Source organism: Schistocerca nitens, chromosome 4, assembly GCF_023898315.1.
Source record: "Schistocerca nitens isolate TAMUIC-IGC-003100 chromosome 4, iqSchNite1.1, whole genome shotgun sequence".
Classification (NCBI taxonomy): domain Eukaryota; kingdom Metazoa; phylum Arthropoda; class Insecta; order Orthoptera; family Acrididae; genus Schistocerca; species Schistocerca nitens.
The window spans coordinates 922,551,356-922,695,534 of NC_064617.1; the positions used below are offsets into that span (position 1 = coordinate 922,551,356).

The 144,179-nt window shown below is 40.5% G+C and overlaps 1 protein-coding gene and 1 non-coding gene across 3 annotated transcripts; both read left to right on the forward strand.

Annotated features, from left to right (window-relative positions):
* The first annotated feature begins 23,131 nt into the window (after positions 1-23,131).
* Positions 23,132-75,606, forward strand: LOC126253546 (zinc finger protein 501-like). Of its 2 annotated transcripts, XM_049954951.1 has the most exons (4): positions 23,185-23,234; positions 28,639-28,700; positions 56,788-58,393; positions 74,537-75,606. In XM_049954951.1, the coding sequence occupies exons 3-4, from the start codon at positions 57,701-57,703 to the stop codon at positions 75,197-75,199; spliced, it is 1,356 nt and encodes a 451-aa protein (XP_049810908.1). In that variant the 5' UTR covers positions 23,185-23,234; positions 28,639-28,700; positions 56,788-57,700; the 3' UTR covers positions 75,200-75,606. The 2 variants fall into 2 exon arrangements, with proteins under 2 accessions (XP_049810907.1, XP_049810908.1); XM_049954950.1 differs by lacking the exon at positions 28,639-28,700 and having other exon boundaries at positions 23,132-23,234.
* On the forward strand, positions 33,632-33,704 carry Trnai-aau (transfer RNA isoleucine (anticodon AAU)). Its single transcript has one exon. It is a non-coding gene; the product is annotated as a tRNA-Ile (tRNA).
* Positions 75,607-144,179: the final 68,573 nt, after the last annotated feature.

Below are 144,179 nucleotides of genomic sequence, written 5' to 3' on the forward strand. Positions count from 1 at the left end.
TCGTTATCAGGAGAAAGAAAACTGGCGTTCTACGGATCGGAGCGTGGAATGTCAGGTCCCTTAATCGGGCAGGTAGGTTAGAAAATTTGAAAAGGGAAATGGATAGGTTAAAGTTAGATATAGTGGGAATTAGTGAAGTTCGGTGGCAGGAGGAACAAGACTTCTGGTCAGGTGACTACAGGGTTATAAACACAAAGTCAAATAGGGGTAATGCAGGAGTAGGTTTAATAATGAATAGGAAAATAGGAAGGCGGGTAAGCTACTACAAACAGCTTAGTGAACGCATTATTGTGGCCAAGATAGATACGAAGCCAACACCTACTACAGTAGTACAAGTTTATATGCCAACTAGCTCTGCAGATGAAGAAATTGAAGAAATGTATGATGAAATGAAAGAAATTATTCAGATAGTGAAGGGTGACGAAAATTTAATAGTCATGGGTGACTGGAATTCGAGTGTAGGAAAAGGGAGAGAAGGAAACGTAGTAGGTGAATATAGATTGGGGCTAAGAAATGAAAGAGGAAGCCGCCTGGTAGAATTTTGCACAGAGCACAACTTAATCATAGCTAACACTTGGTTAAAGAATCGTGATAGAAGGTTGTATACATGGAAGAACCCTAGAGATACTAAAAGGTAACAGATAGATTATATAATGGTAAGACAGAGATTTAGGAACCAGGTTTTAAATTGTAAGACATTTCCAGGGGCAGATGTGGACTCTGACCACAATCTATTGGTTATGACCTGTAGATTAAAACTGAAGAAACTGCAAAAAGGTGGGAATTTAAGGAGATGGGCCTGGATAAACTGAAAGAACCAGAGGTTGTACAGAGTTTCAGGGAGAGCATAAGGGAACGATTGACAGGAATGGGGGAAAGAAATACAGTAGAAGAAGAATGGGTAGCTTTGAGGGATGAAGTAGTGAAGGCAGCAAAGTAGGTAAAAAGACGAGGGCTAGTAGAAATCCTTGGGTAACAGAAGAAATATTGAATTTAATTGATGGAAGGAGAAAATATAAAAATGCAGTAAATGAAGCAGGCGAAAACGAATACAAACGCCTCAAAAATGAGATCGACAGGAAGTGCAAAATGGCTAAGCAGGGATGGCTAGAGGACAAATGTAAGGCTGTAGAGGCTTATCTTACTAGGGGTAAGATAGATACTGCCTACAGGAATATTAAAGAGACCTTTGGAGAGAAGTTCTACTTGTATGAATATCAGGAGCTCAGATGGCAACCCACTTCTAAGCAAAGAAGGGAAGGCAGAAAGGTGGAAGGAGTATATAGAGGGTCTATACAAGGGCGATGTACTTGAGGACAATATTATGGAAATGGAAGAGGATGTAGATGAAGATGAAATGGGAGATACGATACTGCGTGAAGAGTTTGACAGAGCACTGAAATATCTGAGTCGAAACAAGGCCCCCGGAGTAGACAACATTCCATTGGAACTACTGGCGGCCTTGGGAGAGCCAGTCCTGACAAAACTCTACCATCTGGTGAGCAAGATGTATGAGACAGGCGAAATACCCATAGACTTCAAGAAGAATATAATAATTCCAATTACAAAGAATGCAGGTGTTGACAGATGTGAGAATTACCGAACAATCAGTTTAATAAGCCACAGCTGCAAAATACTAACACGAATTCTTTACAGACGAATGGAAAAACTAGTAGAAGCCGACCTCGGGGAAGATCAGTTTGGATTCCGTAAAAATACTGGAACACGTGAGGCAATACTGACCTTACGACTTATCTTAGAAGAAAGATTAAGGAAAGGCAAACCTACGTTTCTAGCATTTGTAGACTTAGAGAAAGCTTTTGACAATGTTAACTGGAATACTCTCTTTCAAATTCTAAAGGTGGCAGGGGCAAAATACAGGGAGCGAAAGGCTATTTACAATTTGTACAGAAACCAGATGGCAGTTATAAGAGTCGAGGGACATGATAGGGAAGCAGTGGTTGGGAAGGGAGTAAGACAGGGTTGTAGCCTCTCCCCGATGTTATTCAATCTGTATATTGAGCAAGCAGTAAAGGAAACAAAAGAAAAATTCGGAGTAGGTATTAAAATTCATGGAGAAGAAGTAAAAACTTTGAGGTTCGCTGATGACATTGTAATTCTGTCAGAGACAGCAAAGGACTTGGAAGAGCAGTTGAACGGAATGGACAGTGTCTTGAAAGGAGGATATAAGATGAACATCAACAAAAGCAAAACGAGGATAATGGAATGTAGTCAAATTAAATCGGGTGATGCTGAGGGGATTAGATTAGGAAATGAGACACTTAAAGTAGTAAAGGAGTTTTGCTATTTGGGGAGCAAAATAACTGATGATGGTCGAAGTAGAGAGGATATAAAATGTAGACTGGCAATGGCAAGGAAAGCGTTTCTGAAGAAGAGAAATTTGTTAACATCGAGTATAGATTTAAGTGTCGGGAAGTCATTTCTGAAAGTATTTGTATGGAGTGTAGCCATGTATGGAAGTGAAACATGGACGATAACCAGTTTGGACAAGAAGAGAATAGAAGCTTTCGAAATATGGTGCTACAGAAGAATGCTGAAGATTAGTTGGGTAGATCACATAACTAATGAGCAGGTACTGAATAGGATGGGGGAGAAGAGGAGTTTATGGCACAACTTGACTAGAAGAAGGGATCGGTTGGTAGGACATGTTCTAAGGCATCAAGGGATCACCAATTTAGTATTGGAGGGCAGCGTAGAGGGTAAAAATTGTAGGGGGACACCAAGAGATGAATACACTAAGCAGATTCAGAAGGATGTAGGTTGCAGTAGGTACTGGGAGATGAAGAAGCTTGCACAGGATAGAGTAGCATGGAGAGCTGCATCAAACCAGTCTCAGGACTGAAGACCACAACAACAACAACATTAAAACTCCCGAAAAATAAATGTAATGCAGCTTCAGACAGCATGTAACAAGCTAAAAATCCTTGTAATAGATATCAAGTATCAGAAAATGAAGGAAAATTAATGTATAAGATTTCTAGGCATGTTAATGGATAATAAATTAAGATGAAATGAACATATTGAACACCTAACCGAGAAACTAAACTTGGCATGCATTACACAAAGAGCTATTTTGGATAATAATGTTTGTCCTATTCTGCATCTTTCCACTTTCTGATTTTGGGTGCTATGATACTCTTGTGAAACGCTGCAAAAATGAAAAAAAAAGTTTAAATTACAAAACGAGCTGTGAGAGTGATCTGTGTTACAAATCGGACAACCTGTAGGCATATGTTCAAAACTCTTGAGGAAATGACAGTCACAAGTCAGTAATCTACTCGCTGATGGCGTTTGTAATCAGCAACCAGAAAGCTTTCAAAATTACCCATCATATTCACAATTATGACACAAGGCAGAAACAAAGCTTTCACAAAGATCAATAACTCTCAGTACAGTACAGAATGCTGAAGATAAGGTGGGTAAATCACGTAACTAATGAGGAGGTAATTAATAGGATTGGGGAGAAGAGAAGTTTGTGGCACAACGTGATTAGAAGAAGGGATAGGTTGGTAGGACATGTTTTGAGGCATCAAGGGATCACAAATTTAGCATTGGAGGGCAGCGTGGAGGGTAAAAATCGTAGAGGGAGACCAAGAGATCAATACGCTAAGCAGATTCAGAAGGATGTAGGTAGCAGTAGGTACTGGGAGATGAAGAAGTTTGCACAGGATAGAGTAGCATGGAGAGCTGCATCAAACCAGTCTCAGGACTGAAGACCACAACAACAACATAGTACAAAAGGAGTTATGCTGTCTGCAATAAGAATTTACAATAAGCTAATACTCAGTATAAAAACAGAACAGTGACAATTCTCTTGTATTCAAGAGGAACTGAAATAATTCGTCATGAACAATACTGCATGTAATTTAAATTAATTTCGAGAGCTATAAGTTTTGTATGAAATATGTTATATTATGAATAATGTAATTTGTATGCTAATAAAGTAATATTGTACATATTTTACGTATATTGTCTATAGTACTGTATTTTTCTTGAATCCTTGATGGTAATGTTGTAGTTATACCTTTTATTTATATGTTTACATTATTATTTTTCTCCTCTTTTTGAACATGTAATGTTGTATTCTTTGACTTCTCCTGCAATTACAGTGCAACATTCATAAAGAGTGTAATTTAACAGGACCAAACAAAAATCAGACCGTCAGTCCAACCGCAATGTGTGGAAACTGTCATGTAAAGGTAGTATGGGAGGATGAATTTGAAAGTAATTAATGCTTGATTGATTGTTATTTGATCCCATTTGATTACATTATGTACAGAGTTATAGTTGTAATTTAGGACAAATCAACTTAAACCTAATATTTAGAATACCTATTACCATATAAGATATCAAATTGGCAACAATGAAAATAAGCAAATAAAACTATATGGCCCCAGAGACCTTTTCAAGTCTCAAGTCGCTTCAGTTTGCATATATCAGTGATAATAATGTTGCATAATTTTTTTCTCTTGATTAATATTTAGGTCTTAAAATTATTACTTAATACATGTCACAATATATTCAAGTGATGTCTCTACATACATACAAATATAATGGAATTTCTTGTTCTTTACACATACATCCTCTATATCATAAAATTCTTTTTCCATTAAATATTTCAGTAGAAGTTTCAGGAATGTATTTTCACTTATACTGTCCTGTACACTCTTAGGAAGATGCTTCACTAACTGTATAGGTCTATCTGAGTATTGAACACCTTTCTCAGTTTGTGTTTTATACTTACCATCTGGTCTTTATTTCTTGTGTCACATGAATGAACATCATTTTTTATAGTAATGCGTTGCCTTTGATTAATAATATTATTGTTCTGTACATGTACATACATGGAAATATCAGTACTTTTAGATTATGGAAGACAGTTCTCCATAGGTCTGTTTATTTTTTTATGTAATGTCGTTCTAATGGCCTTCTTTGCAATACAAAAATTCTGTTTGTACTATTGCTGTTCATATTCCTCCAAAGAGTAACTGCATACAACATGTATGGCTCAAATAGAGCATGGTGCACTATACATAAAAGTTGTTTGTTAGCAAGATGTGCAATGCCTATGGAAACCTGGCCTTAGGTGAATGCAGGGGAGTCGGATTCAGACAAGAAAATTATACACGTTTTAACTTTCGTAGCTTATGCGTCAGTTGACAGGATGGAATACTAGTAGGGTGTTTTCACATGAAATTTGACTTACATGAACATTGGAGGGGACTTGTTTCTATTATGATAAACACATGGCATGATCTTATGTAAGTTACATAATCAAATAGCTGCAGATAAAATTAACTAGGTCAATTTAAGTGAATAAATTTTCTGATTTAGAAATTTGCCAACAAAGAAGGAAAAGAAAACTAAGAAATTAATACTTCATACCATCTGTCAGCAGTAGTGTAGGCTCTTGACTAACAGGGGGAAAATTACATAATCATTCTAGTAGGTTAAATGGCTTTTAACTTTTCCATCACACCTGGTGGCTGTGCATAGTACTGGAGGTTCTAATGAAAATAAGTTACATCACACAAATGAAACAACGAAGAATGCACATATAATATAACTTTTTAATGACAGTTGCTGTTACAGCGTGAAGTCAGGCACTGGAAAGCCAGTTGGGAACGATAAAGAAGCGATGGCTGTGAGACGACGTCAGCCAATTGCAAGCTGACCTACCCCTCTTTGGGACATCAACGTGACAGCAACGGCCCCTGTATAAAGAGGACATAAGTGAGACACCCGACTGGTCACGTCTCAGTTATGCAGCAGGTTCAAGACTAGCAACTTGGATAGAAGCATCAACTCTAACCACTTGCCTGTACTATGTAAGACAGACTTGGGAATCGTTATACTGAAGAGATTTCTTATTATGTCTGTCGGTCTTTACTTGCGATACATCTGTGTTAAGTAGATGCCCCATATTTGACGACTAGGCTGGATTTAACAGTTGCAATGGAAACGATAAACAGTGGAAGTTATAAACTATGCATAACTGAATTTTTCGCTAACGATCTGAAAACTGTCTGACTTTTAAATTTCGACTGCAAATTCTGATCTACAGGATGGGTGAGAAGTCGCTCCCTAGTTTTAAATGTCTATAAGTTATGTGAATGTTGATGTTTGTTAATGAACATTGTTGTGTTTTGTTACAAGTTCCCTCAGAATACCGTCCATAGAATCTTGTCATGGTTAATGATGAGATGGCACGGACGTTGACATTACAAGAGTGTGCCCAGGTCGCTTCATGGTTTCAAGTGTGGCGATATGTATCCCATATTGAGCTATGGTGATGGGGTGTTCATCGCACTCGTGCCTCACTTGAAGCTAAAACCATTAGGAATTCTCACACCAAGCTAATGACAACTCATCGGTTGTGGACAAAACAAGAGGAGGACGACCATCATTGCCGTGATCTCAAGAAAATGTGGCGACGTTGAGGGACATCATCACACACATTCCTGGTAAATCGACGCACCAGGCAGGTCGTGAGAGTGGAATCAGCAGGCACACAGTGCATATTGGATAAAGAAGAGCCTGATCTGGAAACACTGGAAACTCCATTATGTTCATGTGTTATTTTTGGAGGATTGTGACAGGCGAAAGGAATGTGGGGAAATTATGCTGTCATGGCATAACAGTCGGCCAGATTTGTTGAAGAACATTATTTGGAGAGGTGAGACGGTGTTTCATGTTGGAGGATTCGTCAACTGCTATTACTGGGCAGAAACAAAGCCATGAATGACAACTGAAAAATCACAAAGTCGACCAAAATTGACAGTCTGGTGTGGTATGACCGCAGATCGTCTCACTGGTGCATTCAAACTGCGAGACACAATGAACAGCGACCGGTATGGCCAGACGCTGAATGAATATGCGAGACCACTGATATCACATTCGGACAATGTTGCGGATACCCTTTCTCAGCAAGACAGAACTCTACCTCATTTTGCCTGCATCATTTGTGACTGGCTGGATGAACACTTTTCAAGATGTTGGTTTGGACAGCGAGGACTCCATGAATGGTCTCCCTTGTAACTTCTTCTTGTTGGGGTGGGCCAAAGAAAGGGTTTACTGAACAAACCAACGCATTCTAAATGTATTAGATGAGAGGATCACAGTTGTCTTCAGAAATGTAACAGGACTTTCCTGTAGAAATTAATTGATGGTATTCCTATATGTTTACATCATTTGGTCAACAACGCAGGAGTATATAAGGAATTGTAGTGTAGTACTCATATTTTCATTGTCCTGAGAACAGACTTCTGCTTGTTCCACATGCAAATATTCGTTAGTAAAAATTTATGGACATTTAAAACTGAGGTGCGACCTCTCACTCAATCTGTAGAGTCAGCATGACTACCCCACTTTTGCACGCGAACTTATTTATGCAAATTACTTTTTAGGAAGGTGATTTTAATGAATAAAATGAATGATACACAAGAATATGCAGAATGACTAACTGTTAAATAATTTAAATGTGGCCTATGACAAAAATGTATTTGTTGAATACACAAGAAATTTCACTAATTGAGAACTGTTCCTAATATTCTGTCCAAATTTTCATTTAAGCCCTACAACATATCCTTGCTTTGCAATGGATAACTTCACTCTGCTCTGTTTGTATTGTAAAAAAAATTTAAAAATGATGTACTGAAATAAATCACTGTGCCACGATTTTCCTTCATTTCTTATTTCTTTTAAAGTGCTGTTTTAACTAATTAATCTTTTGATTCTGTTTTCAACATTACTAATTACTGTAAGGTATGAGAGTGCAAATTTTACCATACACACTTTCCTTTGTTCAGTGGAGATAAGCTTTATGAATTATTTATAAATGACAAAAGGAAATACTTAGAAATTATATTCAAGCCCTTTAATGAAACAAAAGTAAACTCAGATTAATATGAACAATCAGCATTGTCTTTCTTCACATTTTCATACACTATAATATGCCAGTGGAATATTTTATACATGAACTGACCTATGGATTACGTTCCATAAATGTCCAGTGGAATTCATTTTTGGAGGTCTGGGTGGCAAAATCAGTCACTCGGATTGTCCTGAATGTTCTTCAAAACAATCATAAACAGTTTTGGCCAAGTGACATGGCGCATTCTCATCCATAAAAATTTCGTAGTTGTTTGGGCATATAGTGTCTCCAAGTAGGCAAACATAACCAGGACCCAGTCCATACCAAGTAAGCACAGCCCAGACCATTACGGAGCCATCATTAGCTGGCACAGTGCCTTTTTGACAACTTGGGCCTATGGATTCATGATGTCTGCTCCAAACTTCAACCCTACTATAAGCTCCTACCAACTGAAATCGGGCCAGGTCATGGTTTTACAGTCATCTAGGCCCCACCAATATGATCACGAGCCAGGAGAGGTGCTGCAGGTGATGGCATACTTTTAACAAAGCGACTCACATTGGTCATTTGCTTCCATAGCCCATTATCGTCAAATTTCGCCGCACTGTCCTAATGTATACTTTCTTTGCGCATCCCACATTGACCTCTGCGGTATTTTCACACAGTGTTGTTTGTCTGTTACCACTGAAAACTCTATGTAAACGCTGCTGCTCTCGGTCGCTAAGGCAAGGCCATCAGCCACTCCATTGTTCTTGGTGAGAGGTAATGCCTGAAATTTAGTTTTCTCAGCACGCTGTTGACACTGTGGATCTCGGAATATTGCATTCCCTAACAGTTTCCAAAATGAAATGTCCCATGTGTCTAACTTCAAAGTCTCTTAATTCCCATTGTACAGCCACAATCACGTTAAAAACCTTTGCACATGAATCGCCTGAGTACAAATGACAGCTCCACCAATGCAATGACCTTTTTTACTCTTATCTTGTATATGGATACTACCGCCATCTGCATGTGTGTATATCACTATCTCATGTCATGACTTATGTCACCTCACTGAGAAACGTGTCTCTCACTGCTAAAAGATAGATGAAGCACTGAGGGTAAAGTGATGGTCCGACTGGATCAACATGTGTATGCGAGAAGCAACTGCCGACTTTGCTGAAAGCTCCACAGGTACTGGCTGTATGTTTTGAAATTTTTGCTCATTTACAGCGAACATATGTTTTTGCCCACAGCTTTATATCGTGTTTCAATGAAGTCCAAATGAAGCGCTGTCTACTGTGCCTTTGATGCCAGGGTGACCTAAGTCATGTAGTTCATGAAAGACTTGTTGTCAGTAAGGATGAGGAACAGATGGCCTGAGTTAACCTGTACAGGGTGTCTCAAAAACGTCTTTACAACTTTGAAAATTCATAGTACCTACAGAGGTGATTGTAGTGTCAATTAGCAGGGAAATACATCAAGTTTTGTCTCGCGAATTCGCTACTACCAAATCGCACCGTAAGGAGCGCTAGCGGCAGTTGTGTTAAAGATGATTGCTTTTACTGGACCCGAGCATGTGTGTTTTGGTTTGAAGAATTGAAGTTCTGCGACAACAGTTCAGCGTAATTTCCGTACCAAATACGCTAAAGATCCTCCCAGTAAGCACACAGTTTGTGAGTGGCATAAATGTTTTGTAGAAACAGGGTGCTCGTTAATACATGGGAAATCATCAGGTCATCCAAGCACATCTGACGCGTCGTTGAGCGAGTGAGACAACGTTTTGTCAACAGCACTACGAAATCGACCGGGCGTGCATCTCACGAGCTGCAAAATCCCGCATACGACTGTTGGCGTGAGTTGAGAAACCGTTTTCATTTGAAACCGTAGAGATTGACGATCGTACAAGCAATAAAAGACGCTGATAAAATTGCTCGCAACAACGTCTGTGCGGATATGTTAAATCGGTTTTATGAGGATGAACATTTCTTGGACAAAATCATCTTTTCTGATGAGTCGACTTTTCACTTGCGTGGCGAGGTTAACACACATAAGTGTAGGATTTGGCGCAGTGAAAATCCACATCAACCATTGCAACATGTTCGTGATAGCCCTGAACTGAACGTTTTTTGTCCACTGAGCAAGAACAAAGTGTATGGCCCCATTTTTCCAAGGAGAACCATCAACAGGATGGTGTACCTGGATATGTTACAACAATTTTTGATACCACAGATCGATGAAGATGACCAAGAACGAAATGTTACTTCATGCAAGATGGTGCACCACCCCACTACCTGGCTAACGTTCCCTAATTGTCAGTGACCACTTTCCAGGTTAGTGGATTAGTCGTGATGCGCCAATTGCATGGTCCTCACGTTCCTCAGAACTGACACCACTCGATTTTTTTTATGGGCATTCATTAAGGATATCATGTTTGTACCTCCTCTGCCAGCTTCTCTACCTGAACTTAGAGCAAGAATTTAGGGCGTCACTGAACAAGTTACACCTGCAATACTACAGAGTTTGGAAGAAATTGACTTCTGATGAGATGTCTGCAGGATAACCAACGGAAGCCACAAACAACATCTTAGTTTAAGATAAAAAACTTGTTGTGTTTCCCTACAAAATAACACTAAACCAGCTCTGTATCTTCTCTCAATAAAGCAATATGAATTTTTAAAGTTGTCATGCCCTTTTTAAAACACCCTGTAGAATTATAACAAATTAGCTGCAATGCTTCAGCAACAACAGTAACAAACACTGCTACAAACACTAAGGAACAGGAGTCTGAATTGTTCACTTTGGCCAGTTTTGGGTCGTGCTGCTTTGTGCCTTTGTAATATCTTCCTAAGAAATGCTCACTGATAACATGATACAAAAAGTGTATTAACATTTGCGAATATGATCAGACTCCAGATGCATGACAATGAAAATCTATGCTTGACTGGTCCTCGAACCCAGATGTCCAGCTTTACATAAGTGGTTGACTTAACCACCATGGCCATCTGAGCATGGTTCCAGAACCGACCTGAACTTTCATATGTCACTGAGTGTCTACATCCTGTACTTCACACTTGCTGTTATTCTGGACAGGAAGACCTATATTTATTATCGCAACCTTGTCTTGACATGAAATACTATTTGCAATGCATGTGTTTTTACATGCAAGCATGTGCAAAGGACACTGCAGAGCACATCGTAGAACACAGGCACTGCAATACAGTATGTCAGGCCAAGACAGGGCTGCAACTATAATCATAAGTTTCTCCATGTGCGAGAATCACAGAAATTGCGAAAGTGCAGGACATAGACACACAATGACATATGGAAGTTTGGGTTGGTCCTAGATGCGTGCTCGAATGGCTGAGTCAGGTAAGACGACTCCGCGCGTAAAGCGGGAAATCCTGGTTCGAATCCCCATCTCGTGGCTGTGCAGCTGGAAACTGGTCATATTCGCAAATGCAAATACATTTCTTGTATTTCATACAGCTGTCGATCGCAGCAGTGACTGTTCCTTCAGACATGCATGCTGTCTGAAGGACATTGCAGAGTTGCAGAGTACATTGTAAAAACACAGGCATTGGAATATGGTGGTAACCTGATGTCTGCAGTGTAATAAAACGCTGCGAAAATGTTTTTGTGATGAAGTTTTGGATGTTTATCATTGTTTAACATAAGAAAATCAATGTTCAATATACCACGTCTTATTACGGATATCCTCCACCAAAAAAATAATACATATCTGGTGTAAGGTGGGGCTGCTTCTTAATGCTGCCGTGGGTTCATCTTGATCATCTGCATCGCCACATGGGACTGACGTAATGGTTTCAAGAAGTTTCTGTACTCCTCGTTCACAGAGAATTTTATTTCGCATGCTAGATATTCGGTAGCAAACATACAAAGTCTGACTACATGTTGTTGATTCGGTCCAAGACGGACTTAAGACTGACCTCTGGTGGCACACAAATCGTCTCTATTTATATGATTTTAAACAATTACTGTTATTGTTACATATTGAATTTTGCATATTAACAATTAAAGGTCTTACATACATCTTCTCAAATTATATAGGAAATTACATGGAAAAACAGTGAATAATTTCATACAAAGACAGGAAAAGATCTGTTTCTATTAAGACTATAAATTATGTGCTATTTTGTCTAAAACTGACATAGTGAGGCAGTGGCTGTATACTATTAATGTAGGTTGATTCTTACAAGGAAGAGGACAGCAACCAGACACTATTAATACTGCTATTTATTTAAGTAAATAGCGCAGTAACCGGTTTCTAACTGACAAGTTTATCATCAGATGGCTGTTCCCAAGATTTACAAGATGCACTTTACATAATCGTCAGTTTTAGATTTTAATTCTTCCACTGTAGCGAAATATTCTTCGTGTGTTGGTGCCCTATGGTAGAAAACATTGTTATAAAGGCGCTATGTAAAAATAACTAACCTCCAAACATCTTATGAATCTTGTGAACAGCTGTCTGACGATGAACTTGTCAGTTCGAAACCGGTTATGGCGCTATTTACTTAAATATATAGCAGTATCAATAGTGGCTGGTTGCTGTCTTCTTCTTTGTAAGAATCAACCTACTTTATATAAATTACATGTTTTATTATTGCAACAACATATTTCATTAATTTGCGTGTATTATTTTACTGACTCAAAGGAAAATTATCCTATCGTTTTCAGGTGAACAGAGTGATTAGTTTTATTGAATGAAAGGCCTAGATCCAATTAATTAAATTTTGTATGAGTAAAATTTTACATATCTATCTGGTTTGTAATTACAGCTCTATTAACTAATACCAATTAGAATGCGAGCATGTTTGATTCTGACTGAAAAATCAAGGTGTCATATTTCTCTCTTGAGGGCAAACAATTTCTGACTTAAAAAACATAAAAATAGCTGCCTTCCGATGACTTGAAATATTGGAACTTTAATCGTAAATTACTTCATAATTACAGTAGCTAATTTATTCCTACCATGTGCCTGTAGTTTGTAGTTCGTGTAAATAATGATGGTACATTAGGTTTTAATCCAGTATCTTTCATTCATTCTGGAACATGTCTTAGCAGGAATGTTGTCTCCTCCAGGAAGGTATCGATTATCTGTGGTGAATTGACCAAGAAACTCCAAATTGAGCAATTGCCTAGGTGTCTTTAAAGGCAAATGTTAATGACTTATGCTTTGTGAATACTGTGAATTCTCTGCCTTTCAACTGTTAACAAAAAAAATGTTTGACTATCAAATATGCTGCTAACAATTCATAGTTGCAGGTAATATAATTACGTTGTGTATCAGTGAGAGATTGAAGAAAAACACAAGTGGTTCAGATGTTCCTTCCTGCAATTAGTGTAACGAAGCATCTATAGCATAGTCTGAAGCATCAGCCATCAAAATTAGGAAAATTAAGGGAAGATATGTTGAGGGATGAGCAAGCTGAGTTTTATTCTTCTTTTAACTTTTTGAACGATTTACCTGCTTCAATAGTCCATGTAACAGAGCGATTAAGTTTCCTGTTGGTGTTTTTGCACAATCGTCAGTAGAAATACCCCAGTCCTAAAAACGATGAAGATCTAAAAGTATTTTAGGACTAGGAAAGTCCTTCAGTATTTTCACTTTTTCTTCCGATCGTGGAATTCCTTGGTGTGACACACAATAACCCAAGAATGATATCTCTTTCTCTCCAAAAATGCATTTTCCCACTTTTATATTAAGATGATATTTAGCCAGCCATTGAAGAAGCTGTTGCAGATGTGTTGTGTATTCTTTAACTGACGCTGAAGCAACAAGAATATCATCTAAATAGGAATACATAAAAGGAAAATCATTCAAAATCCTATGAACAAATTGCTGACATGTGTGTGCTGCATTATTTTGACCTAATTTAGAAATTCGAAAAGTCCAAATAGAGCTGTTTTAGGCACATCTGCTTTTGCGACAGGAATATGGTGATAAGCCCAGATATGGTTAGTTTTAGAGAATATATTTCTGTTGTGCAGTTTACAGTTGAAATCTTGTAAATACTGTATTGGATAACGGTCTGGTACTGTGATAGCATTTAAAACTCTATACCTCCACGGGACGTCAAGTTCAATCTTCCTTTGGAATGAGATGAAGGGAAACTGACGAGGACCTTTTCGAAGGACGACATATGGCATGTTGATCTTCTGAAATCTTCTGATCTGATCTTCTGAAATTCAAATTTTGGTTTCGCCAATTTTTCAGGTGACTTGTGGCTTGTGCATGCAGTGGGGGTAATGTCATTGTGATTGTATGATGCAGATTAATTTCAGAAAAATTGTTATCAGATTTCTCCATGAGAATGTTAGAATATCTCTTCAGAAAATCTCGATATTCATTCTGTGGGTCAATCAAAAACACTAAACTGTCAGCAGGCACGTCAATAGAGCCTGCAGCAACAATGAAAGTTTTCCGATAGAGCAAATTTTATGATTTAATATCAAGTAACAACACTGTGTAACATCATAGATTAAGGGTCGACCTGCGACAGAAATCGCACAACTTGCGTACGGGCCGCTAGACTCCGCCGCGAGCGCTAAGAATGCATTGCGATAGCAGGCGCGCGTGTTGCGTACGAGCTGCGAGGTGCCGCCACGAGCGCAACCGTATATAAGTGCCGACGGAGTTCGGCCATCTCTCATTTTGTTGGCATCTCATTTTTGCCTATTCTCTTATTTGCTTAGGTGCTTAGCTCTTATTCGTTTATGGCTCATGTTACTGTGCTCTCTTTCAGCCATTCTGATTTCACTTTTGCATATTTCTCATTTTGCTAATAATATGCTCCTTAGCTTTTTACAGTTGAATTGATTGACATAGTCTCATGTATTGTTTGTTCATTTCAGCCTGTTCATATTTTGATGTTATTTAAATACTGTAATAATTATCGGAAGCATTTCTTCCCTTAAACTTGTGTAAAGTATTCTCGATGTAGGATTTGTTCTGTGACACAGGTGTAAGGTTTTGAATATAAATTATATACGAAACTGTGCTTTAGAAGGAATTTATTTTTTCAGTTAGTACTACATCAGACGACAATTTTGTGATATGAGCGAGAAATTTGAGGAGCGAACCCATGGAAATAGTCTTAAGTGATACCCTTTAAAAATAAAAATTTATGTGACACTGAAAGACGTGACACTGTAGGCACCGAGAATTTATATATATATATATATATATATATATATATATATATATATATATATATATATATATATATATATATATCAAAATTATACGTCACACTGGAAGCACTGGAGGGGTTTCGCTTAAGCCTATTTCTAAAGTAAGTTCAAAATTTATTCATCAAAATAGGAGTTATATGTATATCTCTATTTTTCTGGTAAAAACTGGCATTCTGCTAATCTATGTCTAAACGAATGTATGGGCAGTTGTAATTATAAATGGATTCTTCAAAATCGACAGTTCAGCTGGTCAAACGAGGTATTTGGTTAGCAACATACTTTATTTTGTCCTAGTGGTTTATCTCCCTGTAGAACACCCAAGTGTAGAGAACAGTTTCCAACCAATACTCAGTGAACAATTTTCCTTTCCTACTGTACGTAGCATAGCTGGTAGTGCTGTAGATAAGTGGAACCACGGCCAAGTGTAATCAAAACAGGCCACCGCATAAGCGTGACGGACATGCGTCCCTGAATATTTATCCATATTTCGTGTGACGACTAGCCTAAGATTTGAAATAGATCTAAAGGAAATAGGTGAAATACAACTGGAGACTAGTGAGACTGAGGAATTAGAAATTGCTGAAAATCTTCCCATTATACAAAAGCAATTACGAATCATGATAAGTACCATCTCCGCTATATTTTTTCAAGTAGGTGAGATGAATAAAAAACAGGAAGCCATGTCAATACGAGTAGATGACATAGATAAAAGTTAGGAAGCCATGTCGATACGAGTAGATGACACACATAAAAGTTAGGAAGCCGTGTTGATACGAGTAGATGACATTCATAAAAATCAGGAAGTCGTGTCGATACGAGTAGATGACATACATAAATGTCAGAAATCAGTGTCGGCACAAGTAAGCGAAATGTCTCGTAAGATAGGGCAAATTTATCAAATTCAAACACAAATGGCTCAAGAAATAAATAAATCTCAGACACAAACACGTGGACGCGGTCAGAGACTTAAATTCGGCTGCAAAACAGTTAAAAGGAAATCAAGGTGCGCTCGAGGTCATAGTAAATCAGTTGTCTACTACACGCGACGAGTTGTCATTAAAGCATACGGAAATATCTGTAGAAATAGATTCTCGGGTAAAGGAAGCCGTAAATTCCATTTCAAGAGAACAAGAAAGGCAATCGATAATCCAACTGCTCATATTTCTGAAATAAAAATGCAAATTACTCAGGAATTATCTCAATGGCGAAGGGGAGTAAATGAGCAATTAAGCAAATTTAGTAATGAGCTTACCGATATTAAAGAGGTAGACAAGAGTCTTGTTTCCACGCCGACACGTGGAGGGAACGTAGTAGATGCTAGTACACAAAAGCAGGGGCAAGCCACCGAAGTAAATTCTGAGGTAACTCGGGATCAGGAATCATATTCATTACCGGGAGCTGCGACACCTTATGTAAATGTCATTATGGAGGAAAACATTATCAAACACAGGTGGGGTCAGTCATTCTCACCTGACATGGGTGGGGTGCATCCAGTAGTATCTATTCGTTATTTTCGTGGCGTGTTACCCACAAAATGGACGGAATTACAAAAGATGCGTTACGTAAGTGGATTCATGTTAAATGATGCGGTCTTGTGGACCACTGAAGTCATTGAAAAATGTTCCACATATGACGAGTTTGAAAAAAAGGTTTCTCGCGAAATATTGGTCTTTAGGGGTACAGCAACGACTTCGTGAGGCTGTATTGAACCCCGAACAGTTTAGTTATAGCAAAGGAACGCTCTGAAAGTATTTAGAGAAGTATCTGAATAAAACGAAATACTGGGACGAGCCGATTTCGCATAAAGATTTGTTGTGAATTCTTAAGAGTAAGATGCCTATTGATATACGCGAAAAATTAATTCACGCCCCAGACGCAAACATTGATGAGTTTATGCCCATCCTAGATGAAATTGATTTGATGCAGGAGGATGTGCGGGCAAGATCTCTGAATCACAGTCAGTCGTGGAGGAATGGAAATATTCAGCATCGCGAGCCGGCTGGCAGAGAACCCAGCTCGGCGTACCAAAGCCAAGACAATAACAACGCGTACGGCTATGGTAGAACAGGCCGGTGGGAATGAGGTACTGCGGATAGCAGGCAGGAACGTAGGTTCACTCCAGGATACTACAATAAAACAGAAATCAAGGGAGACAGAATACCCAGACACAAAACCCGATAAATCAAAACTGGCGGCAGCCTCCGCCACCAATAGTAATCGATGAAGTAAATGATACTGAAATGCGGCCGATTTCTCAGCCAGCGGAAAAGAAATTACCGCCGCATTAAGTCCCGAAGTGCAGGCGGGTGGGCGAAATAGGGGCGATTCTGATTTAAGATTAAAAATGTTAAGGTACAATGATGGCACTGACATGAGAAATGAATTGTATAACGACGACACTAAATACAGCACCAATCATCCGGCAGTTATAAAACCTGCTGTTGAAATATTAATCGAAGGTATTTCAGTGAACGCAATATTTGATACTGGGTCTGATATTAATGTGATTTCTATGGACTTATTTAGACAGATCAGTAAAGCAAAGCGGGTACCAAAATTGCCAGGTAGCAATTGTAAGGTTTTGGAAGCGATTGGAGGGAGAAGTAGAAGCGTGAAAATACAAGCCCAATTAGAGATAGAATTTGGAAATGTAGCGATTGAATGCACGTTCCTCATAACTGATGCGCTGATAGTGGACTGTATTTTAGGGTTTTATTTTTTGCAAGAAAAGGACGCAAACATCGACTTTTCTAATGGTGTATGTGAGTTGAAGGTCAAACAGAAAATCGTCTCTCTAAAATTACTGAGGACAACCGACACACATGGAAGGTTTTGCCTGGGAATACAAATGAAGTCCATTTCAAAAAATAAAACTACAGGTTCAGGGAATCAGGTTCAAGAAGTAAAATCTGACTGACATGAACAAATGTTAAAAATTGTCTCTGAATCTGCTCAGCTGTCCTCAGAGCAGCGTTCTGAATTGTTTAAGGTTCTCGTGAAATACGAACGAGTATTCGAAGAAAAACCTGGTGCGATTAGGGGATATGAATATAGGATGAATGTCATGCCACATAAAACCTTCTGTCATATTTCGTACCAAGTAACATGGACAAAAAGAAACGCAGTTAGTAACTAAATTCAAAAGATGCTTGCATGGAATATCATAGAACCATTTGAGATTCTCTATTCGAGCCCCTTACTTGCTGTAGACAAACCACTGAAACATAAAAAAACCAGAATGACTGTACAGATAACCATCTTGGACTGAACATCGTATGTTGCTACTAATAAATTTGCTTTTTCACTGTTTTATTCAAAGTTTTCAGCTAAACACATTAACTGTCTAAAGATGTCTCCTACACTAGTAAGAAAAAAATTTTTTGAAAGTACAGCACCTAAAAATTGATTATATTATGTGATATGTGAAAGTACAGGAAGTTATAACGAAATAATGTAGTATCAAGGTAGCACATTTTCTATATAAAATTTAAGTGTGTGAAGTAGAATTCTGTAAAAATGCTTCTGGTAAAATGTTGATAAAACAAATATTTTTAATGCAAAGGAATGAGGATAATGTAGTGTAAGGAACAACATCAAACATTTTAAAAAAAAGTACTAAACAAATAGAAGACCAACTGTAAAATTGTTCCTAATATAACAGGACAATTAGGTCACAAATAGTGGAAACATAGCATGAGACAAAATCTTATGAGAGTTATGGTTCTCTATATGCACATCAATACAAGAAAAGACTTGGAAGAGTCATGTCCTTTCAACTTGTAATTCACGATAGATAAGTTACTTGCACTCTTTCAGGGATACTTTTCTCTTGTTTTTTCTTTTAATAGACATGAATATGTACTATTTTGTATATATATATATATATATATATATATATATATATATATATATATATATACATATATATATATACACTCCTGGAAATGGAAAAAAGAACACATTGACACCGGTGTGTCAGACCCACAATACTTGCTCCGGACACTGCGAGAGGGCTGTACAAGCAATGATCACACGCACGGCACACCGGACACACCAGGAACCGCGGTGTTGGCCGTCGAATGGCGCTAGCTGCGCAGCATTTGTGCACCGCCGCCGTCAGTGTCAGCCAGTTTGCCGTGGCATACGGAGCTCCATCGCAGTCTTTAACACTGGTAGCATGCCGCGACAGCGTGGACGTGAACCATATGTGCAGTTGACGGACTTTGAGCGAGGGCGTATAGTGGGCATGTGGGAGGCCGGGTGGACGTACTGCCGAATTGCTCAACACGTGGGGCGTGAGGTCTCCACAGTACATCGATGTTGTCGCCAGTGGTCGGCGGAAGGTGCACGTGCCCATCGACCTGGGACCGGACCGCAGCGACGCATGGATGCACGCCAAGACCGTAGGATCCTACGCAGTGCCGTAGGGGACCGCACCGCCACTTCCCAGCAAATTAGGGACACTGTTGCTCCTGGGGTATCGGCGAGGACCATTCGCAACCTTCTCCATGAAGCTGGGCTACAGTCCTGCACACCGTTAGGCCGTCTTCCGCTCACGCCCCAACATCGTGCAGCCCGCCTCCAGTGGTGTCGCGACAGGCGTGAATGGAGGGACGAATGGAGACGTGTCGTCTTCAGCGATGAGAGTCGCTTCTTCCTTGGTGCCAATGATGGTCGTATGCGTGTTTGGCGCCGTGCAGGTGAGCGCCACAATCAGGACTGCATACGACCAAGGCACACAGGGCCAACACCCGGCATCATGGTGTGGGAAGCGATCTCCTACACTGGCCGTACACCACTGGTTATCGTCGAGGGGACACTGAATAGTGCACGGTACATCCAAACCGTCATCGAACCCATCGTTCTACCATTCCTAGACCGGCAAGGGAACTTGCTGTTCCAACAGGACAATGCACGTCCGCATGTATCCCGTGCCACCCAACGTGCTCTAGAAGGTGTAAGTCAACTACCCTGGCCAGCAAGATCTCCGGATCTGTCCCCCATTGAGCATGTTTGGGACTGGATGAAGCGTCGTCTCATGCGGTCTGCACGTCCAGCACGAACGCTGGTCCAACTGAGGCGCCAGGTGGAAATGGCATGGCAAGCCGTTCCACAGGACTACATCCAGCATCTCTACGATCGTCTCCATGGGAGAATAGCAGCCTGCATTGCTGCGAAAGGTGGATATACACTGTACTAGTGCCGACATTGTGCATGCTCTGTTGCCTGTGTCTATGTGCCTGTGGTTCTGTCAGTGTGATCATGTGATGTATCTGACCCCAGGAATGTGTCAATAAAGTTTCCCCTTCCTGGTACAATGAATTCACAGTGTTCTTATTTCAATTTCCAGGAGTATATATATATATATCGTTTGAGACTAGATATGAGATGAAAAAAAAAACGGAGTCATGTGAATATAAACTTCACTACAAGAACGATGTTGACTATTGCTAATAGTCGCATAGCAAATAGTCGCACGAAAATCGTAGCGCCTATAATTGGTAGTGCTTGCATTCTGAGTAGTGATAAGTCCAAAAAGGGCAAAGAAACAAGGAAATATGTATAATGTACATGAAATGCAAAAATTGTTTTTATGTCTAAACAAAAGAAAATACCTTAGTGATAGGACTGGTAAACGATGTACCCTATCAGCAATGAGTGATACACCATTGCTTGACCTGAGGACCTTAACAAAAAGGGCAATATTCAAAAGTTCTAGGTGCTATTGGACTACTTCTTTAATCACACTCAAACTATGTCAATAGCCAGTAAACTGGAAAGGATAAGGTTATACAAATGTTACCTTATATATTTGAAATGTATGTCTGTTGAACATCATTACTCAAAGGACTCGGATAATTTGGGGTCTTGCGAGCCAACCTGATATATATTCTTTTTGAAAAATAACTTCTTGATACAAAAGGTTGGATATGCATATGTGTATGTGCTACACATTTCTATGCACATTTTTAAAGTAGTACCTTCGAAGTTAACGAAGTACACTACAGAAAAATGTCATCTACATAAACGATTTCCAGACATTTTCATGTACAGTAGATGTCACAATGTATATACAATGAATATTCAAACAGTGTAAATGCCTGTTAATCATTACAGCTTTTGTAGTTAAATAAAACCTGTAAAATAAGTAAACATTTACACCAAAGCATCAACTGAAGTATTGTACAATACCTTCTATTCAATAAAGGTAGAAGAATATATAATAAAATGTTTTGTATTACTGTCGTCATACTTTTGAAATATGACTAAAATGTTTTGTATTTATATCATTATGTGATAATCAATGATTATTTTGTGAACCACTGAATGTAAAGGTGGTAGAAAAGAGGATAGTAATTTGAAAACTTAAAGTAAAATTTAGCGATCGGAGTAAACTGACAAAATGTGTCAGGCGTTTAATAAATTAACCGTCTTCCACATTGGGGGCCATGTAACATCATAGATTAAGGTCGACCTACGACAGCAATCGCTCAACTTGCGTACGGGCCGCTAGACTCCGCCGCGAGCACTAAGAGTGCATTGCGATAGCAGTCGCGCGTGTTGCGTACGGGCCGCGAGGTGCCGCCACGAGCGCAACCGTATATAAGTGCCGACGGAGTTCGGCCATCTCTCATTTTGTTGGCATCTCATTTTTGCCTATTCTATTATTTGCTTAGTTGCTTAGCACTTATTCGTTTATGGCTCATGTTACTGTGCTCTCTTTCAGCCATTCTGATTTCACTTTTGCATATTTCTCATTTTGCTAATAATATGCTCCTTAGCTTTTTACAGTTGAATTGATTGACATAGTCTCATGTATTGTTTGTTCATTTCAGCCTGTTCATATTTTGATGTTATTTAAATACTGTAATAATTATCAGAAGCATTTCTTCCCTTAAACTTGTGTAAAGTATTCTCGATGTAGGATTTGTTCTGTGACACAGGTGTAAGGTTTTGAATACAAATTATATACGAAACTGTGCTTTAGAAGGAATTTATTTTTTCAGTTAGTACTACATCAGACGACAATTTTGTGATATGAGCGAGGAATTTGAGGGGCGAACCCATGGAAATAGTCTTAAGTGATACCCTTTAAAAATAAAAATTTGTGTGGCACTGAAAGACGTGACACTGTAGGCACCGAAAATATATATCAAAATTATACATCACAACTGGCACAAAAATCAGCTCAAAAAATTGTTCGGCGAACATCTACAAGAAGAAATTGCCATGGAAAATTTTCGTCGAAGGCCTGTTTCGAAGTTCAATAGTCTTTCACCATAGACATGTATTATGGAACTGTTTGCAACGGAGAGCTGCATCAAACCAGTCTCAGGACTGAGGACCACAACAACAACAACAGTATACACCACCTGAATAACAGCCGTAATCTCTACAATTTTGTCGGCCGTAGAAGCCACTACTTCGAGATTTATATTTTGAGTAGCTGCTAGTATAGAGTGCTCATTGGTTGGTAGCTGTTGGAGAAATATAGTTCTTAAGAAATCACCGGTTCCTTTCGTTCCAGTAAGACCACGCGTCTCTCGGAGCAAAGTAGATGGGTTCTTTGTTCTCTATTTCGGTTTGCAGTTTTTAACTTCACTACCAGACAATCCCAAAACGTAATGATATTACTCCATCTCAGTGCTAATACTTGCGGTAGTAAATTGGGATTCCACTTCCAAGCGATATTTCCATACCGGTGTCGTTCGATTATGAGTATTCATTAAAAAACGTATTTAAATTGCCACAGTGAAATTGAAATAGTGATTACAATGATTCCTGTGTACTCATTATCAAATCGGCGTCACCATTTGTGGGTTCTGGTAAAAAGAATTATTTATTTCACACCATATAAATGAAACTACCAACAATGCCCACATAAAATAACTTTATAGCAGCTGCAATGGAAACGATAAAAAGATAAACATAAGATGTTTTTCTGTATGCAAGCTGGCTGGTGCGAATTGAGAAAACTGGTGCGACATACAAGTGCAAGTTTTCAACGCATTTGAAGCACATCTAACTTTTTAACAACGTCAAAGTTGATGTGCAACTGTAATCATAACAAGTAACAGTAAAATCTGTGACATATTTGGAAGTGGTATGTGTCACTGAAGTTGACAGGAGTAGGAAGGGAAGGGTATGTTTAAGCCGTAATATTTCTTATTTGTTAAGTGTCACTGCTACTCTAGTTGCCGGAAACTAGTTCGACTGTGTACGACATCGCGTCAACAGAGACACCGCGCGGAAATATACATGTCACAGTAGAGAAGTCAGTTCGACAGTAGTGCAGCACATTCTTATAGAAAAGTTAGTCGTAATGTATCGGAACCCCGGCTGTATGAATAAGTTATTTAGGATGCCCAGTGAATTATAGTAGATACGCGATAATTTGATGGTTTACAACTACGAACATAAAGTAGCCGAAATATATAAAGGTTAAATGCTGGTTTCGCTTCAGGAGGAAAAAGTGTGAATCATTTGCAATTGTGTGACCGTATTACTGCTACATGACACCAAGGGCAGCTGAAACAAGCAGAAAGATTTAAACGCTCAGGAAACTAGACAGAGGAAGGATAGTGCCATACCTCTGTGAGGAATTTGAAACTTTTAATTAAGGACAGGAACAGGTAGAGAAACTACGGCTAAAGTTTGAAAGAATAGTTGACCATGTGCTTTTAGGTGTGTGCCCAGTAGGACAGTTCATAATGGGAGAAATTCTCCTTGGTGTACAGTGACAGTGAAAAACTTCTAAAGAAACACACTACTGAATAATGTATATAAAATAAAACATAGGCCATAGACAGAGTTTGAATGAAACGTGTTTTGCACTCAATAGACTTAACACTTGAAGCCTTCAGTGACTACGGTATCTGAATGTTATTAAATGATGTTTCACAATACTCGAGGAAATTCTAGGTGTATGTAAAGGCGACATTGTTGGTGCACAGCCACTCGTGGATGAGACCGGATCTGATGTTTAGAGTAACTAAGGAAAATCAGAAATGCTTAACTCTGTTTCTAAATGTTCATTTACAAGGCCTATCAGATTCTGCAATATATTTTCAGCTGAGTTAACCCCTGCTAACTATATTCTATCATAGATCCCTTGAACACTGCTAAATATTGCTCGCATACAGATCATGAGGATAAGATTAGAATAATTGCAGCATGCGCAGAGGCATTTAAACACTGATTTTTCCCACACTTCATACTTGAATGGTACAGTGAGAACTACCCTCTGCTGTACACTTCACAGTGGTTTGCAGAGTGCAGATCTAGATGCAAAGGTGTATGCAAATAAATCGGTATTATAGTTAACGAAATGGCAGGGTGAAAGTTTCAATTTGTTTATTCAAAAAATATTCTTCTAAGACGTGAAAAGAGGAGGCACTATGCAACATCAAAAACCAAATAACTGTACTCATATTTGAGTGCTGTTTATATTGAAAGTGTCCAGTGGAAAATTCTGAGTGCTTTAACATTTTGATTTGAACCCTTATACTGTGCTTTCTGCTAGTACTCTGACAAATTACATACTTGTAGGTAAAACGTTTCATTACATTGTTCTCTGTGTCTTGTGGAGAGGATGTATACGTTGAGTGTATGGTAGTTCGCATGTACACTACTACAAATTTTATGAGGGCAAAGGCCTATGTATTGCTTCAGAATGGTATTTCTAAAAGAGTTTGTAGTAATCACGTATGGTTGGTCAGTAATAACACACACTAAGTGTTGAATATGCATTTGTTAATCACTGAGCCAAAATGAACAAACATAACAGAACAAGAAGTTACGTGACGAGAAGATGCTAGAACAAAAGCAGTCCAAAGAAATAAGTCAAAGGTAGGGCACTGCACCAGAGATGCCACAAGTTAAATTGAAATCTCCACATAATTTATTTTATTGTGTAGGAAATAAAATTTTTTAAAAAGTACATCACACATTTTAATGAATAATTTTATATTACCAACAAACACTCTGTATTACTGTGATTCTTCCATGAATTTCTACCACTGTAGTTTCAAAAGGCTTATTACAGGATCTCAAACTTTCAGTGTTCCTATATTTGTATCCTTTCTTTGATAAGTTGTTTGCTTCAAATCCTTTGTATCCACTTAGTGAGCGATTCACTTGATGTAGGCCCTAGATAGATGGAACACATTTTTCAACCCCCCGCCCCAGTAGCGGCGAGTACGGCAGAGGAAAGCTTCGTAACACGAATTCATAATCTTCATGCCAGTGCTGCAGTTGTAGGCGGTGTCCGGTGCGAGAAGTAGGCGCGTCGGGATCTGCAGTGCAAGGATCCCGTGGTTCCAACGGCTGCGTAGGCGGAGAAATATTGGCTGAAGGCAGGTCGACAACGTCGGGAGGCAGGTCAGTGAGTGACGACACTGGTTTCAGTTGGTTAACACACACAGTCTGTGGGCGTCCATGTAGATGGATGATGAACGTGTTCGTACCATGATGTAGTACATGGTGAGGGCCCGAATAAGACAGCTGCAAGGCTGTTCACACAGTGTCATCCTGCAGCATCACAAAGTCGCACGAAGCGAGGTCCTTGTGGATGAACATAGGTGGGGTGGATTGAGGGTGTGGAAGGTGGGTGCGGAGGCATGTGATGTGCGTATGAACTCAGTCAACCAGAGTGGGAAGATCCACAGTAGTCGCTGACAGTGAATCCTTCACGAACTCTGTGGGAAAGAGGAGGGGGTTCACTGTATAGAATCTCAGTGTGCGGTGCCACCGTTTGACCAGGCCGTTCTCCTGCGGGTGGTAAGCCGTGGTGTGAAATTTGGCAACGCTGCAGTGTCGTGCTAAGAGGACGGACTCAAACTGGCATCCCTGGTCAGTCGTGAGAGACAGGGGACAGCCAAAACGAGCAACCTACACCCAGATGAAAGAGCATGCTATGGCCTCGGCCATGATGTCGATAAGAGGGACCACCTCAACCCAGTGGGTCACACAGTCGATGATCGATAAGATGTATCTGTAACCCTTGGAAGGAGGGAGGGGACCTATGTCGTCAATATGGAAGTGCCGAAGACTCCCTGTTGGAATGTCAGACTTGCCCAATGGAGGTTGAGCGTACCTGCCAACCTTGCTGTGCTGGCACGGGACACATGCATGGGGCCAAGTGCGGCAGTTGTGCTTCATACCGGGCCAAACAAAACGCTCCCTAACCAGCCGCATTGTAGCTTGCGTTCCAGGATGGGCCAAGCTGTGCAATGCAGTAAAGACCCTATTCGAAGGGCAGTAGGGACCAGGGGGCAGGGTGTGCCTGTAGAGGTGTCACAAAGTACAGGGATCGTCAACCCTTGTAGTATGTGGGACTGAACAGAGAGCAATGACTCTTCTGATATTATTCGCTGTATATCATCATCTTTGGCCTGAAGTTGCGTGAGCTCTTCCAGATTCAGCGGTGCGGTTAGCGTGCAGGTGCTGGAAAGGTAGTCCGCCACAATGTTCTCCACACCGTGGATATAGCACGTGTCTGAAGAATGTTGACAGATGTAGTCCATTGGCGGAACACCTCGGCGGAAGGATAACAAGTAGCATCTAAGAGTGGCTTGTGATCTGTATACACGGTGAAGAGTATTTTAAACTGACAAACTCTGGGATGTTGTAGGGGACATCAAAACAAATATTTTTCCCTAATGACATTTTTTCCTATGAGGAGTATTTAAACCAGTAGAGGGAGATTTCTCGGGCAGAAAATTAATTAAACTAACAGACACTTTTCCATTTTTTTATGACCAAGAGACAACACATTAACACAACCCAATTTCAGTTACAGTAGATTTTCAAAAATGCCTCCATTGACATGTAAACAAAGGTTACACTGTCAGATCATGTTCTGTCTGACACGGGCAACCAGATCCTCTTCTGATGCAACAGGAGTTTTCATAAACAAGGTTGCGCTTCTCTCCCCACACAGAAAAGTTCAGAGAGGACATATCTGGGGATCGAGCAGGCCATGGTACAGGACCACCTCTGCCAATTCACATTTATGGGAACCGGCGGTCCAGGAATCGATGTATACGACGACTGAAATGTGCCGGTGCTCTGTTATGTTCGAACCACATGCGTTGTCTTGTAGGGAGTGGGACGTCTTCCACCAATTTTGGCAATGCTCTGGCAAGAAAATTGTAATAGTGCCTGCCATTTAATGGCCTAGGTAACAGATACGGCCCAATTAAACAGTCCCCAACAACACCGACCCACACATTAACGAAGAACCGCACTTGATGAGCACTATAGTTCAATTATTTTATCTTGGCGGTTCGCGCATGCACTCCCAGACGAGGGAGATTGCTGCGTTGCCAGTTGCACGCACCAATAGAAGCAGCGCCATAGTATAGTTCTCAAACTTACGTTTAGGCAGGAGCGCACAGTTTATAAAATAAAAGCCACCACGGCCGCATTAACCCTTTCGCTTCTACAGAGACGTGCTCCCCGCATTCCGCACTGTGCGCGATTTTCTCATGACTGCACTGCTCGCCTGTGCAGACACATGGTGTTTTGACGGCTTTGACACACATTATCATTCGATTTCACAAAAACTATTTCGCCCAAAAATTTGATTTTTACACATCTTCTTGACTGATACCTTCCCCCCATAAATGACTTAATTTTGTTTCGATGTTCAACGCAGTTCTTGTACAGCATTAGACGTAGTAAACCATTGCACGGAATTTTGAAGAGTTTTCAGAGGTAAAAGTCCATAGCGTATACTTTCCTTATGATCGATTTTAGTTGCCACTAGAAATTTCAAAAAATTACATTCAAACGAATAAAATTCATGAAGTAAGACACTTCGATATTGTTTTTAAATAAAGAAAATATTAGGCAGCAAACAAGGTTTGAACTCAGAACCTTTCGGTTAGCAGCCAAACACTTTAACCATTACGCTAACACAGCTCGTCGTTCAATCGATCTACCGGAGGACTTTAAAATCCTATGCAAAATACCGACAAACACTGTCGGTATGACTATGAATTACTCAAGTTTCGTCGAAGTACAAAAGGAAATAAGCAATTACCACTGTTCTTTATTGCGAAAAAGCCGTTAGTGAGAATGATACAAACACCTTCCCTTGCTATCGCCTGAATTAGGAGGCTTATTGCTTGTTTGGTTTAATTAATTAATAGAATATGAAGTAATTTGTATAAAGAATGCTTTTTCCAAACTTTCTATAAAAGAAAGTCTGCTATCAAGACATTGCTTTTGTTCAATTACTTTATTTATGACTGAACATTTCTGAAACTGAAGACACTCGTCTGTGCTCTGCACTGCAGTCGAGCTCTGGCAACGTCGTTCTCTGTTCATTGGCTGTCTGTGTTTTGTAACGTCAGATGCGCAGAACGAACCTAAACTCGGCTGCCGTCGTAAATGACGCGCACTTTAGTAACTGTGGCATATGGATTATCCTCACTCCAAACGTGCGAATTGTGCATGTTGAAGACTCCATCACGCCCGAACATTGCTTCATCGGTAAACAACACAGAGAATGGAAATATAGGATGCATTTCACACTGTTCCAGGTACCACTGCGAAAACTGTGCTCTGGGTGGATAATCCGCTGGTTCCAGGTTGTGGACACACTGTAAGTGAAATGGACATAACAATTGCTCTCGAAGGACTGTTCTTACATTTGTCTGATTCGTCCCCATGTTACGTGCAATTGCACGATTGCTGATGGAAGGATCCCGCTCCACATGCTGCAAGGCAGCTTCCTCATATTGCAGCGTTCTTACCATGCGACAGCGTCCCTGTCCAGGTAACCTTCTAAATGACCCAGTCTCACGCAGCCGTTGGTACACAGCAGCGAAGGTCGTATGATGCGGGATACGGCGATTAGGATATTGTTGTTGATAAACCCGCTGTGCAGCTCATCTGTTGTGGTGCGCTACGTAGTATGCACCAACTATATCAGTGTACTAACTCCAGGTGTATCACTCCATTAGTAAACAGAGACAATGCACTACTACACTGGTGGACAGCAGTTGCCTACAACTGAAGATCGTAATACAGCCTCCACTGGTTTAAATAACCCTCATACGAAAAAATGACATTAGGGAAAAATATTTGTTTTGATGTCCCCTACAACCTCCCAGAGTTTGTCGGTTTAAATACTTTTCACCCTGTAGAACAAGATAGGTTGCCCCTTCAGGTCACTATGGAAAATTGCCTCGTACACTGCGAGGAACTAATGGTCGAAAGCTGACCATTTACTCTGGCTCTTAGTTAGTTTCTTGGAAAAGAAGTGGAGGGATTGGGTGGAATCAGTGGCGTGCTGGTGTAAAACAGCGCCCACAGCTGAGTCACTGGCGTCTGTAGCGATTGAGACATGGGCCTCAGGATTATGGTGGGCGAGTGTGACGGCCTTGGCGAGGGCAGTTTTGAGGTTACAAAATGCATCGAGCATAGGTTTGGTCCACTCCAACTTCCATTTCCCAATGGTGTTCTTGCCAAAGAGGGCATTGGTGAGGGCCGTTTGGTTGGAGGCAGCCTGAGGAATATGGTGGCAATAAAAATTAGCCATACTCAGAAAACGACAGAGCTGGGCGTAATCCTTGGGGAGAGGGATATCAAGTATGGTTTCGGCATGAGAACTCATCGGTCAGAGGCCGTCGGCAGAGATGGTATGGCCTAGGAAGGTCACTGATGTGGAACACAGTTGAGATTTACCATGGTTTATCACGACACCGTTGGCAGCGAGGATCGAATGAATGGCATCAAGGTGAACTTGATACTCCTCAGCGGAGGAAGAAAAGATCACTGTATCATCTAAGTAAGCGTAAGCAAATGGCAAAGGGAGCAGAATGGAGTCAATGAACCGCTGCCATGTTTGCACAGCATTTTTCAATCCATAAGGCGCGTAACAGTATTCAAATAGGCCGAAGAGTGTGATGATGGCCATCTTAGGAATGTCCGGTGGATGCACAGGGATCTGATGGTGCCTTGGAACAATCTGAAACAGAGAAAAAATTAAAACCATATAGTATTTGCGTGAAATCCTGTATATGTGGAATTGGGTAGATATCGATAGTGATGCAAGTGTTCAGGGACCTGTAGTCCCTGCACATGCGTAAGGTGCCGTCGTTTTTAGGAACAAGGTGAATGGGTGAAGACCAGTTGCTATCGGAGGGGTGGAGGACGCCCAAAACCAACAGATCCTGAATGATCTCCTTGGCACGCAGAAGTTTGGAAGTGTTAAGGCGCCTGGCCTTATAACAGGTGGGCCGTTGGTGGTGCAAAATCCTACAAAAAGTGCCATTACTGATGGCCGATACTCGCGAAGGGTGGTCACCAACAGGGGTCAAGAAGAGATCCGCAGGCAAAGTTGCTTCATTGGCCTTGGTGAACCGAGGCGGCGTAGATGGGACGTTGGCTGTAATAGACAGTGGAAGGCATGGTGAAGGAGCAACTCGGTGCGAAGAATCAGGAGGGGTGCATGCAGGTGCATCTTGGAGATTCGTCCGCAGCGATGCGAAAACAACAGCAAGCGGTGAAATGCTCAACACAGGAGCAGGTTGGTGAGAATACGTGGTTGAGGCGCATGTTGGGTTGCCTCTTTGCGGTTCTGCAGATAGACGATGTATTGACAACTCAGCAGAGGTAGAGGCAATGCGGGTGCATAAGGCAGCATTCTGGACGCGGAGTTTGTTGATTTCTGAGCGCACGTCTGACAGGTCAGTGAACCGTGCAGTAATGCGCTTAAGCAGGGATGCACATGTGGAAAGCGTAGTCAAGGAGGCATAGAGCAAAGTCGTCCTGAACTCGCGCGAGCACGGAACAGTAGAGCCAGATGGTGGCTTGCAGGTCTGGTGAAAGGTCATAACAATGTAGAAAATCAAAGCCCAATCACAGGTTCATCCACATCAGCAACATGGAAGGTCCAAGGAAAGGTGTGGACAGGTGATAGGTGAAGCGATATCATGATGGAGCCATGGACTGCAATAGGAGAATGATTATCGGCGATCAAGGAGAAGGTAGTAGGTGAAAGTGTCACCAGCATGCTTGGCCGGCATAACGCTAACTTCGATGCTAGTGTTGACGAGAAAGTGAATGTCTGATGATGTGTCTGTGGCATAGAGACATCGCATTGCTGAGGCGAGTGGTGCAGTGTCGGACAGTAGGCGCCGTGAAGGAACATGGCGGGTTGTGGCACCTAAACATGCCCGCCAGAATTGTTTGGGTATCGCACAAGGCGCATAACAGTTGCGGGCGGCATCCCCGTAAGTAGCATAGAACCAGCACAGCGGATAGGCCAGTAAGCAGGGCAGTGCGGAGTGGGAGGGGGCCACAGCTGATTGCGTTGGGGCCGTTAACCAATCGGGCTGCTGCTCAAGCAAGGTCAGCGGCCGTCAGGAAACTGTAGGCAGTACCTTCTTTAGACTGCTAGGTGGCAGCTCCTGACTGGCAGCTGAGGCCCCAATGCGAGTGCGCTGGCCTCTGCCGGCAGGGCGCAGAACTGAAGGTGCAGGTGTGCCAACTGAGGGTGATGGAGATGTCATCCATGACAGGCGGTGTCGGTGACGAATGATAGTGTAAGCCCGATCTGCCATGCATAAACAAACCTCAAGTAGTTTGGTGACATGAGACAGTAGATGGATTTGCAGATCTGAAGGCATATTGACCATCCTCAGGGTCCAAAACACGACATCAGGTAAGGCTTGATCGTCAATTAATACATATAGCTGCCGCCAAAGCTGGGAAGGAGTGCAGTTGTTGAGAAGCTTGTTGTGAATAATGTGGTGGATGGTCTCCGCTGGAGGGCGACAAAGGCACTTGATGAGCAGTGCTTTTACTGTCGAATACTTGTGCAAGTTTCTGTTGAGGTTCAGATGAGCAGGTAGCTTGGGAAACCTGCCGGGTAATACATGTTGAGGTAGCACCAGCAGTCGGAGATATATGCAATCAGAGCAGGATGCCTCAGACACTGGAAGTGCAGTAGCGGTGAATGGTGCGTTGCCCGAGGTCTGCATGGGGCGACGGCCGCATGCAGCACACAGTGTGGAGGTGGCGGGCATAAAAGTTGCCACGGTGTGTCCAAACAGCAGGCCTGACAAAGAACACGTCATGGGTATAACAGCCAGTGCCGTTGCAACAGCGGGCAGATGGCGGTCGAGGTGCAGCCATGGGGAGGCTGACCTGGGAACTGCAAGAATGTGCAATCCTGTGCATAGAAATGTTCAATTCGCAGTTCTGGATCTTCTTCAGCACGTCAAACCATCCTGAAGATAAAGGCGTTGATGAAGGATAAACCGCAATGTCTTTAACTGGAAGATCGTCCACAATGTCATTAGGCGGCGTGCACTGTTCATGTTGTGGCTGTTGTGCTGCCACACTAGATGGTGGCCATGTTGAGCTGGTTAAGGTTAGGTGGCCGTCGGCATGGCCGGGCATAAATAATTCTTCACTTTTAACCAAACTCGCATTAGATACATTTGACCGCTCGTGGTCCCAAGCATGGTTAATAGGGCATGTGGCACTTGCACCGAAAGACACTGGTAGATCCATTGTGGTGGAAACAATGTGGGCTGGCACATGAAGTTCATAAATGACGAAAACAAGCACAAAATAACTCGCAATGAGACGATGATGATGACGGTGTTGGGGTCACCACTGTGGTTATCACATATGGTTGGTCAGTAATAACACACACTAAGTAGATTTATTACTCACTGAGACAAAACGATCAAACGTGGAAGAACGAGAAGTTACGCGCCGAGCAGCAGCTAGAACAAAAGCAGTCCAAAGAAATAAGAGTCAAAGTTAGGGCACTCTGTGCCAGAGACGCCACAAGTTAAATTGAAATCTCCATGTGGTTTATTTTATTATGTAGGATATAAAAATTTTAAAAAAGTTCATCACACATTTTAATGAATAATGTTAAGTTACCAGCAAACTCTATGCATTACTCTGATCTCTCCACCAAATTCTAACACTGTGGTTTTAAAATGCCCATTACAGGAGCTCAGAATTTCAGTGTTTCTGTATTTGTATTCCTTCTTTGCTATTTGTTTCAAATCCTTTGTATCCACTTAGTGAGCGATTCACTTGATGTAGGTAGAGTTGGAACACATTTTTCAAAGCTTATTTCAGGTATAACTGCAAGATAGCCCTACATGGAATATAAGAGTTAAAAAATAAAGAATTGTTCGATAAACATCAGCACAGTGCAGGAGTTTTTCAAATTTCCCCATTAATGTAAATCAGTGCCCACTAGCAACTACATTTCATAATTCCTTTGTATCTTGACTGATAGTGGCTGTAGGATCAAAATGATGTGTGTTCTTTCTGACATGTCCAAAAGAGCAGACTCTACATTTACAATTAAGGGGAGATTGGCCAATGATCTCGTCAGTGCAGATTCACACCACATTCGAATTCTTATGGGATTTGGCAAAACACTACGAATAATGAGGATAATGGGCAGGAGCACTACATCAGTAGTTTGCAGGTAAGTTGAGAATTTGGGTCTGACGAGAGGCATGCTAGGGAAGTCTGTGCAGTTGCAATGACCACTGTGTCCAGATGGCTCAGTGGTCAGAGCATCTGCCTAATAAGCAGGAGACCCGGTTTCAAATTCCGGTGTGGCACAAATTTTAAACTTTCTCCATTGGCATAAATCAGTGTCCACTAGCAGCTACATGTCGTAATTCCTTTGTGTCTTAATCTCTACCTCCTCCATATCTGTGCTGCATTGAAGTAGAAGTTATATCCACACACATTCAGCATTCCTATTTCACTGCTAAAATGATGTCCTGAAATTTGTATATGTGAAGTGCTTTGGAACATGATTAAGAATGGAACAAACTTTGTTAAACTCTTCTTTCTAACATTAGCATTGTGAGAGATGACATTAAATTCAAATGATTGGCTTCCAAATTCAGTGAATTGTTCCTATAGTAGCTAATAACATGGGGGGGGGGGGGGGCAACATAGAAAGCAGATTTATTAGACTTGGTTAGGCATTGAATGCACCATCAAACAGCAGTTTTGACAAATCATCTATTATAGAAGTCACAAGAATCATTAGGTCACTGAAAAGCAATAGGCTAACTCTTAAATTTCTATTTCAGTGAAAGTACTAATGTCTTGTGCCAAGATAAAAATCTTCTCGGTTTTGAAGCCACATCAGTTCCAATAAAATTCTCGAGTTTTTGTGGCTTGTTCTACCATTGTCGTCAGGAGTAAAACTACTGACTGCCAGGGATGGCACTGTCTTGTGCCAACTTGGTAATTCCTTGTCTGAGTTACCTTTGCAACCAGATGGTGGGTCAAGGTATAGGTCTTGAAATATTGAAGTATGTGGTAGTACACTCATTTATAAAAGTGGAGATAAACAAGTGACCTCTTGTTATAGACCCATCTCTCTCCTTTCCATGCGATCTAACAGTTTTGAGAAGGTATCACAACAGAGCATTGAACCACTTCTCTGGTAATAATCTGTCAACAGCAGCTCAGTTCAGCTTCTATAAGAGCTTCTGTACAGAGGAACTAGTAGATATCCACAAAAACTCAGTTCTAGCTTAATAAAACAAGAAAAGCTGTACTGTTGCCATTTTATGTGATCTTACCAAATTCTGTGATTACGTAGATCATAAATTCCATTAGGGAAACTAAAAGGATATGGCATTAAATCGTGGAGTCATGTATTAACAATACAAAACAGAGGGTTGCATTGACAAGTGCTACATTAGAAATAAGACTGAATTCAAAGTGGACATCTTTAAATATTGTTTTTCCACAATATTTGGCAATTGGCTCCTCCTGTTCTTGGCCTGTGTAAATAACTTACCTGAGACATTGGAGAACACTTCTGAAATATCAATATTTGTCTTAAAGTTTAACATCTGATCTTACAAAGATTGGTATAATGTAATTTCAAGCAAATAAAACTGATTTGCAGACAACAGAAGTAGAGGTCAATTGGCACACTCTGGGTGAGGCTCTGTGTATGAAATTCTTAGGCATCTAGATGGATAATAAACAGAGATGGCACCTGCATGTGAACATGGAGAAAGTATCAAGAACACTGTCAGCTGTAATTTCATTTCCAATTTATTTTCCACACTACTTTTTCAGTGATATAATATGCCACCATGAGGCCCTAAACAACAAAATTAGCAGCAGTATTTCTAACAAGACTTGCATGACGTAAAGGTACAAACTGGATACATTAGAGCATATTTGTCATTGATAATATCTGAGTAAGTCTCAAAAATGCCAATATGTATGGATAATCCACAAGCTATGTTTCTTATGTAATATGGTGGATAATAATAACTGTAAAAACAAGTCTCCAAATATGGGTAAGCCAATAACGAAGTATATGTTCTTAGTATATCAGTGACAGTTACTTATCAGTTAGATAAGTGGATAGTTATAATAGCAGCCTAATCTTACTACTAATAAACCTACACACAAATTTATTCATTATTTTATTTATTTGTCCGTGGACCATTTGGTACAATAGTATTGGATATGTCAGCATCATACAGAAATATTTACATATAAATTTTTACAAAATAGGATAGGATAAGATGAGGATATGGCAAGAAATCTACTATGATCTCATCAAAGGAACCATTGTAGCATTCACCTCTGCTACAAGGAGACACTATGGAAAACCCAAGTCAGAATGGCTGGACTGAGGATGAATTCCAGTCCTTCTGAATGTGAGTCCACTACATTAAGACTGGAGTACCAAACTCCCTCAGTCATGCTTGGATGGAGAATAAAAAATCTAGATTGTGAGTGCAACATGCACAGTCAATAAGTAAATAAATGAAAAAGAAATTTTGAAAATAAAACTGCTTCTGAAAAAGTGAAAACATATGAACAAATCACATGACACTGCATGAAAGTACAAAATGCACAATAAGTCAATCAGTAATGTCAGTAAAATGTGAAACTTTGATTTAAAACACAATAGCATATTGTGTAGCACCGCTAAAAGGTATAAAGCACAAGGATATGAAAACCTGCTAAGAATATAATATAACCATCACAATTAGGTTAGCACCAGAACTTTTCTCAGCAAAGGTGTGTCGCACTGCATGTAAAACGGAGGATACAGAAGACCAACAGCAGAATCATTCTTTGCAAAGACCAACACAGTGCTATAGCTCCATCAGCAGTTAACAGAATCACAGGAACTCAGCATAGAATCCTACAGGGTAACGTATTCATTTACATTGTTGAAACTCTTCTGAACAAAAAGTGATTTTAACTATGATCTAAAAGCTGTTTCCATCTCCAGCGTCTTTGTATATGTTGGCAGTGCATTATTTTAAAGCACGGCACCAACATGACTCGTGTGTCTTTGAGTGCAGGTTGTTTTTCTGTATGGAGGGACCAACGGTTGCGAGTATTATAACTGTGATAGATGGGGTTGGTTAGCAGATTACCAACTCTAGCTCGTCATCAAGCCACATTTGTATATGTACAAGGAGGGGAAAAAAAGTCCAAACTGAGCTAAGTGACAAGATTCAAATAGCCCTTCACTGTAGTGTAAAAATTTCATTTAATCAGCTATTAATTTACCCCATAAAACTATTCCATAAGCTACAAGGACTAGAAGTAACCAAAATAAGCCATTCTAGCAACATCTATTAAGCAGACTTTAGAAATAATTCTCAAAGCAAAACATGCAGAATTGAATTTCTGGGAGGTTAGGTACATGGTCTTTTCAGTTTGTCTTGGTCAACACACATACCTAAGTTTTGTGCACCATGTCCTTTGGCTCATTTCCACCCAGTACCAGATGGAGATCTTGGTTTTGACTAGCCTTCCCAAATTTTACTATAGCATGTTTTCTTCACATTTAGGGCCAGCCTGTTGGCACTAAATCATGAATGAAAGGACTTAATGACTTGATCATTTGTAGTGAACAGAGATTTCTTAATGTCACATACTAATCTGATTTTATGATTAGCATGAACTGATGATTTCCACAACCTGTAATCTAGTTTGCAAATATGATTCAACCATTCATTTTCTGTTCCTCTTATCCACATTACATCCAACTTTATCTAGAAGGATTTCATAACTAACCGTATCGAAAGCTTTTGAGAGCTCTAAAGTAACTTGGACAACAGTAATGTTGTTATCAAAATTACTAGCTATTTTAGTTGTGTAATAATTTCTTACTGTTTCTGTACTTCTACCAGTTAAAGAGCCATGCTGGTTATTCAGTGGGCTGTGTTCATCTAAGTACTTCGTGAGTCCTGGTTTCATTAACCTGTCAATTACTTTAGAGAATGTAGAGAGGAGTCAAATGGGTTGGTAATTTTCAGCATCATGCCTATTCCCACACTTGAATAGAGAGAATTTTTGATCTTTCATGGACCAAATCCTACTAAACTTAAAATCATCATGTGGCTAACTGTATGCCATCTTAGCTGTATGCTCCAGGCCTATGTTAAACTAGAGACAATGTCAAAAATTAGAAGAATGGAAAACCTTCTTGTGAGAATTGAATGTGTTAGTAGCAGTATCAGTATCAAAGTAGACAGCCATAACAAATATCACACAATCAGTATAGGGAAAGTTGTAAACAGAAATCAATAGAAGACATTTTTTTTAAATATAATAAGTTGGTTACGTCAGTATCATTTGTAAATACATTGTATTTGCACAACTTAACTATTTATGTAGGTAGGCTGACATAAAAGAAAATGTGCTAATCAAATCTAATAATTAGAATGGGGTACTGTGCGCTGTAGGATTGCCACCAGTGACACCGGTCATGCAGAAGCTGGTCTGTTACAACATACAGAATATTGCAATGCTGGGACAATTTACACTATCTGCCTCTTACAAGTCACTTGTCCGTTCCATTACATTTTTGGTGGTTGCTGATGCCAGTGTTGAGAACTTGATTGGAGTGGGTGCGTTTTGGACATCCGGATTTTCTGTCACTAACCTTGTGTGCATTCAGGTACTGTATATTCAATTAGAAACACTATGAGAAGTTTATGGACCCTTTTTTTTTCGGAAGGTATAGGGTGTGCTATGAATTTTTATTCTCGAATTTCTTTGGAAACCATGGTTTGACCTTATTTTTGTCATGCACATCCTATTCCTGTCACCCTGAAAGATCAAATGAAAGCTGAAAGCAGAACTGAACAGACTTCAATCTGTAGGAGCGGTGCAAACCTATTACGGCTGCTGAATGGTCATCTCTGCTGGTTGTAGTTCAGAAGCTGTTGGGTAAGCTTCACCACTGTGGTGACTTCAGTATTACTGTCAATGTAGAGTCGATCAAGGATACATATCCTCTACCGCATCAGGAGAAACTGTGAAAATTGATTTGTCTGAAGCATATCTGCTGGTCCCTGTGGACAAAGATTCTCAGCAAGTTCTGGTTTTGAATACGCCTTTTTGTCTCTCTCTCAATATATGATGTGGGTAGCACCCCTGCTATTTTCTAATGATTTTTAGGGTAGTTGACAATGCCTACCAGGTTGCATTAATTATCTGGATGATATTGTTGTCACAGGATCCTCCCTGGTTGATCACTTGAAAAATTTGTGGACTTTGTTTTCTGTCTTGCAGTCCGCAGGCTTACATCATAACCTTGTGAAATCTCATTTTTTTTCAACTGGCCAGTGTTTATTTAGGGTTCGACGTCTCGCAGAATGGGGTTTGCCCTTTGCCACACCACATGGTCGCTGTTACATCTATGCCTCCCCTCTCATTGTCCACAGTAGAGCTTCAGGGCTTGGTAGGAAAGATACCCACGACCATAAATGGTGCACAGCTAGTTACAATATATGACATAGCTCCATTCAGCAGTACTAAACAGTCCTCCAAAGTAGTACGTTCAGTCAACGATTTAACAATTGCAAATTTCATGGAAAGCCTACAGCAGTTAGACTGGGATGAGGTGTACCGTGAACCTGATGCCAATTTAAAATATAATTTATTTCATGACACTTTTGTAAATGCATTTGAAAACTGCTGCCCCCAGAAAATAGTTAAATATACTCGTAAGAAACCATGTAACAAACCATGGCTTACTAAGGGTATAAAAATATCTTGTAACCGGAAAAGGGAAATGTATCTGACAGCAAGAAAGAGTAGTGACCCAGAAACTATCAAACGTTATAAAAACTACTGTGCTATATTAAAAAAAGTTATTAAAAAATCCAGAAGTATGTGTATCATGTCTGAAATCAGCAACTCTGATAATAAAATTAAAACAATTTGGAATATTATTAAAAGAGAAACAGGTCAACCAAGAGCACAGAAAGACAGTATTACCATCAAATTGAATGAAAACTTTGCAAACAAAAAGTCAGAAGTTGAAAATATTTTTAATAATCATTTTCTAAATGTTGTGGGTATAGTAGGATCCAGGTGTTCATTAGAAGATGCTAGGCTGTTAATGGAAGTGGCCATACCTATGCAATTTGATACAATTGAAATCTCACCCACTTCTCCCTCTGAAATTAGGAAAATAATAAACTTGTGCTTAAAAGCAAAAACTCACATGGAATTGATGGCATTTCCAGCAAAATACTAAAAGCTTGTTCTCAACAGATAAGTAAGATTCTCAGCCACCTGTGTAATAGCTCCTTGGAACAGGGCATTTTCCCTGATAGACTGAAATATGCTATTGTTATAGCTTTGCATAAAAAAAGGGATAGATCTGATGTCAACAATTACCGTCCAATCTCCCTTCTAACAGCTTTATCCAAATTTTTTTAGAAAGTAATGTATTCAAGAGTACCTTCACATATCTGTAAAAATGAAGTACTAACAAAATGTCAGTTTGGTTTCCAGAAAGGTTTTTCAACAGAAAATGCCATATATGCTTTCACCAATCACATTTTGAATGATCTGAATAACCGAACACCACCCATTGGGATTTTTTGTGATCTCTCAAAGGCTTTTGATTGTGTAAATCATGAAATTCTGCTAGACATGCTCAAGTATTGTGGCATGAATGGGACAGTGCACTAATGGTTTAATTCGTACCTAAGTGGAAGAGTGCAGAAAGTTGAAATAAGCAGTTCTCATAATATGCAAAGATCAGCACATTCCTCAAACTGGGGAACTATCAAGAATGGGGTTCCACAAGGGTCGGTCTTGGGTCCTTTGTTGTTCTTAATATATATTAATGACTTGCCATTCTATATTCATGAAGAGGCAAAGTTAGTTCTCTTTGCTGATGATACAAGTATAGTAATCACACCTGACAAACAAAAATTAACTGCTGAAATTGTCAATAATGTCTTTCAGAAAATTACTAAGTGGTTCCTTGTAAATGGACTCTCACTGAATTTTGATAAGACACAGTACATATAGTTCCGTACAGTAAACGGTTACGACGCCATTAATAAATATAGACCTTAATCAAAAGCATATAGCTAAGGTAGAATATTCAAAATTTTTAGGTGTGTCCGTTGATGAGACATTAAATTGGAAGAAACACATTGATGATCTGCTGAAACACTTGAGTTCAGCTACTTATGCAAGGGTCATTGCAAATTTTGGTGATAAATATCTTAGTAAATTAGCTTACTACACCTATTTTCACTCATTGCTTGCATATGGCATTACATTTTGGGGTAATTCATCACTGAGGAATAAAGTATTTATTGCACAAAAGCGTGTAATCCGAATAATTGCTGGAGTCCACCCAAGATCATCTTGCAGACATTTATTTAAGGATCTAGGGATATTCACAGTAGCTTCTCAGTATATATACTCTCTTATGAAATTTGTTATTAACAACCAAACCCAATTCAAAAGTAATAGTAGTGTGCATAACTACAATACTAGGAGAAAGGATGATATTCACTATTCAAGATTAAATCTAACTTTGGCACAGAAAGGGGTGAATTATACTGCCACTAAAGTCGTTGGTCACTTACCAAATAGTATCAAAAGTCTGACAGATAACCAACAAGTACTTAAGAAGAAATTAAAAGAATTTCTGAATGACAACTCCTCCTACTCCATAGAGGAATTTTTAGATATAAATTAAGGAAAAAAGAAAAAAATCTAAACAAAAAAATTTAAAAAAACAAAAAATAAAAAAGTTGTTATATTAACTTAATTATGCTGTTAAATTAACTTAATTATGTCATGTATTGAAAAATTTGACTCGTTCCACATCATTACGAAATATCCTATTCATGATCCATGGAACTAGTATTAATCTAATCTAATCTAACCTACCAGCAACGGCCACTTTGGCTTATCCATTGCGTTCAAGAATGTACCTTTTTGCTGGAGCCCATATTGTAAACTTGCTTTTCAAACATTGAAATCCAAGCTACTCTTGGTCCTTTGTTTAGCTACATTATAATTGGTGGAGACTTCAATCTACCCTCGATTTGTTGGAGAAAATACATGTTCAAAGCCGGCAGTAGTGAACAATTAGTGCATGAGGAGCCCACATGAACTGTAAATGGTTGCGAAAACACTCTTAACCTCATAGCCACAAATAATCCTGATCCAATAGAGAGCGTCATGGTGGATACAGGGATTAATGAACACAAGGTCATAGTAGCGAAGCTCAAAACCATATCAACCGAAACCACTATAATTAAACACAAAATATATCTCTACTTAAAACAGCAGATAAAAATTCGCTTGATGCCTTCCGAGGAGAGAGTCTTCATTCCTTCCAAGCTAATTATATAAGTGTAGACCAGATATTGCTCAAATTCAGAGATACAGTATTGACAGCAATAGATAGATTCATGCCGCATAAGTTAATAAGAGATTGGACTGATCCACCATGGTACACAAAACACGTCAGAACACTGTTGCAGAAGCAACAAAAAAAGCATGCCAAATTCAGAAGAACACAAAATCCCCAAGACTGGCTAAGTTTCACAGAAGCTCGAAATTTAGTGCGGACGTCAATGAGAGATGCTTTTAATAGTTTCCGCAGTGAAACATTGTCTCAAAATATGGTAGAAAACCCAAAGAGATTCTGGTTGTATGTAAAGTACACCAGTGGCAAAAATCAATCAATACTGTCACTGCGCAATAGCGATGGAAATGTTACCGATGATGGTGCCACTAAAGCGGAGTTACTAAATACAGTTTTCTATAATTCCTTCAAGAAGGAAGACGAAGTAAATATTCCAGAATTTGAAACCAGAACAGCTGTTGGCATGAGTGACATAAAAGTAGTTTGGTTTTGCGAAACAACTCAAATCACGTAAGAAAGGCAAGTCTTCTGGTCCAGATGGTATACCAATCAGGTTCCTTTCAGAGTATGCACACACAATAGCACCTTTCTTAGCAATCATATACAACCGCTCACTTGATGAAAGGTCTGTTCCTAAAGACTGGACAGTAGCACTGGTCACACCAATATTCAAGAAAGGAAAAAGGAAATAGGAGTAACCCATTGAATTACAGACCCATATCACTGACCTCAATTTGCAGTAGGAGTTTGGAGCATATACTGTACTCAAACATTATGAATCCTCTTGAAGAAAATGACTTATTGATACATAGCCAACACGGATTCAGAAAATATTGTTTTTGTGCAACGCAGCTAGCTCTTAATTCCCATGAAGCAATGAGTGCTGTCAACAATGGATCTTAGATCGATTCCACATTCCTAGATTTCCAGAAGGCTTTTGATACCATTCCTCACAAGTGACTATTAATCAAATTGTGTGCATGTGGAGTATTGTCTGAGTTGTGTGACTGGATTTGTGATTTCCTCTCAGAGATGTCACAGTTCGTAGTGATAGACGGTAAATCATCGAGTAGAACAGAAGTGATATCTGGCATTTCACAAGGTAGTGTCATAGGCCCTCTGCTGTTCCTGATTTACATAAATGATCTAGGTGGTAATCTGAGCAGACACCTTAGATTGTTTGCAGATGACGCTGTAATTTACCATCTAGTAAAATCATCAGATGATCAATTCCAATTACAAAATGATCTAGAGAGAATTTCTGTGTGGTGCGAAAAGTGGCAATTGGCACTAAACGAAGAAAAGTGTGAGGTCATCCACATGGACGTTCAGCTCTGGGGTAAAGGATTATTTTTCTGTCAGAACTGATGGAATAAAAGTTCAGTAATAAAAACAACTATTACTATGCAATTTGAAACAAATTTCGTGTGTGTGTGTGTGTGGGGGGGGGGGGGGGGGGGCAATTCACTAGAAAGTCAAATTGATGCTTGCTAGCTCCATCATTGACCAGGACTATAAATTTTTGATGTATTTAGCAGTTTTCGGTATGGAATCAAAGACTTGCATGCTGTGTCAGTGTGAGTTGCCCTGGAAGAAAACAGCTGAATCACACCTCACTAATCTGTACAAGGACATTGATCAACTGAGCGAGGTGGCACAGTGGTTAGCATACTGGACTCGCATTCGGGAGGACGATGGTTCAATCCCACATCCGGCCATCCTGATTTAGGTTTTCCGTGATTTCCCTAAATCACTCCAGGCAAATGCTGGGATGGTTCCTATGAAAGGGCACGGCCGATTTCCTTCCTCGTCCTTCCCCAATCCGATGAGGCCAGTGACCTCGCTGTTTGATCTCCTCCCCCAGATAATCCAATCCAACCCAACCCAACACTGATCCCGAAGAAACTGTGGAGTAAACCCAATGGCTCCACACAGATTATGCATCAACTGAAACAAAGCAACTGTCAGTAGACAATTTTTTCACTGAGATAGCATCAAAAATCTCTGACCTGACCATTCACCACTTTGTTTAAAAAAAATAAAATGCAATACCTGAAAACTGTGAAATAAAATCTTAAGTCTGGTGAAGTAAATGAAGTGCTAGATTTTGCAGAGAATTGCTCCTTTGTTGTCCGGAATGCTCTCCATGGTTTTCACTGGGAAAAATAGTCCAGCTGCATTCAATTTTTTTGTATTTTGTTAAAAATGAACAAATACAATGTAACAGGTTTTGTATAATTAGTGACTGTCCAAGACATGATACAGTTACAGTTGCCTTTGGATGAAACATGAATTTACAGAAACAAAATGGGACAAATCTGCAGAAAATAACATACTTCAGCAATGAGTATGTAGCTATTACAAAAATTTCTGTGCTACCAACTCAAAGATTTTGGCGTAAATGCTGAGTGGAACTTTTTTTTTTTTCTTCTTCTTCTTCTTCTTCTCCAGGAAGTCATGAAAAATGTGCATGTGCTGCGATTGGAGACACTGGAGCACAAGATAGCCCGTAGCACACAAAGCAAAAACTAAATTCTCACACATTTTGATTTACATAAATTCTGTGAGTAAAATTTGAATAAAATTGAAGTAATTTTTGTTGAGAAGCCCCAGATTGAATCAGTCAGATCTTCTCAGTGTTTTCTTTGGCACAAGAGAAAATGAACAGTTTGTTTATTGCAGTTGATCTGAAAACAATTCAAGTGAAAAAGGTTGTCAGGAAACTTCATGTTATTAGTTCCCAAAATATCAGAACCAACTGATCATATCTCAGAATTTATGGTTTCAACATTGGAACCAGTGTAGTATGTTGCATGCATGTATGACCACAGCTGGTGGGTTGGGAGTGTTTGTCATTTCATTTGAGGTGAATGGTGCTCTTGGATCAGCAATATAGTTTATCAGAATCAGTAAACAGAGTTGATGAGAAATTTTAATCACTGCAACAATGATGTCATGTCATGGGAATTGTAAACAGGGCCAAACAAGAGGTTTGAGAAACTCTGCTCAGCCTGTTTAAAGAACCCATGCAAGGATTGGTAACTTTTATTAAGCAATCTCCTGTAGTGACCCATGTAAGATTCCACACCTGCAATCTGGGCACACAGCTGTATGGTGCACCACAAGTCACAAGACGCTAGCATCAGCAGAAGCCTCCACTCTTGGGTGTGCACGTAGCCTCTCTGTAGTGCACTGTACTGACTGGGTGACGACTTATAGACTTGGGCCAGTTCAGCCTTGCTCTCAGTCATATGTTGACATTCAACCTGTGTATCTCGAACTAGTAGTGCAGCCACTCCATGTTCCAGTATCCTTGAAGTAATAAAGTGTTAGGTTTGTTATTATCTGTGTGTTCTTGTAGTCAGAACACATTGGCGATGAGTAGGGCTATTTTTCACGTGTTTCATTGTGCAGTTGCTTTTCACATTTAGTTGTGACCCCCCCCCCCCTTTTTTTTTTTTTACATGGAAGCTCTGCTTCACATGGAACTTCTTAAGGACATGCAACAGGCTGTGTCGGAGTTGTTCTGTCCCCTTTTGTCCCCCTCTGTTTCCTCCTCCATTCCTGCCATTTGATGAGGCAGCAGAAGATTGGGAAACATACAAACACCGCCCACGGCAACATTTTTACACTATCCATGGTACGGATGTGGAGGTATGTCATACGCTGTTTTTGTCTTGTATTTCTCCTGCTTTGTATCAGATGTTGCGGAATTCCTATTATCCCCACCCCACACGTGCTGTGGCCACTAGGGTTGAATTCTATGTATGGAAGAAACAGCCCCATCAGCCTTACCATGCCGGGGCTGCGACTCAAAAGCCTTAGTAGCCAGTGCCATTTTGTCACATCCAATTCAAAAGAGTTGTATGTGAATGTTGTGATTCATGAAGTTATAATCTGCTCTGCCCTGGATAAGGAAGTCCGGCAGTGGGCTATCCAATTAGAAAATCCATCCATCAATTAGGTATTGTCCATTGCTGAGTCACATGAGGTCTCTCACACCGCTGGTCAGCAGCTGGAAGCATAGTGCGGTGTCATGGTGTGATGCAAGGTGGCCCGGCTGCGTCCACTGCATCCGGGGATGATGACATTGTGGCAGTTCAAGCTGATGAGTCCAGAGACTTCTGCACAGTGTGTAAACAGTGTCCCAGCAGCCACTCCCTGTTGCCTCGTGTGCGTCTTGTTACTCACACCATGATAGATTTGTGTCCTCAGCATTGGGACATCTGTCGTAAGTGTCGGAGAGAAGGCACATTGTAGCAGTCTGCCAACCAATGGCCAGAAAACAGTTTCAGAGAATATGGATAGGGATATGCAGGAAGTGTCATTGTCGCGGCTGGTTCGTGATCAGAAGTCTTAACAACCTTTTTATTGAGGGTTTTGTTCACTCACGGCAGATGTAGTTGCAGATGGATATCAGCATGGCAGTTTCCCTGCTTAATGCCCAAACATATTCAGACGTTGGCTCTTCTCCACTGTCACCTGTAAACAGGAGCCTATGGGGCTATGGTAAACAGCAAATCCGCTTGCTTGGTCAATTCACTGTTGACCTTATCTATAGATCAGTAACTCGGGCTGTTATTATTGTTGTTCATTATGTTAGTTCAGCAAACCTTTATGGGTTTGATGCCTTTTAGGCCTTTGGCTTTTTGGTCACTGACTCCGTAGAATTGGTTCCTGCTGACATCCAATATCAGTCATTGGAATCTCTGTGCTCTGAATTTCAGGATAATTTTGAAGAAGGCCTAGTGTTTGCATTAGACCTTAAAGCAGTCAGCTTGTTCTAGATTTTTTCGGGCTCGGCATATTCTGATAACCCTCCACTTCCAAGTCAAGGCGGAGCTGGACCGGCTCGCATCTCTCAGGGTTGTGGTTCATATTTCCTCTAGTAAATGGGCCACACCCCTTATCATGATGAAGCCCTACCCATTGTCATGTCTGGGAGAGCTGTTCACATGCTTAGCAGGAGTGACTTCTTCTCAAAACTTGATCTTTTCAAAGCATATCGCCAGTTATCCTTGGATGAGGGTTCAACTGTATCATGGTTCTTAACATGCCTTTCGTCTTGTAACAGTACCAACGGTTAATGTTTGGCATCACAAGTGCCCCTGCAATTTTTCAATGCTATCTGGAACATGTCACATCCACTTTTCTGTTTCAGCTACCTGGATGACATTGTGATTATTGTACATACCATGAGTGACTGCCTGCATAATCTCTGGGCTCTTTTTCAAAAATTTTGGGCCGTGGGTCTGTACTGCAATCTACAGCAGTCTTAAATTTTTCCATTACACCCTTGAGTATCTGGGGCACATCATATCACAAAAGGGTGTCCAAGCCTTCAAAAGTCTGGTCTAGGCCATTATGGATCTGCTGTGTCCCTTATTGTTGCATGAACTGTAGGCTTTCTTGGGTAAAACTGATATATTACCACTGGTTCATTCCTGCAGCGTCCACCAATACATACCCTCACTACCTTCTTCTTCATAAGGTTGCTTCCTTTGTCTGGTCTCCAGCAAGCGACAAGCCTTTTCCATGCCAAAGGGTTGCCCACCTTGGTACCTAAACTTTTGCTCCTAACAAACCATTGGTTTTGGCTACAGTTGCCTTGTGGTACGGTGTGGGGGCAGTCTTCACCAGTCAGAATGCAGACGGCTTGGAGCAGCAACTGGAGTTTGCATCCAAAGCTCTGTCCAGCACGGGTCCACCACTCTCATGTCAAGGAAGAGGCTTTTGCCATTGTGTATGTGGTCACCAAATTTCACATGTTCTTGTGTGGCACCAAATTCCAACTGATTACAGACCACAATCTGTTAGTTTCATAATGCAGTCTGTCTGGCCAGATCCTCTATAAGGCAGCCCACAGGTTGCAGCAGCTAGCCTTGTTCATTTCCAGATACGACTGTGACACGAATTTTAACCCACTGGATGCTATGCCAACATGGACACCTCATCCAGGCTGCCTGTCTGTCCAGACCCCAAGTTTGGTCGAGAGGAACTCATGTGTTTTTATTTGGATGTCTTCTCTTGCCAAGCGGTAGACGGCTTTCTGATCACTAGTGCCCAGGTCGCCAAGGACACAGTGTCTAACCCCGTCCTCAAACAGTCTTTACTGCTGGATGCAGTGCACGTTCCACCTTTTATGTCTTACCATCTTTGTACTCCTCCTTCAAAAGTTCTACATCCAAAACCCAACACAGTAGTCATCCTATTTCGGGGTGGTTGCCGAGAACCTGCACAGTGGTAGCACACTGGCCATGCATCACACTATTGCTACCTGAGCAGATGTAGTGCTCACTTGTGACAAGCTCGGTTACATTCCTGTAACTGTAACCCCCCCCCCCCCCCCCCCCCAATAACAGCCTCAATATAATACAATGTATCATCTTCCATCCTGACCTCCTTTTACAGACTGATGTCAAGTTATGTGCCAATTTGGAGTGACAGTATTTTGTCCTTTGTATACAGGGAATATGACAGACATTATGGTTAATAATAAACTTTTCACCATGGCCTTAGAAGGTGACTTGTTGCCATAAAAGGTCAAGGTGATGGAGTATCAAAGTGATGTGAAACTGTTTTTTCCTCCTCCCATGCAGTGTTTCAAATGTGTGGATTTTGGGCACATGTCTTGACATTGTAATGCCAGCCCCATCTGTACAGATTGTGGATGACAGTTGCACATGAATACTCCTTGTGCCCATTCCCCTGTCTATGCCAACTGCAGGGAGCAGCATTCCCCCTCGCCACCGGACTGCACCGTCTTTCAAAGAGAAAATAGAATAAAAGACTCTTTGAATGACTTAGGTATCAGGAGGACAAAAGCAAATATGATTGTTTGCATGCTGTACGTATGAAGTTGACCTTTGCTATCTCTACGATGATGTAATCCTCTCTAGTGACTGTATCCTTGCCCTTTGTGCCTTCCTTCTGCATCGGGCCCTTGGGGCTGCTCAACTACACCTGCTTCCCTCGTGGTTAGGGTTCCTACTATTTCTGCCACACCCACTTTGGGAGTGTCAACACCACACTCACCTGGGATGTCTATCACCTTCCCCCAGCCAGAGAAGCAATACCCTCCTGTGGCATCTCTCACTGTGAAGGGGTCTCTCGGGACACTCCCGTCCCAGCTATCTGCTGATCTGCATCTGTATGCCAGCTAAGTATACCTGATTTCTCCCTGAATGGTGTAGTCTATGGTGACCCAGATGCTGTCGCCGCATTATTCAGGAGCCTCTGTGTGTGAGAATTGTTGACCTGCATTTCATGTCCTCAGACAGAACGTGGAGCAAATTTCACTACACATAATCTAGAGCCATAGAATGCTCTGTTTAGTGAGTGGGAATCCCTCAGTACTCTAGCCCTACAAGCTGACATGTCTACAGGGTCAGACTACATCACAGCCAGATGCCCACACCTATCGGTGGATAGCCAATGTCCCACCCTTGCCGTTTTCAACCATATGTAGAGTGAGGGTGAGTTCCCATTTCAGTGGTGAGAAAACGTGATCGTCCTGGTACCAAGACTGGGTGAACACCCTCTCCAGATGGACAGCTATTTCTCAGTTAGCCTCACTAATGTTCTTTGCAAGTTGTGCAAATATATGGTGAACTGGTGGCTGTGTTGGTACCTTGAATCTCGTGGTTTTTTGGCTTTGTCCCAGGGTGTTTTCACCAAAGGTGCCTCTACAGCTCACAATTTGATCTGTGTAGAATCTACCATCTGGTCAGCTCTTGCCCAGTGCCAACATCTTATCACTGTCTTCTTCAACTTGCAAAAGGTTTATGACACCACATCGGATCATCACATCCTCGTTATCCTACATGAGTGGGATCTCTGGGCATGCTCTCAATTCTGGTCTGGAACTTCTTGTCAAAACTTACTTTCTGGGTTAAAGTTGGCACTTCCTGCTGGGCTCTGCATTGAGGTCCTCCTTTTTCTAATGGCTATCAATGGTCTAGCTGCAGCTGTGGGGTCTACAGTGTCCCCTCCCTGTAGGCTGATGATTTTTGCATTACTATTGCTCCTGTACTGTGAGTGTTGGTGAATACTGATTGATGGGTGCCATACGAAAGGTACAGCCCTGGGATTTCACCCTTGGCTTCTGGTTTCCAGTCACCAAGAAATGCATCAAGCACTTATCTCACTGTCACACTGCGACCTGAATGGTGCCTCAATAACTAATTGCTCAGTTTGCTAAAGTCGTATTGCTTTCAGGGAATGGTCTTCAAAGCCCAGTTGATGTGGCTTTCCCATCTTGGCCAACTTAAACAAATGTGTTGAAGGCTCGGTAACACCAGCTGGGGTGCAGCCCACTGTACACTTTTGTGGCCTTAGAAAGCTCTGATTCTGTCCCACCTCGCTTATGGAAGTCTGACATATGGCTTGATATCACATGCAGCATTGTGGATGCTGGAAGCTGTACACCATTAGAGGGTCCAACTTGCAACAGGTGCCTTTTGGACCAGCCCTGCTACTCATGGAGGATGGGTTCCTCAACTGCAGATCAGACACCAACAACTGCTGCTCAGCTATGTGATACATATTCACTGCCCCACCCCACCCCCCTCCACCCACGAGCATCCAAACTACTGATCCCTTTTCCAGGTTGGGAAATCCACTTACCATAGCTGAGATGTGAGACTGGAGTCTTGATCACAGTTTTCATATGATGTCTCTGCTCTGATCTCGAACTCTCCTCCCACCCCCAAGTCGCCTCTTGTCAGTGAGCAGTTACATATGCCCCCGTGGTGTGTACCTCATTCTTGGATCTGTCTCGACCTATCACCTCTTGGTTTACCACCGTGTGTGTCTGGCCATGCTTGATGTGTTTCTCGGTTGAGAAGTGGTATACACTGATGGATGAATTGATGCCGGCCGGTGTGGCCGTGCGGTTAAAGGCGCTTCAGTCTGGAACCGCGTGACAGCTCCGGTCGCAGGTTCGAATCCTGCCTCGGGCATGGATGTGTGTGATGTCCTTAGGTTAGTTAGGTTTAAGTAGTTCTAAGTTGTAGGGGATTGATGACCACAGATGTTAAGTCCCATAGTGCTCAGAGCCATTTTTGATGAATTGATTTTGCTGTGCATGTGCAAGGTACTGTGAGCCACACTCCTTGCCAGACAGATGCAGTGTATTTACTGCACAACTGATGATCACTGCTTGAGTCTTCAGTCACATTCGTTCTCAGTTCAGCAAGACTTTCTTTATCAGCGGTGACTACTGAGTCATGACCAGTGGTACGCTCATCGCTCACTGGTCGTGACTATCCAACATCTCCTTTCTGGCTTCCATCAAGCTGGACAGTTGGTCATACTTGTCTGGGCACCAGGTTATGTTAGGATTCCAGGGAAGGAACATGCTGAACAGTTAGCCAAGTTGATTAGCAGGATGCCAACTTTGGAGGTGGGGGTACTGGAACCAGACCTTCAATCTACTACACACCATCGGTTGCTGGAGGCTTGGAACATAGATTGGTGTGCCCTGTCTTCTCCAAACAAGCTGCAAGCAATAAATGGAACCACGAACATGTGGCTCTCTTCCTTCATGCTACCCGCAGGAAATGTACTGTTCTGTCAGCTTCGCATTGGCCGCACTTGGCTGACCCATGACCACATCCTCCAATATAAACGTCCATCCTTCTGTCAGTATGGTGCCTGTCTGCAGTGGCCCACATCCTACTGGACTGCCGCATTTAGGCCACATTATGTTGGAATCTTACTTAAACGTGCTATCAAGCTGCCTCTGGTGCTAGTGGACAACGCAAAGCAGCTGATCTGGTTTTACATTTTATTTGTGATTGTGGTCACTACTCCTGTCTGTAAGGTAGGGCACACAGGCCTCATTGGCCACTTGAGGGATTGGAGAGGTGTCCTATTGCCTGCTTGACCCAGTGGGCCTATGGCTGCCCTTGCTCGCTATTCCAGCCTGGTTCCTGCCCTTGCCGCCTTTTTAACTCTTCTTACTCTTTCACATCTGTCTCTGATTTACTGTCTTGTTGCTATTGTTCTGTTTCCTGAGATTTTATCAACTTATCTATGTTGCCAGTTTCTTGTGGTAATGGAGGTTGAAGAAACACTGCTTGGATGCAGAGGGTGTCCACCCCATTGCATAACATGTTTCAGGTGGCTGCAGCTGCCTTCAACTCTCCCACCTTCACCCTCTTACAGGTCTCGTACTTCTACTTGCTCCTATGTCTTGGTTTTATTGATTTTCAGTTACAATCGGGTTCATCGAGATTTGACTTCTGTGTTCTTTTTCTCTGAGGTCTCCTCCTGGCTTGAAGTAGTTTGCTCCCTTTTAAGTCCATCAATCCAATCCAGTCTTTATGCATTAAATGTCTGCTACCACCTCTGTCTTAGCCCATTCTTCCTACCCCCATTGCATTCACCCTTTTTTATCTTCCATTATTTTTTCTCTCTCTCCTCCCATCACATTGTTCACCCACCCTATTCATTGCCTACTCCTTCCATTGCATCCATCTCTGACAATATGCCCACATTTCCCTGTGTGTGTGTGTGTGTGTGTGGTTGTGTGTGTGTGTGTGTGTGTGTGTGTGTGTGTGATGGTTTTGTCATCATTGGCACAATTACTCCACCCTTAGCCATCACTACTGACAGCTATTCATGTCCCCTCTCCTACTTCTGAACAATTCCCTATCCTTTTCCTTACCCTGCATGTCTTACTTCCTCACAGCAGCCTCAATCCCCCCCCTCCCCTCTTCTCCTTCCCTGTTGGTCATTTCACACAATGTAAGTTCGAATCAACATAATATTTTGGGTTTTTTGAGGAGAAAGTTGATGATAGGAATTTCTTAAAAATATATTTCTACATTGAAGGAAGCCTTTGCTTTAATGATTACCAACCAAACGTGCTTATCGTATCTGTGACACTCTCTACCCTGTTTTCCAATATTGCAAAATGAGCTTCCCTTCTTTGAAACTTTTCAAAGTCTTCCATCAATCCTATCTGTTAAGGATCTGAATGTATATTTGCAACATTCTGGGCACAGTCCCATCACTTTCATGCTGTCCTGTAGGGTCCTAATCCCTGTATTTTGTGTGTGTGTGTGTGTGTGTGTGTAGGGCCTCTTTTCATTCTTTTATGTCAAATATATATCACATTTCATGGTTAGGTTCACAGTTCATGGCATATCCTTAAGAGCTTAGGCAATTCCCTTGAATATTTTCTGCTATATTTGCTACATTAAACAAGCCTCAAATATGATTAGTTCTGAGGGCCATTTCCCAGGCAAGTGTCTCTGTAACCTGGAGCTTCCGTTCGCCTTATTTGTGCGTTGCCTAGCATTCTGAACTGTACATTAGAGCTGGTCTTATCATTCACTTTTATGTATTTCTTCTGACTTTCATAGGCATTTTCGCCCTCAGGGGCTCAGCATTGATTTGCTGGGTACGGGCTTGGCGACCCCAGGGTTCCTGAGCTGGGGACTGGTAAGCACCACCAATGCCCCGTCACCGCAAGCTCTGAGCATGCTTCAGTGACCACTGCACAGCGGTGGAATGTTGTGTGTCTCAGGGAGCGGGGATCTTCACTTGACCGTCCGGATCACGAGGACAGGATAAACCTCTAAAAAAAAACCACCTAAATCTCAAGGTGTGCTGCACGCTGAGGGGGTGGCTCGTTGAGCTGAGAAGGACCTGTTGTATAGGATTTAGGAGTAGATGTTGAGACTTTTGGAGGACAGTGCAAAGGTTGTCCTTGCCATGAGTCCAGATCATGAAAATGTCATCAGGGATAACTGGATAGGAAGGATTTCTCCAGCTATCCCATAAATAAGTTGGTGTAGGACAGTGTTATGAAAGTGTCTATGAAAGTATGACAGATTTGTTTACAGATTTGCCCTTTGAAAGTAAAGTAATTGTGGGTCAGGATATAATTCACTGTGAGGATTAAGAAGGGGGGTATTTCACCTGCCTCATATACCTTGGTTCCCCCAATAATTCTGAGAGAATGTAATCTACTCCATGTGCCTTGTTTGGACCTACGTCTTTCAGGACTCTGTCAAATTCTTCTTGGTGTATCATTTCTTCGACACATCTTCCGTGTTACAGTACTTTTTAGTTTGTTTCCTTTGTAAAGTATTTCTGCATTTTCTTTCTATCTTTTAGCCTTCCCTTCTGTGCTTAGTAAGGCTTGCGATCTGAGCCCCTTCGTATTCATAAAGCTACTTCTTTCTTTCTTTCTTTCTTTCTTTTTTTCTTTTTTTTTCAAAAAGTTTTTTTAATTTTTTTGTATGTGACATCCATCTTCCACATAGTCATGCATGTCGCTACAGCTTTGCATTTCTTCTCAAGCTGTTTCTGCTTTACCATTTTGCACTTCCTGTTAATCTCATTTTTGGTGCTCCATTTGCAAAATTTTTATGTTTACTCTTTTCGTCAGTTGAATTCAATACCTCATGTTTTACTGAAGAATTTTTACTGGGTTGTATCTTTTTGCCTGTTTGATTCTCTGCTGCCTTTATTGTTCCATCTCTCTAAGCTTCCCAGTTGTCTTCTGCTGTGTTCCTTTCTCACATATCAGTCAATAGTTGCATAATGCTCCCTTTGAAAATTTTGTACGACAGCTGGTTCTTCCAATTTATGCTGGTTCTACCTCCTTAATTGCTTACTATTCTACTATTTACTTGGCTGTAATCAGAATTTATAACCACTTAATTATGATCAGAGTCCACATCTATCCCTTTAAATGTCATTTCCTTTAGTCCTTGTTGTTCTACTATTTTTCCGTCTTTACTTTATTCAGCTGTTGAATTCTAGTCCGTCACAATCCAGTTTTAATCCTCTTTGTGTGTGTGTGTGTGTGTGTGTGTGTGTGTTTTGCCTATGATAATATGTTAACAATGTTATTCATAGTGGTTTGAGTTCCTATGTTCTTATTCATTATGATTACTCTTTTGTTACCCGTATTTGTTTTCTTTATCGAACTTCACACTATCCATTCCCCTAAATACTCCTCAAACCTACCCCGTGAAGGGATATGACATTCCATGCTCCAACCTTGTGATGCCAGCATCTTCCTCAGTAGTAACACTTGATAACACACAATTATCAGTGAAATTTGAAGCGTTGTAGTTTTTGTGGCATGGAATCTCATTAACTGGAGTAGAATTGTCTTCAGTGATGAGTCCTGCTTTGAACAGAGCCCTGATAGCCAGTGAAGACATGTTTGGAGGGGCTCCAGACAGTGGTGGGAAAACAACCTGACTGGTGCCCACCATCCGGCCCAACAACTGGGAGTGGTAGTCCGGGGTGCCATTTCTTTCCATAGCAGTACTCCTTTGGTTCCATCTGCAGCACCTTTATAACAGAGAGGTATCTCGGTGATATTATACACTCCATTTTGTTGCCCTTCATGGCAAGCCATACTGGGCTTACATTTCGGCAGGATAAGGCCTGTCCACACACAGCAGGAGTTTCTGCTGACAACCCTATCAATCAATGCCAAGCAGAATTGCTACTTGCGTAAAGGCCAGAGGTGGACCAACACAGTATTAACTTCTTCAGTTTATGAAGCTCTTTCTCTTGCATAAATCATCCATTTTTATTTTATTTTTATTTATTTATTTATTTTGAATTTGTAATCATTTGTTTGTCTTAACATGCACATCGTATTTACTGATTTCCCTCCTATTCAGATAATTTCTTTGTGGTACATTCTTTTTCTTTCTTCTTAAGAGTGTATATGCCATTTTATTTGAAAACTTTATTGTTGATTCAACTTAATTTGAAGATTAACTTTTTGTTATAGAGCAGTTTGATGACAGTATTTTTATTTTCCAGCATGAGCTACAATTCAAGTGCCTTTGTTAAAGCTTTGCTGCTACACCAACACAGTCCATTAATTTCTGTTTTCAAAGAGGATGTTCTCAACACAATTTGTAGGAACACTCACACCATAGTTATCAGAATGAAGTGGCTCCACTCCTGTAGTCCTTCAGAAAGTTTTGTTTCATTGGATAACCTTTTTGCAATTTTAAATGGAAATCATATGGGGTTAGATGGACTTTACTTGCTGATGATTCACAGGTGCACTGAGATTCAATTGATGGCCTGGGAAATGATTACCAAGGCATTTGTAGACAGGAAGTGTGAAAGAAAAGACAACTACATTTTGTTTGCTCAAGTTGTTCTATACACAGTATTAAATCATATCAAATTATTATGCTCTTTTCATACTACCCTGAATAAAGGTCTGAGCAACATTTTTTGTATGTTTCACGCTGTGAAACTTTGAGATTAGAGTGATTTCATGTTTGTTAAGCAGCCACCCTTGGAACTTGTGTCCACTAATAACAGTTGTGAAATTTCATTATCCCAATCACGACACTTTTTGTCTAAATGATATCAAAAAGCTTTGGCAGCTTACTGATGTGTCATAGTGTGAAATCAGTTCCCGTAATACAACAGATAAAATACAATTAGTAGTCAGTCTATTGATAAGATAAAGCTTCATAATTAATTTGTAGTTTGTTTGCAGGTACAGTTCTGCTGCACACTGAAATCCTGTGTTGCTGTACCATAGCATGTTGTACAGAGAAGCCAAAGGAAAATCGTGCTGTTAATTTTTAGCAGTGGTGGAAATGTTGCAGCTGTATCACACCAATCCAGATGACTTCTATAGCTATCTAGAGTGGCCTAACACACAGCTGCAATATTTCCACCGCTGCTGAAAATTAATTGCTGAATAAATTCCAGTTTACCAACAAGCTTTGATATTTTGTTTTACCTTCTCTAGCAGTGTGATATGGGGTAATGACACAGTGATTTCAGTGTGCGCCAGTACTGCAGACAAACAAAAAAAAAAAATTATTTAACTTTATTTTTCTGTGATCATCCCATGTACCCTCATCGAGTTGAAATATGTCAAAGTGATTTTTTAAAAAAAATATTTAACTACTTCTTATCTATCTTGTATATTGGATACTATATGTCCACAGTAGAAATTAATTCAGATGTTTTCCCTTACATATGATTGTTTCTCTTTCAGATGCTGTTGTTTAGGTTGTTCCTGTCAACTACAGATATCTTCTGAAGAGTGATGCAAAAATGTTTATTTGGAAAGAAAAAGAATATGTTGAAGGTGGAATACAGTTACTTGATGAGGAATGGGATTCTGTCTAGTCTCATTGTTAATCTTACTAAATGAGAGATGTAGTGTGGACATTGAAGGGCCATGTAGTGACTTATATCACATAACTTAATTTCCTGAACTAGTCATGTGGACTGATGAAGCCAGAGCTATAGAATTGGTTTTACTGATGTAGTTTATTAACACATTATATTTTTTGTTTCACCAAAGAGCTGTTGCTTGCCATATTTACCAAAGAATACAGTTGTAGTGATTGTTAATGCAGCACACCATTTGTTCCTTCAGTTTGATTTTATATATATAAAGGCTTTTTTGTAGTTACATAACATATTTTAGTTGTCTGGAAAACTTTTCCAGCAACTCTTTTGTTAGGGAAAATACATTGATTTAATTTGAGTGTGAAGGGGAGAGCTTTAAGTAACTCATGATGCTGGATTCAACTCTTGCTGCTGCTGCTGCTGCCGCCGCCTCACTTTACATGAGTGTCCATGTGTAACTCAGAGATTCTGTCATTACAGACTGACTACCAAAGTAACCGAAGTGCCATTTGGCATATTGTCTTGCCAATCTGTCTCTTACTGAGATGCAGAGTGTAAATTTCTAATGTGGATATTGTATAAATCAGATGAGACTAAAATTTTAAACACCATGTGCCTTCTATTTATGATATTTTTCTTGATCTGCATTTGACTTAGCAACCAAGCTTTAGATAAAATAGACGAGCAGATTTTTGAGTTTTGACCCTTTTGTGATTTAGAGAAGGAATAGAATTCTCTTGTGCTGTTTCATTGTAATAGACAACTAACACATCATGAAGAAAGAAAAAGAAAAATCAAAAGATAAGAAAGAGGAGGACAAGAAAGTAAACAAATGTCAGTACTGCAATAAGAGCTTTGCTGCAGTGAGTGACCTCACAAAGCATTTGAGAATCCACACTGGTGAGAAGCCATATGAGTGTGCCGACTGTGGTGCTCGTTTTACTCAGGGTGGGATCTTAAAAAACCACATTGTGGCCAGACATACTGCACCTGAGCCGTTCACTTGCCAGTATTGTAAAAGGACATTTCCCATTAAAGAACGATTGAGACTGCATATGCGTACACATACTGGCGAACGACCATACGCGTGTCCAGATTGTCCACGGCGCTTTGCTCGTGGTGGGCAGCTTCGACAGCATAGAATAACCCATTCGGGTAAAAAACCGTACCAGTGCCAAAAGTGCCCAAAACGCTTCACTTCCACAACAAACCTAAGTATGCATATGAAGAGGCATGAAGGGATCCGTGATCAAGTATGTGATATTTGTGGCCAGGCCTTTTTCCGGCGTGAAAGTCTGAAGAAACACGTTGCTTGCATTCATGGTGACGTCCATGCTTTTCGCTGTGATATATGTGGAAAAGAACTGAAAGGCCACATTGTTCAGCACTTACGCACCCACATGAGTGAGAAGCCATATGCTTGTAAGATCTGTGGAGCGGCTTTTGCACAACGCTCACAGTTACAGGTTGGTGCTGTTTGTAGAATTTACTTATTTATTGATCTTAATGAAACTGACATTAAGAATATGTTTGTATTGTTGCAACACATATAGTGAGCATTTTTGTCTAATGAACATGACAGAAAACCGTAGGCTGAAGTTGAGGCTACTGTTTATATGTTGTGTATTAATTATAGTTTCCTTGGTTTTAATTTAAAAGCAGTGCTTCTATGTTCTGTAAAATATTATTTCTCTTCAGTGAGTGGTCCTTTTACGACAACCTTTCCGAAACTGTCTTGTAACTAGTCATCATTCGAATATCAGATAAGCGCTTCGTCAGCCATTAGTTGACAGTATGAAGTTGTCCTGAGCATTCAGTCATATTAGCTGGTTAAATGTTGATAAGTATCTGGCAGAGTTCTCTTCACATATTGTCATTATGACAGTAGTTTGTCCACCTCTACCTGAGTGATCAGTGCATCTGACTGCCACACAGCAGATGCAGTTTGTTATTGGTAGTGCCAGGGATTTTTCTGTGGTTAGAGGGCTGTAACGAGGTGCATTCAATGTCACGAGATCAGCTAAGGGGCTACTAGAATAAGTAGCGGCACCTAGGACTTGAAAGCTGAAAACGGCAAGGAGAGCAGTGTGCTGACCCCATTACTCTGCATACCACATCCAAACAATGCCATTAGCCAGAGGATGACTTGGCAGGTGATCAGCATTGCATTGTCCTGTGAGCCTGTCACAGAGTTTCCTTTTCTTTACAACTGCTATATGGATATTGTGATCTATAACCGACACTGAAAATGAAAAATATATGCCCCTAGTATTCCCAGCCTTCCCCCATGAACCATGGACCTTGCCGTTGGTGGGGAGGCTTGCGTGCCTCAGCGATACAGATGGCCGTACCGTAGGTGCAACCACAACGGAGGGGTATCTGTTGAGAGGCCAGACAAACTTGTGGTTCCTGAAGAGGGGCAGCAGCCTTTTCAGTAGTTGCAGGGGCAACAGTCTGGATGATTGACTGATCTGGCCTTGTAACGTTAACCAAAACGGCCTTGCTGTGCTGGTACTGCGAACGGCTGAAAGCAAGGGGAAACTACAGCCGTAATTTTTCCCGAGGACATGCAGCTTTACTGTATGATTAAATGATGATGGTGTCCTCTTGGGTAAAATATTCCGGAGGTAAAATAGTCCCCCATTCAGATCTCCGGGCGGGGACTACTCAAGAGGACGTCGTTATCAGGAGAAAAAAAATAACTGGCATTCTACGGATCGGAGCGTGGAATGTCAGATCCCTTAATCGGGCAGGTAGGTTAGAAAATTTAAAAAGGGAAATGGATAGGTTAAAGTTAGATATAGTGGGAATTAGTGAAGTTCGGTGGCAGGAGGAACAAGACTTTTGGTCAGGTGATTACAGGGTTATAAATACAAAATCAAATAGGGGTAATGCAGGAGTAGGTTTAATAATGAATAGGAAAATAGGAATGCGGGTAAGCTACTACAAACAGCATAGTGAACACATTATTGTGGCCAAGATAGACACAAAGCCCATGCCTACTACAGTAGTACAAGTTTATATGCCAACTAGCTCTGCAGATGATGAAGAAATTGATGAAATGTATGACGAGTTAAAAGCAATTATTCAGGTAGTGAAGGGAGACGAAAATTTAATAGTCATGGGTGACTGGAATTCGTCAGTAGGAAAAGGGAGAGAAGGAAACATAGTAGGTGAATATGGATTGGGGGGAAGAAATGAAAGAGGAAGCCGCCTTGTAGAATTTTGCACAGAGCATAATTTAATCATAGCTAACACTTGGTTCAAGAATCATAAAAGAAGGTTGTATACCTGGAAGAATCCTGGAGATACTAAAAGGTATCAGATAGATTATATAATGGTAAGACAGAGATTTAGGAACCAGGTTTTAAATTGTAAGACATTTCCAGGGGCAGATGTGGATTCTGACCACAATCTATTGGTTATGAACTGCAGATTGAAACTGAAGAAACTGCAAAAAGGTGGGAATTTAAGGAGATGGGACCTTGATAAACTGAAAGAACCAGAGGTTGTAGAGAGTTTCAGGGAGAGCATAAGGGAACAATTGACAGGAATGGGGGAAAGAAATACAGTAGAAGAAGAATGGGTAGCTCTGAGGGATGAAGTAGTGAAGGCAGCAGAGGATCAAGTAGGTAAAAAGACGAGGGCTAGTAGAAATCCTTGGGTAACAGAAGAAATATTGAATTTAATTGATGAAAGGAGAAAATATAAAAATGCAGTTAATGAAGCAGGCAAAAAGGAATACAAACGTCTCAAAAATGAGATCGACAGGAAGTGCAAAATGGCTAAGCAGGCATGGCTAGAGGACAAATGTAAGGATGTAGAGGCTTGTCTCACTTGGGGTAAGATAGATACTGCCTACAGGAAAATTGAAGAGACCTTTGGAGAGAAGAGAACCACTTGTATGAATATCAAGAGCTCAGATGGCAACCCAGTTCTAAGCAAAGAAGGGAAGGCAGAAAGGTGGAAGTAGTATATAGAGGGTTTATACAAGGGTGATGTACTTGAGGACAATATTATGGAAATGGAAGAGGATGTAGATGAAGATGAAATGGGAGATAAGATACTGCGTGAAGAGTTTGACAGAGCACTGAAAGACCTGAGTCGAAACAAGGCCCGGGAGTATACAACATCCCATTAGAACTACTGATGGCCTTGGGAGAGCCAGTCATGACAAAACTCTACCATCTGGTGAGCAAGATGTATGAGACAGGCGAAATACCCACAGACTTCAAGAAGAATATAATAATTCCAATCCCAAAGAAAGCAGGTGTTGACAGATGTGAAAATTACCGAACTATCAGTTTAATAAGTCACAGCTGCAAAATACTAACGCGAATTCTTTGCAGACGAATGGAAAAACTGGTAGAAGCGGACCTCGGGGAAGATCATTTTGGATTCCGTAGAAATGTTGGAACACGTGAGGCAATACTAACCTTATGACTTTTCTTAGAAGAAAGATTAAGAAAAGGCAAACCTACGTTTCTAGCATTTGTAGACTTAGAGAAAGCTTTTGACAACGTTAACTGGAATACTCTCTTTCAAATTCTGAAGGTGGCAGGGGTAAAATACAAGGAGCGAAGGGCTATTTACAATTTGTACAGAAACCAGATGGCAGTTATAAGAGTCGAGGGGTATGAAAGGGAAGCAGTGGTTGGGAAAGGAGTGAGACAGGGTTGTAGCCTCTCCCCGATGTTATTCAATCTGTATATTGAGCAAGCAGTAAAGGAAACAAAAGAAAAATTCGGAGTAGGTATTAAAATTCATGGAGAAGAAGTAAAAACTTTGAGGTTCGTTGATGACATTGTAATTCTGTCAGAGACAGCAAAGGACTTGGAAGAGCAGTTGAACGGAATGGACAGTGTCTTGAAAGGAGGATATAAGATGAACATCAACAAAAGCAAAACGAGGATAATGGAATGTAGTCAAATTAAATCGGGTGATGCTGAGGGGATTAGATTAGGAAATGAGACACTTAAAGTAGTAAAGGAGTTTTGCTATTTAGGGAGTAAAATAACTGATGATGGTCGAAGTAGAGAGGATATAAAATGTAGACTGGCAATGGCAAGGAAATCGTTTCTGAAGAAGAGAAATTTGTTAACATCGAGTATAGATTTAAGTGTCAGGAAGTCGTTTCTGAAAGTATTTGTATGGAGTGTAGCCATGTATGGAAGTGAAACATGGACGATAACCAGTTTGGACAAGAAGAGAATAGAAGCTTTCGAAATGTGGTGCTACAGAAGAATGCTGAAGATAAGGTGGGTAGATCACGTAACTAATGAGGAGGTATTGAATAGGATTGGGGAGAAGAGAAGTTTGTGGCACAACTTGACTAGAAGAAGGGATCGGTTGGTAGGACATGTTTTGAGGCATCAAGGGATCACAAATTTAGCATTGGAGGGCAGCGTGGAGGGTAAAAATCATAGAGGGAGACCAAGAGATCAATACACTAAGCAGATTAAGAAGGATGTAGGTTGCAGTAGGTACTGGGGGATGAAGAAGCTTGCACAGGATAGAGTAGCATGGAGAGCTGCATCAAACCAGTCTCAGGACTGAGGACCACAACAACAACAGTATTCCCAGTGATGTAGCACCAAAGCATTCAATCTCTGGCTAAATTATTTTATATTGTGTAGGTCCTGTGACATACATCACTCAGTTTGCCACAAAATTTGTATGTGAAGAAGATGACATAAGCATGCACAATTCCGAAGGAAAAATGCTGGGATATGGAAAAACAACAACAGCCTTTGTTAATGGAGTGCATACACAGGGATGTCATTTTAGATAATATTGACTTAGTAACCCACCACCCAGTTCTTTCAGGCCAGATGTTTTGGACAGCCTTGTTCTGCAAAAGGTGTTCACAGTTGAAGTTTCATTTGTTTGTAAGTTTGTTCTCAGCTTTCTCTCAGCAGATATAATTGGAACTGGTGATTGCCATTTGATTCCCACTACAACATCCTCGTAAGATTTCCATATCATGTTGTCCAATACATTGTACAGTGCTGGATGCCAAATCCTCCTTTTGTGGATGTGCCACTTGCACTTCAGTTTTGCACACATTACCCTCCATACTGATGGCGTTATCTGCAGTTCTAAATTTGATGTCTTCTTTGGTGATGTTATATTTTCTGAGATACATTCTACAACAGTAGAGGAACAGGAGATGACTTAATTTAATATTTTTTAAGAAGTTCATTAATATTGTCCATTTAGCTACTTCTTGTACTCTTCATATATAGTGCCCTTTTTGGTTGCATGTTTCCATGATTATGTAGCATTCTTTTGTCTGTGGCTTTAAACCTCTGTGATGTTGGATGTTGTGCAAAGTCACACTCATAGCTATGTCTTGAAACTACGTACTCTTGGTGATGCCTGGCATGAGGCAAATTATGTGACACGCTGCTCTGCAGATTTAATTGGAAACATTTATTGGTGGAGCCAGAACAATTCCCTGCCCCACTACTCAAATAAAATCGGTCAAAATAAGAGTCTCCAATGTCACCTTGACCTTAAACACAGGGTTGTGCTTCTCACAACTCTTTAAGTCCTTAATTAAAAGCCTTGTGTGTAACTGCTTTCAGGAAAGATTCAAAGATCTGACCACTGGACTGGAATTTGTTCACCACTAACAGTTCAACTCACTGCTTTCGAGTGACACAAAAACACCAAACTTAAATTTCCATGGAAATGAATATAATTTACTGTCCTCAACGAAAACCTCCCCAAGTCTGCCTCGTTCACCAAACACCGTTGTCCAGCTAGCTACTTGGCTCCACAACCTAATTCAAGGCCTCTGCCTATTGAGTGCCTATATGTTTGCTAAATAGCAACACTTGCCTAGAAAACTAGACTAGTTCAATCTGAAATCCACTCCCATGCATAGGAAGACTCTTTTAAAATCTCTCATTGTAAGAAATAACTTTATCAATCACAAAGTATCGTCTCTGCACAACTTCTGAAGTACATTGCAAGGACACAATCACTGCCTCAGAGAGCACACAACATCCACACCACACTAAGTCCAATGGAAGGTCCCTTGATTTTGGATGCTCCCAGAATTAGCCATGAAGTTACTTAGAGTTCAGGCCTTCCAACTAATCCAAATCAGGAATAGAATATAGGATCATTGCTCATTTCATGCCACCACTCATAGAACTTCTATAAGGTCCTGTTTCGCGACAGAACTTCCTGAACTTTCTCTGCTCAGAATGTCAGAAAACACCAGCTTTCTTGGGGAATTTACTCGCCCTTAAAGTCAGCCTAGTCGGTTCCAGCTGCTGCCCATTTAGGAGGATTGGGGAAAGACTGACCCAATGTCTCCAGGCCAAAGAAAAATCCCTGTCCCCGTGCAACCAGAAACTGGCAGAGGTGACAGTAATAATGGACAAGACTAGCACACTTGCTTTTGATCTTTACAAGTAACTGTAGTTATTTCTTCTGAACACCTTGCAGGTGTAGCTAGGTTTATGGATGATTTTTAAGTCTCATGCGGGTCTTCAACTATCATCGAAGCCCCAGAATTATTGTACTTTTGATCTAGGTTGTGATTACTGAGAGCTTGTGAATACAGATGAATTATTATGACTGGTTCTAAAACATTCATCGGAAAACTGAAATGAACAATGTAAGGAGAGATAAGTTGCTACTTACCATAAAGAAGACACATTAAGTTGCAGACAGGCACAATAGAAGACACTTACACAAAGCTTTAGGCCACAGCCTTCATCAGCAAAAGAAAAATGCACACCATTCGCACACACACACAAGCAAGCACATCTCATGCACACATCACCACCAACTCTGGCAGCTCAGGCCAGAAGATAACTTTCATGTGGGATGGATGCATCAATCTGGAGGGTTTGGGAAGGGGAAGGTACAGTATGTACAGGTGAGTGGAGAGAGGAATGCTGTGCGACAGGATATGCATGGCTAGAGTGCCAACAGGCACAGTGTCAGGAGGTTTTGGGGGAGGGAGATGGGGAGAAAAGGAGAAAAAATGGAGAGAAGCAGCTCTGATGGCTCATCCGCACCTCTGTCCTCATAAAACCCACCAATCACCAACAGTATCGTATTTACTCGAATCTAAGCCGCACTTTTTTTCCGGTTTTTGTAATCCAAAAAACCGCCTGCGGCTTAGAATCGAGTGCAAAGTAAGCGGAAGTTCTGAAAAATGTTGGTAGGTGCCGCCACAACCAACTTCTGCCATCGAATATATGTAGCGCTACACAGGCGTGCTTTGCAGGCAGAAAGATAAATACTGGTGCCAAAACCTCTGCGTCAGAAAATAAAAAAAAAAAAAAGGTGGAAGATGATCTTTTTTTTCTCCGCCCCGAGTTTCGACCACTGCATTTTCATACATTATCCAACGAAGTAAATACAAACTCCGTATTGTTCATCTTAGAATGAGCAGCATTTCAATGTACTACGAAAATCCGACTGGCAAGGCTGTTTGGGATGTTTATCAATATGACCAACTCTACGTTCTGAATTTTTTCCTACCTGTGAGGAGAGATGGTTGCTAATAGGAACTTTTAAGAATTGTGAATCACATGCACTATTCTCTTCATCATAAGAATAATACGAATATAAACATTTTGTCATGTATTCTTTCGTGTTTCCTGATATCGCATTTAAATCCTGTCTGCCTAATAAACTACGAAACTAGAGTGAGACAACAGTAAACGCGGAAGAATATACATATCATGTCGTGTTTCTATTCGTATTATTCTTATGCCTAATAGTGATACAGTCAGAAATGAAGCACGGCAATTGACTAGATTTTTAAATCTAAGATGACTTTAATTTCTGTGCAGAATGTAATGTACTAAAGAGGCATCTGCAAAGATTTTCAAATGGAGAAAAATTTTCTCTAAACTCTCGTTCAGAACATCTTCTATCATACGCATTCTATTATTTGGTTCTTGTTGATCATTATCAAAGAAAGCTGCAGTGTAAGTAACAACAAATAGCAGTCTCTTGCCATTGTTTTGCTAAGGAGACGATTCTTCTCTCTCTCTCTCTCTCTCTCTCTCTCTCTCTCTCTTTTTTTAAATTGATAGCTGCGGTAGCGTGCACAAAAGCAAGTCGTGCCGTGAGTGGCAACAGGCCGTAAACACTCATTATCAGAATGCGACAAACAATGCATGACACAGTACAGTAATGCATTTTCAGTTTAGAGTGACGTAAATACCTATAACAAAGAGAACGGCACATATCAGATCAAAGAAAAATAAGCAGTCAATTCAAACCAGACGAAGCACGTGAAAAAGGAATGGTACCCGTATAAATACGGACGGAGCGCCTGACTCATAGCAATGGCTACCTGGTAAAGCTTAACTGCTTAGCTTATGACTCGAACCAAACTACTGTAGCTGTATCGTCATTCATTCGACATAAATTGTGTGTCATATTACAATGGACCAACTTTGTTTCGATTTGGAGGTGCGGCTTAAAACTTTTCTTTCAACTTGAATGTCGAGCCTCAAATTCGGGAAAAATTTTTTTTCCTTGATTTCGAGTCTAATTTTTCAGATGTGGCTTAGATTCGAGTGCGGCTTAGATTCGAGTAAATACGGTATCTGCATTTTGACAGCTGTTGTCCCTTTCACACCAAAAATTCCCTCCTATACAGCCTGGCCAACCAGGGATGGTGTATCTACAGTTACAAGAACTCCTTTGGCCAATATGCTGTGGGTCTCACCAAGGTCTTCGCAGACAATCACTGTCCCCCAGAACTAGTCCACAAACAGGTCTCCTGCGTCTTTTCCCCTCATACCCTCAATCCTCATACCACCCTCAAGAACCATCCACAAAGGAGTCACCCTTCATTACCCAGTACCATCCCAGAATGGAAAAACTGAAATGTGCCCTTCACCAGGGCTTTGACTACCTACATTGTGCACTTGAATGAGGGACATCCTACCAATAATCCTTCCCACCCCTCCAAAAGTGGAGCTCTGTTACCCACCCAACCTCCAAGACATCATAGTCCATCCGTATACCCCTTGCCACAAGGATTGTATCCCTGTGGAAGACCCAGGTGCAAGACCTGCCCAATCCACCCACTCAGCACTTCATATTCCAGTCCTGTCACAAGTTTATCCTACCCCATCAGGGGCCGAGCCACCTGTTGAAACAGCCACGGCATTTACTACCTCTGCTGCAATCATTGCACAGCTTTTTATATTGATGTGACTACCAACCAGCTGTCAACCAGGATGAACGGCCACTGCCAAACTGTGGCAAGAGCAAAGTAGACCATCCGGTGCCACAACATGCAGCTGGTCACAACACACTTGATTTCAGTGGCTGCTTCACTACCTGAACCATTCTGGATCCTCCCCGCCACCACCAGTTTTTCGGAAATACGCATATCAGAGTTATCATTACAAAACATTCTCCACTCCCGTAATTATCTTGGCCTCAACCAGTGGTAACATACTGCCCCCCACCCTCCCTCCATCAGTTTCCACCCCTCTGTCCTGTCATTCCCTCCCATTCTCATCTTCCACCTCTTTGTTTGCCACCCTATGCCAATGCACCCATGCACCTTTCCCTGGCTTCTCTCCTTTTTGCTCCTTTTTCCCCCACCCCTCTGCTCCACAACCTTCTGACACTGCTCCCTTCCTCTTCCCCACCCCCTCCAGATTGCTACTTCAATTCCACATGATTATTGTATTCTGGATGTGCTGCCAGAGGCGTCTTTTATTGTGTCTGTCCGCAGCTTATTGTGTCTTCTTTATGGTAAGTTGCAATCAATCTTTTCCTACATTGTTGATATCCCTACAAGAAGTTTCCCTATTTAAAACTGAATTAAATGTACTCATTGTGAATTTAATAGTATTAGATTTAAACTCATTGGAGGAAATCTTTGACAAGACAAAGATACAACATGAAAACCACAAGGTCACCTTAAGCAGGGTATACTGACTTAGTGTAGTTGATCATCTCCATTGGAGAACTGTAGCCTGCATTGCTGCAAAAGGAGGACATAAAAGGCACTAGCATTGACATCTCAAGCACTCTGTTGATTGTACTCAGATGTGTAGGGCACCCTCGGTGTGACCGTTTGTTGTGTGTGTCCTCAAGAGAGTGTCAATAAAATTTCGCTCTGCCAGGTTGATGAACTCTTGGTGTTTATTTTTCATTTTCCAATAGTGTGTGAGTGTAATGACAGATACAAATATTTGTCAACAATTTACCAATGAATTATTGAATGCCTGACTGCTGATGCTATACATATTAAAATGTACATAAAAATAATTTTGATGGCAACATTTTACTGTTCCCAAAGTTTCAGCACCTTACTGACCATTTTAATGTGCACACAGAGGAGGAACATCTCGCTCATATTTTCCATGTGTGTGCACAAATAAAGGACTGTATGAAAGAGATCAAAAGGGCAATATAGCAGCTGTCTACAGGAGCTGCAAACTCACATTGCAGTTCTTGGTGGACTTTTTGAACGTCTTTTATGGGGAAATGTATACAATAAAACAAAACATGAGATTTGAATGTTTCATTGACTATCACCTGCACTTGTCTTGTTCCCCATTATTTTCATTAGTTTCCTCAGGAACTGTGTTAGCAACAGGACGTAAGTTCATGTGACTTTTTATTCAGAATCACTAAAACTATCATCCCCTCAAATCACGTTGCTTTCCTCCTGACTCACTGATGTACACAAAAGTAAAATGATTTGTTATTTCTGATTGTAATAAATTAGCAGGTGAAAAATCGGTTAGGATCTTTATTTGCATCCTTCCCATAATAAATGCTGTGGAATTTTAGGACGCAGCTTAGTTAGCAGTATTGTCTGCTAGAGAGAGAGATATTTCACATGAAGATATCTGCAATATATATGGTGAATAGATGTTCGTGAGTTGAATGAGGAAGTGGACAGCCTGGTTCTTGTGCTGTAAAAGATGATTTACTGTGACACCAGGTGGATACTTATTTCAGCCACCATTGTTCTGCCAATATAAAATAGGAAACTGCTCCCATCTGATTCCATGCAAAACACCAGATTGGCCATATAAGAATAAACAGTCAGATACTGGTAAATCAGTTGAAAGTGAGAATTCATCACATGTTATTACAAACTAAAAATTATTGTAGAAGATAAATGTCGTAAAGAAAAGCTAGCTAGGACCACACCAAGTAGGTGTGTGTGTGTGGGGGGGGGGGGGGGGGGGGGCGTAAGACAGAGAGAGAGAGAGAGAGAGAGAGAGAGAGAGAGAGAGATTGGTTTTTGGAAGGGGAGGGGGAGGTGGTGTAGAGGGAGATATCAAAGCTTGATGATGATGATTGTAATAATTATGAACATATTTGTTTAGTTCATAAAAGACTCAAGATTAGGGTTAATTAGTCAAATTAGTTGTGGGGACTTTCATGTTCACATTTATATAATAATTACACATTTATCTCCCCTCCTCACCAAACAGCCCCAGATCAAATTCCAGAATGAATCTATCACTGACCAGCAATGTGTGTGTCAAACAAGGACTTGGACCTAGACTCTTTACTTTTGTGTACAATTTGTACTATCTTCTCATGACTTGCAACCCACACTCACAATTACTGTAGAATTTTCAAAGTAGGAGAGAGGTACATGGTAAAAATTATGAATGTGGAACATGTGTTATGCCTTGACAGCCACAGATGGAAAAAAACTTGAATTGAGTACTGTTCTGACATACGATTTTCGTTTGGCAGAAAGATGTGCTTTCACATCAGTGATGTTTTCAATAATTATGAGTTTGTAATTGTAGATTGATGCTAGTTGTGCAATAGAAGGAAACACAAAAAATTACCTTTTTACAGCTTGTTCTTATTGTATGGCTTAATTTTCCTTTATTACATATTGTTTGAACCTTTAATGTAGAAACAGTGTATTCTGGCTGTAATTTATTGGTACACGTAGTTTCTACAAGTGGTCTCCAGAAGATTTTTAATTATTGCTTATTCTCTTTCAACATTGCAGTTGCTCTCATTGTTGTCTCAAGTGTCATTAAGTTTGGAGAAACATAAGTACCGGTATTCATTCACACTTCATTGTCGCCTTCCCTGATATACTACAGAAGGGCCTTTTACTCCTTTTTTATTTGCTGAGATATGCAGGTCTTATCTAAGAATTTTATTTTCAGCAGTCATAGAGTTATTCGGAGTTGTGCTGGCTGTGATTCTTTGATTTCTCCACAACTGTCAAGTGAGCAGTAGCGATATCATCACAGTTCATCATTATTAGGAAATGGCATCCCGTCATGTGAGTAACATGATCAGTAAGAGCTCACACCAACTTAGTATTTCCATGGACATGGGTGTGGTTCTCTAATTGTGATGCTCTGGTCGATCATCAAATATGGTGTTGTTATTTCTAAATGGTGGAGGTCAGCTTAGAAAATTCTTTAGTCACACTTTGGTCTTTAGAAGTGGATCATCACAGCATCTTTTAGCATGGTATCTGTTTCAGCTTGGTCTTCATGTAGATAATTTTTCTTACAGTTTGTAAATCGGGTTTGTGCTTCTTCAGCTATTACTGAGACTGAACTCCAATTAATTTTTCATATAATCACCTCAATCGGTTTCTCACTTAGCATATTTGCATGTTAACAGCACAAATTAACATTGGGAATCAGGTCCTGCTTAGTCCTGTTCTCCCAAATACCGATATGCACATTCACTAAAAGAACAATATTTGAATATATCATGGTGAAGGTTTAACATACAACATTTGTAAAAATATTTTTTGAGTGAAATATTTATGTTGGGCATTTGTGTGACAAAATATCTAGTTTACAGGACACATAATCATAAGTGTGATGTATCCATGGTAAGTAAGAAAGCAAAAGTAGTGTTAATTATTTTTAATAATTACCAAATATGTTTTAGGAGTTATACATTGGTGTGAAGGTGTAATTAAATTTTGTGTCACTAATTATGGATGTCTTGTCAGTGACATATCACATATAATTTGTCTGTTACTTTGATTAACATCAACTTGCTCCATATTTGCTAGCAATACTTATAATTTGTCTTTATTAACATTCTGAAAACCAAAAGATTACTAGCTTTTTTTTATTTCCTTGATTTAACTTACAGGAAATATTAGGCAGTGTTTAGTATGGCAGTGATTATCCTTTGCTTTTTTCCAATCTCTTAACCAAGTTTCCAGATGAGAAATGTACAATTTTATGTAGAGTTTGACCCACGGTGATTCTACACTTTTTTTACACACTGGAAATTCTGATACAGATAGAGGCTCTACTGTGAAGATCTTTTAAGATTAATGGACTCAAGTGGCTTCCTCACTCCAGGCAGGTGCTTAGTCATGTATGTTATTTTTAGGGCAAGTAAACTGAATATATCAGTACACTTGGCAATATTTGATTTAATAATTTATAAGACTGAAGCAGTTTTCTTCAGTGCCAATGCTTTAGCTGCTTTTGAACAGCAGCAGAGTGCTGATTTGGATGTATTCATACACGGACAGAAATCAGCAGTACGGTACTTCGAATTACTTTCACCAGGCTGTATCCAAAAAAAAACTGATCAGGAAAGTCCTTTTAAAAGAGGTTAATCACTGAACATTACTGTGCAGTTCATTTGAGCATATATTTAAACATTAATTTTAACATAAGTTCTGAACAAAACAAAGTGACAGGTGACAGCCCAAGATGCATCCAGATTGCTTACTTAAGAAAGGACATGCATTCAATGTATAGAGGCTGCCAGCATGCCTTCATTGGTAAACTTTATAGACGGAATGAATAATACCTAAGTGTATAGTATATGCATGGAACGTATGAAGCAGAGGCTGTGTTACTTTGAGTTGGTGCTGTTTTGTGTAAATAGTAAGTAGTAGAACAGAACTATATGTAACAAAGAACTTCCACAGAAATTCCACAATTTCTCAAAGACTGTTGATTTCAGAGAGACAGGTATGCATGATTAATGTAACTAATCACTGCGCCATGTGAAAGACCTAGGTTATGTCTCATATATAATCTTGGGTGCCATGAAAACTCATATTATTCCTCTTTTCTGCTCAGTACCTTAATAACTTGCTATTGTTCTCCCATAATTTGTGCTTCAAAGTGAAAAATTCTGAAAGTCAGAGGCTGTTTAACATAAACTCTCAAGAGGTGGTGTATTTATCTGACGAGACAAGAAACAAAAATCCACAGAAGTGAAATTGAAGCTGATGACAAGATTGTTTGGGAAAGACTCAGTATCAAGGAATCAGCAGTGGACACAACTGGGCTCTTCTGCCCCCCAGACTCACCCGTAGATGTAGCTGAAAACTTAAAAGAAACCCTCAACACATTAGTACATATGTTCCTCAATCATACTGTCACCGTTGCAGGAGACTTTAACAGTCCAACAAACAATTGAGATAATTGCAGTTTTGTAAGTTGAGGTTGTGACAAGATACGTACAAAATAATACTAAATGCTTTCTCTGCAAATCACATGGAACAAATATTTCAGAAGTCTAGTTCTGATGGAAATATATTAGATATAATGGCAATAAATAGACCCAACCTCGTGGAAGGTGTCATATTGAAACTGGTATCAGTGACCATTAGGCAGTTGCAGTAACAATGATTAATAAAATACAAGTGGCTGCTAAAACAAGTACAAAGCTTTACATGTTCAGTAAGCTAGATAAACAGACAGTTGTTTTGTATCTTGAAGAGGAACTCAAAACGTGTACCTTTGGGCTGGAGCATATAGTAGAGCTTTGGCTCAAGTTTAAAAGAATAGTTAACCATCCACTGGATAGGTGTGTACCTAATAAAACAGTTAATGATGGGATAGAAGGTCCTTGGTATACAGTCACTGTAAAGAAACTTATGTTAGCTGTAAAACAAAGCATACGGTTATAGATAATGAGATGATCAATGGTGTGTGTTCGACTGTCAAGATGGCAGTGCATGAAGCCTTGAGTGACTATTGTAGCAAAATCTTATCAAAATATCTATCACAAAACCCAAAGAAATTCAGCTCTCATGAAAATTCTTTCATTGGCACCAAAGTTTGTGTCAAGATGCTCATTGTTAACATGGGAACTGATATTGAGGGTAGCCAAGGAAAAGAAAACTGCTCAACTCTGTTTTTAGGTATACCTTTACAAAGGAAGGTACAGAAGTGCTGCCTCATTTTAACTGGTGCACTACTACAAAGATGAGTGATATTAGTGTCAGTAAAGTTGAGAAACAATTAAAACAGTTAAAATTAAACAAGACTCCATGGCATGACAGAGTCTGTCAGAATCTGTACTGAATTTGCTGCTGAATTATCTCCCATTTTTAACTATAATTCACTGTAGATCCTTCAAATGAAAATATGTGCCCAGTGATTAGAAGAAAGTGCAGGTCACACCCACAAACAAAAAGGCTAGCAGAAAACAGTGCAGTTATTGCTGCAATGTGAACACAGAATGATTTATCTGATTTCCAAAAGGGAATGGTCATAGACTTCCAGGCCAAGGGTGGAAGCATTTCCAAAATGGCTGGGTTTGTAAACTGTTTGCACGTCACTGTGGTTAAAGTATATCATGCGTGGCAAAATGGCATTATCCAAAACTGTCACCAAAGCAAGTGTGGTGCACCACAGGTGATAGATGGCAGAGGAGAACAATGACTGTGGAGATGTGTACAGGTGAACACAATTGCAGCTGTTGAGAAACTGACCACCTGGATGAACCAAGGGGCCACCAACAGTGTCTCCTCAATGACCATTCAGTGAACATTGCTGCATGTGAGCCTCCTCAGCAGGTGCCCGATTCATGCAACCGTGCTTGACTGCTGTTCATTGGTAACAAAGACTCAAATTCGTGTGCCGGTATTGCAACTGGTCATCCACTGTGTTGTGGCAGGTGGCATTTTCAGATAAATCACATTTTATGCCCCATCAGGCAGATGGCCATAGGCATGTATAGTGTGAAACTTCTGAACAAAAACAAGGAAGGAATATTATGGTTCTGGATAATGTTGCCATGACATTCCCTAGGTGATATTTTCATTCTGGAAGGCACAGTGGACCAACTGTTTTTCCTCAGCACAATGGCATTGACCAACAGGACAGTGGAATGTGTCGCACAGCTCGCAGTTTTCGTGCGTGCTCCAAAGAGTGCCACCAGGCTCCCCAGGTTTAAACCTGACCAAGAATCTGAGGGACCACCTCGATCAGTGTGTTCACGCCACGGATCCTCAACTGAGACGCAGCTGGCCACAGCACTGGAGTCAGCGTGGCTCCATATCCCTGTCAGTACCTTCCAGAACATCATTGACTCTCTTATTGCTTGTCTCCCAGTTTTCCAAACTACAAAAGGTGGTTATTCAGGCTTTTGGCAGGAGACTACATTAGAGTGACTGGACAGTGTATTTAAGTTCAAATGACTGAAACTGCTAACATTGTTTAATAGTTTGAATTTTATCATGATGACTATCATTATTTTTTTACTGCCACAGTCATGGAGTTGATGGTTGTGAAAGGCACTTTTCTTCTGTATGGAACTGCACAATATGTTAGCATTTACTAATCTACTATATCAAATCCATCCTACAGTAATAATGGCCTTTTACTTTCTCTTTTTACAAGGTTCATGAACGTATTCACAGTGGAGAAAAACCTTACAAATGCAAAGTGTGCAAAAAAGGCTTTGCTCACTCTTCTGCTCTCAAGATGCATGTTCGAGGCCATACAGGTGAGAAACCGTTCAAGTGCCTGCTCTGCCCTTCTGCCTCATTTGTTCAGTTGCCTCATCTCAAGAAGCACATGTTGTGCATCCATAAAACATCAAAACCTTACATGTGTATTCGCTGCCAAGAATTTTTCAAGAAGAAAGATGAACTAGAAGCTCACAAGCAGAACTGCAAAGGAGAGGTAGTCGATAATACAAAAAATTTTGCTGGGTCTTCTGACACGGGAAAAGAAAACGAAGAAGATAAAGAGAAGTCTCTTGTACCTCCCATGCCTGTTGCTAAGATGAGAATGTTACTGGCAATACTTCTGAAGAAGATTTCAACTCCAGAAAGGCTGGAGCAACTAAGATTTGGCAAGCGTCTTGTAGATGATGTGCTTTGTGAATCTATAGAGATGTCTGGTAGAAAACCATGTTCTGAGAAAGACATTGATGAAGGTGAAAGACTGAAAAAGAATGTTGAGATATTATTGGAATGGACAGTACCAAAAACATATATGGACAGGTTTCGGAAAGAGGGTAGATCTGCAGAGGCACTTTTAGAAGAACTCACATCGTAATGTACTTTGTTGCACAGAGAGTATTCTATTGGAATTTAGGTCTAGTAATGACACTGTTATAATGTTTTAAGAGATTTATTTTTCAAACACTAAAAAAGGAGCTTAAATGATCTTTTTGTAATACCAAAGGATATTTCATTATTTTTTATTTATTATTTTTGTATTCATGAAATTATAGAATACTGAATAAACAGATAATTATTCTTGACTTGCATATTCTGTACATTAACACACAACTCAGAATTACTGTAGTAAACCACACGTGATGATAATATAAGGCACTCTGTGTACACTCAAAAAGACTGCTTCAGTTTTCTTTGTTGCAGCTACAGTTAAGGTACATTAATTGCGAGAAGAAAAAAAATGTATGTTTGTGTGGCTCAGAGCCATCGGTGCCTAACTTACATTTATATGTAAATGGAATATTAGCTCCAAAGTTTCAGTCTTGTAGAAAAATCAACACAAGATGTAACAAACCTGTCTTTCATTTATTGTGAATATGAAGGGATTACAAATATTTAAATATTTTTTCAAGGTACTAGTAAAAATATTTTAATCAATTTTAATCATAATTCCAAATGTTTGCCATGTATTGTTGTACAAAACTTCTTGAATAATGTTTTTTGAAGTAATTAGTCACAACACTCTAGAAAAACAAAACCCATTTATCCAGATCCATCATTGTAATAAACTTGGCATCCAGTATCGGTCATTTTCTCTCTTTAGGTTGTTATAACAATCATGGTGCACTGGAGGCACATACTGCAAAAGATCCACAAGATACTCTTCCTTTTCTTCTGTAATAGCTCTGCTACTACACCTTTTGAGTAGTAGTTCTGTTGGCAGTGCAGTTTTTCTCATTGCCAACAAATATCTTTTCCTGGGTGATCAAATGTAGATTGAACAGAGTATTAAATATTTGCGAAAGTACTTACAATAATACAGGAATAGTTTTCTCAGCTTTACATTTATAAAGATTGTATATAATGGGCAGATTCATTGTAGGTCTGAATATGTCGAGCATGGATCTTTATTATGATGATAAAATTTGTATGCAGGGAATTTCTTTATGAAATTACCAGTAGTAAGTTCTTTTTCGGTACTTGGCTTCTTATAGGGCACATGTTTACCTCATTTGTCAACAGGAGGAACAACTTTATTAATTTTCCCATTTCAGTAGGAGTTTCCATCAATAGTGCAGAGTGTGAAGAACTTCTTACAACCCATGTGATCGTCTCCCTTTCCATCTTGCTGTAAGTTAGATCTTGTCATATTGTGATGAGATGGATTTCCGTCTGTATAAATTCTTATGACCCACTACAAAGACAGTTTTCATTGCTCACTCCATTTTGCTGTGGCTGGCAAATATTTTCTCCCAGTTTTCTTATGGTATTTTGATAAAATTTTTAGGGCAGCCACAGAGTTCTACTGAACATGACTCAGTTTTTATTATTAGCTCATCAGTTGTTAGTCTATACTCATCTTCATACTGACACTCCTTTACTTCAACTACTTTTTCTGGCTGAGGAAATTTGCAGCTAGTTTGTACCTGTTTTTTAAGGATGAATTATGTATTCCTGTAATGAACTGCTCTAAGTATTGGAGTCATCATTATTGCTACGAAACAGATGCCAGACATGACTAACTAATTTATTAAATTTATTTGGCTGCATGATAAATTGATAATTACTTACATGTGTGATTTGCAGATCTCAAACTTTCTTGTACTATTTGCTGAGTTTAGACATGGTTTCTGTCACCTCTTTGATGGAATATCCAACTAGTGTCATTGTTCTGTTACCTAATATCGTTCGTTTTCCATTAAGGTTTAGCTCTTTAGTGTATGAATTAAGCATCTTTGTTGTACTTAGAGAGAGAGTTCTGTTTAGTCTCAGAATTGCTTCATGATAGCGACTCACAATGTCTTCGGAGGTATTGCTGGCACTATCAGAACTTGTGTATCATCATTAGGATTTCACAATGATTTTGAAAAGTTTAATGTTATTGGTTTTGTACCTGTTGTGTTGAGCCATTTAAAAATTAAGCTACTTTTGAAAAAAAAAAACTACAGAGACAAATTAAGTCCTTTTCCAGTTAACCATGTGTCTACATTTGTCGATGATTTGTTCACAATTTCAATATGCAGATTGTGAATGTAAAATAAAATTTTTAAGACACACATTTTTTTGCCGATATTAGCCCATTACACAAAGGGTTATTAGTACAGGTTGTGGCAGCATTCATAGCAGGGTATTAAAAACACACCAACAGCCAGTAACTGTAATTTACTTATTACCTCTTATGTCGTAATTTACTTATTACCTCTTATGTCAATTAATAGTTAAAGGTATACCATTTACTAATGTGTAAGTCATTGTCCATTGCATGGATTACTTTTTGAGTATGACTCCTGTCAAATGATGCCCCCTCTGCACGACACCTTCATCCAAGCGGCATTGGAAGCTTTCCATAACTCTGTGTAACGTATTCCCTGGGAAATTACTGACAGCAGTTCTGATGTGATCCTTCAACTCAGGAATGGTGGCACAATGTTCGGAACACTTCTTGCTTCATTTAGCTCCAAAGGAAAAAGTCTGCACATGAAAGGTCAGGTGAGCGAGGCAGCCAGGAAATGTCACCAGAACGGGAAATTACTCTACCAGGAAATGTCTGTCACAAGAAGTCCATGCAAATTTTGGCTGTATGCGATGCTGCTCTGTCTTGTTGAAACCTTAATTGTTCCACATCCTCATCGACCATACCTAATTGCAGAAGAACGAAGTCTTGCAGCATCTTCAGGTAGCGTTCACTGGTGACAGTTACAGCCACACCGCTGTCATCCTCAAAGACGTGAGGGCCAATAATCCCAAACGAAGCAACTCCACACCACACTGTGACACGAGAAAGGTGCAAGGGCTTGATGTGCACTTCATGTGGGTTTACATCACTCCAATAATGCATATTCTGTTTGTTCACTGAACCACATAACTTGAAATGAGCTTCATCTGATATCAGGATGGTGTGCAACATTTGTGGATTTTGGCAAAGGAAATCGCGCATGATTAAGCAGAATGTTTCACGTGAAACCCAGTCATGAGGTCTAATTTCCTGAACAAGCTGCAGCTTACATGGGTGAAAATGGAGATCTTCATGCAATATTCTCCTGAATGAGCGATCGGACATATGCACAGTTTGCGCATGACGATGAGCAGATATTTTTGAGCTACGCAATGGTGCAGCATGAACATTTTCCATGGCTTCTGGTGTCCACACATTTCTTTCTCTTCTTCCTGGTTTACCATTGCAAACAGAACCTGTTGTTCGAAATGCACGTACCCACCTCACAATGGTCCGTCTATCTGGCACTTTCCCATGACATCCCAAGTTGAAATGTTGCCGAAATAGACACTGGGTAGCAATAACAGAGGTGTTATGCTTGAAATAACTTTCAACACCAAAGGCACAATGCTGTACATTCCACTGCTTCATATCACTGTCACACTCGAAATGGCAGTTCATTAGTACGCGAATGCGGCACGAGCTGGTGTGCATTCCTGCAGTACATCATTGTACTACACTAGTCAAATTACGCTATGAACACTGCCACACCCTTTATTACTAATAATGATGATGATGATGATAATAGTAATAATATTTAAATAATAATTATTAAAATCAGTCAACTCATGTAAATTAATTCGTAGTGAGTCATGTTATTGATTTGCGTAGTGTGAAATTTATAAAAAGTGAAATCCTTGAGTCACCCCCTTTAATATTGTCAGAGAGAGAACCATAGAAAAAATAGGTAAAATTGATGGATTTAACTTTGTTTGATAACAGTTTTGCAAATTGTGATGGAAGCCAATAGTATGGGCATGGGCAATAATTGAGAACCTTACTACTTCAACACACATTTACTGTTTGCAGAAGACAACTTTTGTGTGTGACATAAACAGCAAATGTTGTTTTTGTAAGAAGAAAGTTTAAAATAGTGTATGGAGAAAACAGTTTCAAGATTGGGAGACTGGTTCTCATTTTAAGGTGGCTTAAAAAACATTGGACAGTTATTCTGAACGACAGTACAATACTGCAAGACGTGAATGATTTGTCACACAGTGTTTTTTTGGCTTCCCTTTAAAATATTTTACACTTGATTTTCAGCAAGTTGTATGCTTTTGTGACTGGTTATAGATTAGGCCATATGTCCATCTCAGTATGATTAGCTTGAGCAATAGAAACAGGTGGATGGACGTAGTAAAGCTACATCCATTTTTAACAACTGAAATACAGAACCCAGTTTCTGTCTTCTTCAATACCCTTAATCCTTAACCTTGTTAGCTGCAACATGGAAGCTACGTGGACTATCTTGAACATCTGAAATTAACGGGTTCTTACTGGATAGGAAAATACACCAACTTGAATTGTCACAAGCTTTCTTTTAGAACTACTGCTACCTAGATTGGTTGTGAAATTTAACTTTGGTTGACAGTGGTGGTGTTTCTTTCTTATTATTAAGTGGAAACTATTATCATGATGTCTTAAAGTCATAGTGTCGAGAACTACATTCAGTGTTCAGACATAACATTCCAGACTACATAGTTTTGAAAATGTGTTGTCAGCTGGCAGACCATAAAGTGTGTAATTTCATTGTATCGCTGATAGTTGGATGTAAGCTGTTGTTCCATAGACAAATTGTTGTACAGCAGCTGGCCTTTATACCATGTTGTTGTTGTTGTTGGTGGTGGTGGTGGTGGTGGTGGTGGTGGTCGTGGTCTTCAGTCCGAAGACTGGTTTGATTTTTGAAAACATATTCAGCTATCTTAAAAGTGGTTAAAATTAAAATTTAAAACAGCCTTGATCGCAATCTTGTTAAAATAGTTATTGGAGTGAGTGACCGGTTTCAACTCTATGAAAGATCAGTTACACAAGTGTTGACGGAACTCATCTAGCAGTGTCCATCTACCGGTCTGGAGTATGAAGATGACTCTTTCATAGAGTCGAAACCAGTCACTTACTCCAATAAATATTTTAACAAGATTGCGATCAAGACTGTTTTAGATTTTAATTTTAACTGGTTTGATGCAGCTCTCCATGCTACTCTATCCTGTGCAAGTCTCTTCATCTCTGAATAACTAATGCTCCCTACATCCATATGAATCTGCTTACCATACTCATCTTTTGGTCTCTCTCTCTGTCTCTCTAATTTTTATCACCCAACACTTCCCTCCAATACTGAATTGGTGATTCCTTGACGTCTCAGAATGCATCCTACTCATCTTCTAGTCAGGTTGTGTCAGAAATTCTTTTCTCCCCAATGCTGTTCAGTACTTCCTCGTTTGTTACCTGACCTACCCATCTAATCTTCATTATTCTCCTGTAGCACCACATTTCAAAAGCTTCTTAATACCATAGAAATTCATTTTTCAGGAAAGCTGAACTCTTTATTTTTGTTAGTTTAGCAGTGAAATGTTTTGTGCAAGAATCTTGAGCCATTTGCAAGTTTAATTGTTTGAGTCCTTATTGATTGGTTAGAAACTATCATTGTTCCTTCTTTTTTGAATGTTGTCTAAGATAGTATTTGAAGAAGTTTATGCCAGGCAGTCAGAATAATCAGTGGCAATTCAGTTTTCTGCATAGTGTGCACAACTGTCATTATCCAACAGTTGAGATCACTCTTTACCAATGTAGGAGACATGGTTGAGTGTGTTCAGAGCTCCGTGGCAGTACTATTTGGCCTTTGTGTTTGTTATTCCTTTCAGCTACAAGCTGTAGAACGATTATGATCTCCCATGAGTAGGCAAACGATGAATTTTGCAGGCAATGTATAACTTACTTTTCGTAAGAAATCTCTTATATTATGTTCTTGCCCAATAAACTGGTACAGTACACTAAACCAATGGGACATGATAAAATATTTTGTTATGTGCAAAAAAACTACCATGCAAGTCTTAAATGTTTGTGATACATGATAAACTTGCAACAAAGTTTTGAACTTGAAAGATGTTATAATGTGACTTGCTTGTGACTGGCCATCTGGAACATTTTAAGAAACAAAATATGGATGTTGATTTCTTGATGTCAAATTAAAATTTTTCTGTTATTGTAACTCTTTTTTTATATGTTGGCTTCCATAGACAGTCCACTGCCTGTGAGCTATTTCATCGTGCCTCAGGGTTTGACCCACAAGTTTCTTTTCCAACTTCCTTCTTCTCCACTTCTTTTGGTTTGTTAGACACACTGTTATAAACCATATAGACTTAGCATCTCTGGGAAGAAGCAACACCAGCAGCAGTACTACTACTACTACTACTAGTAGTAGTAGTAGTAGTTGTTGTTGTTGTAGTAGCAGGAGCAGTATACTTGCTGTGAAAATCATCAGTTTTAATCTTTAGTCAAAGTATTTCATTCAGCATTCAAGTATGTTTTTAAACAAAATGATATGAAATGTCGAACTACAGAGTAAAGACACACATAAGAGTTAAATTACATTAAAGATCTTTTGTTTTTGTTTTGTTTTCAATAATGGAGAAAATTTAAACACTTTAGTATGACATAATTAGTGCCAGTTTTCATTGATGGTAAGCTCTTTGCCAATACCTGTGCCTAAGATATTGTTTGTGGAATTGAAATGAACCAGGAATATTACCCAAGATTTTAATTGCTAAAGCACTTATATTGAGTCACATCTATTAACATACATGCAGACAACACCATCTATAAGAAAATACATAAACTTAATAGAAAAGAAATAGTCCTCCTCTCATTTTTGGGTGAAACAGATTTTTATTGAAGAATCTGCTGTTAAGGAGTGCTATATATCATATAGTGCATAAAAGAAATTTTGTTTCACAGAAGACTCATAAGGGCAGATGTGAGAAGAGTAAACAAACTTGAAATTAATGAGAGCTAATCAGAGAAAAGGTAGAGTGGGAGGGGGTATCATCAAGCCAGGATTTCACCTTCTCAAACCTGTTTTTGTTTAAACAACTCTTGTTTTATGTTAGACCATTTTCCCAAAGGTCTTGAATTTTGTTTATTTTCATAATTTGACATTATATACTTAAAATTGTTAATACATTTGACTTAGTTAATATGCACAAATATTTTAACTTGTACTCCTTGTGCATTGTAAAACTAAATGAATTACAAGCAGAGTGTTGCTGAGGATAACTGTTTTGCCTTTAGAGATCACTGCCATATTTCATTATTTTAATTTCACACAGTTTTTTCAAATGTGACTGTAGTCTTGTTCAGATTTAATGTGTTACTAGTTTTGTGGCTGACTGTATGTATAGATCTCATGTATTTGGAATTGACCTTGGAAAATAGTAAGCAGAATTAGAAAATGTTATTTGTTAAATACTTACAGAAAAAATACCCATTCTTCTTTCAGACAGGTCCTGAGATGCACAGTCAGATTGTAACACAGTGTGTGAATATGTTTTAAGTCTGTCTTAGTATTTAGAAACCAAAACTCATCAGCTGTTCAAAGTGTTAAAGGAAATTACGTGTATTCTGTGAAGCAATACAAAATAAACTCAAAACCCTGTTACGTTGAATATGGATATTTTATGTGTTGTTTCCAATCATGTGTTCTCAATAAAATATATGTTTATTCCTCCTTCTTTGTGAACTTTATGTACTTTATTTTATTAGATGGCAGATAAATGGGATGTTTAGGTGTTACATATATTGCTTCTTTCATTTTGTCGAGTAGTTAGATACACTGAATTTAGTCAGTACTTTCTTACATAAAGTAACGTCAAGTAGTGATTATACATGTACAGTTCAATGACATTTTCTTTGTTTTCTCAAATTCATGTTTCTTCTAATATCATTATTTTCTATGCAACCACTTGTTAATGTTTATCCATCTACATCTACATCCATACTCCGCAAGCCACCTGACGGTGTGTGGCGGAGGGTACCCTGAGTACCTCTATCGGTTGTCCCTTCTATTCCAGTCTCGTATCGTTCGTGGAAAGAAGGACTGTCGGTATGCTTCTCTGTAGGCTCTAATCTCTCTGATTTTATCCTCATGGTCTCTTCGCGAGATATACGTAGGAGGGAGCAATATACTGCTTGACTCTGTATGTTCTCGAAACTTCAACAAAAGTCCGTACTGAGCTACTGAGCGTCTCTCCCGCAGAGTCTTCCACTGGAGTTTATCTATCATCTCCGTAACGCTTTCGTGATTACTAAATGATCCTGTAACAAAGCGCGCTGCTCTCCGTTGGATCTTCTCTATCTCTTCTATCAACCCTATCTGGTATGGATCCCACACTGCTGAGCAATATTCAAGCAGTGGGCGAACAAGCGTACTGTAACCTACTTCCTTTGTTTTCGGATTGCATTTCCTTAGGATTCTTCCAATGAATCTCAGTCTGGCATCTGCTTTACCGACGATCAACTTTATATGATCATTCCATTTTAAATCACTCCTAATGCGTACTCCCAGATAATTTATGGAATTAACTGCTTCCAGTTGCTGACCTGCAATTTTGTAGCTAAATGATAAGGGATCTATCTTTCTATGTATTCGCAGCACATTACACTTGTCTACATTGAGATTCAATTGCCATTCCCTGCACCATGCGTCAATTCACTGCAGATCCTCCTGCATTTCAGTACAATTTTCCATTGTTACAACCTCTCGATACACCACAGCATCATCTGCAAAAAGCCTCAGTGAACTTCCGATGTCATCCACAAGGTCATTTATGTATATTGTGAATAGCAATGGTCCTATGACACTACCCTGCGGCACACCTGAAATCACTCTTACTTCGGAAGACTTCTCTCCATTGAGAATGACATGCTGACATCCAGATAAAAAGCAGTACAGCCACTTCTCACCCTTAAAAACTATATTTAACAGATCATACATAATAGCAACACAAGGACAGTGATTATTGGCTGTGTAATTAGAGATATAGTAAACCCCTATTTAACATTCTCCTAGGGACCAGAATTTTTTAACCTTAAATGGGGGTTTACCTTAAATCGAGGTTTCGATAGAAAGCAAACCTTTTCCAGAACTCTCTGCCTGTATTAACATGAATTGCACCAACACACATAATTTACACAATAACAACACTAAAACAAGGAGATACCTACCCTACACACTATACTGCAATTACAAATTTTTTTGTAGCACTAATACAGTAGTCAAAGGTCATAGTTTCCCAGCACACTACAAAACTGAAATATCCACAAAATACTTACACAATTACAGTACTATAATAACATGAGTTACTTTTCCTATACACATATTACACAACTTTCACAGTGCCTCATTTTTTGAAATACCTGTAATCAAAAATGGTAGTCTTCTTTTTAGCACTGTTGAATTTTAGGTTCAAAATGTCCATCTCCAATTGATTTACTCTGTCTATAACAGGGTTTCCCTCTTTAAATGCCGTGACAAATCTCCAGACAATGTCTATGCTTGCAATAGCTTCACTGAATGACGGTGTTTGCATTTCTTTATCCCTAATATCATCTTCTTAGATACCTTCATCATTCTGCTTTACTTCATCTTTGCAGATTTCCTCAACGTCTTGGATGCATGTAGTGATGGCATCATCATCAAAAGCCACAAATTCATCAAAAGTGATGGGTAAATTGTTAGATACCTGCACCCAGTCATGCATGTCTGCTACTGCTTTGTCACCGTCTTTATCGTGAGTGCGCATTTCATTAAATCAAGCCTTATGAAAGAAATTTGAGATGGTTTCCTTAGTTAACATTTTCCAAGCTCCTGTGAGCATATGCATTGCTTGTAGGATGTTCAATTCAAGCACTTCATTTCTATCAATAAAGGCAAGTGCCTTAAGGACAAGAGCTTCCCGATATTTGCTTTTCATGCTATGAATAATCCCTAGATCCATGGGCTGGAGTCTGCTTGTGCAGTTTGCAGGAAAGAAATGCACTTTCACATTCCGCAGAAATCCTAAGTCTGTTGGATGAGGAGGACACTTGTCCATAAAGAGAACAACCTTCCTGTTTCTAGCACCCATTCGTGCATCAAAAACTTGCAAGAACTTTTTGAACAAGTCCGCAGTCATCCAAGCACTTTTATTGCTGTAATACTTACACAGCAGTGTAGCACTGTTCTTAAAGCAACGTGGTTTGTGGAACTTTCCACTTACTATGGGATCCAGCTTGTCGCTGTCATCTGCGTTGCTGCATAAGAGAACAGTAATTCTCTGCTTGGTCATAATTCCTCCATGGCATGCTTCTCCTTTAACACTTAAGGTTTTAGAGGACATGAGTTGGTAAAACAGGCCTGTTTCATCCACATTGTACACATCCCGAGATTCGAAACCTTCCAAGAGGGATGAGCACCTCTCCTTCCCAGTGTTCAACACCACATACTGTCCTGCAAGTTATCCCATAGCGTTTTTTGAACCTATCCAGCCGACCATTCGAAGCTTTGAATTCTGTTAGCCCGAGTTTCCCTGATATCGTAGATGCTTTCATTTTTATCAATGCCCCATCAGTTGGTAAATTTTCAGCACGTGATCCATTGAACCACTCCATTAGCTTCAATTCCATTTCTTCGTACGGCGACTTCTTAACATTCTTTTCTCTGCTTTGCTTTTGAACCGCACTGTGTTTTGATCCAGAATCTTCTCCTTATTCATTAATATTCCTGACAATGAAGACTGTGCAAGTCCCAGATAGAGTTTTTCTTTTTGCTGCCATAGTCAACTTCACGAGAACAACGAATGTTAGTGAGCAAACGGATATACAGCCGGATTCTCCATGCAATACACAATAATACACGAACTGATGCAAACTTGCGTAAACTGACGCTTTACTGTAATGCTGCGCTTCGCTAAGTTCGAGCTTGGTCGTGCATGTGGCGAGGAATCAATATGGAATATGATCGATTGTATCAAAGCCCGTATTACACGATGCTTGCATTTGGAGGCAAAGCCTACGAAGTTCCCAAAAATCCCGCTAGAAGCCGCCGCAAGTACTGTAGTTACCGTATTTATTAGATTGCAAGCCGACTTAGAATGCAAGCTGCACCCCAGAAATGAGACCCGGAAAAAAAAATTACCCCGATTTCAAGCCGCTCTTAAAAGTGAAAGATATGGCTCATCATATGATGGATAGAGTATTAAGTGGCTCTACATCTCAGGGATTTGGGACACTTAAAATTACAATTACATCGCAAAACACTGACAACAGTGAAAATTCACGATATCTATCGAAATACAGTATTCCGGATCTACACGCACGTGTGCTGTGAGCAGTGATGTCGTAGACGAGCTCGCTGCACTGCATACCGTTACACATTCGTGATCTTTCATGATTTATAATTAACGCTAGCGACTCCTTGTCGCTACTTTCGTACAAAGCATCATCCTCTGTGCCATCAAGCGCATTGGGAATACACAATTTTTTAAATGCGTGATGAACAGTTTCACGTGGGAGACATTTCCAAGATTGACTAATGCACACGCACACCTGAGACAAGCTTGCACACTTTACATGTCCTGTTGGCGTTAATTGCCTATCTTTTTTCGATAGGCACTGTGTATACATATTTTTCTGCTTGCCCATAAAAGGTTTGTTTGAATGAACATCTAACGGATGCAGAATGGACGTCATCCATTCGGGAATTACAACTACAGTAAGTCCGTATTACCCTCTGCTATTTTTTTTTTATTCTTTCTTTTTCGCATATGGTTTACAGTGACCTGTGCACGAATGTAACACAAGCATCCAAACCTACCAAGGTAGCAGGACGACGTTGCCAGACAGGTTTGATCCACTCTAAAACCATGTGCTCCGTGAACCATCCAATTTCGTTAGCACATACAATAACATCTTTAGGGAATACTTAGGACTTCGGAAAGTCTTCCGTGTGAAATGAATGGTGGCAGTTTATGGCCATCGGCTGTACAAGCCAGTATGAATTTCCGGTGCGCAGTTTGATGATGTAGCGCTGAAATGCGACGAGTTTTTCCCCATATTTTTTAGGCCCAATTGCGGCTCCCTTTAAAATCCTGAACTTTCTGACATGCTTTTACTTTAACTATTTCTGCAGTTACATGTAAGCATTGTCGCTGCTTCCTCACAAAATCGCTCACTACGACTTCCAACTCATAGTGGCGGCCACGTTTTCGTCCAGAAAATGCTTTTTTGTTGCTGGAACAAGCTGAAAGTTGCTACTTTTGCTGTCTCCATGTCGTACCGAAGTTCAAAAGCAGACTAAACAAACGTTTTTGTAAGCACTGCTCTCATTAGCTGGAGTTGTCGAAATGTAAAGCCACGCTTGTCGAGTTTCTTCAAAACGTCCGTTTTGATGGTGTATATGTAAAAAGTTTTTTTAAATTGCTATGAATATTTGAAAAATTGCTAAATTCGCCCATGATAAAAAAAAACGTAACATTCATTACTCGAAACTAACACAACAGCTTCTGTGGTGGCATCTAGCCGCAAAAAGCAGCAATAAAGGCCGCAATAGAGAGCGTGTAGACTACACAGGCCGCAAGCTCTTACGACGACAACTAGCGGCGTTTTTCGGAACATCTTAGTCTTGGCACCCGAATGTAAACTGCAGGCGGTTTTTTGGATTCCAAAAACCGGAAAAAAAGTGCGGCTTGCATTCGGGCCGCAAAAGCCACTATTGTATTGTTTTCATATTTAATATTCCTAACGCTAAATGCGGGTTTTGACGTAATGGGAAGTACGTTAAATCGAATATAAAATTGTATTGCAATGGACTTGAAATTTCTTCCGTTAAATGCGGGTTTACGCTAAGTAGAGGTCACGCAAAATCGGGGTTATACTGTACTTTTATTGGAAGGCAAAAGGAAAATGAAATACAGATAAATGTGTAGAAAAGTGTCGAAGGTAACACAGAAAACCCCAGACCGAACGGTTCTAGGCACTTCGTTCGGAACTGTGCTGCTGCTACGGTCGCAGGTTCGAATCCTGCCTCGGGCATGGATGTGTGTGATTCTCTTAGGTTAGTTAGGTTTAAGTAGTTCTAAGTCTAGGGGACTGATGACCTCAGATGTTAAGTCCCATAGTCCTTAGAGCCATTTGAACCATTTGTAAACCCCAAGCCAAGGGAGAAATAGTGAACTGAATAGCAAAGTAAAGCAACAATAGAGTACTTGATCTGAAGCTATTAATGACTGTCCTTAGTTTTTTGCTGCCCCTCTAAATTTCCCCGATAGTCTCATATTTACTGCAGTTTTACTCTCCTTAAGGATTTCTTTTAAAATTTTAGAAAACTTTCTACACTGAACATGCTATGGATATGTGCTCTCCCCCTCCCCCTCTCCCTTCCTCTCCTGTCCTGCAGTCATAAATGGAGCAGAAATGGAGTATCTGTTACTAATAGCCGGCCGAAGTGGCCGTGCGGTTAAAGGCGCTGCAGTCTGGAACCGCAAGACCGCTACGGTCGCAGGTTCGAATCCTGCCTCGGGCTTGGATGTTTGTGATGTCCTTAGGTTAGTTAGGTTTAACTAGTTCTAAGTTCCAGGGGACTAATGACCACAGCAGTTGAGTCCCATAGTGCTCAGAGCCATTTGAACCATTTGTTACTAATACCATAAGCCCGATGTTTCTAAATGTATGATTCTATAGCTCCTCACAAAGAATATTTTGACTGAAATTCACAATGTTACATTGTTTTGTGTTGTTGCAGTGTGTGAGTGATCGTTAGGTGCTTTTTAGGCAATGTAAGAGTATTATTATTTCTATTTCTGTTATTAATACTACATACAGTTTTATCTGTTTGTAAAAGATTATCTACAATCTGTGCTGATTTTGTGTGTGAGCTCTACATTTAATTTTAGAATTTTAACCTACATATGAGGGGAATCTTTTGTGTGAATATCAGTTTCCATCACTCTCAAGCAATTCCCATTGTTCCAAAAGTTTAGTCAAAAACTGTTATTCATGCCTACTCGAGTGAGTGAATTTTTTTTTTTTTATTTTTAATCCAGGGCTAGTCTCACTGTTTCAGTTCCAGTGCAATTTTATATTTTCTCATAAATGTTATCATTTTTAAAAGATTTGTTTATATTTTAGTACTGTTGTCTATGTTGTGAAAATAAAAAATAACATCACTTTGCGATTGTGTGATGGGCTTTATTTGTATTTCCTTAACACAGAATGCAGAACATTACATTACATTAGCTATACTCCATATATTTTGTGGACGAGGGTGCCTCGGAGTTGTAATTACATTTGAACTTTATGCATTCCCTCTAGCCATCTACAAGAATTTAATTTTTCTGGTCTTGGGGTGAAGAAACCATATCCCCATTCCTTCACAGCCTCAGCACCTTCTCTCTCATTAGCTGAACCTGTTCCTTCTCAGCCCAGTGTCCCATCTTCCTACATGTTGACTGCCACCTCTGTGATGGCTGTATCCATACATCTATTTACATCAAGTCCATTAACAGTCAACAGTATCAGCATTTTGGCTGTTGTTATCCCTTCAACACTGAAAAATCACTCCCATGTATTTGGGCCACCCATGGATGGTGCAACAGGAGTGACAACAATTCCTCGCTCAGTGTGCTGTATTTCTCACAAAGGCCTTCATAAACAGGCACTATCACCCAAACCTAGTCTGCAAACAGACCTCCTGTGCTATATCCTCATACGCTTCTAATCCTTGAACCAACCCGCAAAGGAGCATTCTTATCACAGAATATCATTTCGGACTGGAATAACTGAACCATGTCCTAATACCAGGGCTTCGACTAGCTGTAATTGTGCCTGGAAGTGAGAGACAATTTACACACAATCCTGCCATCTCCTAAGATGGTATTCTGCCACCCACCCAACTTGCACAGTGTACTAGTCCATTCTTATTCCACACAAAGTCCCAACCCCTTGCCTGCTTCATGGTGGGATGTAACAAAGCCGTTTTGTAGCTGTACTGAGACCAGAAGATGTGATTCCTTTCAAACGGTGTGTCGCTTTGATGCTATCAATAATACTTTTTACCTCAATTATTTTCTTGTTTGCTTGCCATCTAGAATTCTCTTAATGCAGTGAACCTACTATGCAGTGCCACCAACTCTTCCCACGTGACTTCTTCTCTGTCTGAAGAGGGTTGAGGACTGGAAGAGAGCTTTGTAGTATTCAAGCTTATGAAGTGCTGTAACTGTTTTTCAAAGAACTCTTCTGTATTTGTTGCTCTTAGTTAACAATTACAGCATTGGGTGAGTAGGTCTCTTATTAATCAGATCATCATCTCCATACCAAATCTCAGAACAGAATAGATGAGAGTGTCATTCCTCTTCAGCTTCTTTCAACTATCTCTGATCATTGTCATTCTCGATAGCGTCTCTAGTTCCCTACACCCAAAACACTGCCAGGCTGTGATGACGAAGCATAAGCAACCTCTTCGCAGCCGATGGAGACTCCCAATCACCATAGTGCCTAGGTGACATCTGTGTGTGTGCGTTTCGGTCTGACTCTGTATAATCAGCAAATCGGGGTCTGCACAGTTGGAAGTTCTCTCCACACTAACTAACTAAATAAAGCTGCCAGTTCTCACAAACATCCTTCGTGAGTCTAAGAGACTAAGAATGGAACATGTTATTCCAAAGACTCTCATGTTACACCACGTATCCCCCCCCCCCTCCTCATTTAGACAAAAGTCATCATATAATTCAACTTACGTAACTAATTACAATCATTTTATAACTTTCAATTTTGGTGAATGTAACTCATGATTAAACTTGACGTATATTAAGATCAAACTCAATTTTATTCTTTCACAGTACAGAACTTGCAAGTATATTTCCTACTTACTTTTCAGTTTGTGATCACTAGGTTCTATGGCGAGTGCATTTATATTCTGGTTATGTCTTTAGCACATATTTATGGTCACTTAGTTAAGAGAGAAAGTATGTTTTTAATAATCTCCTTTCTTTATCCTCTCTCTCTTTCTTTAAACTACTATTGCCATCCAACTACTTTGCAGTTAAATTGTTAGATTTTCATAGATGAAGAAAATCCATAAGAGATTTGAGCTATTTGACCAGAATGGATCATTATTTTGTCACTTTTGTTTGAAGGTAGTTCACATCTCACTGTTTGTAAATTGTTGCCTACAGCAGTAAAATGATCTCAAATTTATTGATACGGAACAGGTTTATGACTTTTAATTACCATAAGGAGTTACATGCTGACATTTTCCTCTACACAACTTTCTGCTATTTCAATTCCCAGATTTGTGATAAGTCAACATGTTAGGAAACATATATTCAAGGGATCAGTCATTGCCCAGATGACTATTTGCTTTTGAGTGTTTTGGAGAATACTTCATTAGTGTGATTAACAGCCACATTAGAGTTTTCTACCTTTGTAGGAACTGCACTTAACATTTTATCCTTCAGCCAGGTACTGTGTACCTACATTATTGTCTTTGTGATGTAGGTATCCACCTCCTTGTCCCTGTACATAAAAGAAATGTTACAGATCATTCCTTCCATGGATTCACCTGACCAAGGATTAGACCATCCTTTCTCCAGGTTCATCAGTAGTCCCTGTCTACATAGAACTGTGTCCACCCAATTTTAACAATTGGAAATTGTATCACAACTTGGAACCCTTACCTTTATAAATTTCAACGATGAAGTTTCTACGTATCCTTTTCATCTTACCTGGCTATTTCAAATGCATGTTCACTAACTCTTTCTTTTATAACCTTTTGCAGTGCTGTAACTCACTCACATTCTTTCGAATTGTGCAATACAGATCCTTCTCTCATGTTATCCTTGTGAAAGGCAAATCACTCACAACCTATTTATTGTTACCATTGTTATCTTGTGTTGTGTATATTTATTATCGAAGCAGTCAGATTGTGGTCCTACTAATTACGTCCCGTCGGGTCTGCTGAATAAGCTCTCGTAGTAAGGCCACCTCAGTCCGTTTGAAAATGCGTTGTGTCTTTCCCGAATAGAAAAGTTGCTTTATCTTCAGAAACTTTGGTATAACGCAGACGGCTCTGCAACGAGACAGGGATGTGGACGGGACTTGGCAACCACAAACTGTAAGTTAATGTCTCTCCATATTACTATCAGTAATAAACTGTGCAGCGGTGACTGGGATAAAATTGATAGACTATTGCATGATACCATGGGGGAGCGTATGTTGACAACGTCTAGTAGACAGAAGAAGAAGTTTGATAATTTGCTACCTAATCAGACTGTTCAGCATTTAGACGTTTCCTGGACTGTTATCAATTTATCCAAATGTTCGTTATCTGATGATGAGACATCTGTGCTTGACATGGGAGGAAATTTTGCTGTTAGTCCGCGTTTTGTGCCCACGGAAGAAATTATAGCCAGTGTAGAAGCAGGAATTCGCAGTGTGGATTCTGTAACAGCTGAAGAAACCCATATAGAAACAGTGAGAATATTAGCCAATGCAAAACCGCCGAAGAGTAATATAACTGTGGGTGAGAGAAGAGCTTTAAAACTCCTGAATGACTATAATAGTATTTTGATTCTCCCAGCTGGAAGCGCAATGGTGGTTATGGATGTGGCCGACTATCAGAGTAAAATTACTAATTACTGGATCCGCAAGCATATAGGAAGCTGAATAAGGACCCCACTAACAATGTTCTCAGAACTGTGTCGCGGTTAAAAAAAAAGGCTTCCATTGAAGAGAGTGTACAGAAAGGTCTCTGCAATTTGGTTGTGCTACCACCGAGGCTTTAAGGATTGTCCAAAATTCATAAAGAAAATGTGGCGTTAAGACTGATACTAAGTGCCATTTGTTCGCCCACCTACTCGTTAACCAAGGTTTTGACTACGCTGTTAAAGCCACATGTGGGCCGTTCGGGCTCTTATATAAAGAATTCGACACATTTCATCAGTAGATTGAATGGCATAGTGGTCCAGTCGGGAGACGTATTGGTCAGCTTCGAAGCGGTATCACTGTTTACCATGGTTCCACTTAATGATGTATTGGAACAGCTGGATCGAATTTTTCCTGCCGATATTTCAGAACTGTTTAAGTGTTGTTTGAAGACCGCATACATCAAGTGGAATGAACAGTTTTATGAGCAAACGGATGGCGTGGCTATGGGAAGCCCCCAAGTCCCGTAATTGCAAACTTCTTTGTGGAGAAATTCGAATAACAGGCCTTAGGTAATGCCAGAAAAAAACCAAATGTTTGGTTCCGATACGTGGATGACATGTTTGTGCTGTGGAGACATGGCAGGGAGGAACTAAGCCGGTTCCATGAACATCTGAATAGTATAGACTCGAGAATTCAGTTTACAATGGAGGAGGAGGTAGACGGCAAATTACATTTCCTCGATGTGCTTGTTTTTAGAAACGAAAATGGTAGTTTGGGCCACTCAGTATACCGCAAACCCACGCACACGGACCATTATTTGCACTGGGATTCGAACCACCACCCACAACAGAAGCGGGGTGTCATCAAGACGTTAGCAGACAGAGCTAGAAATATTTGTGAACCTGAGTTGCTCGACGCTGAGATGGAACATCTCCACAATGCACTAATGAAGAACGGATATTCGTCCGCCAAAATAAAACGTGCGTTGAGGCAGCCACGCAGAAATCATAGTGACGTACAGACTACTGCAAAATCTATGGTTTTCCTGCCGTGTGTTAAAAATGTAACGGAAAGAATAGAGCGGATCTTGATGAAGCGGAATATTACCGTAATTTACAAGCCCACCAGGAAGATACAGGAATACCTTAAGCCTGCCAAGGATGCTCGCAAACCATTGGAAAAAGTTGGTGCAGCTGTGGAGATGTTTATGTGGGTACCACTAAAAGAACTGTTTCTAAACAATTGGAAGAGCACAAGGGCAATTGTAGAAGAGGAGAAACGGAACGATCAGCTGTTGCGAAGCATGCTTTCCTGCCCAGGAACCACAATATTCATTTCGAGGAGACGCAAGTACTAGCGGCCACAAGCGGATATTACAAAAGGCTCTACAGGGAGGCAATCGAAATCGCTAAACACCCTAATAATTTCAATCGAAAGGAGGAGGGCGTGAAATTAAATGGTATATGGATGCGGGTGTTAAAGAAGATGTGTACCACCCGTCCACTACTGGGTGATGGAAGCGTCGCTCGACGGCGACGGACAGCGGCCAATTGCACAGACATTTTCAAAATACGTGACGTCACACTGCAGCGTGGGAGCACATGGATACGGAATTTAGCAGCAGTCAGTAGCGAGCCAGTGAGTGTGTTGGACCTTCCATCGAGCTACGGACCCCCTTGAAGATGTCTCCCGCAGTCGGAGACGAAACATTGGGAATTGACACAGAATTCATCAACCGACCAAGGCATAACAGCCCAGATAATTATAATGGACATGATATTTCCGGCCATGAAAGCCTACATTTTAGTATCAGACATGTCCATTTCACCCACCCAGCACATTCTACTGCAGTCCTGTCTCAGGCTTACCCTATCCAATCAAAAACAGGGCCACCATCTCAGCTGCAATTTCTGCACAGCATTGTACACTGAGGTGACAGACGTCATGGGATAGCAATATCCACATATGCAGATGGCAGTAGTATCACATATACATAGTATAAAAGGGCAGTGCATTGGCGGAGCTTTCATTTGTACTCAGGTGATTTGTGTGCAAAGGTTGCTGACGTGATTATGGCCACACAGTGGGAATAAGACTGAACTCAGAATCACAGTCAGAGCAAGGCACATGGGACATTCCATTTCATATATCATGAGGAAATTCAATATTCTGAGACCCACAGTGTCAAGTGTGTGCCAAAAATACCAAATTTCGGGCATTACTTTCGAACACAGACAACGCAGTGGCCAATGGCTTTCACTTAACGACCAGGAGCGCCAGTGTTTGCATAGAGTTGTCAGTGCTAACAGATGAGCAGCACTGTGTGAAATAACTTTAGAAATCAATATGGGGTGTACAATGAATGTATCTGTTGGAAAAGTGTGACAAAATTTGGTGTTAAGGCCTGCGGCAGCATACATCCGATGTAAATGCCTTTGCTGTTATCACAACATAGCCTGCAACACCTCTCTTGGGCTCATGACAATATCGGTTGGACTCTATACAACTAGAAAATTGTGGTTTTGTCATGTGAGTCCTGCTTTCAGTTGGTAAGAGACGATGGTGTGGTTGTAGTGTGGCACAGACCACATGAAGCCCTGAACCCAAGTTGTCAACAAGGCACTGTGCAAGTTAGTGGTGGCTCCATAATGGTGTGGGCTATGTCTACATGGAATTGGCTTTGTTGTCTGGGTTGTGGTTGTGTTTGGCTACTTGGAGGCCATTTGCAGCCATTCATGAACTTAGTGTTCCCAAACTATAATGGAATTTATAGACGACAATGCACTGTGTCACTGGACCATAATTGTTCGCACTTGGTTTGGGGAACATTCTGGACAATTCAAGTGAATGAACTGGGCACCTGGATTGCTCGACATGAATCCAGTTGAACATTTATGGAACATAATTGAGAAGTCAGTTCATACAAAAAATCCTGGACTGGCAACACCTTCGCAATTATGGGTGGCTGTAGAGCCAGTGTGGCTCAGTGTTTCTGTAGGGGGTTCCAATGACTTGTTGAGTCCATGCCACATCAAGTTGTTCCACTATGCCAGGCAAAAAGAAGGTCCAACACAATAATTAGGAGGTATCCCATGACTTTTGGCACCTCAGTGATCACTCTTTCTGCCACAATTTTTTGCTTTTTCTTGGTTGATTAATTTTTTATGCAGTCCTTCATAATAAATTTTTGTGTTAGTACTAAAAATAAGGTAGCTGTAGGATGATTTTGTAATGGGAGCAGTTTGCTATGTGAGGCTTGGACAATGTTTGGCAGTGCATTACAATTGTAGCAAGTATGTTGTGTGGCTACATAATATGAAACTGAATGCATCAATGGAATAAAAATGTATGTGACAGATACCAGTTGTAGTATCATAATAGTGCCATAGAGCACTACAGTTGTGTTTTATTGTATATGGTTATATTTGGCTGTAGCATTAATAGGAAGTAAGTTGACTGCAGACTTTGGTTTTCTGGAAAATGAATGTACACTTTGTCTTTGGAGGGACTTTCCAGAAAGTGTTTCTGAAAACTTGATATAAAAGGGGCTAGACTATGTACTACAAGTACACAGTGTTTATATCCTGGTATCTACATAGGTACACTAGAAATTGCCAGAGAAAACCTTTTTTTCATATAGTTCCCAGCAAATGCTTTAACTGGCAAAATTAATGTATTTTCTTGAAATGAATATGAGTTCTAGTACTCCCACAAAATGCAGAAAAATAATTAAATTCGTGAGTATCCATATAAATAATCAGGTAAAATGGAAGGGGTATAGTGTCAGTGGCTGTAGAACCTTGTCACATTTTATCAGAACATCTGTTTTTCACTGTGTCGATGGTGGTACAAACCGTTGTAATATTCCTGACACTCATTCTTTGCTGTCCTTTCAGTTAATATTATGGTTGCTGCTTTGTGTGTATTGAAGATGTGAGGAGTTTTTACACTAGTTACTGTTCAGAGCTTGTGGAGCTGCTGTTCCTGGACTCTCATTTCTCTCTTCACCTTGTAATGAAGTTTTGCATATGAAAGACTGTTGCACTAGAAGGAAAAAGTTCCCAGAAAGCCCACCGCAAATTCTCAAAGGTTCAAGCTAGATAGATCCACTTCCAAAATTGTAAAATACTGTTAACTAGAAGTGTTCCATTCACAGCTCCATGTTGAATGCACTTGAATGTTGCGTGGACAGAAACAATCGCAGTGCATCCAGCAACAACCATGAATCTAACAAAATGTGGTTTGTGAATTTTACTCAAAGAACATCTCATTAGAAAATGGGTTTCTAGGAAGAGAAGTAATATATCATAATACAACCGATCTCACAATTTTTATAGTGGCCCTGTTATAGTTACCTGTGATGATAAACATGAAAACAATTGATCTACAGACACCATCTTTCTCACAATGATGCAGTGATTAAGGCACTGGGTCCCATCTGGTTGAAGTGGTGGTCAAATCCCTGTCCAACCAGTTACCCTGGTTAGCAATGTCTATACAAGCACGCCGAAATATTTTGCTTAAACTCAGTGTATTTGGCAGTGTTTCAGTGTGTGGCAGTTTAGTAGTCTTCCTGTTAGTGCTTGATAAATGCTGCTTTTACTTTTGGTGTGTTTATAACAATCTATATCATTTGAATTTCCTCTTGGTCAAGATTAGCCCCACCATGTGTGGTAGGGTATATGGCAAAGAGGGTGGCAATTTTGATTCTCCTGCTGGTTGGCATCACCAATAACCGGCTGCCCAGTGGTGACCTGGAGACACAGTTCCCTTTCCCCAGTGGATACTGTCAGCCACTGGTTAGTGGTCGTTTGGGTTAATCTGAAATACATCCTGAAGAGAAGAAGATGGTGTCAGAACAAGAGTCCTCTAGTTTCCCCAGCACAAGAAATAACTGGTAAAGTAAGGATAGTCTAGAATTTAGGAGTCCAAAAACCTTCACTGCAGTAGCTAACCAAGTATCATCTGCTAATGATGTTTCAGATGTATCTATTCCCCATGTGAATGTAACTTCTGCTTCTGATTCTTGTCAACAAAATGTTTCAAGCATTCTTCCTATAGATCTGTAACTACTCAGCAGTCTCCTACTTCTACACATGCACATGTGCAGTTCTTATGTATTATGTATGGGAAGAAAAATAGGCTGCCTGCACTCTAGGGAAAATTTTGCATCTTTCATTACGAGTACTGAAGGATGTTTTAATTACTATATCTGCTGTAAGGAATACCAGAGTGAAAATTGAATTTAAAACTTCAGAGATCAGTTCCCTAATAAACAGTGAATTATTAAAATCTAAAAATGTAGTAGCATGCTTTCCTTCATTCATTGTTCACAAACAGGGAGTTATAAGAAGAGTTGATAAATATCTTGAAGAAGCAGAGATTTTGGAAGGTGTGCAATCTAATTCCCTGTTGTACATGTTAGGTTTGCCAAGAAATATGTAATGGATGGGAAAGAATAAATTGTCAAACTGCAGACCAGCTTGTCAACTCTCAGACTTCACGAAGCACTGTGTCCATCCATGGAACTAGGTGTCCTGTAGATACTTATGTGCCAATTGCCAGGCAGTGCTTGAAATGCCCCTCCAATACAGACACCTCAGCAAACAATGTCGGTTCCATACGAGATGAAGCAGATGTAATACCGGTAGGCCTCATTCTGCCAAATCCTGCTCCTTTCCTGTTGCTACTTGTGCTCCCTGTGGGGGTCAACACCCATCCATGGATCAGCCCTGTCTTTAGTATCATAAGTGTGTGAAGAGCTCAGAAACTAGCTACATTTAACAACATGGACCCCATGGATGCTCTAAACATTGCTTGCATGCCAACCTATGTGTCCATCACTGGGTTGCTCATTACCACTAAGAAAAATACTATTTCACCACATTAGCAAAACACACAATGTTTTCTGCCACTGCTGGCCACAAACATACATGGACAACAGCCTGAAAATGGGGACAGAACTCAATGTATGAATGTGCCTCTTCTGGCAAATGTTGCTCACCAGCAAAGCCGGCGGCAGGGGGAAGTCGGTCAACATCATAACATATGAGTACATTAGTCGTCTCCAGTACCAAAATCTTGTATACCTCTTAACATTCACTCACACTTATAAAAAGGACTCCCTATCTGCCTGATACCCACAGCTTGGCAATTTCACAAGTACCACATCAACAGCAGCCTCTAGTTCACACTGAACTGATCAGTAACATAATGAATGTTATTGACAATGTCATTCAGAATATGTAATAAAACAGTGTTATGATAAATAAAAATATCAGACATCTTGTAAGGGGCTACTTCTCTTCCAGCCTAAATTAAGAAGCCTATTGAAGTATTGCAGTGGAATGCAAGATATATTAACACAGAGAAAGCTTACAAAGATAACTATTCATTAGTCAGCCTGATGCATTCCTGATTTGTGAAACATGGTTCAAGTTTCAGCAGACTACTCACTTTAAAAAGTATTTCTTAATAGGCAAAGATTTTGTTGATGGGAAAGATAGTGTTGCTATTTTTGTAGTAAATGCTCTGCTGTAAAAAAAGTACCACTCAATGCAAGAAGCAATGAAATCGAATTAATTGCTGTGCAGATTCAGTCTTCTCACAAAAAATTTACAGTTGTCTCTGTGTATAAACCTCCCCACTATAGGAATATGAATGATAACTGGAAACACCCAATAAGCCAATTTCAGGCTCCCTCCATAATAGGTGGAGATCTGAATTCCCATCATGTAGCAAGGGGAGGAGACATACAGTAACGGTATGGCTTTGATGAACATTACCAAAGAAAATAACCTAGTGATAGTCAATGCTGGATCTCTCCCTGTGGTGTCTACACCCTACTGTAGAGGTTCTGCAGTAGATACAATGTTTGGCACTCCTGCTTTACTAAAGTTTCTAATTGGCATGTGAAAGGAGATTCAGTGGGATCAGATCATTACCCAATAGAATTATACATTAACATAAATGTTGATACTAAACAAATATATTACACCAATAATAATGGGGAAATTGCAGAAACCAATTGGGACAAATACAAGGAAACTGTTCAAAAGAAACTTGAATTAATGGGGCATGACTTACAAGAAAAAGTAGCATACCCAGCCTTGATAAACACTATGGAAGTTGCAGCGGATGTCAGCAATCCAAAGAAAAAATAGCTTACTGCTATGAAGCAACATCCCAAATGCTCTAGAGACATTGCGAAACACTGACTTGCTTTGAAAACCTGTCACCAGAATTCTAACTTGGATAACTTCTTGGAAGTGAACAAAGTAAATGTGCATGTTAACAGATTCCTGAAAAAACAAAAATCAGTGCATTTGTTCTTCCCTCAATAAAGCAGCCAATATGACAAATATTTTGTATATAAGTGAAACAAAGGCTTTTAGAAACAGCCATCTGCAGTCCACTCTTCTTATTACAAATTCCTGGGTTGAGGAATTTGTCATTACCGATTGCTCCTTCCATAATCCCATTCTGAAATTGCCCACCCCCTATTGAAGATGACTATCATGACACCTTGCATTGTCCGTTCTTTAAAGAACAACTAAATGTCACTGTTAAATCATCGAGTGGCACCTGTCCTTGTATTGATCCTATTCATTATTCTGTGTTTGAAAATCTGCCTACAGAAAAGGAAAATATTTGTTTTTATTTATTTTTAATCAGTATTGAATGAAATAGGTCCTGATGGAAACATGGAAGACGTAAGTTATAATTCCTCTTCTGGAAAGTGAGAAAGATTCAGATGTTGCCTCTAACTATTGATCAAATGCTTTGTCATCTTGTATGGCAAAAATGCTGGAGTGAACGGTTAAAATGAGAATGGAAATGGTGGCTTGAAAATAGTAATTTAAGGCCTTGAAGTAAATACGGATTTAAAAAAGGACAAAGGGATTACAGACAATCTGTATTCCTGTGCCATGGGTATCCCCTAAGAATAAAACTTATAAAAGAAAGGTCCACACCACTGGGCTTATGATCAAATGAAGATACCAATTTTTGTGAACAAGCTGGCAGCTTTTGGTATTCCTTCAATGGTATATCAGTACAATAGTCAAAGAACAGTCTATGTCTGACTGGACTATGGCCGCAGATAATATAACATGTCTTGGACCCACAAATACCCTTTTAATGGAGATACAAGAGATACCCTTAAGCGTTTGACATCAAATGCTCTCAGATAAATTTTTCATTCAAGGCATGGGTGTTGGAGATAGTGCTGTCTATTGACAGCCTCCAACAGAACAACTAAAACTCCGGCTATCTGCAAGAGCTATGGCTCTTGGTGCCCTATCACACATTCTGTGCAAGTTTCTTTACAGCAGCCAGATACCAAATTATTATAATAATATGACAAGCTTGATTAGTGTTAATGTAAATTACAGATTTAATTGTATCATTGAATCTCAGTGGCCTGATTGTACCAAGAACTCTAAAATTCCGTTTGGTGAGTAAATTTGGCATGCCTTGTTATGCCCTCATATCCAAGTCAGTAAAGCCTTCAAAACTACCTAAAAGTGCTTCAGTTTTTATACTGGGAAGCAATTGAATTTGCATCTTCAGCTTCCTTCGTAAAGGTATTAAATGTGTTCAACTCCCAGTGTGTTCTTAAAAATATTCATCAATGAAGCTGGAATATATAAAAAAGATTTGGATTTAGTATTATAATACAGTCGCTGTAAACAGAAAGGCCAATCAATCAATCAGTCTGCTGTGGCTACATTCACACACTGGCAACAACCAAAATGAGGAAGTTCATGTCTTACTGATACAAGCTGGATCTACAGGAATTGTTCTCAATTTGAAATTGCTGTATACAGACTACTTAATAGAAGTTGAGACATAGAAAACAGCAATGAAAAGAATGTGGAAAGCATCACAACAAAGTAAATGTGGATATTATGTGATATTACAATCTCAAATTCCTACACGTCCCTGGGTTTACGATGAAGCATTTGGGCCGATCTACCATTTTCAGCATCATTAAAATCTACTTTAACCATGCTTCTTTTCCACAGCATCTACGGGGTGTTCAAAAAGTCTCTCCGCAGTGCTGTATGATTGTTAGGCGCACATGCCGTATGCCGCAGTGAATATACCGAAATAAAACTCAGTGAAATACAAGTTGTTAATTTATTGAAAATTCATTTTTACTTACAAATTTTCACATTAAATGTTGAAACCCACCCCCCCCCCCCCCGGTTATTGAATAAATAATTCAATTAGTCTAATCATGTTTCCAAACGCAAGCTGTAACGTTTCTTCTGTAACATAAGTAGTGAAAGTGGATATTGCAGTTTTCAATTCATCGATGGGTTTTGGACGGTTTTTATAGACAGTTGCTTTCGCTGCACCCCAGAAGAAAAAGTCAGGTGGTGTTATGTCAGTCAATCGAGAAGGCCAAAGTCCCTGTGAAATTATGTGATCGCCAACATCAGCAGCAGTAACATTGAAACGCGAGCTGTATGTGCGGTTGCACCATCTTGTTGAAACTAACCGTTCAGTATTTCACTTAATATAAGTTCTCCTACGAATGAGTAGGCCTACAGAATATCACTGCAGTATCGTTGAGTTTATTGTTTCGTTGAAAAATATGGGACCCACAAGCCGATGTTCAGAAATTGCAGTCCAAACTCCTATTTTCACAGAATGTAGTTCCTCATGAATACACAATGGATTTGCATTACTCCACCTACGAGAATTTTGCGAGTTCACGTACCCGGATAAATGAAACCACGCCTCATCAGTTCAAAACGTGTCATTAAGAATATCCTTTCCATTTTGTTGAACAAAATTTTTGAACCATTAACAATAATGCACTCTCTTGCCATTATCAGTTTTTTCAGTTCTTGCACGACTGTCACTTTGTATGGGAAAAGTTCTAATTTTTTCCTTACAGCTGTGTGGGCCTTTCCGACACTAACATCCATTTCCTGGTCGAGTTTTCTTATTGACTTGTTTGGACTCATGGACATTTTATCGGAAATATCGAGTAGTTTATCCCCTGACAAAACGCTAGGACGACCACTTCTCGGTGCATCTGTCACTGAGCCCGTACTTCGAAATTTGTTAATCAGATCTCGCAGAGTATCGCGATGTGGGAGTGTTGTCTCCGGGAAAATTGAATAAATGTTTGACGAACTGAAACTGTATTTACTGCCAGCTTTGAACACTTGTTCGGCTAAAAACACACGTTTGTCAATGGTTAGCATTTTAACAGTGACAAAAACGAAACAAAGGAACCAAACTTAAACGTTCACATCAACACGTAACGACATATATACCAACAATACTACTGACGCTGGCTGAGATAAACGAAACAGTGGAATGTTGGGAGAGTCCATTTGAAGTGAAGTACCCCAGGCAGGCGAACAATCATACGGCACGCGCAGGCTGACAATCATATGGCACTGCGGAGAGGCATTTTGAACACCCCGTATGTAGAATCACAGTTTATGACTCCCCTGCACGTGAGGGTTATTCTGAGTCACAAACTGATGTAAATCACATATTGGTTTTATGTCCCAATTTTGACTGTGAAAGATCAGAATTTTTGAAGTCTTTGATGAGTGATAGGTTATTTCCTCCTGCAGTCAGCTTGTACTCTTTTGAGTTACAAAAGACATTTGCCTCTATAAAGTGATTGTTAACTTCCTTAAGAGTAGAGGGAAAAATCCGTAGATTGTAATAATATTCATATTTTCAATTATCTGTACCGCTTATGATTAAATGTAAGAAGTAATGTGAACTGGTAACACAAAAATGTGTAGTTTATTGGTGCTAATTGTTAAAAATGTATTGTTGAAAACATTGAAGTCTTGGGCTTTCAATACAGTAAATATGCATTTTGTATTTTCTCTGTTTTATGTAAACATGTGGTTTTGATAGCCAAATGGAGCACAAATTCTGGAGGCCAAATAAAGAAAAAACAACCCTGTCCAAGAACCCTTATTAAGATTTTTTTTTCTGATACCTCTAAATCATTTCAGGCGAATTTAAATGACAGTTTCTCTCAGAAAGCAAATTTTTATTTCCTGCCCCATCTTAGCCAATCTGAGCTTGTGCTCTGTCTCTAGTGACATTGTTGATTGGAGGCTAAACCTCGGTCTTCCTTCTAAACTCCTAAAAAATTGTGAACAAACTTGACAAGTTTGTTACTCAACACAATAACAAAATAAATAGTTGTTAACTTCTAGTCATCAGTTGAAGTTAACTTTGGTTAGAGCACACTCTTTGAAGTTCTGAAGTTATCAGTAATAAAATGTAATGAGTGCAACATTAATTACAACTTGTACAGAAACTTAAACTGCAGTTAGGAGAATCAAAGGGTGTGAAAGGGGAACAGTAGTTGAGAGTGGAATGAGACAGGGTTGCAGTGTATCCCTAATGTTATTCAATGTGTACATAGAGCAAGAGGGAAGGAAAACCAAGGACAACTTCAGTAAAGTAATTCGAGTACACAGGGTACTGCATGGAATTACTAAGAAAAGAAATGTATGGCACAACTTGACTAAAAGAAGCATAGTGTATGGTTAATTTGGTACTGTAATTCAGTGTGTGTATTGGGGGGGGGGGGGGGTACAAATTTTAGAGAACGTTCAAGGCATCCTTACAGTAAACAGTTTCAGGTGGATGTAGGCTGTGTTAGTTACCACAGATGAAGAGACTTGAACAGGATAGCCTGTAGAACTGCATAAAACCAGTCCTTGGACTGAAATAACTAAAACAGGTAATGTAAGAGTATTTAAAGACAAATTGAAATATTTATTTAATGTAACAATATTATGAGAAGAAAGCTGCTACTCACCATATAACAGAGATGCTGAGTTGCAGATAGGCACAACAAAAAGACTCTCACAATTAAAGCTTTTAGCCATTAAGGCCTTAGTCAGTAAAAAACACACACACGACGCCAGGAGGGTTATGAGGATTCCCACATGTGCAATTTAGAAAAGCTGGTGTTATTGGAAAGGGTCCATATGGCACAGGCAGTGAAGCAGTCATTGAAATGAAGGATATCGTGTTTGGCAGTGTGTTCAGCAACAGTGTGGTCCACTTGTTTCTTGGCCACAGGTTGTCGGTGGCCATTCATGCAGACAGGCAGCTTGTTGGTTGTGATGCCTACATAGAATGCAGCACAGTGGTTGCAACTTAGCTTGTAGACCACATGGCTGGTTTCTCAGGTAGCCCTGTCTTTGATGGGATAGGCGATGTTCGTGACTAGACTGGAGTAGGAGCTGATGGGAGGATGTATGGGACAGGTCTTGGATATAGGCGTATTACAGGTGTAGGAGCCATGAGGTAAGAGATTGGGAGCAGGGGCTGTGGAAGGATGGACGAGTATATTGTGTAGGTTCGGTGGACATCAGAATACCACTGTTGGAGGGGTGGGAATTATAGTGGGAAGGACATTTCTCATTTCAGGGCATGACAAGATGTAATGGAAGAGGGGATGTAATTCAGTTGCCCAGGCCTCGGAGGTACTGAGTTATGAGGGGAATCCTCTTGTGTGGCCGGACGGTGGGACTTTGGGAGGTGGTGGGAGACTGGAACGGTAAGGCATGGGAGATTTCTTTTGTACAAGGTTGGGAGGATAATTACGGTCAGTGAAGGCTTCATTGAGACCCTCGATATATTTCAAGTGGGACTGCTCATCACTGCAGATGCGACAATTATGAGTGGCCAGGCTGTACGGAAGGGACTTCATGGTATGGACCTGGTGGCAACTGTCAAAGTGGAAGCATTGCTGGTGGTTAGTATATTTGATGTGGAGAGAGGCACTGATGTAGCCATCTTTGAGGTGGAGGTCAACATCTAGGAAGGTGACTTGGTGGATTGAGTAGGACCAGGTGAATCAAATGGGGGAGAAGTTGAGGTTCTGGAGGAGTGTGGATAGGGTGTCCTCACCTTTGATCCAGATAACAAAGATGTCATCAATGAATCTGAACCAGGTGAGTGGTTCAGGATTTTGGGTTTTTATGAAGGATTCCTGTAGATGGCCCATGAATAGATTGACATAGGGTGGTGCCAAGCGGGTGCCCATAGCTGTACCCCAGATTTGTTTGTAGGTAATGCCTTCAAAGGAGGAGTAATTGTGGGTGAGGATATAGCTGGTCATGGCGACCAGGTAGGAGGTTGTTGGTTTGGAATCCGTCGGACGTTGGGAAAGGTAGTGTTCGATAGTGGTAAGGCCAAGGGCATTAAGAATGTTAGTGTACAGGGAGCTGGCACCAATTGTGACGAGCAGGCATCGTGTAGTAAAGGGACAGGAACTGTGGAGAGTCAGTGGCGGAAATGGTTGGTATCTTTTATATAGGAGGTTTGGTTCAGGTAATAGGTTGAAGGTGTTGGTCTATGAGGGCAGAGGTTCTCTCAGTGGGGGCTCAGTAACCAGCCACAATGGGGCATCCTGGGTGGTTACATTTATGGACTTTAGGAAGCATGTAGAAGGTAGGAGTATGGGGAGTGGTAGTGGTGAGTAGAGAGATGCACTCTGTGGAGAGGTTCTGGGATGGGCCTAATATTTGAGTAGCGACTGGAGATCCTGCCGGATTAATGGAATGGGGTCACTGTTTCAAGGTTTGTAGGTACAAGTATCTGACAGCTGGCGAAGTACTTCTGCCAGGTAATCCTTGCAGTTCAAAACAACAGTAGTGGAGCCTTTGTCTGCAGGTAAGATTATAACATCGGGGTCAGTTTTTAGATGCTGAACTAACCTTACACCCGCAGAAAGAATCGCAGTCCATATCAAACCTACTGACCACGAGCAATGCCTCCACTTCGACAACTGCCACCTGTTCCATACTAACAAGTCCCTTCCGTACAGCCTAGCCACCCGTGGTAATTGCATCTGCAGAGACAAGCAGTCCCACTCGAAATATACTGAGGGTCTCACTGAAGCCTTCACTGACCATAATTATCCTCCCAACCTTGTACAAAAACAAATCTCCCACACCTTATCTTTCCAGTCTCCCACCAACTCTCAAAGCCCCATCATCTGGCCACAGAGGAGCATTCCCCTTGTAACTCAGTACCACCCAGAACTAGAGCAACTGAATTACATTCTCCATCAGGGTTTCTATTACCTCCCGTCGTGGCCTGAAATGAGAAATGTCCTGCCCACTATCCTTCCCACACCTCCCACAGTGGTATTCCACTGTCCACCGAACCTACACAATATACTTGTCCATCCTTACACAACTCCTGCTCCCAATCTCTTACCTCATGGCTCATACACGTGTTATAGACCTAGATGCAAGACCTGTCCCATACATCCTTCCCCCACCACCTACTCCAGTCCGGTCCCTAACATCACGTATCCCATCAAAGGCAGGGCTACCTGTGAAACCAGTCATGTGGTCTAAAAGCTAAGCTGCAAACAGTGGCTGCATTCCATGTAGGCATCGCATCCAACAAGCTGTCTGTCCACATGAATGGCCACTGACAAACTGTGGCCAAGAAACAAGTGGACCACCCTGTTGCTGAGCACGCTGCTGAACACGCTGCCAAACATGATATCCTCCATTTCAATAACTGCTTCACTGATATCTGGCAGTTCTCCCGTGTTTTTATGGAACAATCAGTACGCCGGGAAAGCTTTAAACATCACAACTGCTTCACTGCCTACATATGGAAGTTATTTGACTCTGCTGTTTCATTTTGAAAAAGTTATATTTAATACTTGTTCATGTTATTTTGAGAGTACTGCTAATCAGCATTGTTGATGACTCTGTTAAAAAAAGGATGTTAATATATTGTTGTTAAACACTCTCAAGACCAAGGGAACCTCTTGACAAGATCAAACTCCAATTAATTTACTGAACAGTGAGCTGCAACACCAGCAGCTCCAACAGAAACATAAACTTCAATGTTGAACACAAAGATGAGTATTGTTTTAATTAAGAACATTGTGTAATGAACAGTGCTAACAAAAATTGTTCTAGGCATCTTATCCTGCAACTAACTGAAAAAATTCTATTTCAGGTAAACTTTCTCCAACAGAATTGTACATGACCTTTATTTCATCAGTTATTTATCAATATTTGTATTATAGGTAGGACATTAGAAGGTGCTCTTCTAGTATGTTAACAGTACTCACTGGTTTTAAGATGCAGTATATGGATCATCAGTGATACCATATAATTTATACAGTATTATAGGTAGCCAAAAAATTCTTATATAGAGGAGGACAACTTTTGTAGATAATGTTTTAGACACTTTCTGAATTTGGGTTGGTCAACACCAAAAAATTTGATTCCAGCTGGTAGGGCATCTGTATATGTTGATGATGTCATGTACTAGTCGTGTACCCCAGTGAGGCTCATTTTTGTTTTTCTTTGTAAATACTGTTTACTTCATGAGTCTCACTTATGATACACAATGTTCAATTTTTTTTTTAATGTTTTACACCTTAGGCAGTGGCAGTTATTCCTGTGGCACAACAGAGCAGTGAAACACCATAGAAATATTTGCACCTTGTGAGTTTCTCCTGTTTTATTTCCTCGTTAATTGTCCTCGGTGTTGATGTACTGCATTGCTTATACTGGCTGAAAAATGTGGGTAGAATTTCAACAATGAGTACTTTAAATGATGTAGCCAACAGGTGCACATTTGCGTTTTGCAGTTCTTTACTTTCAATGTTTACAATTCCCCAATATACACATTTAATATCACCAGTTAACTATTGTTTAACTTTCGATAAGCCTCATTAATAGGTTGCAGGCAAACATCCAGATACTGCTGCAATAGTTTACTGTTGAACATCTACAAGCAGTAAAAGCCTAACCACACATTTTACAGTCTTTCAAATAAATTGAACAGACACTGTCATTTCTTTAACACACGGCCTGTTGGTGTAGCACTTATTTCGCAGTTAAGTTGATGCATTGTATTTGATATAACCAATACGAATCCCGTGTCTGAAACTCGGCCATGGACTGACTATCTCAGGATCAAAAATTGGGCCCTTATATATCCTCACAATAATAGGCACTGAAACTACCCATTGTTCGATGTTTAATGTACAGAAATTACAATTAAAACTTAACTCATTAAATTAACTGAATAAATCGAAAAATTGGTCCTTTTTAACAGTTTCTCCTGCTACAAGGGTTAAGCCGAATTATTTGTTTAAATGCTGAAATTAATGTTTATAGTTACGCAAACAATACTTTTGACGAAACTGACAATTAGCTTGGAATTAATTAAGGGTTGGCTTTGCTAACAGATTTTTGAATAGAGCCAAATAGGTCCTTTACGAATACTATTAGTTGTTCCTCCAAATGTTTACAATTATTACAGAATCCATATTTGTTTATACATCAACAATATAATTTAAGTTGTGAAACAATCACTGATTTTGCCCTACAATGAAAGTATTAACTAGGGATAGTCAAAATAAATTTAAAAAATCGATTACATACATAAAACTAAGCCCAGAATTAGATATGGTGTTATATTCTTTAAAACTGAGGGCCAGCCTTCCTCTTTTATGAAAATGCAGTTTATACTCACCTATATTAACAGTAATTAGTCAGTCATGAAAAAATGATTCCAGAATGAAATTTTAACTCTGCAGTGGAGTGTGCACTGATTTGAAACTTCCTGGCAGATTAAAACTGTATGGTGGACCGAGACTCAAACTTGGGACCATTGCCTTTTGTGGGCAAGTGCTCTACCAACAGAGGAAGTAGGAGACAAGGTACTTGCAGAATTAAAGCTGTGAGGACAGGTTGTGAGTCATGCTAGGGTAGCTCGGTTGGTAAAGCACTTACCTGTGAAAGGCAAAGGTCCCGAGTTCAAGTCTTGGTCCGACACACAGTTTTAATCTTCCAGGAAGTTTCATAAAAAAATGAATTTTAAGGATGCAGATGGCAAAACAAGAGGGGAAGTAAAAATATCCCAGCTTGCTTCGTGACAACCTGAGAGAATTATACAGTACACAAAAATTTTAAATCTAAAATAATCTATTCTCCTGCCTCGGTGAAGGATAATCATTTACAGGTGTGTATAAACCTCCCCACCACCATCTACTGTCATGTTTGAAACTGGCAATCGGCTCTTATTTTCTAGTCTCGAACCAGGCACAAAATCCAGTTCTTCACCCACAGAGGCTACATTCCAGCCATAGAGTTAATTGGTGAGCGGTGGAGATGGAGGGAGGCACAAGGAGTGTCTGCTATCCTGAGCATTGGAGCAATGCTCTGGCGTGCACCCGACAGAGCCACTGATTCCCCTCCTGCTGCAGAGCCTTACCAAAGTGTGGTTCCTCTTCCTTCCCCAGTCATTCTGTCAACATGACACGTTAACATCATATTTGAATCTAAAGTAACTGGATAGATAAAAAAAAATCAACTTACCAAGCAATGGCAGGAGAACAGATGCATAAAGGAATGTTATACTTATGCGACCTTTCAGAGCCACTGGCTCCTTCTTCTGGCAGAAGGATTGAAGGGGAAGGAAAGAGGGTGAAGGAAAAGGCCTAGAGAGATCTAGATAAAAGGGGTAGATTTTGGAAAAGTCACCCAGAACCACGAGTCAGGAGTGACTTACCAGATGGGATGAGAAGGAAAGACTGATTGTTAGAGACTGCACTGGACAAGATTTGAAAACCTGAGAGCTTAAAGGTGGAAGACAGGACAATATGCAAGAGAAAAATTACTGCAAAAACATCGGGCATGAGTGAATAAAAGTGAAAAGCTAAGTGCATTGTATGTAACAGAGGTGGGAAGGGTACAGTGAAAAATAGACAAGTCAGAAAGTGAAGTATGTAGATAACTGAAACAGAGTGAGGAAATGAGTAGTTACTGTGAAAAAATGCTGAGATGGAAAAAATTAAATAAAATAAGGCGAGGTAGGTGGGAAGAACCAAGTACATGTTGTAGAGCTAGTTCCCTGCTGCAGAGTTCTGAGAAGCTGATGTATGAGGGAACAATCAAGATGGTGCATGTGGTGAAACAGGCATCGAGGTCATGACTGTCTTGTTGTAGAGCACGCTGTGCAGCAGGATATTGTATGTTGCCAGTATACACCCTGTGCCTAGGCCCATTCATCCTAACTGATAAATTGGTGGTAATCATGCAGTGTTTATATAACAGCTGGTATATGATGTGAGTTTTACAGGTGGCTCTTCCTTTGATGGTGTATGTTTTGCCAGTTACAGGGCTGGTATAGGTGGTGGTAGGAGGATGCATAGGGCAAATCTTGCAGTGGGGACAGACACAGGGGTAGGAGCCAAAGGGTAGGGAGATAGGTGCAGGAGCAACATATGGTCTGACAAGAATATTGTCGAGATTGGGAGGTCGATGCAAAAGTTATTCTAAGTGTGGTGGGCAAAATCTCAGACAGAATGGATTTCATTTCAGGGTTTTATTTTAGGAAGTCATGGCCTTGTCAAAGTAACTGATTTATAAGTTCAAAACCAGGATAATACTGAGTTACAAGTGTGTGCTCCGAAGTTGTTTTTTGGAGAGATCAGCAGTACTAAGATTGGATGTGATGGCCCGAGAAATCTGCTTTTGGGCAAGTCTGGTGGGGTAACTACATCCAGTGAAGGCTAAGGTGAGAATAATAGTGTAGTGCTGTAAAAATTCTGCATGCAAACAAATATGTTTGCCTTGAATGCCAAGGTTGTACAGGAGGGAGCGTTTGACATGGAAAGGACGGCAGCTGTCAAAATGTAAGTACTGTTGTTTGTTTGTAGGTTTGGACAGAAATGTGTAGCTGGCCTTCGTTGAGGACGAGATCAACATCAAGGAAAGTGGCATGCTATTTGGAATAGGACCATGTGAAGTTCAATTGGGGGAAGGTATTTAAAGATCCTAGGAATTTTAACAGGTCAGCCTCACCATTTGACTATGTGACTAAGATATCATCAACATCTCTAAACCAAACCAGAGACTAATGGCTTATTGATCCCATGAAAGCACCCACAAAGTAACACATGAAAAAGCTGTCATAGGAAGGAGCCATCCTGGTTCCCATGGCCTTACCCCTGATATGTTTGTATGTCTGTCCCTGAAAGCTGAAGTACTTGTTGGTAAGTATAAAGGGATTAAGGTGAGCAGGAAGGATGTTATAGGTTTGGAATCATGGGGCACTGCCTGAGAAATGTTCAGCAGCAGACAGACTAAGCACATATGGGATGATGGTATAGAGGGAGATGGCATCAGTGGTGACAAGCAAGCTGTGTGATGGGAGTTGAATGGGCACGAATTTTAGATGTTCTAGGGAATGACTGGTGTCTTTAATACAGGAGGGAAATGTTTGTATTGTGAGTTCCAAGTGCTGGTCAACTAAGGCACATATACGTTCAGTGGGTGCTTTGAAGACAGCAACTATAGGAAGGCCAGGATGATTGGGTTTGTGGATCTTAGGAAGAAGGTAAAACAGGAGGTGGGGGTGTTGTTTGTGTGGGATAAGAAGTTCTATGGATTGCGGTATTAGTCCTTGTGAGGGGCTTGAGGCTTTAAGGAGGGGCAGCATATCAGTTTGAATCACAGGAATGGGATTTTGATGGCACATGCTGTGTGTAGGGGTGTCATACTGCTGGTATAGACCTTCACTAACATACTTCTTTCGGTGAAGTATCACAGTAATTGATGCTCTGTCTGCTGGGAGAATAATGATGGAGTCATCAGCTTTTAGGGAAAGCAGAGCCTGGAGTTAGGACAGGTTAGGGTCATGTTGTTGGGACCTGAGGAAGGATTGCAATTCTGGATGAGAGGAATTTTTGGAAGACTTGTAAGGGATGATACTGAGGCAGTGGTAGTGAATCAAGTTGGGATCATGGTCAGAGATGTTCAAGGCAGTGTTCAATGTCAGGTTTACTGTTGGAAAGATTTTGGTATTGAGTTCAAAGTTGAAGTTATGTGTGAAGGAAAGTAGGTCCTTCACCAAAGCATCATGATTGAATGCAGGTCTATGGCTGAAATCGAGACCCTTGGATACTGCAGATAATTCAGGAGGGGAGAGGGCTTTTTGACGAGAGATTGAAAATACTCTCCTGTTGTAACAGTTCTTGTGAGTATGGATTATTCTTGGTCTGGTAGGCAGTTGTGAAGGCTGTGGGATGTCGAGGATCTTGGCCAAGCTCAGTTTGTATGAGATGGCGGATGAGGCATATATGCCTCATCTGCCAATTTTCACTCCACCAGACTTCTCTCCTTTTACAAAATCTCGCAGTTATGTGCCCCTCATGTTTCCTTAAATGATATTATTCGGCAAGCCAACATCAAACTGCAACAACATGCCAGATTTCACCACAAAAAGCTATCCCACATTCTCATGAACTACCTCAATAGTGGTGTTTCCCTTCCTGTTCTTCTGCCACTGCCTAAACAGCCACACCATTAGCCAACACCCACCTCTTAAAATCTGAGCTTGGCCAACCTTCACCACTGCCTCCCACAATCTTGTAATCACAAGAACTAGTCACAACAGCAGAGTGTTCTCAACTTCTCATTTAAAGCACTCTCCCATCCTGAATTATCTGTATTATCCAAGGATCTCACTTTCAGCCCTAAACCTGCTTATCATGCTGCTTTGGTGAAGGACCTACTTTCAACCATAAGTATAATTTTGAACCCAATCCCGAAACCTTTCCAACAGTGATTCAAACTGACCTGCAGTACCTCCTTAAAACCTCTGGCCCCTCACGAGGAGTAACACCTGGATCCACAGAACTCCTTGCCCCACTCAGAGGAACCCCTTCCCCACCTTTTACCTTCTTCTTAAGATTCACAAACCCAGTCATCCTGGCCTTTCTATAGTTGCTGGCTTCAAAGCATCCACCAAGCATACATTTGCCTTGATTGATCAGCACGGGAAACTCATATGCAAAGCCTTCCTACTATATTAAAAACACCGACAATTTCCTAGATCATCCGAAATCTGTGCCCATACCATTCCCATCACACACCTTGTTTGTCTCCACCTATGCCATCTCCCTCTATACCATCATCCCCCATGTACGTGGTCTGTCTGCTGCTGAATATTTCCTCAGTCAGTGCCCACCTGATTGCAAACCTATAACATCCTTCCTGCTCACCTTAATCAACTTTATAGTTGAGTCACTGATGCTTGAGGCACTGATGCAGGTTGGGGTTGGGTTGTTTGGTGGAAGAGACCAAACAGCGGGGTCATCGATCTCATCGGAGTAGGGAAGGACGGGGAAGGAAGTCGGCCGTGCCCCTTCAGAGGAACCATCCCAGCATTTGCCTGGAACGATTTAGGGAAATCACGGAAAACCTAAATCAGGATGGCCGGACGCAGGATTGAACCGTCGTCCTCCCAAATGCGAGTCCAATGTGCTAACCACTGCGCCACCTCGCTCAGTAACTTTATAGTTACCAAATAATACTTCACATTTGAGGGACAGACTTACTAACACCTCAGGGGTAAGACCATTGGAACTAGGATGGCTTCTTTCTGTGCCACCTTTTTCATGTGCCGATTGGAGGGTGCTTTCATGGGATCAATAAGCCTTCAGCCCACTGTTTGGTTTAGATACATTGATGATAGCTTTGCCATATAGACAGATGGTGAGGCTGACCTGTTAAAATTCCTGGAATTTTTAAATACCTTCTCCCAATTACATTTCACATGGTACTATTCCAAAACCCATGGCACTTTCCTTGATGTTGATCTCATTCTCAAAAAAGGCCAGTTACACATTTTTGTGCAAACCTACTAACAAATAACAGTACGTACATTTTGACAGTTGCCATCCTTTCCATGTCAAACGTTCCCTCCCGTACAGCTTTGGCATTCGTTGCATGCAGAATCCTTACAGCAATACACCACCATTGTCACCTTAGTCATCACTGGACATAATTGCCCCACCAGCCTAGTTCGAAGGCAGATTTCCCGGGCCATCACATCCAATCCTGGTACTGCTGATCTCTCCAAAAAACAACTTTTGAGCACACCACTTGTCACTCAGTATTATCCGGGTCTTGAATGTACACTATGTGACCAAAAGCACCGGGACACCTGACTGAAAATTACTTATAAGTTAGTGGCGCCCTCCATTGGTAATGCTGGAATTCAATATAATTTGGCCCACCCTTAGACTTGAAAACAGCTTCCTCTCTCACAGGCATACGTTCAATCATGTGCTGGAAGGTTTCTTGGGGAATGGCAGCTCATTCTTCACGGAGTGCTACACTGAGGAGAGGTATTGATGCCTGTCAGTGAGGCCTGGAATGGAGTCGACGTTCAAAAACGTCCCAAAGATGTTCTATAGGATTTAGGTCAGGACTCTGTGCAGGCCATCCATTACAGGGATGTTATTATCATGTAACCACTCCGCCATAGGCTGTGCATTATGAAGAGGTGCTTGATCGTGTTGAAAGATGCAGTCCCCATTCCTGTATTGCTCTCCAATTGTGGGAAGCAAGAAGTTGCTTAAAACATCAGTGTAGGCCTGTACTGTGATAGTGCCATGCAAAACAACTAGGGGTGCAAGTCCCCTCCATGGAAAACACGACCACACCATAACACCACCACCTCCGAATTTTACTGTTGGCACTACACACGCTGGCAGATGATGTTCACCAGGAATTCGCCATACCCATACACTAACATCGGATTGCCACATTGCGTACTGTGATACATCACTACATATAACGTTTTTCCACTGGTCAATTGTATGCTCCCTACACCAAGCAAGGCATCGTTTGCCATTTACCGATGTGATGCGTGACTTATGAGCAGCTGCTCGACCTTGAAATCCGAGTTTTCTCACCTCCTGCCTAACTGTCATAGTACTTTCAGTGGGTCCTTATGCAGTTTGGAATCCCTGTGTGATACTCTGGATAGATGTGTCTCTATTACATATTACGACACTCGTCAACTGTCGGCGATCTGTGTCAGTCAACAGACGAGGTTGACCTGTACTCTTTTGTGCTGTACGTATCCCTTCGCGTTTCCACTTCAAATTGCTATTACATCGGATGTTTAGGAGTGTGGAAATCTCACATACAGACGTATGAAACAAGTGACACCCAATCATGCGACCACGTTCGAAGCCTGTGAGTTCCACGGAGCACCCCATTCTGCTCTCTCACAATGTCTAATAACTAATGAGGTTTCTGATACGGAGTACCTTGTAGTAGGTGGCAACACAATGCACCTAATATGAAAAACTTGTTTTTGGTGGTGTCCATATACTTTTGATCACATAGTGTATAAATCAGCTACTGTGACAAGGCCATGACTTCTTAAAATCGGGCCCAGAAATGAGATCCATTTTGTCTGAGATTCCACCCACCACACCTAGAATCGCTTTTGTGGCGCCAGATGTGCAAGGAGTACTTGTCAGCAATGCCCTGTGGGGGTATCGATTGACGTATCCAGCTTATGGTGGGAGCCGTCGGAATGGAGAGGCTAGCTGGCGTACAGGAATGTAACTGACCTAACTGTGTCACCCTCTAGACAGCTGACTGGTGAACTAATAGTCAGTACGTGTTGGGCAGCCTTCTTTATCGCACATGTTCTCTGTGGAAATTTGAGAAGATTCTATATGAATGTGTGTTTTTGTTGGACCATTATTCCCTCCCACGTAAATTGTCCGGTTGACTGCTTCTTTACATTTCCCATCTTTATTTGATTTGTAAGAACACCAATTGTAATGTGTGTTGTGAGCATCTAGATGGCAAAAGACGGGTGGAAGACACATTTGCTGGTTCTCTAGACATGAGATTCACCTTAGATGACTTTTTACAGTAAAAGTATGATTTTGAATCTGTTATATCATTGACATAGGTATTCATGAGTGAAACTATCAGTTTTCTCTATTTTTTTCGAGTTTTCACATAAAGATCTTCACAGATGGGAGAAGTTTTTAGTTACTCAATGGTTTGCAGCATGTTACACCTCGCTGCACCTTGCTAAAGTATTGAGTTTCTAGAGATATAATTTCCATTTATTATCTTCGGAATTATACGGTGCAAGTGATCAGTAGGAAACTGCTATATGCTTGATGTTGAGAGCTATTGCGTAAATGGTATGATATTCTGGAAAAGCAAGTGAAAATACATATGAGTATTGGGGCAAAGAGAGCATCGCCCCATGTTGCATTGTTGCCAAATTAATTCAAGATGGCGGCAACAGACGTGGCAATGTCGCAATGACCTCATGGCGCGAAGTTCAAATTTTGGCGAGAAAATGTCGATTTGGCTACCTTCACTAACCTAACCCCTTCCTCTCACTTCCCCCGCTCCCTCAGAAATGGCGGGAAGTTCAAATTTTAGTGGGAAAATAGGTGATTTGGACTACCTCCACTAACCTAAATTTTGGGGGGAAAATAGGTCACTTCGGCTACTTCCACTAACCTAAGTCATCTGACCGCCACCTCTTCCTTGGAACTGGCGGGAAAAGGACCCAGTCTGCACTGGACTACTGGACAGGATGGACGTAAGTCTTTATTTTACATGCAGTGTTTATTTAAACAATTTGAGTTGTCGTAGGCAGTAGCTCCATCCAGTGTGTTCACCATGAGGTCTGGAGTCCAACTGACCTAGTACACAGTACTGCAACCAGAGGGCACTTTCGTCCCATGGCAGTTTGGGGAAAGGACTCACTCTGTGCTAGGCTGTTAGAGAGGAAGGAATGTACTTTATTTATTTTCAGTGGGAAGTAGGAACAATTTATTTAGGCATGGCTTTCACATAGTTTATTTATTACACTGATACAAAACACTCGCCATGACGAGCTTTGGGTGAAAATAAGTAGCCTGCAGACCTGCAAACTACTTGTAAATTACCGAAAAAATGCAGTACACTGATTTACAGACACGAAAACAACACGTAAAATTGGCAAATTAATGCATGTATAACACTCTGCAAACACGCTCACAATGCTTAAACAGCCGAAAATAATGCACTCCACACTCACTCATTGTAAGTAACAACGCTTTCGAACTATCGTTAAGAAATTCGACCACAAGAAATCAGTGAACTATTCCCTACAGAGCCCAGAAGGCAGTGCACTCAAGCCGGTCCCACATCCGAGATGCATCTCAGTGTGCATGTATTCACCATTGCAGACACATGCGGCAGGTCAAGTGTGGAGCAAAAGATGTTTGCCTAGTGCCTCACCATCGCAAGTTGTGGTTGTCAGTGTATACTGAGATCATGTCTCTGTAAATACCAGCCAAGTCTCCCTCTGGACACACTAAAGAAATCTGTTGCAATGCTTCCCAGAATAACACAGGATGCAATCTTCCTAGCGATCCTAACAGGACATCCTGTCCCACATGCAAGACGTGTCAGCTGTTTGCATGTGTTTACCTGCCGAGTATGGCTGATGCATAGACGCAAGATGTTTGCGTAGCGTGACTGGAATTTTCGGTGTCCTACAGTTAATTGTCTGGAGATGTCCGAATGCCACAGTGGCAGATGAGGGACAGCATCAAGCCGGAGATGGATGGTCTGCTTCAACTTCTCTTTGAACACTTGAACAACGAATACATCACCTTATTCGCAGAACTTTCCTAGGTACCTTGCCCCCATCTTTTTTGAACCAGTCTGTAGAGCCTCCTATATCCCAGCATAAAGGATGTCTTGTGAACGAATGGAGCATTCTGACTGGCTTTTGCTGAATTTACCCACCAAAGTGCTGCTGCTGCCGGCGTGGGAGCACTGTCCGCCATTTTCTTCTGCGGGCGAGCCTTCAGCGGCAAAACTATTTTGTACAGATCGCTATATTGCATTTACAGTTAAACCCTGCAAAAGTGCTCTACAGATTATCGCATCTGGAAAGACACTTCCTCAATTACACTGCTCTGCCACTGATAATGGAAGATTGAATATTTCAGTGTGAAACTGATCTCCACGTACCATACTGATGTAGTAAACACACTACTCATATCCTGCACCATACAAAATCATCACTTCTGCATCCTGCATATAGCTAGCGACCACCAGACACTCATACATATACCGCAAAGAGTGTTGTTCAAAGGCTGGGTCAGTTCCCCTTGGCACAAAGGCATCACTGTTTCTGGCCCTGTCCTGCTAGCTTCTTGCTTTCTTTACTTATCTCCAGACTCTGGGATTACAAGAACACGTGTATTTTCACATGGTTTGCCAGAATATTATACCATTTACGCGATACCTCTCGATTTCAAGCACATAGCATTATCGCTTCCATAGCAGTATCGCTTGCACAGTATATTTCCAAAAATGTAGACTGGAAATTATTTCTCTAGAAACCCAAAACTTAAGCTAGGAGCAGGGTGCTGTAAACCATTGAATAACTAGAAACTTATCCTATCTGTGAAAATCTAGAGGTAAAAACACGAAAAAATAGAGGAAACTGATATTTCCACTCACGAATAGTGATGTCAGTGATATAACAGCTTCCAAATCATCCTTATAATTCACGAAGTCAACTAAGGTGTTTCTCATGTCTAAAGGAAAAGCAAATGTGTCTTCCACCCGTCTTTCACATGCTTGATGTGCACACCACAAACGAAATAAAGGCGGGAAATGCACAGGAACAGTCAGTCGGACAATTTACGAGGGAGGGAATAATGGTCCAGTGCAAACACACATCCATATTGAATCTTCTCAAATTTCCATTGAGAACACACAAGATGACGAAGGCTGTCCAGCACATACTGAGTATTAGTTTGCTATTCAGCCATCTAGACGGCGACACGCTTAGGTCAGCTACATTCCCGTACCCCAACCGGTCTTTCGATTTGGATGGCTCCTGCTGTTAGTGGGAAACATGAATCATTCCCACCACAGGCCACCGCCGCCGCACACAATGGACACCTAGTCAGGATCGTCCTAGGAAACCAACTACATATATATTTGATCTCTGTACTTACAATTAAATACTACGATCGTGGTCTCAATTGGACGACATTCGACAGTGAGTGAAGTATCGGAAATACCCCCAACTGAAGGCAGTGGCTCTGGAAATAGAGATATGTGTACCATTCTTATTAGTTGACTTACTTTTCCAAGTTAAAAAAAATCTTTCATGACCCTTGCTATCGGAGTATTCCACATCAAATCCATACCTTCCTTACAACAGGACATAGTCATTTTCTTTGCACCTGTCTGAACATACACACATGCATACTTTATAAGTCTGATGCTCAAGGTGAGTCCATCATGCGTCCCCTACTACTGGGTATAATACTTCGCCAATAACTGATTGCTGGCGATATGAAACAATACTGAGTGAGAATCAGCGATGGGTGGACATGTCTCATAAGTTTTTCTTGCGAGTGGTGCCACTTTTGCCACTGTGTCTTAGAAAGAGAGGCGTAATCGACTTAAAAGCCACCAGTGTTAAAAACACGGTCGCAATGACAATGTTACTGTCACAATTGGTCTTGGTTCTACTGGCACACACAAATATCCGAATGATGTGGCCTTTCCAGACAAATACTGCGACTCTGAGTATAGACAGTGATAGCCAGATTGTACATTATCTGACAACAGTGAGGTTACACGTCGCCAACGATGCAACCTCGCAATAAAATCACCTAATTTAGAAAGTGATTCGGCTAAGGAACGTGGTGTGAAGTCGGTATTTACAACTCCCTCATGCTGCCACTAGATATAGATATTTCTCTAGTATTTCTCATGCATTCTATCTCGATGCCATGTCAGAGGTTCTGTGATGTATCCACTGGGTTACAGGTGAAGGCTGATTGAGAAGCGACAGCCGGCCGCGGTGGCCGAGCGGTTCTAGGCGCTACAGTCCGGAACCGCGCGACTGCTACGGTCGCAGGTTCGAATCCTGCCTAGGGCATGGATGTGTGTGATGTCCTTAGGTTAGTTAGGTTTAATTAGTTCTAAGTTCTAGGGGACTGATGACCTCAGATGTTAAGTCCTATAGTGCTCAGAGCCATTTGAACCATTTTTTGAGAGGCGACACATGCACAGACATAGACATACAGAAAACACAGCAAGCGCACTGCAACAGTAAAGTATGTAGGTGGAGGTGACTAGATACATTCGAGTACAGTGCTATACTATGCTGATTGACCAGAACCATAGTGCTTCTACCCAGTGTGCGATTTGCAGGGGGGGATGGAGGGGATTTCCCCCCCCCCCCTCTGCATCAGACCATCCCCTCCTCTGGTTTTAGTTTATGCATCTCAACCTGGGATGTTTATTTCCCACACACTGGAGTAAAACTTTACATATAATTAAAATTTGTGGAGCCAAACACTGAAAGTTTTTAATACAGTCTTACTATTAATATGTATGCTTATTAATTTTGAAAAAGTGTTATGTAGTAGGTAAGCATTTCAAAACATTTACAACTAAACGACAAGACGACGCACGCCACATTTCCGTAGTTTGCCGCAATGTTGCAAGACGTCGCCCCAGCGTAAACGAGGCTTTAGAGCCAGGTCTGTATTGTATGGTGGATGTGATGTGTTGCGTACGAAACTAAAACCTGCCATCAGATCCAAACGTCGTGGAAAACTGCGAAGAGGTGTCATCCTGCAGCAAGATAACGCTCGCCCACATTCTGCCAAACGGACAGCCGACGCAATAAAGGAGTTGAGATTCGAGGTGCTGGAACATCCACCATACAGTCCAGACCTGGCTCCAAGCGATTTTCACATGTTTGGACCCTTAACAGAAGCATTACAAGGAAGAAGATTTGAAAGTGACGACGTCATTGCTGCGGTGCAAAATTGGTTACAGATCCAACCGATAAACGTATTTTCTGATGAAGTGAAAAAACTCGTAAAACGTCCGGAAAACTGCATTGAAGTCCAGGGAGGTTATGTAGAAAAATAACGCATGTTTCAGTTTTCTATCATCAGAATAAGTACAGCTTTTCACAAATATGCCTTTACTTTTTGAATTCCCCTCGTATATCTGTATGTAGATGATTTTGTAAATAAGCTTTACCTATAAAGCACTTTTAAAGATATAACAAGGGATGGCTTTTCTGACAGTGCTTACGCGTGAATAGTGAGTTTCGGCATTAACATCTATTTATAAATAACTGTTTAACCATGGGTAACGCCATGGTCCAAGCTAGTAAGATATATAATTATACTAACCCCCTAAGACATCCCCCCCACTGGTAAAAGCACAAATCGAACACTGCTTCTACCCTAGCTGTTGGCAAATGTACTGCATTTACAAGCAATTTTAGAATACAGAACGATAAGTGATGTCATGATCGCATGGATGGTGGTGACATAAACTCGATAAAGTTACAGATAATATACCAAAATGTGGGGAAATTGAGTATGTACTTGCGTGTCTTCTGGTTGGTGCAGAAGAATTCTTGTACTTGGGAACAAGTACGCAGCAGCAAGAGGAAAACGAAAAAACGTTGACATGAAAGCATCAGGAACCAGAAAATCAGTCATTTTTTTCGTCGAGGCAGGATTCTACTGTATATCTATTGAAGTAATAGTGATACACATGAATTGACTGCTGTCTTTGATGCTTTCCTGGAAAACAGAGAACCATCTGCCTCTGAACTTACTTGCTTCTATGTTACAGGATGACAGAGAGTGTATGGAGTGATCGGTAGAGATGGATTTGTAACGAGGTTTGATTAAATGGTAGTCTGACGATGCATTCTAGAGAGAGAGGGAGATGTTGCTGCAAGTCACTTAACCATTTTTTTCACTGTTCTGTCAGGATGCATCAGTTGTGTGACATAGCATGCGTTTGACTCTTATACAATCATGTGTTCTTTGAGTGTCTTAGGGCACTGTCTACTTGCGATTGTTAACAGTAAACCTCTCGGTCATCAGAGGACTTCCATCTCACATGTGATGAAAGGAAACCATCCTGTTTCAATACATTCCTCTAATCAAACGTAGATTTATGCGACGTCCTCCATTCCCCTGTCGCATCTTGGGTATAAAATCGAGACTCCATTTTCATAACTAAGACGATTCTAAGTTAGAGATAGGTGTTTGTGAGACACTGCAATCCCCATGTATACATCTGCTTGACAGAGGTGCTGTTTGCAGAGTTAGTGGCGGCATGACGTGTAATTTCATATGTTGGACGCCGCTGCTATGCGTTTATCTGTTTCCTTGTAAGAGGTATTCTCTGTTACTAATGATCATTTTATATAGACACTATACATCTCTGGAAAACTATATTGTGCAGGTATCACACAGAACCGCTATTTTATGGAAGTAGTTTTTTCTTTTTGTGGTTTGTTAGCACAGTTTATCGTAGAGAAACCTGTAAGAAGGACGAGTGTTATGCGCTGGAAATATACAGGGTGATTCAAAAAGAATACCACAACTTTAAAAATGTGTATTTAATGAAAGAAACATAATATAACCTTCTGTTATACATCATTACAAAGAGTATTTAAAAAGGTTTTTTTTCACTCAAAAACAAGTTCAGAGATGTTCAATATGGCCCCCTCCAGACACGAACAATATCAACCCGATACTCCAACTCGTTCCACACTCTCTGTAGCATATCAGGCGTAACAGTTTGGATAGCTGCTGTTATTTCTCGTTTCAAATCATCAATGGTGGCTGGGAGAGGTGGTCGAAACACCATATCCTTAACATACCCCCATAAGAAAAAATCACAAGGGGTAAGATCAGGGCTTCTTGGAGGCCAGTGATGAAGTGCTCTGTCACGGGCTGCCTGGCGGCCGATCCATCGCCTCGGGTAGTTGACGTTCAGGTAGTTACGGACAGATAAGTGCCAATGTGGTGGCGCTCCATCCTGCTGAAATATGAATTGTTGTGCTTCTTGTTCGAGCTGAGGGAACAGACAATTCTCTAACATCTCCAGATACTGTAGTCCAGTTACAGTAGCACTTTCGAAGAAAAAGGGACCAAAAACTTTATTGGTTGAAATGGCACAGAAAACGTTCACCTTAGGCGAGTCACGTTCATACTGAGTTGTTTCCCGCGGATTCTCAGTGCCCATATACAGACATTGTGACGGTTGGCTTTCCCGTTAGTGTGGAAAGTTGCTTCATCACTAAACACAATCTTTGAAACGAAAGATTCATCTGTTTCCATTTGAGCAAGGATAAAATCACAGAAATCGATTCTTTTAATCTTATCAGCTGCAGACAGTGCTTGAACCAATTTCAGACGATAAGGTTTCATAACTAACCTTTTACGTAGGACTCTCCATACAGTTGATTGTGGAATTTGCAGCTCTCTGCTAGCTCTGCGAGTCGATTTTCCTGGGCTGCGAACAAATGCTTGCTGGATGCGTGCTACATTTTCATCACTCGTTCTCGGCCGTCCAGAACTTTTCCCTTTGCACAAACGCCCATTCTCTGTAAACTGTTTATACCAACGTTTAATACACCACCTATCAGGAGGTTTAACACCATACTTCGTTCGAAATGCACGCTGAACAACTGTCGTCGATTCACTTCTGCCGTACTCAATAACACAAAAAGCTTTCTGTTGAACGGTCGCCATCTTAGCATCAACTGACGCTGACGCCTAGTCAACAGCGCCTCAAGCGAACAAATGTACAACTAAATGAAACTTTATAGCTCCCTTAATTCGCTGACAGATAGTGCTTAGCTCTGCCTTTTGTCGTTGCAGAGTTTTAAATTCCTAAAGTTGTGGTATTCTTTTTGAATCACCCTGTATTTCTTACATTAGAATATTAACAGCATTGCATTCCACATGACTAATAGATCAGAAACTGAAACGATCTAACATTGTAGTCTGTTTTAAGTGCAGAACCATGTAGCCTTAGGAGTGCGTGTGTTTATGTTCTCTCTTACCAATACCCTCCTGGTACTTATCCCAGACGCTAGAACAATACTTTAGAATTGATAGCTTAATTGATTTACGTAAAATGCTTCTAACTCCTTCTGTCGGGAGCTCCATCATGCATAAAAACCACCCATCTCTTGTTCTTATCAACCGTCTGCTGTTACATCACAACACTTTCAAGTCTTATACTATACACTGATAAGGGGTGCTAACCTCCTCGACATGCGCATCTGGAGAAATCTTGTGCACTTGGATGGGTGCACACTCGGCAGACTCCATTCAATAATGAGACGCAGAATGTAGTGGTCTACTCATGGTCAGCTGCAGATTAAATCGGAAACTGTGCTGCAGAGCGGGTTGGTCAAAGACAGTGCAAGGGAGTCATTCAGCCTCTAACTTTATCCTAAGAATGCGAGAATGTCTTGTGACTCTCATCCGCATAGTGACAGTTCGTAAATTACCCATTATTCTCGAGGTTTTAGAAATATGTAATCGCTGTCTTGTATGCTTTGATGATGTATATGTTTGAGAATTAAGAATGAACGGACGTACTGCACAGTCATTACCTGTAGTCGCAATGGTACTCGCAAGGCAGAGGAGGGGCGGTTTAGCAAAGATACTGAAATTGGGGCACAAGCTGTCACATCATTGGTCGGTGTTGAAGTTACTGTAAAATTGCTAAAATCATTTGCACTAACAACCGTGATGCTTTTTATTACAGTACATCGACGGTATCTGTTCCACCCTTCTGTCCACTGTTATGCTGTTGGTTACCACATAACGACTGACTGACATCACTTGTTTGAGATTGAGTCTTGGTGTAGGGGCAACACCTTCTAGGGGTGGCTATCACTGAAACAGTGATCACGTACATGACTGCAATATGAGGAATAAGTCGAAACGGAACACAGAGTCATTAGCTATTCTGTCGCTGTGACAGATGAGTTTAAATGTAGAGGCTCAGTTACCACCTCTCATCCATCTCTGTATGCCTCTCTATCAACTGTTTAGTGACAGCTCAATCTAGATCAGTGGTTGTACAAATAAATTGTATATAGTGAAAACGGACAATAACATACTGAGCAGAAACCACAAACACCAGCATTTCAAGAGAGTTTGTATTGCGACCCTCTGTTACAGTTTAGACTGGCAATCATACTTCTTGTGTAATCTTCACAGAGAAGTATACAATTTTTATTTTTATTTGGTATGCGTATTCCAAAGATCCGTACATGCGAGTGATTCGCCTGGATGTGGGACGTGTCAAGACAATTGTACAAATACAATTAATGCTACAGAATAGTAATATAATACAATGATATAGATATTAATAAGTATCACTTTTTCTCATTTACAAGCTGTCATTTAACTAGTATAGCAATTCTCAATATAACATTATAACTATCACATTAACACTATTACATTAACATAATATTGTATCGTCCATCTAATAACTAAGAGACTAAATACATCTATTATTAAGGGAGGACATTACTACTGGAAAAGAATTCATCTAACGAGTACAGTGGATGGTCAAGCAGGTATTTTTTTAACATACCTTTGAACAGCGTTTCATTTTCTCTTGTACATTTAATATAATTAGGCAATGCATTAAAAGTCTTTATAGCAGCATACTTTACTCCCTTCTGTACAAGTGTTAAATTTTTTAGTTCAACATGTAGATCATCTTTACCTCTAGTATTGTAGTTATGGTATGAACAATTTGTTTCATACTGAGCATAGTCTTTATTAACAACATTCATCAGAGAGTATATGTACTGACATGTTGAGGTCAGAATACCTGACTATGTAAAAAGTTTTCTACCTGAGGTTTGTGGAGGAACCCCATACATGATTCTGACTGCTCTCTTCTGAGCAGTTAAGATTTTTTTTTGAGGCTGGTGAATTACCCCAGAATATTATGCCGTAACTCATTAATGAGTGAAAGTACCCAAAGTAAGCTGATTTTAAAATGTTGATGTCCCCAAAATGAGTAATGATTCTTAGAGCAGAAGTTGCTGATGAAAGCCTTTTTAGAGTAAGGGACACATGCTGTTCCCAGTTGAGCCTACTGTCAATGTGAACCCCCAGGAATTTAGTGGAGTGCACCTGTTCTAGTTCCTGATTGTCATGAGCAATTACTATATTTTCTATAGTTTTATTTTTTGTGTGGAACTGTATAAAATTAGTTTTTTTAATATTAACTCAAAGAGAATTAATTGAAAACCAAGCTGTAACTTCTCTGAGTATATCATTGACATCAGTCTCCATATCAGCAGTAGACTTACCATCTACGACAATGCTTATATCATCAGCAAACATTGTGAATTCACCATTTTTACTAATGGACAGGGGTAAATCATTAACATATATTAAAAACAGCAAGGGTCCAAGGACAGATCCCTGGGGAACTCCATGCTGAATTTTACCCCATTCAGAATCCACTAGATTAGAAGATCTTTTGTTGCAGCCATTTAGAACCACCTTTTGTTTCCTGTCTTCAAGATATGATTTTAGCCATTTATCTATAGGCCCTTTGATTCCGTAATGATAGGTCTTCTCCAAGAGTATCTTGTTGTTTACACAATCAAAGGCCTTGGAAATATCGCAGAAGATACTTCTTACTATTAATAGACTCCAAGACATCATTTGTGAGTGAATATATGGCACACTCTGTGGAAACCCCTTTTTGAAAACCAAACTGTCTGTGGTTAATAATATTAAGTTTATCAAGATGTGCCACAATCCTGTTATACACTGCCTTTTCAAGAACCTTTGAAAATGTTGTTAAGAGAGAGACAGGACGGTAATTTTTGACATCTGTAGCATCGCCAGACTTGAAAAGAGGTCTCACAATGGCATATTTCATTCTCTCTGGAACAACTCCCTCATAAAGAGACGTGTTGCAAATGTGAGCAAGTACTACACTTACATCATTACTGCAGGCTTTCAACAGTTTACTGGATATGTTATCTATACCTGAAGATCCTTTACATTTCAATGAGTGAAATATTTTTTTTATTTCATTAACAGTTATGGGTGTTACATTTACATCATTAAAACATTGTGGGAGGTTAAGTTTCAGAATATCTGCAGCTTCCCTTAGGTCACCACTGCAACCTATTTGAGAGGTGACACTTAGAAAGTGGTTGTTAAATGTGTCTGCTATCTGTTTACTATCAGTTATTTCCAAATCGTTAATTTTTAGGACAGCAGTTTTTTCATTGTCAGATGGTGCAGTACCTGTTTCCCTCTTTATTACATTCCAAATCGTTCTAATTTTATTGTTTGAACAGTTAATTTCAGATTGTATGCACATACTTTTAGATTTTGTAATGACTTTAGTTAAGATTTTGCAGTATGTCCTATAATATTTCATCTGGAGGGGATTATTGGATTGTCTGGATATTATATACAGTTCTCTTTTTCTCTGGCATGATATTTTTATGCCCTTGGTGTGCCATGGTTTTTTGCTTGATTGCCTGTTCTGTAGTCTACAAACCTTTTTTGGAAAGACATTTTCAAATATACCCAATAATTCATCAGTAAATCAATTATATTTTGTATTAACATCATTTGCAAGATAAACATACCTTCAGTCAGTCTCCCGAATGCATAATTTGAATTTTTGGATATTTTCCTCATTCATGTTTCTAATGGTTTTCCACTGTGCACTAGCTTTGTTCTGATTTGTATTAAAGTTGTCAATTGTGAGTATTTGTCCATCTTCCACTGACAAAGTGTATAATAGTAATATAATAGCTCACTCACGTAGTCAATTTGTGAAATACTCACATTGGCATTTCTGCATGTTTGTCGTCTTCCACCACCTCTACTGACTACCTAACTACCACTGCACTCATTGTAACTACTTCATGATTGTAGCTGAAATAAGTAACTTTACATTAAAACATCTTCTGTATGTAACTACTCTTTTTCTGAACGGATCTCACCATATTTTCAAGAATCCCATTTACAAATTAAGTTGGAAACATGGTTAATGATGATATGACCTGTGGGTAAAATTTCATAATTATAAGATATAACATCACATGATACAATCTTTCATATGTAGCATTTCTCTATGTAACATTGTGGGTTGTGTAAATATTCTCTCTAAACCTATTCAAGTATTACTTTATCTGAATACGTACCCACAGAAATTAAAGTGCAAACATGTAAGACAGACAGATACATAATTATTCGGAGAAAGAGTTGCATCATACAGACTCAATGATCAGTACGAAAAATATTGACATCAGAAACACAAAAGATAGAAGTAAATGTCACATGGCTAGTGCCATTGCATTTGTCACACACATGGGATATGATAGACAGTGTATCCTCCTGAGGGAGTTTACTGATGACAGTTGTACATTTATGTAAAATCTAACAAGCTTAGTATTTCTCTTGATACGGAGTTTCTTCAAGGAAAAAACATTTTAGTTATTAGTAATGTATATATTTGTGTGGTTTCTGTTCTGTTGGTCATGTCTGACAGAACAGACTCCACTCGTGACCACCATGGTATACAGTCTCTGTAAAGAAACTTCTAAAGAAATAGAGATTACTGAATGATAGGTGTAAAACAAAGCGTAGGGCTATAGATAGAGAGATGCTGAATGAAACGTATTTGGCTGTCAATAGAGCAATGCGTAGCGCCTTCAATGAGTAGCGTATTGTAAACTAATCTTTCGCAGAACCCAAGGAAATTCTGATCCTGTGGAATACTGTTAGTGGCACCAAAGTTAGTGTCCAGTCCCTAGTGAATGAGTGAAATTGATGGCAGTAAAGCAAAAGCTAAAATGCTTAACTCCATTTTCCAATGTTCCTTTACAAAGGAATCCTTGTACCACTCAAAAGATGAATGAAATAAGTATTAGACCAGTGGTGTTGAGAATCGGCTGATATCGTTAAAACTGAATAAAGCTCCATGACCCGATGAAATCCGTGCCATATTCAGTACTGGATTTGCGACTGCGTTAGCTCCTCTTCTAACTATAACCTATCATAGATTCCTCGAACGAAAAACCGTGCCCAGTTCTCTGAAAATGGCACAAGTCACAGCCGTCTATAAGAAGGGTAGTAGAAGCTACCCACGAAACTTCCTTCCAATATCCTTGACGTCAATTTATTATAGCATCTTAAAACATGTTGTGAGTTCAAACATAATTCAGTATCTTGAACAGAATAACCTCCTCAATGCCAACCAGCATGGATTTCGAAAACATCGATAATGTGAAACCCATATTGCGCTTTTATAACGTGACATACTGAAAGCTGTTGATCAAGGCAGGTAGATGCAGTGTTTTCTGATTTTCGAAAAGTATTTTGCTCAGTGCCACACCTACGCTTATTGTCAAAAGTACGAACATATGGGGTATCAAGTGAAATTTGTGACTGGATTGAAAAGTTTTTGGTAGGAAGGACGCAAAATTTAATCTTGGATAGAGAGTCATCTTGAGATGTAGAAGTAACGTCATGTGTGCCCCAGGGAAGTGTATTGGGACCCTTGTTGTTCATGTTGTATGTTAATGACCTTGCAGACAATATTCATAGTAAAACCAGGCTTTTTGCAAAGAGGCAGTTGTCTGTAATGAAGTACTATCTGAGAGAAGCTGCTTAAATATTCAGTTGGCTCTTGATCAAATTTCAAAATGGTGCAGAGATTGGTAGCTTGCTATAAATTTTCAGAAATGTAAAATTTTGCACATCATAAAACACAAAAAAACGTAGTATCCTAGCAACACAGGATAAGTAATACTAGGCCCCGTGTTGCATTGCATAGTCAGAAAGCGGAAGTCCTTATCGACGCTCATTAAGAACCGGAAGTGAGTTTTCTGTAGTTATTGCGTATCAGCAGTCAAATCTCCATAAGAATAACATTGCCGGAAGTGAGTTTTCCAGCAACACAGGATAAGTAATAATACCAGACGGAGAAAATTTCTAAGTCCGAACCAAGGTCTTTGAAGGCGATAGACATTGATCTTGCTGGACAGTTTAATAAACAACAACTAATTGGAGGTCCAAACGTATTTCGTGGACTACGTTTGAATTTTACATGTGATGTACAAGCCGTGTTTGGAGGTAGTACATGGCTTACACTTGCAGTTGTGTGGGGCAATCATTGCGATTATGGTGGCCTTGAAGCATTTCCAGATGCAAATATTCTTACATGGAAGACGTGGAGTATAGCTGAGACAACAGGACTTTCGGCTAAACAGCCGTATGGTACACTTGTTCCAAGTATGCCATTTGTGTTGAGTACTAGAAGAAAGAAGAAATTGAATGCAGATGAATACCTGTTTATCTGGGCTAAAGTTGGTAATGGAAATTGTAAAATAAAGATTAATGGTGACTGTATGTTATATTACAGACAATAAAGTTTGTCCTACCCGAGAACCATCCTTATCTATCCTGTGAGATTTTTTTTTTAATTAAAAACAATATTCACTTAAAACATTGTGGCTGAGCGCCTCTTGGTTGCTCGCTAGGCGCGTGACCTTGAGCCGGACTTAGTCGCTGCACTGGCCGCTGCGCGGCTTCTGATTGGCTAGCAGGCTGTGGCGCACGACTCAAATCGTGGCGCGCATTCAAATCGGGGGGACACTGTTGTAATCGGTCATCTCATACAAATACCTGGGTGTAACATTTTCTAAAGATATAAAAAGGAATGATCACATAGGTTCATTCATGGGTAAAGCAGGTGGTAGACTTTTGTTTATTTGTAGAATACTGGGGAAGTGCACTCAACCTACGAAAGAGAGTGCTTACAAATCAATCGTGCATCCAGTTCTGGATTATTCCTCAAGTGTGTGGGACCCATACCAGATAGAATTAACAGGGGACAATGAACATATACAGAGAAGGGCAGCACAAATGGTCACAGGTCTGTCTAATTTGTGAGAGAGTGTCAGAGAAATACTGAAGGAACTGAACTGGAAGACTTTGGATTCAGATGTAAACTATCCTCAGAAAGTCTGTTAACAAAGATTCAAGAATCGGCTTTAAATGATTATTCTAGGGATATACTACAACCCCACTACGTATCACTCACATAGGGATTCTGAAGATAAGATTAGAATAATTACAGCACACACAGAGGCATTCAAATAATCATTTTTCCCCCGTTCCATACATGATTGGAACAGGAAGAAACCCTAATAACTGATACAATGGGATGTACCCTCTGCCATGTACCTTACGGTGGTTTGCAGAGTATAGATGTAGATACATGTAGATAATGACGTGGCTGGGGCATGCCTTTATAAGAAATAGAGAATGTAGAAAGAAAGGGAAGGGATGGGTGGGAATTCGTGACTTACAACTCCACAGAGCATTGTGGTAATACAATTGCGAATGTTGAAAATTTGTGCTGGACTGTGACTCAAACCCGGATTTACCAATTGATAAAAGTGGTTGTCTTAATCGTTTCAGCAATCCGAACATGGTCCATGACCGACTCAAATTTCCAACTTATCTCACACTGCAATGCAGTGTCCCTCTTCCTTTACGCCTCTACTCGCAAATTGTTTATTTCTGTAGGGCTTCAGATGATATTAGTGGCTCCGCACTGAAACAAACGTCTAGTTAAAAGTTGATTAACTCTCTACAGTAAATTGATTTCTTAGGATGGATAGGATGTGTGACTGCTGCGTACAGACACAGGAGGAGCTGGCCACTGTTTGCGAACAGCTGAACATGTTGATGGCCCCGGTCAGCCGTCTTCAGGCTTCTACCTCGGAGTGTAGCGGCAGTGGGGAGTCTGGTGCGTCGCATGGTACACCCCAGGGTTTACATGCTTCACCCACTGTCCCTGCTGTCGAGACATCTTCGCGGGTACCGAGCGCGGTTGGGCCACCCTCTCCCCAAGGGGAGTGGCGGGTTCAGTGGCGTTCGCGGCGCACGAGGCGGAGGGTCAATGTGGAGGCTGGCCGTGTGGCATCGCCCGCTCTGCCTGTGAGTGGACATGTGGCCGCTCCTTCAGAAAGGTCCGAGCAGGCACACGGGGGGAGGGGTTTATTAGTTATTGGGAGCTCCAACGTTAGGCGGGTGATGAAGCCCCTTAGGGAAATAGCGGAAAGGTCGGGGAAGAAGGCCAGTGTTCACTCTGTCTGCTTGTTAGGGGGTCTCATCCGAGATGTGGAGGAGGCCCTGCCGGCGGCGATAGAGAGCACTGGGTGCACCCGACTGCAAATTGTTGCTCATGTCGGCACCAATGACTCCTGCCGTCTGCGTTCAGAGGTCATCCTCAGTTCGTACAGGTGGCTGGCGGAATTGGTGAAGGCGGAAACCCTCGCTCGCGGGGTGGAATCAGAGCTATTTGTAGTATCGAGGCGGAAAGCCTCGCTCGCGGGGTGGAATCAGAGCTATTTGTAGTATCGTTCCCAGAACCGATCGCGGTCCTCTGGTTTGGAGCTGAGTGGAAGGCTTAAACCAAAGGCTCCGACGATTCTGCGGAGATCTGGGGTGCAAATTTCTCGACCTCCACTATCGGGTGGAGAAATGTAGGGTCCCCCTGAATAGGTCAGGCGTGCACTACACGCCGGAAGCGGCTACAAAGGTAGCAGAGTACGTGTGGAGTGCACATGTGGGTTTTTTAGGTTAGAGAATTTCCTCCCTAGGCCCGACAAGACTCCTCCTGAGACTCGTCAAGGTAGGAGTAGGCAAAATGCAACAGGGAATAACAATATTAATGTGCTAATAGTAAACTGCAGGAGCGTCTATAGAAAGGTACCAGAACTGCTCTCATTAATAAACGGTCACAACGCCCATGTAGTACTAGGGACAGAAAGTTGGCTGAAACCAGACGTAAACAGTAATGAAATCCTAAACTCAGATTGGAATGTATACCGCAGAGACAGGCTGGGCAGTGATGGGGGAGGCGTGTTTATAGCGATAAAAAGTGCAATAGTATCGAAGGAATTTGACGGAGATCCGCAATGTGAAATAATTTGGGTGAAGGTCACGGTTAAAGCAGGCTCAGACATGGTAATCGGATGTCTCTATAGGCCCCCTGGCTCATCAGCTGTTGTGGCTGAACACCTGAAGGATAATTTGGAAAATATTTCGAGTAGATTTCCCCACCATGTTATAGTTCTGGGTGGAGATTTTAATTTGCCGGATATAGACTGGGAGACTCAAACGTTAATAACAGGTGGCAGGAACAAAGAATCCAGTGAAATTTTCTTAACTGCTTTATCTGAAAACTACCTTGAGCAGTTAAACAGAGAACCGACTCGTGGCGATAACATATTAGACCTTCTGGTGACAAACAGACCCAAACTATTTGAAACAGTTAACGCAGAACAGGGAATCAGTGATCATAAAGCGGTTACGGCATCGATGATTTCACCCGTAAATAGAAATATTAAAAAAGGTAGGAAGATTTTTCTGTTTAGCAAAAGTGACAAAAAGCAGATTGCAGAGTACCTGACGGCTCAACACAAAAGTTTTGTCTCAAGTACAGATAGTGTTGAGGATCAGTGGACAAAGTTCAAAACCATCGTACAATATGCGTTAGAAGAGTATGTGCCAAGCAAGATCGTAAGAGATGGAAAAGAGCCACCGTGGTACAACAACCGAGTTAGAAAACAGCTGCCGAAGCAAAGGGAACTTCACAGCAAACATAAACATAGCCAAAGCCTTGCAGACAAACAGAAATTACGCGAAGCGAAATGTAGTGTGAGGAGGGCTATGCGAGAGGCTTTCAATGAATTCGAAAGTAATGTTCTATGTACTGACTTGGCAGAAAATCCTAAGAAATTTTGGTCTTATGTCAAAGCGGTAGGTGGATCAAAACAAAATGTCCAGACACTCTGTGACCAAAATGGTACTGAAACAGAGGATGACAGACTAAAGGCCGAAATACTAAATGTCTTTTTCCAAAGCTGTTTCACAGAGGAAGACTGCACTGTAGTTCCTTCTTTAGATTGTCGCACAGATGACAAAATGGTAGATACCGAAATAGACGACAGAGGGATAGAGAAACAATTAAAATCGCTGAATAGAGGAAAGGCCGCTGGACCTGATGGTATACCAGTTCGATTTTACGCAGAGTACGCGAAGGAACTTGCCCCCCTTCTTGTAGCAGTGTACCGTAGGTCTCTAGAAGAGCGTGTTCCAAAGGATTGGAAAAGGGCACCGGTCATCCCCATTTTCAAGAAGGCATGTCGAACAGATGTGCAGAACTATAAACCTATATCTCTAACGTCGATCAGTTGTAGAATTTTGGAACACGTATTATGTTCGAGTATAATGACTCTGTAGGAATCGGTATGGGTTTCGAAAAAGACTATCGTGTGAAACCCAGCTCGCGCTATTCGTCCACGAGACTCAGAGGGCCATAGTCACTGGTTCCCAGGTAGATGCCGTGTTTCTTGACTTCCGCAAGGCGTTCGATACAGTTCCCCACAGTCGTTTAATGAACAAAGTAAGAGCATATGGACTATCAGACCAATTGAGTGATTGGATTGAAGAGTTCCTAGATAACAAAACGCAGCATGTCATTCTCAATGGAGAGGTGTCTTCTGAAGTAAGAGTGAATTCAGGTGTGCCACAGGGGAGTGTCGTAGGACCGTTGCTATTCACAATATACATAAATGACCTTGTGGATGACATCGGAAGTTCACTGAGGCTTTTTGCGGATGATGCTGTGGTGTATCGAGAGGTTGTAACAATGGAAAATTGTACTGAAATGCAGGACGATCTGCAGCGAATTGACGCATGGTGCAGGGAATGGCAATTGAATCTCAATATAGACAAGTGTAATGTGCTGCGAATACATAGAAAGATAGTTCCCTTATCATTTAGCTACAAAATAGCAGATCAGCAACTGGAAGCAGTTAATTCCATAAATTATCTGGGAGTACTTATTAGGAGTTATTTAAAATGGAATGATCATATAAAGTTGATCGTCGGTAAAGCAGATGCCAGACTGAGATTCATTGGAAGAATCCTAAGGAAATGCAATCCGAAAACAAAGGAAGTAGGTTACAGTACGCTTGTTCGCCCAGTGCTTGAATACTGCTCAGCAGTGTGGGATCCGTACCAGATAGGGTTGATAGAAGAGATAGAGAAGATCCAACGGAAAGCAGCGCGCTTCGTTACAGGATCATTTAGTAATTGCGAAAGCGTTACGGAGATGATAGATAAACTCCAATGGAAGACTCTGCAGGAGAGACGCTCAGTAGCTCGATATGGGCTTTTGTTAAAGTTTCGAGAACATACCTTCACCGAAGAGTCAAGCAGTATATTACTCCCTCCTAAGTATATCTCGTGAAGAGACCATGAGGATAAAATCAGAGAGATTAGAGCCCACACAGAAGAATACCGACAATCCTTCTTTCCACGAACAATACGAGACTGGAATAGAAGGGAGAACCGATAGAGGTACTCAGGGTACCCTCCGCCACACACTGTCAGGTGGCTTTCGGAGTATGGATGTAGATGTAGATGTAGATGTAGAAGAAGCGGTCGCGCACTGACAGAAATCTATATATTTGAGTGGTGTCAGTACTGTCAGACTTGTTATGCAGTTAAGGCAAGCGATTATGAGAGGCGGTACATCCGGGTTCGAGTCCCATTCCAGCACAAATTTGCAACTTTTGCCATTGCATTACCACAGTACCATGTGTAGCTGGAAATCATGAATTCCCACCCACAACTTCTGTTTTTTACCACATTTACTGTTTTATGTAAATATCGATTATTTTGTATTGCTCACATACTGATATGGTTTTAGATGTGCAACATTTCTCAGTCAACACATTGTATATACTAATCTGTAACCATTTTCTAGTATCTAGTGGCTCAATATACATATCAAAATTTCATACAGTCACTGTTATTTGCTTTAGATTTCTCATAACTTTCTTCTAGAACAAGGTCATCAATTCCAAATTGTGTCACCTTGATTTTATTGCTATGCCTATTCTCCTACTATGATGCTGTTCAGGGGTTTTCTCTCATCAGCAGTAATGCCTTTATACAAGTTTATTCAGTTAATTCATTCATCTGATTAGGATTTTTCTTATCTTAAAGTAATTCATATGGAGCAAAACCTATAGCTTACTGCTATAAAATGTTCAGTACATCTTCAAAGTGATTAATATATTCCATCCAGTTTGAATGACATTTACTACAATAAGTCCTACACAACTGACCTATTCCATCACATACCTCTCACTTGAATTACATGATGAACCATGAAGTGAAATTAGTACATACATTATGTTTCTCTCGTCAACAAAATTTTTCATGTTTTTGAAGCCAACTGACTCCCATTATCTGAAAGAATTACCTGAGGAACACCTACACTTTGAAAGTAATCTTGTGTGATGAGTATGATTTTCTTGGTCATCACTTTTACAAAATTATAGCATAAATCTACCATAACAAATATATAACTGTACCTCCCCTTTGCTTTGGGTAGTTGCCTGGATAGCTCAGTTCCTATTATATATGTCTGCTCTTTTGGAGCTATGCCCTGTAAGAGACGTTTTCAGGTTTGATTGCTTACTTTTACACATTGGCACCTGTTACAGGTAGCTAATGACTTTCTAACTCTCTTAGGAATGCTGTAGAAATATACATTTTCCTGAATCTTTTGAACACATTTTAATGACCCATATTCCCAAAACTTTCATGTGTGCAGTTTATAAGAGTATCAGCGTGTTACTCCGACCAGCAAACTTTCCAGCTGTGACTATATAAGCTATGCCATCAAAATTCTCTTACATACCTGATAATACCACTGAACATTTCCATACTCCTTCTTTCTTAAACAGCTTTTCACTAGTTTCCAGTTTTCATCATGATTTTTATTCATTACAAATTTATTGCAAATCCTTCTAATCCCTTTTTCATGTTTTACTCCTGTCATGTACATAATTCTGTAACTTTTCTCTCCATCCCCGTTACCATTCAAACCTTCAACCCCCACCCCCCTCCCCCCAGGCAATTCAGATAAACCATCTTCCAATTTCATTTTCATCTATTTTATGTATTTCATTGTATAATCAAACTGTTGCAGATAGACTGCACACCTTGTCATCCTACTGTCATATAATTTACACTCCTGGATGTAACACAGAGTTAAAAATAAATGCTGAATTCCATAAACCCCAAACAATGGCCAGAATTTCCTTGTCAGTAACTATGTAATTCATTTCAGGTTTTTAAAGAATTCAGCCTGCAAAATAATTGAGCTGTGTTCTGTTTCCCCATCAAGTATCTTCTCTTAGCATAGATGTACTTCTAATCTGGAATGACTACTGTCTGCCATCAAACAAAATGGTAATGAAAGATCAGGTTTGTGCAGTATTTCACTTTTACAATGTTGTTCCATTATCTCATCAAAAGCTACCTGACAGTCCTCACTCCACACCCATACTGTATTTTTGCAGAAAAGCTTGTTCAGATATGTTGGATCCAAGGCCTGTGTTTTTACATATTTTTAAAAAATTAGGCAACTGAAAAAGACCATAATTTTGAAAATTTTGCTATGGCTAAGATTTTATCACTCTCAGACAAAATCCACTCTTCAGTAATGCTGTGCCCATCAAAATTTAGTAGTCTCACAGTACATTTACATTTTTCTAGTTGTAATGTCATTCCCCCTTTCTTAATTTCTCTCTAACTTAGCTTCAGTTTAGAAGATTCTGTTATCATTTGCCAAAATGTCATCCACAGAAATAGTCAGTTTTGAAAAAAATTCACTTTCTGAAACAAAGAGCAATGACTGAATAAATTCTGTCCCAGAAATGTTTCAGTCAAATGGTACTACACAGTATTGAAAACATCTCCAATTATATGAGAATGCAAAGGATTTTCTTGAATCAAATTTTAATGCAATTTGATGGAACCCAAAAGCAAATAAAAACTAGTTATATATTTAATATCTTCAAATTTATTTAATAATTAATGTCTCTTTTCTGGGTGATTTGTTTTCCCCTCTAAAAATTTATTTAAATATCTGCAGTCTGAAACAGTCCTGTCTCCCTCATGCGTTTCTGAGAATACTAATAACAGGTTACCATACCAATTTCAACTTCTCTCTAATATTTTCCATTTTGATCTCTTCTGTACTTCACCTTCCTTTTGTAGATTGGTACACCATAAGGATTGATAAAGAATGGATACGTGGTGTCAGCTTCAGCTTACACTGGCAGCTCCTCATCATCCCTAGTTTTTCATCAAAGATGTCACAATAATAACTTTTCGACACTGTAAGCGCAGAACAGGGAATCAGTGATCATAAGGCCGTTGCAGCATCCCTGAATATGGAAGTAAATATGAATATAAAAAAAGGGAGGAATGTTTATCTGTTTAGCAAGAGTAATAGAAGGCAGATTTCAGACTACCTAACAGATCAAAACGAAAATTTCTGTTCCGACACTGACAATGTTGAGTGTTTATGGAAAAATTTCAAGGCAATCATAAAATACGTTTTATACACGTACGTTCCGAGTAAAACTGTGAGAGACGCGATAAACCCACCGAGGTTCAACAACAAAGTTAGGAAACTACTGCGAAAGCAAAGAGAGCTTCACTCCCAGTTTAAACGCAGCCAAAACCTCTCAGACAAAAAGAAGCTAAACGATGTCAAAGTTAGCTTAAGGAGGGCTATGCGTGAAGCGATCAGTGAATTCGAAAGTAAAATTCTATGTACCGACTTGACAGAAAATCCTAGGAAGTTCTGGTCTTACGTTAAATCAGTAAGTGGCTCGAAACATCATATCCAGACACTCAGCGATGATAATGGCACTGAAACAGAGGATGACACACGTAAAGCTGAAATACTAAACACCTTTTTCCAAAGCTGTTTCACAGAGGAAGACCGCACTGCAGTTCCTTCTCTAAATCCTCGCACAAACGAAAAAATGGCTGACATCGAAATAAGTGTCCAAGGAATAGAAAAGCAACTGGAATCACTCAACAGAGGAAAGTTCACTGGACCTGACGGGATACCAATTCGATTCTATACAGAGTACGTGAAAGAACTTGCCCCCCCCCCCCCCCCCTTCTAACAGCCGTGTACCGCAAGTCTCTAGAGGAACGGTTCCAAATTATTGGAAAAGGGCACAGGTAGTCCCAGTCTTCAAGCAAGGTCGTCGAGCAGATGTGCAAAACTATAGACCTATATCTCTGACGCCGATCTGTTGTAGAATTTTAGAACATGTTGTTTGCTCACGTATCATGTCGCTTCTGGAAATCCAGAATTTACTCTGTAGGAATCAACATGGATTCCGGAAACAGCGATCGTGTGAGACCCAACTCTCTTTATTTGTTCGTGAAACCCACAAAATATTAGATACAGGCTCCCAGGTAGATGCTATTTTCCTTGACTGCGGATGGCGTTCGATACAGTTCCGCACTTTCGCCTGATAAACAAAGTAAGAGCCTACGGAATATCAGACCAGCTGTGTGGCTGGATTGAAGACTTTTTAGCAAACAGAACACAGCATGTTGTTCTCAATGGACAGACATCTACAGACGTTAAACTAACCTCTGGCGTGCCACAGGGGAGTGTTATGGGACCATTGCTTTTCACAATATATATAAATGACCTAGTAGATAGTGTCGGAAGTTCCATGCAGCTTTACGCAGATGATGCTGTAGTATGCAGAGAAGTTGCAGCATTAGAAAATTGCAGCAAAATGCAAGAGGATCTGGGATCTGCAGCGGATAGGCACTTGGTGCAGGGAGTGGCAACTGACCCTTAACATAGACAAATGTAACGTATTGCGAATACATAGAAAGAAGGATGCTTTATTGTACGATTATATGATAGCGGAACAAACACTGGTACCAGTTACTTCTGTAAAATATCTGGGAGTATGCGTGTGGAACGATTTGAAGTAGAATGATCATGTAAAATTAATTGTTGGTAAGGCGGGTACCAGGTTGAGATTCATTGGGAGAGTCCTTAGAAAATGTAGTCCATCAACAAAGGAGGTGGCTTACAAAACACTCGTTCGACCTATACTTGAGTATTGCTCATCAGTGTGGGATATGTACCAGATTGGGTTGACAGAGGAGATAGAGAAGATCCAAAGAAGACTGGCGCGTTTCGTCACAGGGTTATTTGGTAACCGTGATAGCGTTACGGAGATGTTTAGCAAACTCCAGTGCCAGACTTTGCAAGAGAGGTGTTCTGCATTGCGGTGTAGCTTGCTGTCCAGGTTTCGAGAGGGTGCGTTTCTGGATAAGGTATCGAATATATTGCTTCCCCCTACTTACTTCCCGAGGAGATCACGAATGTAAAATTAGAGAGATTCGAGCGCGCACGGAGGCTTTCCGGCAGTCGTTCTTCCCGCGAACCATACACGACTGGAACAGGAAAGGGAGGTAATGACAGTGGCACGTAAAGTGAACTCCGCCACACACCGTTGGGTGGCTTGCGGAGTAAAAATGTAGATGTAGATGAATAATCTTACAAAAATATTCCTGCTTCCTTTCTTACATTCTGAACATGCCTCGTATGTACCTAGGCCACCTACCAGCTAAAGAAAGTCGTGTTAATTGTGCACCAATGAGTGTAGTATGTGACCGACTATTATTGGCTTGTAATCTGATCCTTGTGTGGAAGAAGGAGCAATTAATCATTTTGAAAATGAAGTTACCAGATGATAGTGAGATGCTATTGCTTTTGATGCCTCAGGGTTCATATGCACAACAGATTTCTGCAGAAAAATCTCTCAAGGGGATAAAATTACCCTAGGATATATTAATTTTCTGCAAGGTTGAGATGTACTGTCCCTAATAGGAACCTAGTACTTTCGTCAATGAGAAGACTATGGGACTGAGGACAGGTTATTAAATGCTTTGGAGTCACCAGAAGAAATACTTCTGTGCATTTGAAACAATGCCACCTTGGTGACATTGGTCGAAACTACACTGCCAGAACTTCTAGAACTTCCCAATTCACTAAAGATTTATTGTTGCAACGAGGCATATGGAGTGCATGAACCGATAACATTTACAAATCAGTAGCACATGCAATTCTGCTGTACCACCTATCAATGCATGCTGAAACATCCTTTTTAGTACATGGTGTATCTTCCATGGATGGTGATTCAGGCGCTGACTCTGGCTTCCAAACGATCAGAAAATGAGAAATACTGCCCTGGGATGCACTATCCCACTCCTTCTCAATCTTTTCACATACTTCCATAAGAGTTGTTGGTTGATTAGTCGCATGAGTCACTAGTAGTAGGGTGCTGGCGATATGAGTGAAATTTGTTGATGTGGGTTGCGTACATTCAGGGGTAATCATACAATCAGGGCAAACTGGTTTGATTTGTGACATGAACCTATTGTTACATTAGTTGATTTATGAACCCCTGGAGGTTGATTTATGACCCCCTAGAGATAATCAGTGCTTCTGAGAAATGCCGACTCTTCCCCCTTCTCCTCCCCCACCCCTTGGGGAAATCCCAAACCGTTCTGCCTCCCTCTCGTCGATACAGGTACTCTTTTGATATCAAATTAATCGACTAATTAACCACAGTGCTGCTGGGAAATCTCCCAGGCCTCCCATCCCCTTCCCCTTTTCTCATCCAGAAAAAAATTGGCAGGAAGACCGCTCAGTCTGCGTGGAGCTGTTGATGTGGAAGGTGCAAGTATTATGATGTCCATCAAGTAAATGTCCTAATTATGTAATTATACTGCTGCAGATTGGAGGCATCGTTTAATTGGAAAATTTCCTTGTGTGTGCTCATCTTTGAAGTGCAGGGATCGGCTGAGGTAGCGCATAGTGTCACTACCAGAGGATGTCCCACCCATCACCCCCTCCCTCCCCAACCCTCCCAGAAAAAATTGGCAGTAAAAATCGCTGAGCTGCTGGACTGCAAGGATCCCATGACAGCAAATTCAGCTACATTGCGGTGGGTACAATAATATATTGTTTATTTATGAAATTCAATTTGGAGGGATTGCATCTCCCTTTTATTTTGCGAGAAAATTCCAGCATTCTCTGCTGTTTTAGAAGATGCAAGTCTTGTAAAATACATCGAAAAGAAGTAATTAAACGCTCATTCCCTGCTAAGTTATTGGACTGGAAGGTATAATTATTATCTTGTCCAGCGACTACATGTCCTAATTACACAAATAAACCACTGCAGTTTGTTCCCTTGTTGGAAAATTTTCATGTGTGTGTTCACCTTGACATACAGGGCTCGACTGAGCTAGTGCACAGTGCCACCACCAGAGGATGTCTCACCCCCACACCACATGTCCCCACCCTCCCCATATCTCCCAGAAAAAACTGGTAGGAAAAATCGCTGAGCCACAGGCTAAGCATCTCATGACACGAAATTCAAATTAGTAACAATAATATATGGATCCATATTCCTTATTTAATCAGTTTGTGGGAGACATGACTCCCCCAAGTAGGTAAACTCACGTCTGGACCCCCATCTCCATTTCCCCTAATATAATAACTGTAAGCAAAAATGATTGGAATGAAGTGCGGTATAGTGGCCGCCGTTTGGAGTCTCTCGCACGTGTGTCTGCCGTCCGGACGCTGCCAGATAGGTCGAAAACCGCCAAACGTCCTAATTACAGATCAAGATACTAAATACCACCGAACATGGACTGGATATCAGCCTTCTTTGACCTCGTGGTCCCCTACAAAGCATCATGTGGCGACATTCTGTTGATCGGGAAACTCCAGAATTACTTCCTGTCTCTGTCTCTCTCAAGAGAGAATGTGTATGTGGATCAAAGTCTCAAAAACGTGCAGATGGAAGTTTTCATCTCTCCTTAGAATGCTGTGTCCCTGTTGGACAAAGCTGAGGACAACGAAAGAGCTGACGCATTTTCGACATCAAAACCGAGAGAAATAGTCCGTATGCACTACCCTATCAAGTTAATTGTTTAACAATTTATGGCAGGCAGCTAGATCGCTTAAAACACTCACTACAACCTTACACTGATACCTCTTTGTAATAAAAACATTTATCAGTGTCTGAGAATCACACACAAACATTTTGCAAATCAAGTAAGTAAATTTGCCCCACAAATAGATCGTAGTGCTAAATATATCTGAGGTTTGTATGCACCGATGTTTGATAGCGCAACCACGCTCCTCCACCACAAAGATTCCACTAAAAATGCCTGGTGAAAAAATCTTACCGATCACACACAATGGCAATTACGAAGAGCATACCATCCATCAACTACTGAGAGCCGCGGCCGCACCACTGGTTGGGACAATGCGTCGTTCGCGGGCTCCAGTCAGGAGAGACTTGAAAACGCATTGGCAGCTGCACGCCCATCCCCAACATTCACACACTGGCCCTACCAAATATTCAGAGGTCGGAGAGATGGTCACCAGGCAGTTAACAGATCAGATCACATGGGGGAATAATCGTCCAATGCAAACACACATCACGTTGAATTTTTCACGCAACAGGCATATCTGCTTCTGTTGCCACTCACCCAGCATATTGGTCACTTCCCTAGTCAGTCATCCAGAGAGTGTAGCCGCTGGGACTTGTCCCTGTGGCCATGGGTAAGAATCAACAGGTCAAAGCATTTTTTTTAGCTGACAGCTCATCACAGGCTAAGGTACTCCGTGACTTCTGATCGACCGATGCCTTGTGCCCACTTATGACACTGGCAGCGGCACATTGCAGGACAAGCAGGCATGGCTTGAACATATAGTTCTAATTGCAA

Excerpts from the sequence above, each read along its gene's own strand:
- LOC126253546 (XM_049954950.1), top strand. The coding sequence starts at position 57,701 with ATGAAGAAAGAAAAAGAAAAATCAAAAGATAAGAAAGAGGAGGACAAG. Across the intron at positions 58,394-74,536 it reads CACAACGCTCACAGTTACAG|GTTCATGAACGTATTCACAG; the intron begins GTTGGTGCTGTT and ends TCTTTTTACAAG.